At 44.2% G+C, this 131536-nt stretch overlaps 2 protein-coding genes and 2 pseudogenes across 5 annotated transcripts; 3 read left to right on the top strand and 1 right to left on the bottom strand.

Moving 5' to 3' along the window:
- Positions 1-6685: 6685 nt before the first annotated feature.
- On the bottom strand, positions 6686-34578 carry LOC311102391 (sacsin-like). The gene is made up of 8 exons (XM_084143719.1): positions 34513-34578; positions 34253-34297; positions 33936-34023; positions 33589-33700; positions 20297-20443; positions 18663-20100; positions 18304-18392; positions 6686-18185 (listed from the first exon to the last, which is right to left on the bottom strand). Exons 2-8 carry the CDS (start codon positions 34276-34278, stop codon positions 7198-7200), a joined length of 12888 nt encoding a protein of 4295 aa, XP_083999845.1. The 5' UTR covers positions 34279-34297; positions 34513-34578; the 3' UTR covers positions 6686-7197.
- Positions 34579-37017: 2439 nt separating this feature from the next.
- On the top strand, positions 37018-40644 carry LOC311102424 (uncharacterized protein). Of its 2 annotated transcripts, none has more exons than XM_084143775.1 (2): positions 37018-37382; positions 39072-40644. In XM_084143775.1, exon 2 carries the CDS (start codon positions 39224-39226, stop codon positions 40262-40264), a length of 1041 nt encoding a protein of 346 aa, XP_083999901.1. In that variant the 5' UTR covers positions 37018-37382; positions 39072-39223; the 3' UTR covers positions 40265-40644. The 2 variants fall into 2 exon arrangements, with proteins under 2 accessions (XP_083999901.1, XP_083999902.1); XM_084143776.1 differs by having other exon boundaries at positions 37018-37375.
- Positions 40645-71146: 30502 nt separating this feature from the next.
- Positions 71147-88602, top strand: LOC311102643 (synaptotagmin-16-like; annotated as a pseudogene). Its single transcript has 5 exons — positions 71147-71168; positions 74785-75000; positions 79533-79768; positions 87986-88366; positions 88420-88602. The product of its transcript is annotated as a synaptotagmin-16-like (transcript).
- An 845-nt stretch (positions 88603-89447) lies between these two features.
- Positions 89448-106037, top strand: LOC311102644 (sphingosine-1-phosphate phosphatase 1-like; annotated as a pseudogene). The gene is made up of 4 exons: positions 89448-89531; positions 97431-97575; positions 100194-100998; positions 105414-106037. The product of its transcript is annotated as a sphingosine-1-phosphate phosphatase 1-like (transcript).
- The last annotated feature ends 25499 nt before the right edge of the window (positions 106038-131536 follow it).

Below are 131536 nucleotides of genomic sequence, written 5' to 3' on the forward strand. Positions count from 1 at the left end.
AAAGACATGGGGTTCAGATCAAATCAAATTGTATTGGTCACATACACATATTTAGCAGATGTTATTGCAGGTGTAGCGAAACGCTTGTGTTCCTAGCTCCAACAGTGCAGTATCTAAAAATTCACAACAATACACACAAATCTAAAAGTAAAATAATGGAATTAAGAAATATATAAATATTAGGATGAGCAATGTCGGAATGGCATTGACTAAAATACAGTAGAATACAGTATATACATATGAAATGAGCAGTATGTAAACATTATTAAAGTGATTAGTGTTCCATTATTAAAGTGACCATTGATTTCATGTCTATGTACATAGGTCAGCAGCCTCTAATGTGCAGGGTTGAGTAACCGGGTGGTAGCCGGCTAGTGATTGCCTAATGATGATGACATATTACTCTGAACAAAAATAAAAACGCAACATGTAACAATTTCAAAGATTTTACTGAGTTACAGTTCATATAAGGAAACTTAATTAGGCCCTAATCTATGGATTTCACATGACTGGGAATACAGATATGCATCTGTTGGTCACAAATACCTTTATAAAAGGTAGGGGCGTGGATCAGAAAACCAGCCAGTATCTGGTGTGACCACCATTTGCCTCATGCAGCGCGACACATCTCCTTCGCATAGAGTTGATCAGGCTGTTGATTGTGACCTGTGGAATGTTGTCCCACTCCTCTTCAATGGCTGTGTGAAGTTGATGGATATTGGCAGGAACTGGAACACGCTGTCGTACATATCGATCCAGAACATTCAAAACATGCTCAATGGGTGACATGTCTGGTGAGTATGCAGGCCATGGAAGAACTGGGACATTTTCAGCTTCCAGGAATTGTGTACAGATCCTTGAGACATGGAGTCATGCATTATCATGCTGAAACACGAGGTGATGGCGGCGGATGAATGGCACGACAATGGGCCTCAGGATCTCGTCATGGTATCTCTGTGCATTCAAATTGCCATCGATAAAATGCAATTGTGTTCGTTGTCCATAGTTTATGCCTGCCCATACCATAACCCCACCACCACCATGGGGCACTGTGTTCACAACGTTGACATCAGCAAACCGCTCGCCCACATGACGCCATACACACTGTCTGCCATCTGCCCGGTACAGTTGAAGCCGGGATTCATCCGTGAAGAGAACACTTCTCCAGCGTGCCAGTGGCCATCGAAGATGACCATTGTCCCACTGAAGTCGATTACGACACCGAACTGCAGTCAGGTCAAGACCCTGGTGAGGACGACGAGCATGCAGATGAGCTTCCCTGAGACGGTTTCTGACAGTTTGTGCAGAAATTCTTCGGTTGTGCAAACCCAAAGTTTCATCAGTTGTCTGGGTGGCTGGTCTCAGACGATCCCGCAGGTGAAGAAGCCGGATGTGGAGGTCCTGGGCTGGCGTGGTTACACGTGGTCTGTGGTTGCGATGCCATTTGGACGTACTGCCAAATTCTCTAAAATGACGTTGGAGGCGGCTTATGGTAGAGAAATAAGCATTCAATTCTCTGGCAAAAGCTCTGATGGACATTCCTAAAGTCAGCATGCCAATTGCACGCTCCCTCTAAACTTCAGACATCTGTGGCTGTCACGGTCGTTATGAGAAGCGGACCAAGGCGCAGCGTGATAGGCGTACATACTTTTATTAAGTGTACACAACAAGAACCAAAACAACAAAACGATACGTGAAGTCCTAGGTAATACAACAAACCATACGGAACAAGATCCCACAATAAACTAGTGCCAACCGGCTGCCTAAGTATGGTTCCCAATCAGAGACAACGAGAATCAGCTGCCTCTGATTGGGAACCACCCTGGCCAACATAGAAAACACGGACTAGAACGAAACATAGAAAATACAACATAGACACTACACACCCTGGCTCAACATTAAAGAGTCCCCAGAGCCAGGGCGTGACAGTACCCCCCCCCCCAAAGGTGCGGACTGCGACCATGCCAACCAAACTCAAGAGGGTAGGGGCCGGGTGGGCATTCCGCCTCAGAGGCGGATCCGGCTCCGGGCGTGACCACCACTCTTTCGCTACCCCCCCGTAGCGCCCCTGGTCTGGTCTGGCCCCGCTGGCCGGCCTGACCAGGCACGGGCTGTGCTGGACTGACGACGCGCACCACTGGCTTGGTGCGGGGAGCAGGAACGGGCCGGACCGGGCTGATGATGCGCACCCCTGGCTTGGTGCGGGGAGCAGGAACAGGCTGGACCGGGCTGACGACGCGCACCACTGGCTTGGTGCGGGGAGCAGGAACGGGCCGGACCGGGCTGACGACGCACACCACTGGCTTGGTGCGGGGAGCAGGAACGGGCCGGACCGGGCTAACGACGCGCACCCCTGGCTTGGTGCGGGGAGCAGGAACAGGCCGGACCGGGCTGGCGACGCGCACCACTGGCTTGGTGCGGGGAGCAGGAACGGGCCGGACCGGGCTGGCGACGCGCACCACAGGCTTGGTGCGGGGAGCAGGAACAGGCCGGGCCGGGCTGGCGACGCGCACCACAGGCTTGGTGCGAGGGAAAGGAACAGGCCGGACCGGGCTGGCGACGCGCACCACAGGCTTGGTGCGGGGAGTAGGAACAGGCCGGACCGGGCTGGCAACGCGCACCACAGGCTTGGTGCGGGGAGCAGGAACAGGCCGGACCGGGCTGGCGACGCGCACCACAGGCTTGGTGCGAGGGACAGGAACAGGCCGGACCGTACTGGGAACACACACCACTGGCCTTGTGCGGGGATCAGGAACGGGCCGGACCGGACTGGTAACACACCCCAGTACCTCTCGCCGTGCCTCTACACTCTCCTTCCCCCTCATGACCAATGGCCCCCGTAACCTGGTGGCCTCCTCTCCTAGTCCACAAACTCGCCCTGTAGCTGCCTCCAGCAGCCCCGTCGTCCATGCCGTGTGCCCCCCCAAAAAATTTTTATTGGGGTTGCCTCTCGCCTGTCCGACGACGGCACGGTTGCCGTCGAACCTCCTCTCTCGCCAGGGCCTTAACTTTTGCCCATGGCCCTCTGCCCGCGAACATGTCCTCCCACGACCACCATTCGCCCACCTGGGACATCGCCAACTTCTCCAGTTCCTTACCCGGCGTTTGCTCCAGAACACGCTGCTTGGTCCTTCTTTGGTGGGATCTTCTGTCACGGTCGTTATGAGAAGCGGACCAAGGCGCAGCGTGATAGGCGTACATACTTTTAATGAGTACTTACATCCACAACAAAACAACAAAACGATACGTGAAGTCCTAGGTAATACAACAAACCATACGGAACAAGATCCCACAATAAACTAGTGCCAACCGGCTGCCTAAGTATGGTTCCCAATCAGAGACAACGAGAATCAGCTGCCTCTGATTGGGAACCACCCTGGCCAACATAGAAAACACGAACTAGAACGAAACATAGAAAATACAACATAGACACTACACACCCTGGCTCAACATTAAAGAGTCCCCAGAGCCAGGGCGTGACAGTGGCATTGTGACGTGTGACAAAACTGCACATTTTAGAGTGGCCTTTTATTACCCCAGCACAAGGTGCACCTGTGTAATGATCATGCTTTTTAATCAGCTTCTTGATATGCCACACCTGTCAGGTGGATGGATTATCTTGGAAAAAGAGAAATGATCACCAACAGGGATGTAAAAATGTTAGAGAAATAAACTTTTTGTGCGTCTAAAAAATGTCTGGGATCTTTTATTGCGTTTATATTTTTGTTCAGTGTACATGATTTCCTCAGAAGACTTGAGTGAGTGGTTGCAGTCATATCATGTGTTGCATGTATGAGACTATGTTAATTGCATTTTGTTCCCCTACCATAATCCACCGTACCTGCTATGTAATGACCACTCCTCTGTTTCGTTAGTGCCCTATTCAAACTTGAGATAAGTAGGCCTAGGGATTTATTCAATTTGTATCGCGGAAGTTCAGCGTTACAGCGTGATTGAAATTTAAAGGCAGAGTTTTTTGATTGAAGTCCATATTTATGGCTCGATTCAATCCGTATCGCTGAAGTTCAGCACTATAGCACGATTTTAATGTAAAGGTATTTACCGATTGAGCCGACATATGCAGCGATTATCGTGAATGCATTCTCCACAAACGAAGTAACATTGCCTTTAAATTTCAATCGCGCTATAGCGCTGAACTTCAGCGATACGGCTTGAATCGAGCCCTTAGTCTACTTATCTCCAGTCTGAATCCAGACCTTAGTGCACAATGTTGGCCCAGGCAGCCGCCGGCTGTAAGTATGTACAGAGTTTATGTAAGATGCTCTAGTCGTGGGCTCTTGGTGTAGGTCCCATGTAGCTCAGTTGGTAGAGCATGGCGCTTGCAACGCCAGGGTTGTGGGTTTGATTCCCACGGGGGGCCAGTATGAAAAGATGTATGCACTCACTAACTGTAAGTCGCTCTGGATAAGAGCGTCTGCTAAATAACTAAAATGTAGATGTGTGTTAAGAGACGGACGATGATTCAAACTCCTCAGACTAACCACAGATTAACATGTTTCTGTCTGAAGACAATGGAGCAAACAAATGAAAAGATGCCTTGTAACATTTTGTATTGTATGAACACTGGGGACTGGTTACTGTAGAGAGATCCAAGCACACACTTTGACAGACAGTTCTGTTCTGATGAGTGGTTACGGCTTTCATCCTGGAGATATTTTCAGAGCACATGCTGTTGACATGTGGAAAGCTGCATTTGTCTGATATGGTTAATTGTCATTATTTTAAAAACATGGTTTCTTAAATACAATGCTTTTATCGGATGATTGATAATTGTTTTAGTTGAAAATGGGAAACCTCTCAATGAATATGTATTAACTATGTCAATACTGTGTCAGCAATTCACCAATATCCCTCAAGTAAAATGAAATCCAAATGTTATTTTTTATTTCAAATGTTAAACTAATTGTAATTGGTAGTGAATGATCTCTGAAGTACTTGAAATCTAATATTGTCATGTGCAGTGGCGATTTTAGCATGTAAATCTTGGCTGGGCAAAAACAAAACAAAAAAAAGTAGATACATGCCAGCAAAGCCACAACACAACACTAAACAATACATTAATTGCACTATAACAGTGACAAACGGTGCCCGTAAACTGTTAGGGCCTACATAAAGCTGTCCCAACAGCAGAGTCCCAACAGCAGTCCTGTCACACCAGCCTTCGACTGGGAGGGGTACGGTCCCGAAGAGTGGTGCTGGGTTTTGTCGTGGGACGTCCTGGACCATTCCGCGTCTCCGGGGTCGTCCCCAAGGTCGGCGGCGCCCCGCTGTTGGAGCAGCGCCTCAGGGGGGTACTGTCACACCAGCCTTCGCTTTGGCTCCCCCTCCTGTCCAGCTCAGGCGTTCGGCGTTGCCGGCCTTCTAGCTGCTGCCGAATCTGCTACTGGCAAACACCCTTCACTCATCAACTCCAGACTTGTCTCGTCAGCATTACACACACCTGGTTCCAATCCCCACTCTATCACTGTATATATACTCCCTCTGTCATTTGTTTTTGTCTGTCATTTTATATGTTGCTTGTTTTCCTGAGAGGTATCTCTCCTACTATTTCCTGAGTACGTTATATTTTGCACTGTGGGTTTCGTCCCGCTTTAAGCTATGGTGCTTTAATAAATTCAGTAGTTCTAAACCTGAGACTGCCTCCTGCCTACTCCTCTCTACACTTGTGACAAATCCCAACACCTTACCACTGCTACACCTGGCTATCAGTGGAGCCTTGTCTGGTAGCGAAACAGTTCATTCAACCTCATTTACTGCCTTTAAAAAAAACATAGCTGATATGGCTGACTTGCTTAAACAAATGTGGTTTCTACTGACAATTGAGATGTACAAACTATGGCATAAGGGGATGACGAGCGGATAAGAGGCAATCCGTCATTTTGATTAAGACATTAATGAGCGAGCTAGGACGGACGTAGTCGATATAACTATTTGTTCAGCACTTTTGAAATGTACAGCGACAGAATTCAGAACATCAGCCGTTCTTACAGTATTCTCCCTGTACACCAAGTCAGAACCGTAGGATAAATAAATAGGGCATATAAGCAGACAATGAAAGCTCTTACAATATTTGATTACATTTCTCTAAAACAGGTTATAGGCTACATGTGCCTCACCAAGTCAGAACAGTAGGCTAAATTAAGAGGGCAAAAGGGATCAAATTATTAGGGTGAGGCACATGGTCTACTAACAGCTTACTACACAACATACACTTAGTATTACTTTCTTAGCTACAGTATACATATCTCCCTTGCATATTACATAATTTATGCAGCAGCATACAATACATTTTTGGACTCACCTTGTTGTGCTGTGCTCACTTGAACAGGAACGTGGCATGGCGGTCCTTCGTGGGCAAAATCATGATGACGTCAGTGATCTTCAGGTCGGAGCTCTAGAAAGAGGCCTGAGTTCCCGACTTACAATTCAGAGTTGGATGGCCGTTCAAAACGTATTTTCGCAGTCGGAGCTCGTTTTTTCCTGAGTTCCCAGTTGTCTTGATTTCCCAGTTCCGAGTTTCCAGTTGTTTTGAATGTGGCAGAAGTCATGCTGGATTCACTGCATGGCCACCACAGAAAGCACTGAGCTAGGCTGAAACACCTGCATTTTGGAGCTGCCTTACTCAATAAATCAAAAAAGAGACCAAGTTTGTGTGCGGCTTTATTAACTCAATTATATATATATTTTTACATTGTTTGCAAACTGATGTGTGACACGTATTAATGCCAAAATACCCCTTCTTTTTTTTTTTAAAGCTCTACCCCACCTGCCCTGAATGACGGGTCGCCACTGGTCATGTGTCAGAGGATGCAGAGAGAATGATCAATCTTTACTTTATTAAATCACGTTTATATTTGACATTTTTTAGAACAGAATACATCTTCAACATAAAAAAGTGGAAAAACATGTTACTGTATTTTTGTGAGCATTTAACAACAATAACAAAAACATAGTTATCTTTTTAATTGATTCTTCAAAGGAATTATTGAACCACTTTAATGTGTATAACATACTTGCAGTAAAGCACAAGATCACAACATGAAAGTTACACGTAGCATTTCTAAATCAAGTGAAATATCATTTAGCATTTTATGTAGCATTTCTAAATGAACTGGGTGTAATAATGTTTTTGTTTTCTATCAATTCCCAATTACAATATGTAAGCGATGTCTTTAATCAATTAATATATATTTCTATTTTGCACAGAAGCTTTGATGCCATGTCCAGCACCTCTGATTCATTCTCATACTTGAACCTCTTATTTGGTATGTGTGGTGAAGGGTGGTAGTTTGGGTATTGAGTGGTCTTGGGGTCGACTCCCAGCTGTTTCAGTTTGCTCACGATGTTGGGTAGAGTGTCTAACTGGGGGCTGTAGCCAGATACCCGTTCAGCCAGGCTGGAGATGGAGCCGTTGTTGTAATGATGTCCGTGTCTTCTGTACTCTGCTGCCACCAGAGCCTTCTCCACGGCCTGATGTACCTTGAACAGAGTCCACTCTGTGGCCATGCCTCCTGTGTCGTTGTCAGCAGCGGCTAGGTCACACTGTGCTTGTCTGAGCCAGCGCTCAGCCTCTGCTCGGTTGGGTTGTGGTACATTTCCATAATGTGTCCAGAAGTTGTATCTAGTATTGTGTCCCCTGCTGTTGTAGAACCTCTCTCTCCCACACCGGTGGTGATGAGCTTCTTGGTTCCACTGGTCGTAGAAGTTTCTGAAATGTGTGTTCCACTGCTGTGAGGATGGTTTCCCTGTCCTGTGTGAGGATGGTTTCCCCGTCCTTCCGTTTTCAAGATCCTCAATTCTGTTTTTCAGATACTTGAATGCCTCTGTGGATAGCTGTTGGCAGTCTGGGTTTTTGTCAGGGTGCCACCTCAGGTAGAGGCGTCTGATGGCCTTCAACCTGTCCTCTGCAGACAGAATCCAAATCTCTGCCAGACATTTGTCTATTTCCTTTTTGGCTTCTTCCAGAGACTGTGGTGAGGTCTTTGTGGATGAAGACCGCGGCACAGATTCTGCCCGTTGTACCAGTTCCATGCACGTTGCTCCAGTGGAAGAGGATGAGAAAGGCTTATTTTCCCGTTTAAATTGGTAGAGATCAAGGGCACTGACTTCTATGACTTCATCTTTCCCAATCTGTATTTTGTATCTGTAGGGACTCTGTCCTGATTGGCCAGTTGGCACACACAGCTGTTCCACTATAACTGCATAGCAACAATGCTCCTCCTCGGCCGTCTTCTTAAAGCCAACGTATTCCCCAGATTCATAGTTGTTGAGGTAGCTCATGTCCAGGGCATCATGCCACTCTTCAGGAACAGGACTTCCTGGTTCCGGTGGCCCTTTCAAGGAGTCCTCAGTATCAGCAATATCATGGATTTCATTCTGCTCTAGCGTTGTCTTGACTTCCTCCATGCTATCACATGAAAGAAGGTGTCCTAGAACTAGCAGGAGGTTTGAGCCGAGAATGTTATTAAGAAGGGCATTCATCTCTTTAGTCAGTCTCATGATGATCTCACTCTTCACTTTGTGGGCCTGGTCCTCATTGTGTTTCAGGTAGAAGGTACAACCTTGCTGGCCCTTTTTGACGTACAGCTGTGTGACAGCAGTGGTGTCACTCAGTAGCTCCTGGCCAAGTCGAAGCACTGTTTCAAGGCTCTTGCAGCAGGTGATCTCAATGCTGCCAAAGGTTTTCTGACACATGGTGGCAGCATCGCCTTGTGATACCTTGCCCTGACACTGCTCTCTGATGAGACACACCAGACCATGCATGAAGGGAGCTGAGGACAGGTGTGCCCCAAACCATCCGCTGAACTCGCAGCCCACCCCGTACTCACACAGTTGCATGTTGGATTCCACCACATTCTCTACTGTAATCTGAGATAGCATTTTGGGTTGTATCTCCAGGGGCAACAACTGCATCATTTTATAATGTTCATACATGTCGTTCTCTAAATGGCAGTTGCTCAGTTTCTCCAGGAGTTTCAATTTGTCTTTCAAGGCACCCTCCAATCTGCTAACCTTGAAGACTGTGTCGTTGAAATACAGTGAGGCTGAAGGGTACAGTCTGCCATCGGTTGAAGGTAGATACAAGGTCTTAGGAATTTCTGAGGTCAACTGATTTTCTTGCAATTTCCTGATCAGATGAAAAAGCTGCTCCACAGCTCGCTTGACAGTTTTCACCTGATTTGGCTGAAGGGTCTGCTTGTCGGTGGAATCTGCATGGATTTCTTGTAGAACGTTGCAGTACTGCTCTGCAGTAGGCTCGTCTTTGACGCCAATTTTCTTGAAGAATTCTGCAAACATGACATCCTTTGGAGGAATGCGGTACAAATATGGCCTGAATTCCACATAATGAAGCAGTACCAGAGCTGTTTGCTTGGTCTTTACAAGTGTAGAATCATCCTCCACCAGCACCACAGGGAGGTCAGTCAACAGCTTGGGGTCAAACTCTATTGTTTGTAGATAGGTGTAAGATGTCCGGAACACTTCAGCTCGTGTTCCAACCAAGTCAGGAGTTTGGCATGGTGACTGACAGATGTTTCTGAGGTTCTCTGTCACACGTTCAGGAGGGGGTTGGTCAACTGCGCCTGCTTCTCTCATTATTTGAATATGCTTTTCATTGCAGTTTCCTAAGTGCAGTATTGGCATGGATGTCCAAATCAGGGATTGGTGGAGATCTTTTTCAATCAGACAACCTCTGATTGAAACTACAGTCCTCTTTCCTGCAAATGACTGGTGGTAGTTGCACAACCTCTTTTGAATTTCCACAGGAAAAACAAACTTGATGTCAGCAATCGTTTTCAGAAAGTCTGATGCTAGCTTTTTGACATCCCTTTTCAAAATAGTTTCAAACAATGTAGACGACATCAGTTTCAGGTCTTTGAGGCTGGCTGTGCCTTTGGCATCCAATTCAATTTGATGAGCAAATTCAATTATTTCCTCATCTGACACAGTGCACTTCAATCCAAGTACTTTGAGCAGTTTCCTTGCTTGACTCTTGACAGATATGTTCCCTCTATCATGAAATTCATTCCAGAAGCTTTCTGGCACAAATCTTTCTTGCGGCAGCATCACCTTGTACAACTTCTGATTCTCATCAAAGAAGTAGGAGGCCATCTGCAGATTCCCATGGATGTCCCGAATGAATTTCACATTTTTCATTATAGAGATTATTTTATCATGGTACTGCTGATAGTCGTCTTTGTGTTGTAGTGACAACAACAGCTGGACAGAGTGGATCATTTGGTTTTTGTTTAGCTTGTGCAGGAAAGGCAGAATGAACTGGACATAGTACTCCAAATCACTTAAGATCTTAATGCTCAGGTTTCCTGACAAACTCTCATTTACTAAGTTGTATTTGAGGAAAATGTCGTTGTCACCTGCCATGTACAAATCTGGAAAGCTTTCCCTGAACTCTGTCTTGAGGATAAATACATTTCTGTGCCCATCAATACACTGCCGTCCACCCTGTATAGTTTCAAATAGTGGCAATGACTTGAACTTTCTCTGGTAGTCCTGTTTGTTTTTAGATGAGCATATCCCAGACTGTAGGAAAAGTTGAAGTTTCTCCAACTCCTTATCTGAACAATTCTGAAACTCTGAATGTTCCAGCTGGTAGACTTGGTCTAACACAGCACTGCTGTCACTTGTCCTCAAGAGATCAGGGAGTAGATGTTGATGCAGCTTCTTGTTCACTTCATGGAAGAATGGAAAGTCCAGTTTCATGAGACCAAGTTTCAGGAGAATTGATGAAATTTCTTCTTCTGAGAACAGAATAACACTGGACATCTTCCTCATTGTTTGTAGAACATGTTTGTTATTTAGCCTTGGGCACACAACAGGCAACATAGGGCAGTCAGAGAACAGCTCCTTGATCGCCAGCAGAGCCTGGTTACCGTCTCCATCCTTTGAAGCTGCAAGATTCCTATTAAAGAATTCCCATAGCTCTTTCAGCCATGAGCGTATTATCTGGTTTGGTACATGCAGCCTACAGTGTGGATCAGTTTCACAGTTTTGAAGGAGTTGCAGAAGTATAGGTTTCAAATACTTTGCTGCGACTGGAATTGTCAATTCTTTAAGAAAGTTCCCATCTTGTAGAACCTCAAAATGTTTGATGTTGGTTATGACATCAGCAAAATCCTCATGATGTCCATGGAACATTCTGTAAAATGTTGACAGAAGCTTGGGAGAGTCAGGGTCGAACACTCTAAGAATCTGATCTTGAGTGAGAAGCAGTGGAAGTCCGGTGACTGAACTGGAACTCTTCTTGTTAGCATCAATATAGTCGATACAGTACTCCAAGAGAATGGAGCATCTCTCTTTGTCTCTGATCAAAGTCTGGCCAATGGGTAGAGGTAAACCCATTTCAGTGTGAGTTGGATCATTCAGTGGTTTCTTCCTCAGGTAGTTACCCACTGTCAAAGGACTGACTATTCTCACTTCAACCCCAGCCGTTTTGAAGCTAGTCCATATTTTCTTCATTTTTGTAGATGAAGGAACCAACTGCATTCCAAGATCATCTAATATAGAAACCATGGATTTATTTTCCAGGCTCAAATGAGGTGCATCACTTGGTTCCGTCTTGCTCACACTAGACCACTCAATAGTGTACTCTGTTATTGACTGGTGTTGGACTTGTCGAGTTGAGCAGTGTAGCACTGGAATAAGGTCAAGTTCTCTGTCATTGATTGACCTGTACACTTCATGAATCATTTCATGCCAATCTTGGTCAGTCTTCTTGGTAACGGTGGGGAAGAAACACAAGTAAGAGCTGTCAAGGACTGAATCAAGATGTATGGAATTGACTTTCACTTTCTTTAGGTGACAACGGATGTAATTGAGAAGGCCAGCATACAATGGGGCGATGACGTTCAATTTCAGGGACTCATTCCAATCTATCTTCAAACTTTTCCCATCCTCTTTCCAGAAACCCCGTCTGGAGGAATCTACCTCAAAGTTTCCGTTGACATGGACTGGAAGTCCAGTTATACCAGGCAAGGGCAGGGTGCAGAATACTTGTCCAATGAAGTCATTCTGTTTAGGCCGAGAGCTTGTGTTGAGAATATTTCCTCTTTCTATAGGCCGTGAGCTTACACATGCTGCCAAAGCTGCCTGTGGAACTTTGCTAGTCTGTCCTTCCATATCAGTGTTTCCTTTAAAAGAGCCAAACTGCTCCGCAATGATCCACTGGCTTTGCCTTATACCGGATGATGAAATATTGACATTGTAAATGGCTTCATGTGGTGATGTTGGTCCGTGGGACAGCAGCGACTGTTGTACATGGTTTTGAAAAGAAACCCATTCTGCAATGCTCTTCTCATGAATACTTTTTTCAATCGAGAAGGTAGTCTTGAGCTTTTCTGTGTCTGGGTTGATTTCATGGAACTGGATTGTCCTGATGTTCTTCAAGAACATTATCAATCCCTCAGGGTCTTCACAGAGAGCTGAGGACAGTTCCTCCATATCTTTGTCATTGACCCCATTGTTGGATATTTCTGAGGTTTCTGCCATGGCACCAGTCCTGATAGGCAACCTAAACATGGTGCCTTCTTTAAGAGGGAATTCTTTTGGGAGAAATGTATTGTAAACATCCATGAAGGTGTTCTTACATTCCTCTGTCAATAAGATTTTGGCTCCAGGTGATTCTCGTGATCCTTCAACATACTTCAGATTGGGATCAGATATGCAGAGCCATTTGTCACCAGTTAGGATCGAAGGACAGTCAGTCAGATGGTAGATTGAGTTAAACCCAAGTCCATATTTTCCAGTTTTCCCTGGAATGTTGTGCTTTCCACCTTCTCCCAGCTGCTGAATACCTTGCAGATCAGCCTGAGAAAACACCTGGTTGTTGTACACACACAGTGCAGGGCCCTGCAGTGGATTCCATCTATTTCCAAATGTTCTCTGTGTGCTGTGCTTTCTTTTGTCCCAAACAAAGTGTATTTCTGTGGCGTCTGCATCATCAGCATTTTGGATGAGCTCCTTCAGGATATCCTTCTTTGAGGGATAAGCTGCAATTATGTTTTTAATGCGAACTGTCAGTTTCTCATGTTGTCCAAACTCTTCAGCAAATGGTGAGAAGTTATCTACTGAATGCTTTAGCAGTGTGTGGTGTCTTGTTGTGATCACCCCAAAATGAAGTGCAATGGCACGAGATATTTTTTTATGGCACAAAGTGACATCTTCTGACACTTCCATCCAGGGGCTGTCATTGAAATACAGCTGTTTAGATGGCTGCAAAACACCCCTTTCGTCAGGTATGAGACAGTCATCTTGGTTTTCATCTTTGGCCTCGTATAATCCCCTTTGGATTATTGTCAGACACATTTCTAGATCATTATTGGAAAGTGGGCTGATACCGTAGGCTTGGCTGAGTTTCTGCAGTACACCATGGAACTGTTCTGGTGTGAATTGCTTTTGGATGCATAGACATTTCCAGAGCTCCTTGAAACTGGAGAAGGCAGTTGGAAGAACATGAAGATATGGTTTAGCATCAAATTTCTCATTTTTTGCCACAGACTTTACATCTACAAACCTGTCTTCAACCAGGATAAAGGGGAATGAGTGTGCCCTCTCAAAAATGACAGTCAATTCCTTCTCATCATGCAGCCATTTATTCAAAAAGTGGTAGCAATTATGGGCTGTGTTGAAGAGCGTCTGTTTGTCACATGTTTCTGAGTGCTTGGATGCTTCTTGTAACTGCTGAAGCACTGTCTCAAGTGATGGGCTTTCACAAACTCCTAGTATGCGTAGCACTGCATTGTCACTGTGTATCTTCAGATTTAAAGAGTCTACCACAGACTGTGTCATGTCAACTAGATGGCGACATCTGTCACTGTAAATGTCAGTGGGCTTTTGAAGTCTGACCATTCCATCCTTCACTGCTCCACCCTTCCCTGCGTATGTATTAACTGGAGGACATGCTGGAATGAACACTGTGTTTCTTAGAGTCTCCCAGTGAGGCGAGGTGTCATCCTTTAAGGAGTCCCTCATCAACTCCAGGATGCACTGAAGATTCTTGTATGCTTTGTCTTTGTCTTTTTGCCAGATGTTGGCAATGGTCTCTGCTCTCTCTGTGATGTCCTCCAAAGGGAGCTGGTCACTCAGCATCCCCAGTTCTGACAGACGTTGAATCCTTTTAGGGGAATGAAAGTCATTTTTGGTCCCCCCGAGGAACCGTCCTTCCTCTTGCTCAAACAAGCATGCCACTTTTCCAGATGTATTCACAAGTTTTTTGATGTACTGGAGTTTTCCACTTTTCTTTGTAGGAATGCATGGGTAGCTCCTTAGTAGATTGTCAATGGCATCGTCCTTCAGGTCAATAGCATGCAACACAAGAGCATTCCTACTCTTCTGGTCCATAGTGTTCAGGTTGTTGAATACCACTTCTTGGTAAAATGCTTCCCAGTCAAATGTTCTCTGCTGGAGAATCTCATCTAAACCGGTCTGTATAAAGCTCTGTCTCACCCACAAAGGCAGAGGAACAACAAGATAAGATGTGTTTGAATTGCTTTGACACACCTTCATTGCAAGCTCTCCAACAGCTTTGTCCTCTTGAATAGTTGGGTGCAGAAATCTGGCTTTGTCCATTGAGCACCAGTTTTCCCCATCACTGAAGAGCTCCAGAGGTTTGCCAGAGATGTACTGACTGACAACCAAGTAAAATGCATCAACCAAGGGTTTGAAGGATTTGCTCACGTTCTCTCCATTAGGCCAAAAGGTATAGTACTGGTAACGTAGAAGGTGTTGATTTCTTGACATCTTCTTCAACACTAGCAGTGTAGTGACATATGCGGTTGTAACAGCATCCTGCAGGAGAGCTCTATTCCAGTCATATTTCACTCCAGTCTCCCACAGACCTCTCCGATTAGAGGTCACAGCAAAGGATCCGTTCAGGTTCACTGGCAGCCCTGTGGCAATAGAGAGAGGGAGGAAACAGAATGCCTGGCCAACCAGGTTGGTTTCTCCAGGGACCCATTTCCCAGTCTGTGGTTCTTTATTTAAAGGTACAGCAACACCTCCGATTGGCAAGGAGAGCACGGTCTGCTTATTGTCTCTCTGGACCATTTGTAAAGAATTCTTTGTCCCAAAGCAATTGTATAGGAGCCAGAACTGGACATCAGATCCATCACAATGTTGTTGAGTTAGTTCAGCTATGTTGGCTCTATGGCAGTCAATGACCTCTTGGCATTTCGCATCACGCTTCATCAGACATTTCAGAGCATCATTCTGCAATATTCCTAAAGGAGTGTCCTCTGGAATCGTGATTGTGTGCACAACCTTTCTGGTGGCAGTGAAGAGGTTCTCTATCTGGTCATCTTGAGGAGGAGTGGAAGCATCGCCCGGGAGGTTTTGAAGAGATACCATGTTGATGTTCTTCAGAAAGAGGAGGTGAGTTTGTGAGTTGTTTGTCAGGTCCTGTAGAAATTTCACTATGTCATCTCTGTCATACACATTTCCGCTGATTTCTGACTTGACAGCCTCCTCTCGTGTCCTGAAAGGTAGTTTAATGAGCGTGCCCGGGTAGAATTTCTGAGTGCTGTCTCTTGAAAGATTGCAATCAAAAATCCGCTCATATGGTCTGAATTGACCAGGAAACCTGTGCAGAAGCTGCTCCCGAGATAAGTTGAGCTTGATTCCAGGAATTGCTTTGTTTTGTATGTGCTTTTGCAGGTGTGTAACATTTGGATCAAGTATCAGAAGCTCGTTGCCACTGAGGATTGAGGGAATATCAGTCACATGGTACACCGCATTAAATCCAAGTCCAAATTGTCCTATTTTTTCAACCTTGTTTTCCTTTGAGGCAGATCCGAGTTTGACAATGTTTTTCCAGTCATCCTCAGTGAACAGCTGGTTATTGAAGGCCCAGAGACACGGTCCCTGACAGAGGACCATGCCTTGGTCTATGAGGCTGTCAGCAGGGTCTTTGTGGTCCCTGAAATCCACCATGAACTTACAGGTGTTTGCCCCAGCATCTTCTGCATTCTGAATGAGCTCTTTGAAGATGTCATTTTCTTCGTCATACTCCTTCAGAATGTTCTTAATCCTCAGAGTTATGGGCTCTGACTGCCCACATTGTTCTATTCCAATGAATTCTGGACGCAGGATCCGGGTGCTGAGGAAAGGGATGTTCAGCCACTCTGCCGTCGCTGGTGGAATCTCCTCGTGGATGACATGAATCTCCTCCTGGTCATTCTGTAGATCCTCCAGACCATCCCTGCTTATATCACAAAACACCGTTTTGGACAATGGTTGCAGGGTAAATCTCTGACTCCCTGCCATGACTGGCACTGGGATATCATCCCTGACGCTCTTCTTCTCTCTCCACATCCAGTTCAGAATGGCAATTGACACTTTCAGCTCTGAGGGTTTGCCAAAAGATTGGGGCCTTTTTTCAATGGTCTGTTTGATGTCATGAAGGATGTCCTCTATTTCTTTCTCTGAGAGTGATGTCTTCACTCCAAACTCTGTCAGCAACTTTTTGTATGGAAGAAATTCGTCTAGCACTTTCTCAATGTACGAGCTCAGATCCAAATCAGGTGGGTAGGCCAAGACTACATCATGAGGAAAAACAAAATGATTGTGTATCCACAGCCAAGGTATGCATCTCTTGTTCATCACTTCCCTGACCTCACAGATGTGATCTTGCATGTATTTGTAAATGCTATGCAGCTTGGTTTTAAACTGCATGTCTTTATCTGGATCTGTCATTGCCTTGGCCACAGCTGCCAGTGCTGACAGATTCTCCACAACCTTCTCAGCAGGAGGTAGGCGTAGCAGACCCAGTTTGCTGCTTACTTTCTGACTAAAGTCTCCTGTAAGAGGCATGACATGCCCTACAATGCCCTCGTACTTTGAATGTCGTATCTCCTCCGGCATGTAGAAACTTTTCCCTCTGTTCTTTTCTTTCATGATGCAAGGATTCTCACAAGGGACCCACTGCAGCTGTGATAGGTGCTGCAGCTGCTGATGCGAGAATTGGGAAAGCAGGTCATTGCCATTCAATAGTCTTCGAAGTGCTTCTGCTTTTTTGAAAGTATTTTGTGAGTGAACATGTGATTTCTCAATATGGGTGGCAACATGCAACACGTTGTCTGCTGACACGTCAGTTTCCTTTGTCTGCAATCCAAGACGTGTTAAGCTGTCAAGCTTCTCTGGAGTATTTGTGAACACTGCTGGAGGAAAGAATTCTCTTTCAAAAAGGACTTTGAAGGTTTCATTGTTTGGATCAAAAATATTGGAGGTCGTCTTCAGCTCTCCATCTACTTCGATGAAGCTCAAATCCTTACATTTTTTGTACAAGGTCCCATTCTGTGAGAAGAGGATACTGCCATGCTGCAATATCCAGGTCATGATTCCCTCTCTTTCTTGTTTCTTGAAATACTTATTCTCAACTCCATCAATCAAATGAATGGCCGCCTGAGCAGTATTCAGGAGATCAATCTTGAGCAACAATAGGAGCCTGCGATCAGCCTCAGTTGCACACCGGACAATGGAATCCGGCATGCGAAGCTCTGTGGGGAGAGCTGGGGTGGAACCCAAAACCACTGCCTGCTTGGATTGGGTGGGAACATATTCTCCGGCCATTGATTGGAAGAGAGGCATCTTTGAGAGCAGGTCTCTCTCGTGGACTGTGACAGAATCCAGAGTAGAGAGGTAGGCTTTGAGTTCCTCTTTCTCATGGTAAGGAGCAGACCTGATTCCACTGATGACCTGACTGGCAGCTAAGTTCATGAACACCTGTAGAGTGTTCTGAGGCGATGGTGGTAGTACGTACGAGTCAAGATCTTGGTGCTTTAGGCATATGTCTCTGTTAATGACTGTTCCCCCAACCTTCTTCATGACTTCCTCTATTTTGTCTGGTAAGATGGATTGCTTGCTTTTCTGAAAAATCATGGTTGGATTCTGTTGTAGTCTTGCAAGTATGACAAAATGGCTAGTATCGTGTAGCGGTTCGATGGGTATCAGTGGCATGCCTTCAAAACATCTCAGATCTACCCAGTGAGTGTTGAGACATTTCCAGAACTCTCTGAGCCACTTCAAGGGTGGGTGCTGACCACTCCCTATCTCCCAGGTGACATGACCTCCTGTCTGTTTCCAGTCCTTTGGGAGAGTCTTCTTGGCAAATGTAGCCACAATTTCAGCATCCACATTGAATACTTTGTATGTATCTAAAATGATGGAGATATGAAAATAACAGCCATGTGATAAACATGCAGGTATTTGCAATTCTACATGATATCCAAAACCTTTCATTGTTAAACATAATTGTACAATATATCCCCTTACTTGTTGCAGCTAGTTGCTTCAAATGTTGGATGCTAGAGGTGCTGAGATCATCAGGCAGAAACAGGTCTTTGCAACCTGGCAGCAATACTCTGTATGAAGAGAATACTTTCTTGTAAATTCTTAATGGAGAAAGGGCATGGATTATCCATATGAAAAATACTATACTGTATACAGGGAGGGAATTTAAGGATTTTGCGCACGGGCCAGCCGGGATAGAAGACTGCAATTTATAATAGCCCAGATGACATTCCACTAGTGAAGGGTCCAAAACTATGCCATGCGAAGACACATTTCGGGCATATTTTCTATTAGCCCTGTCTAGCTTAATTTCCATCCCTGACTAAGAATTAAGAACTTACCTTGGAAATGCGTCATTGTCAATGAGAGTGATGTCCTTCTCTTCATTTGTGAATGTCTTGAAAGTCCCGTCACTGAGAGGCAGCATCTTCAGACCCCTGAGGTCGTGGTAATTCTCATCGCTCAAGATGTACTGCAGCAGAGACAGTTTGTCATTGTTGGAGAGATTCGACACAACACCCCTGCGGAGAACACCCCTTACAAGAGCTGGAGTCACCCATTTCAGTGTGTCAGGGTCTGGGAAGGCCAGCTGGACAGCTCTGGAGACATGATCTGGGAAGGTGACAAGTTTTTCTCCACCTGCAATCAAGGCCCTGGTCACGGCAGCCATTGTTTCAGACGTCATGGTGTCGTTGGATGGGCACACAGCCACAGAGGGAGAAACAAACTGTCTTTCGTCTTCAGCTAGAGAGAAAATGGCGGTATTCTGTTTGAGTAGACGTTGTAGAAGGTCTTCAGCAATCCCATGCCACTTGTCTTTGTGTTTGGTCTGACTGAGATCTGGCCAGATGTTGTACACATATGAGACAGGGAGTGTGGAGCTCTTGGCTAGGTTGGTGGCATCCTGCAGCATCAGGAGGTATGTGTGAGGGAGGACCTCCTTCACCAGCAGCTCATTCCACATCGCAGCTTCATCATACTTCTGGTCTTCCTCCTGCCATTTGATGTGTCTTCTGTTGTCAGTGAGGCCGAAGCAGGCGTTCACATGGACCGGGAGGCCAGTCTTGTTGGAGTCATTGTTTGGGAGGGGCAGGAAGACGCTCAGTCTGCCATCAGTCAGGACACTCTCCTGGCTACACCGGAATGCCAAGTCAACTTGAGGGCGGAAACTCAGCTTCTTGGCCAGTGAATCTAGCTCCGGAACATTTCCCTCTTTCATGCAGCATGTTGTCACGAGCCACTTGGTCTTTGTCTGCTTCTTGCCTTCGGAAGTAGAGGTGATGGTTTTGAAGCAGGTTGACCCATCAATGTTTGACTCGTTCCTTGTCTTCAGTCCTGGATTAACTGTGGGACTTGAGGTCACTGTAAGCCGGACATTAACGGATCCTTCTGTGTTGATGTGCTGCAAGGAGACTGATGACACATTCCTCAGGAACAGAGTGCTTATGTCTGCATCCGCAATGAAGCTGTCGAAAAGCTTAACTACTTTGTCGGAGTCATACAGGTTGTCTGAGATCTCTGAGGCCTCACTGCGTAAAGGAAACCTAAAGAGTGTCCCTTTAAAGTGCTGCTCCTCTTGGATGATATCCTTCCACCTCTGGCTACTGACTAGCTTGACAACATCTCTGAATGGTTGGAACTGATCCTGCAGATTCAGTAGAGTTTCTTTGTCTTCCTCTTCCTCCAGAGACCACCGGAACCCTCCAGTTCGCTCCCCAAAGAGCTTCTCTTGGGGGTCCAGGAAGCCCAGGTACTTGGAACTGAATATGGATGGCACATCTAGAAATGATCCATATTACTGAGTGTGAATAAAATGCTGTAATTTAATGAAAAGCTGTCTATGAAGAGAAATGAAAACTTAATGTATGAGTACATTTACAGTATAGATCCATGTGCTGTGATATACCTTGTGATATAGCTAGCGCATGTTCATGGTTTGATTCTTTCGTTGTGATAATAATACTCTGAGGTTCACCTGTTATGTGGTAGACAGAGTTGAATCCGATCCCGAACCTGCCAACTTTATTTGGGTCTTTGCGTTTGACGCTCCGGCCGGTGGTCTGGATTCCCTGCCAGTCCTCTGCTGTGAACTCTGCGTTGTTGAAGGCATACAGCGCAGGACCTGCTCACAGACACGACAACATTCATACACATCAGTAGTCTGATTAATCAGGCTGTAATATACAATTCATTAGTATACACCGCATGAAGCTAATGCCTGCCAAATCATGTAAATGTTCCTTACAAGCCGGAATGTTAAATAAAATGACATTTAAACGTACTCTACCGGTTGTCTGTGCGGTTTGTCCTTCAGCTGCTCGAAATTTGAATCTGAATCTGAACATAGCTATATGGTTTGGTTTGGCACCGAGGTATAGTTCGTTTTATATTGGATATTCGGTTTTCTCTGGTCAATTGCTATTGAACCAAGCATGCCATGACAATGAAAAATGTATATTCTGAATCAGGAGGACGGAGAACAATAAACACCATTTTTTGTGTTCATTTGTTATTAAAAATCTTTTTTGGGAGGATCCTGCATGGAGTTCTGGGGAAAGGCTGTGTGCTGATCAAGCTCTGTGACAATTTTGGCCTAAATTGAACTTCACAAGTTAAAAGTACATATTTGACCTTCTAAATCAGACTGGCAATGAGTAAGGATAAGTATTCAAGTGAAAGACGGCATCAAAGAGAAGATACTCCACTATGTTCACCGTGTTTAAGTCGCTCACCGAGCCCAACTCCACGAGGTGGTAGAGGCTGCCATCACAGCCAAAACAGAGACGGCGGAGGTTCATCTCTCATGGCAAAACTGAAGTTATTTTGATGAGAAACAGCCACCTCACTCTGCAAAATGCAAACCTCTATCGATGGCATGAAGGCTACTCTAGAGAAAAATGATAAACGGATGACTCACATTGAAAAGAAAAATGAGGAACATGACGAAAAGCTAATACAACAAGACCAGGCTATTAACTACCTGATGGGCCAGGTAGAGGAATTGTAAAAGAAGGGAGACTTGTTGGAAAACTTTTCGCGTCGTAATATTATTCAAATCTTTGAGGTTGAAACCAATGCAGAAAGGGGGCAGAACATTTCTACATTTGTGGACAAGATGCTGAGGGAGGTCTTGGAAATCGATGCTGCTACACCTTTGGTCATGGAGAGGGCCCACAGAACGGCACCTGCAGCCCAGAGTAGGCCCGGAGCGAAGGACACACAGAGGCCCAGCGCTATCATCATGCACCTTCTCAACTTCTAAATGAAACAGGAGATAATGCAGCTGTCGAGAACCAAGGGACAACTATTCTACAAGGACAAGCGCATATCTATCTTCAATGACTATTCTGCAGAGCTGTTGCGGAAGAGAAAAGATTATGACGGGATCAAGAGAGAATTGGCAGCCAAAAACATCACATCCTTGCTGATGTTCCCTGCGAAGCTACACGTCACTCTTGAGAGCAAGACCCACATCTTTGATACTGTACCTGATGCCGAGTCCTTCCTGCGCTCCATTGGGATTACACCACCTTCCAGACCCGAGGACAAGGTCTGAAAAAATATGCTGACTATGTGGCAAATTGTTGGGCCCAGAAGGAGTGAGAGACAGAAGGACTCAAGGCCCAAGAAGTAGCCTAAATCTACCACAGAACATTGTCCAGTCACATTGACTATTGAAGCGACCCCTTCTTCTTAAGGACTTGAAACTACCTGGATTTATGCTCATAATTGGGAGCTTATTGCTGGACTAATTCATCAATCTTTGACCTACAGTTTGTCGGGATGATAAGGTAATTATTTAATCTGGAAAAAACAGAATAGCCTGCTTTCCTCATTCCCACTTTCTCTTTTAGTAGGCTATAGAGTAAAGATGTTTTATTTTTATTTTTATTTTATGTTGTTCTATGGCAATTACATATAGGCTACCCAAGTGTAGGTTACTGAAAATATTAACCTAAAATTTGCTGATCCTTTATTGATTTAGACAATGCTTTTGGATTACATTTAATTTCCAGCATTTAACCCTTACAAATATCTGCTATGTGTTGGAGGCAGTGTGGACAAATAGGTACTTCATCACATATATTTAGGCAATGTCTGAAAATCCTGTCTTTTTTTATCTGAAATTATCTGTGTTATACAGGACATCACAGGTATTATTATTCAACCAGACCCATGTCATCTCCTTCTAGGTATTGTTCCTGTGAATACACTCCAATCCTCTCCACTTAAATTGATAGCTTATCTTTTAGCAGCAGCAAGGAAATGTGTAACAAAATGCTGGAAAAATGAACATGCACCCTCAAAAGATATGTGGTTAGGTCTATGCGGGGAACTTGCTGACATGGAGAGAATTACATCAATCTTGCAACATAGACAGAATAGGTAAGAAGGTGTTTGGTCAGAGTTCCTGACATATCGTACTGGTCTTATTCTGTCATTTCTGGGGTTTTTGTTTGTTTCTGTAGTTTTTCTGTGGCTTTTTCCAAATTGTATTCTTATTCAGACTCTTGAAATATTTGCTTTATACAGCCAAGATGTACCCTTAACATGTGAATGTAATTACGCTCCTTTGTAAAGACAGCAAAGATATGTTGTTTATGTATGGTACATGTTCTTTATGTGCTCTTGAATAAATATTAATACAAAATAAACAAATATTTTGGGGATTTCAATCTTTCAAAAAAAATCAAAATTTCTAAAAATAAATACATGTGGATTGTTCTCCATCCTCCCCTGATTCAGAATATACCATTGTCATGCATTCATTGTCATGGCAAGCTTGAATATTCAATATAAAACAATCTTTACCTTGGTGCATTTTGAGCAGCTGAAGGACAAACCGCAAAGACAACCGGTAAAGTATGTTTAAATGTAATTATATTCAACATTATCTAGGTTTCCATCCAATTCGCGACAGATTTTCATGCGGATATTCTCAAATCTGCATAGCAAAAATGTGCTTGATGACATAGCACTTTTGCACTTAAGTTTTCATGTACCATTTAAAAAAGATATATGTTTGTGTTTCCATCACATTTTCAACTCTACATGGTTTTGATAAATAGCATACTTGCACAAACTGGTTTTGGCGCATGGTCTATACATTTACATTTGAGTCATTAGACAACAGTTCGCTGATAAAGTGGACAAGGTAGGTTATATGATGAGATATATGATATGATAAAAACAAGATCATTTTATTGTATTAATTGTCAGCCAAGCACCGATCATCATGTCACCAGCATCATTCATTGATAGGGCCTAGCCTACCCTCGATATTTATTGGAAATGTGCATGAAGCTCGTCACGGTGCAGTTAACTTATTTAATAACTTAACTTATGGTGGTTATGTTCATCATAACTTATTCCATATGCATATGAACTCTGTATGCTTTTCCATGTCTTGGTGGTAGTAGGCTACAACCATAGAGAATGATAGAGGCCTCTAGTGGCCAAAAGGCAGTTTTAGCATCGGCAGTGCCATATAGCCCCACAGTGGAGGTGTCATTATACCCATAAAACCTAGCGGTCAAACAGGGATATGGTTCCAATCATTTCCCCACCATTTTTCCCATAGAGGATTTTAGAAACACTTCAAATAAGGGCTGTGTTTCGTGTAGGCTTACCCTGGCGTGACGTTTTGATAACCATGTAAATGTCTCTCGGACAAGGTGACTTTTATCAATATATTTACTCTCAGATTCAAAAATAAAATAAAATGGTATTTGTCACATGCGCCGAATACAACAGGTGTGGACCTTACCGTGAAATGCTTACTTACAAGCCTTTAGCCAACAATGCAGATTTTGTTTTTAAGTAAGAAAGAAAATATTAGCTAAAAAAAATTAACATATAAACTAAAGTAAGAAAAAAGTAACACAATAAATAACAATAATGAGGCTATATACAGGAGGTACTGGTACTGAGTCAATGTGCGCGGGTACAGGTTAGTTGAGGTAATTGAGGTAATATGTAGGTAGGGGTAAAGTGACTATGCATAGATAGTAAACAGCAAGTAGCAGCAGCGTATAAAAGGGGGTCAATGCAAATAGTCCAGGTAGCCATTTGATTAACTGTTTAGCAGTCTTATGGCTTGGGGGTAGAAGCTGTTCAGGAGCCTTTTGGACCTAGACTTGGCTCTCCAGTATGCTTGCCGTGCGGTAGTAGAGAGAACAGTCTATGACTACGTTGGCTGGTGTCTTTGACAAGACCAATTTTAGGGCCTTCCGCTTACACTGCCTGGTATAGAGGTCCTGGAAGGCAAGAAGCTTGGCCCCAGTGATGTACTGGGCCGTAAGCACTACCCTATGTAGCGCCGTGTAGTCGGATACCGAGCAGTTGTCATCCCAAGCGGAGATGCAACCAGTCAGGATGCTCTCGATGGTGCAGCTGTATAACTTTTTGAGGATCTGAAGACCTATGCCAAATCTTTTCAGTCTCCTGAGGGGGAGTAGGCGTGCCCTCTTCATGATTGTCTTGGTGAGTTTGGACCATGATAGTTTGTTAGTGATGTGGACGCCAAGGAACTTGAAGCTCTCGACCTGCTCCACTACAGTTGTGTTGATTTGAATGGGGGCGTGCTCGGCCCATTCTTTTTCTGTAGTCCACGATCAGCTCTTTTGTCTTGCTCACATTGAGGGAGAAGTTGTTGTCCTTGCACCACACTGCCAGGTCTCTGACCTCCTCCCTGTATGCTGTCTCATCGTTGTCAGTGATCAGGCCTACCACCATTGTGTCGTCGGCAAACTTAATGATGGCGTTGGAGTCGTGCGTGGCCACGCGGTCGTGGGTGAACAGTTGTTGCCTACCCTTACCACCTGGGTGCGGCCCGTCAGGAATCCAGTTGTGGAGGGAGGTGTTTAGTCCCAGGGTCCTTAGCTTAGTGATGAGCTTTGTGGGCACTATGGTGTGGAACGCTGAGCTGTAGTCAACAAACAGCAATCTCACATAGGTGTTCCTTTTGTCCAGGTGGGAAAGGGCAGTGTGGAGTGCAATAGAGATTGCGTGGATCTGTTGGGGTGGTATGCGAATTGGAGTCGGTCCAGGGTGTCTGGCATAACCAGCCTTTCAAAGCATTTCATGGCTACAGATGTGAGTGCTACAGGGCGATAGTCATTTGAGACAGGTTACCTTGGCATTCTTGGGCACAGAGATTATTGTGGTCTGCTTGAAACATGTAGGTATTACATACTGGGTCAGGGAGAGGTTGAAAATGTAAGTGAAGACACTTGCCAGTTGGTCAGTGCATGCTCTGAGTAAGCGTCCTGGTAATCCGTCTGGCCATGCAGCCTTGTGAATGTTGACCTGTTTAAAGGTCTTACTCACATCGGCTATGGAGAGCGTGATCACACAGTCGTCCGGAACTGCTGTTGCTCTCATGCATGGTTCAGTGTTGCTTGCCTCGAATCAGGCATAAAAGGCATTTTGCTTGTCTGGTAGGCTTGCGTCACTGGGCAGCACGCGGCTGGGTTTCCCTTTGTAATCTGTAATAATTTGCAAGCCCTGCCACAACCGACGAGCATCAGAGCTGGTGCTGTGCTGTTTGTTGCTACTTGGCTACCTGCCAAACTATTCACGTTTTACTTTTAATAAACGTTTAATCAATCTCTGTGTTCAACAAATTTACCAACTTTTTAGTTTTGTCCTCACTCATCTTTTTTCGTTAAACTTTTTCACCCCGGACGTTTATCCCGAGACAGAAGAGTCATTTTCCTGTGCGTTTTAGCTGCCAACTTTACGTTATTTTCCTTTTTTCCATCGCAACTTTTTTCCCTTATTCAACTTTTTCACTCCGGACGCTTTATCTGGACATGGTTCATCAACATCTTCAACAGCCGAAGCTAAGTAGTAACATTAACATGATGTCTTCTAATTGCAGTCGCTGTACTCATAATATACAGGAGAACGATCGCCTTACGGCGAGAATAGCTGTGCTACAAGCCCAGCTTCAGACGCAATCGTTAGGCAAGGGTAATCTCAGTGTAGGAAAGGAAGAAACAGCGTCTGTGCCACCAGTAAGTACAGACAGTAACGTTAGTATAAATCCCCCCGCACAGTCCCCGCAGCCGGACAACTTTCTCATGGCTTCTGGAGGGAAATACTGTTGGAATGCTCAACCGGTGTCGCTCATTCAGCTGACAGAAACCTTCAACCGGTTTTCCCCATTATGTAGCGAGTCGGAGTCTGAGTCTGAGTCTTCTCTAGTCTCTACTCCTCCCGTTACGGGGTCTGAGACGCCGAAGGCTCCCACCATTGAAAACCCTAGTCATTGGCGACTCCATTACCCGCAGTATTAGACTTAAAACGAATCACCCAGCGATCATACACTGTTTACCAGGGGGCAGGGCTACCGACGTTAAGGCTAATCTAAAGATGGTGCTGGCTAAAGCTAAAACTGGCGAGTGTAGAGAGTATAGAGATATTGTTATCCACGTCGGCACCAACGATGTTAGGATGAAACAGTCAGAGGTCACCAAGTGCAACATAGCTTCAGCGTGTAAATCAGCTAGAAAGATGTGTCGGCATCGAGTAATTGTCTCTGGCCCCCTCCCAGTTAGGGGAAGTGACGAGCTCTACAGCAGAGTCTCAGCACTTAATCGCTGGTTGAAAACTGTTTTCTGCCCCTCCCAAAAGATAACATTTGTGGATAATTGGCCCTCTTTCTGGGACTCACCCACAAACAGGACCAAGCCTGACCTGCTGAGGAGTGACGGACTCCATCCTAGCTGGAGGGGTGCTCTCCTCTTATCTACCAACATAGATAGGGCTCTAACTCCTCTAGCCCCACAGTGAAATAGGGTGCAGGCCAGGCAGCAGGCTGTTAGCCAACCTGCCAGCTTAGTGGAGTCTGCCAATAGCACAGTCAGTGTAGTCAGCTCAGCCATACCCATTGAGACTGTGTCTGTGCCTCGACCTAGGTTGGGCAAAACTAAACATGGCGGTGTTCACCCTAGCAATCTTATTAGGATAAAGACCTCCTCCATTCCTGCCATTATTGAAAGAGATCGTGATACCTCACATCTCAAAATAGGGTTACTTAATGTTAGATCCCTCACTTCAAAGGCAGTCATAGTCAATGAACTAATCACTGATCATAATCTTGATGTGATTGGCCTGACTGAAACATGGCTTAAGCCTGATGAATTTGCTGTGTTAAATGAGGCCTCACCTCCTGGTTACACTAGTGACCATATTCCCCGTGCATCCCGCAAAGGCGGAGGTGTTGCTAACATTTACGATAGCAAATTTCAATTTACAAAAAAAAAAATGGCGTTTTCATCTTTTGAGCTTCTAGTCATGAAATCTATGCAGCCTACTCAATCACTTTTTATAGCTACTGTTTACAGGCCTCCTGGGCCATATACAGCGTTCCTCTCTGAGTTTCCTGAATTCCTATCAGACCTTGTAGTCATAGCAGATCATATTCTAATTTTTGGTGATTTTAATATTCACATGGAGAAGTCCACAGACCCACTCCAAAAGTCTTTCGGAGCCATTATCGACTCAGTGGGTTTTGTCCAACATGTCTCTGGACCTACTCACTGCCACAGTCATACTCTGGACCTAGTTTTGTCCCATGGAATAAATGTTGTAGATCTTAATGTTTTTCCACAAAATCCTGGACTATCGGACCACCATTTTATTACATTTGCAATCGCAACAAATAATCTGCTCAGACCCCAACCAAGGAGCATCAAAAGTCGTGCTATAAATTCTCAAACAACACAAAAATTCATTGATGCCCTTCCAGACTCCTTCTGCCTACCCAAGGACGTCAGAGGACAAAAATCAGTTAACCACTTAACTGAGGAACTCAATTTAACCTTGCGCAATACCCTAGATGCAGTTGCACCCCTAAAAACGAAAAACATTTGTCATAAGAAACTAGCTCCCTGGTATACAGAAAATACCCGAGCTTTGAAGCAAGCTTCCAGGAAATTGGAACGGAAATGGCGCCACACCAAACTGGAAGTCTTCCGACTAGCTTGGAAAGACAGTACCGTGCAGTACCGAAGAGCCCTCACTGCTGCTCGATCATCCTACTTTTCCAACTTAATCGAGGAAAATAAGAACAATCCAAAATTTCTTTTTGATACTGTTGCAAAGCTAACTAAAAAGCAGCATTCCCCAAGAGAGGATGGCTTTCACTTCAGCAGTGATAAATTCATGAACTTCTTTGAGGAAAAGATCATGACCATTAGAAAGCAAATTACGGACTCCTCTTTGAATCTGCGTATTCCTCCAGGGCTTAGCTGTCCTGGATCTGCACAGCTCTGCGAGGGCCTGGGATCGGGAGAGACACTTAAGTGTTTTAGTACTATATCTCTTGACACAATGATGAAAATAATCATGGCCTCTAAACCTTCAAGCTGCATACTGGATCCTATTCCTACTAAACTGCTGAAGGAGCTGTTTCCTGTGCTTGGCCCTCCTATGTTGAACATAATAAACAGCTCTCTATCCACCGGATGTGTACCAAACTCACTAAAAGTGGCAGTGATAAAGCCTCTCTTGAAAAAGCCAAACCTTGACCCGGAAAATATAAAAAACTATCGGCCTATATCGAATCTTCCATTCCTCTCAAAAATTTTAGAAAAAGCTGTTGCGCAGCAACTCACTGCCTTTCTGAAGACAAACAATGTATACGAAATGCTTCAGTCTGGTTTTAGACCCCATCATAGCACTGAGACTGCACTTGTGAAGGTGGTAAATGACCTTTTAATGGCGTCAGACCGAGGCTCTGCATCTGTCCTCGTGCTACTAGACCTTAGTGCTGCCTTTGACACCATCGATCACCACATTCTTTTGGAGAGACTGGAAACCCAAATTGGTCTACACGGACAAGTTCTGGCCTGGTTTAGATCCTACCTGTCGGAAAGATATCAGTTTGTCTCTGTGAATGGTCTGTCCTCCGACAAATCAACTGTACATTTCGGTGTTCCTCAAGGTTCCGTTTTAGGACCACTATTGTTTTCACTATATATTTTACCTCTTGGGGATGTTATTCGAAAACATAATGTTAACTTTCACTGCTATGCGGATGACACACAGCTGTACATTTCAATGAAACATGGTGAAGCCCCAAAATTGCCCTCGCTAGAAGCCTGTGTTTCAGACATAAGGAAGTGGATGGCTGAAAACGTTTTACTTTTAAACTCGGACAAAACAGAGATGCTTGTTCTAGGTCCCAAGAAACAAAGAGATCTTCTGTTAAATCTGACAATTCATCTTGATGGTTGTAAAGTCGTCTCAAATAAAACTGTGAAGGACCTCGGCGTTACTCTTGACCCTGATCTCTCTTTTGACGAACATATCAAGACTGTTTCAAGGACAGCTTTTTTCCATCTACGTAACATTGCAAAAATCAGAAATTTTCTGTCCAAAATTGATGCAGAAAAATTAATCCATGCATTTGTTACTTCTAGGTTAGACTACTGCAATGCTCTATTTTCCGGCTACCCGGATAAAGCACTAAATAAACTTCAGTTAGTGCTAAATACGGCTGCTAGAATCCTGACTAGAACCAAGAAATTTGATCATATTACTCCAGTGCTAGCTTCCCTACACTGGCTTCCTGTTAAGGCAAGGGCTGATTTCAAGGTTTTACTGTTAACCTATAAAGCGTTACATGGGCTTGCTCCTACCTATCTTTCCGAGTTGGTCCTGCCGTACATACCAATACGTACGCTACGGTCACAAGATGCAGGCCTCCTAATTGTCCCTAGAATTTCTAAGCAAACAGCGGGAGGCAGGGCTTTCTCCTATAGATCTCCATTTTTATGGAACAGTCTGCCTACCCATGTGAGAGACGCAGACTCGGTCTCAACCTTTAAGTCTTTACTGAAGACTTATCTCTTCAGTAGGTCATATGATTGAGTGTAGTCTGGCCCAGGAGTGTGAAGGTGAACGGAAAGGCTGGAGCAACGAACAGCCCTTGCTGTCTCTGCCAGGCCGGTTCCCCTCTCCACTGGGGTTCTCTGCCTCTAACCCTGTTGCAGGGGCTGAGTCACTGGCTTGCTGGTGCTCTTTCATGCCGTCCCTGGGAGGGGTGCGTCACTTGAGTGGGTTGAGTTACTGACGTGATCTTCCTGTCTGGGTTGGCGCCCCCCCCTTGGTTTGTGCTGTGGTGGAGACCTCTGTGGGCTATACTCGGCCTTGTCTCAGGATTGTAAGTTGGTGGTTGGGGATATCCCTCTAGTGGTGCGGGGGCTGTGCTTTGGCGGAGTGGGTGGGGTTATATCCTTCCTGTTTGGCCCTGTCCGGGGGTTTCTTCGGATGGGGCCACAGTGTCTCCGGACCGCTCCTGTCTCAGCCTCCAGTATTTATGCTGCAGTAGTTTATGTGTCGGGGGGCTGGGGTTAGTTGGTTATACCTGGAGTACTTCTCCTGTCTTATCCAGTGTCCTGTGTGAATTTAAGTATGCTCTCTCTAATTCTCTCGTTCTCTCTTTCTCTCTGAGAACCTGAGCCCTAGGACCATACGTCAGGACTACCGGGCATGATGACACCTTGCTGTCCCCAGTCCGCCTGGCCTTGCTGCTATTCCAGTTTCAACTGTTCTGCCTGCGGCTACGAAACCCCTACCTGTCCCAGACCTGCTGTTTTCAACTCTTAATGATCGGCTATGAAAAGCCAACTGAGAGACCTGAGCCCTAGGACCATACGTCGGGACTACCGGCCGTGGTGACTCCTTGCTGTCCCCAGTCCGCCTGGCCTTGCTGCTATTCCAGTTTCAACTGTTCTGCCTGCGGTTATGGAACCCCTACCTGTCCCAGACCTGCTGTTTTAAACTCTTAATGATCGGCTATGAAAAGCCAACTGAGATTTATTCCTGATTATTATTTGACCATGCTTGTCACTTATGAACATTTTTGAACATCTTGGCATGGTTCTGTTATAATCTCCACCCGGCACAGCCAGAAGAGGACTGGCCACCCCTCATAGCCTGGTTCCTCTCTAGGTTTCTTCCTAGGTTTTCGCCTTTCTAGGGAGTTTTTCCTAGCCACCGTGCTTCTACACCTGCATTACTAGCTGTTTGGGGTTTTAGGCTGGGTTTCTGTACAGCACTTCGAGATATTAGCTGATGTAAGAAGGGCTATATAAAATAAAATTGATTGATTGATTGATTGATTGATTGTAGTTTTCAATCTTAGTCCTGTATTGACGCTTTGCCTGATTGATGGTTCGTCGGAGGGCATAGTGGGATTTCTTATAAGTATCCAGATTAATGTCCCGCTCCTTGAAAGCGGCAGCTCTAGCCTTTAGCTCAGTGCGGATGTTGCCTGTAATCCATGGCTTCTGGTTGGGATATGTACGTGTACAGTCACTGTGGGGATGACGTCGTCGATGCGCTTATTGATGAAGCCGGTGACTGATGAGATATACTCCTCAATGCCATCGGATGAATCCCGGGAAAATATTCCAGTCTGTGCTAGCAAAACAGTCCTGTAGCGTAGCATCCCCGTCATCAAACCACTTCCGTATTGAGCGAGTCACTGGTACTTCCTGCTTGAGTTTTTGCTTGTACGCAGGAATCAGGAGGATAGAATTATGGTCAGATTTGCCAAATGGAGGGAGTATGTGAGCTTTGTACGTGCCTCTGTGTATGTAGTAAAGGTGGTCCAGAGTTTTTTCCCCCTATAGTTGCACATGTTACATGCTGGTAGAAATGAGGTCAAACGGATTTAAATTTTCCTGTATTAGTCCCCGGCCACTAGGAGCGCCGCTTCTGGGTGAGCATTCTCTTGTTTGCTTATAGCCTTATACAGTTCGTTGAGTGCGGTCTAAGTGCCTGCATCAGTTTGTTGTGGTAAATAGACAGCTAAGAAAAATATAGTTGAAAACTCTTGGTAAATAGTGTGGTCTACAGCTTATCATGAGGTAATCTACCTCAGGCGAGCAAAACCTCGAGACTTCCTTAATATTACAGATCGCGCACCAGCTGTTGTTAACAAATAGACATATACCACCACCCCTTGTCTTACCGAGGTTGCTGTTCTGTCTTGCCGATGCACGGAAAACCCAGCTAACTGTATATTATCCATGACCTCGTTCAGCCACAACTCTGTGAAACGTAAGATATTACAGTTTTTTATGTCCCGTTGGTAGGGTAGTCTCGAACGGAGCTCATCCAGTTTATTCTCCACTGATTGCACGTTCGCCAGTAGGACGGATGGTAAAGGCACTCGCCGACGAATTCTCACCAAGCACCCGGATCTGCGCCCCCTGTATCAACATCTCCTCTTCATGCGAATGACTGGGATTTGGGCCTGGTCCGGGAGGAGCCGTAAATGTTTGCCTCTGATTCGTTAAAGAATTTTTTTTTAAATAATCTTTGTCCAATCCGAGGTGAGTAATCGCTTCTCTGATGTCCAGAAGCTCTTTTCGGTCATTAGAGACGGTGGCAGAAACATTATGTTGAAAACAAGTTACCAATAACGCGAAAAAACACACAGAATAGCACAATTGGTTTGAAGCCCGTAAAATGGCAGCCAGCCCCTCTGGCGCCATTACACAAAGTAGACATCATGCAAAACTAGAAATCCCTGCAAGCTCCTGCACCTCATCTCTAGCTGACACATTTGCTAACAGGTATTGTTTAAATTTAAAACTTGCACAAGACAGTTCACAGAATTGTCAATTTAAAGAAATGTAGCCAATTTATTAATTACTACATTTAGCTAACATTAGATAGTTAATCCAGAGATTCTTACCTTTGCCTCGATTCGGCAGTCTATCCAGATAATCATGGCATTTGCAGTTCTTTATGATAGCCACATTAGCAGCTAATTAGCATTTCATTTTTGGGTGGTAAATACAGGTGAATATATTGTCAAACAGGACAACAGTGAAAGTTTATCCCTCTTTTCAACGCTTTTGCTTCAATATCTGTTTTGTAACCAAATCAAAAGTGGTGCGGCACTGCCACACCAGATTGAAAAGTGTTTGGGAAAATGCCAGCTCGCCACACGTTTGCTGGTGGCACTACATGAGCCAGAGAGAGCATGTTTCCTGATACTGTGACCACTTGTATTTTTGCATTCCAGCATGATGATTAAGATCCTAATCAGTTCTGCACCTGATATTAATCTGGGCATGTTGCCCTCTGTTTTATGCTGGTTTTCTGATGTTGTGGTAGAAAGCCCTTTCTACATTTGCTGCCTAATGTGGGGTTATTAAAGTGAAATCACAACACTTTCATAAACCCACTGTCAAACATCAATGTTATTTATTTTCAATCTTCACAAATATGAAACAACCATACCTTGGTACTTCCCCAGGCCTTCAGTCTTGAGGCTCTGTCTGCCGTAGCATCTCTCATCATGGAGGAACACCACCTCCGACGCCCCAGCATCATCCGCATTCTGGATCAGCTCCTATAGTCACAGCACAGATAAGGATAGGGATGTTTTCATAGGTGCCTTTAACTAACGTTTACATAGTAAATTGGTCTATGGCCAATTTATACAAAACAAGATGCTCACACTTCTCCTTTAAATGTAGTGGCTGTGATGATATTTACTTTAGGTTTACATTTTGGTGATTTAGCAGACGCCTTTTCCACAGTGATCAGATGACTACATGATTAATTGATTGATTGATCAAACTCACCTTTAATATCTGTCCTCCATCAGGGTACCTCCGCAGGATGTCCTTCAGGTAATCAATGAAAGGGGGTGCTGTTGCACCAAATGAATTTCTAAACAACAGGTGAAGTGAAGAAGTTCGATATTTTAGCTTTCACAGTATTGTTGAAAATGTAATCTCATTTTACTACATCTCTACCTTCTATCTACTCAAAGTCGGAATAAATTGTTTTAATTATATAAACTCGTAAAATATAACTGATATTTACACACACACCAAGCAACTAGTTCAAATGTTCAACTGGTTTTTAAAAATTACACTGGGAAAAGTATTCCTCTCACCGTGTTTTTCTCTTACTCAAACTCATCCTTCCACATCGTAGGATTCTACAGGAACCAATTAATTCATTATAATAATCAGGGTTATAATATGGCAGGACAGATATAACTGTACTAATCAGACAGAAAACAAAAATGTCCCTATAGTTTTGAAATGTATTAATCAATGTTCAAGTAGCCTAGTCATAATTATAACCTATTACTAAATGAAAATTATCATAAGACATTTGTTGTATTTAAGATACATAAATTGATCAATTTACCTCAATCATTTCATGAAGTGTGAAGAAGTCATCTGAAGCCACCTATGTCGTCAGACTAAATATTCTTAGTAGGCTCATGGTTTATATGCCCTGCGGTCAATCTGTATGAGCCCCTCCATAACCCATCCATACAGTTTCAGTTTATCAGTATTTCCTCCTCAGTGGTGAAATGAAACTTTACAGCCCATGTTATCTTGTTCTGTCCGGCCAGAATCTGAATAACAAAGTTGTTTCGTTTTCCTGCCTTGTCATGTCTGAAACGAAACTTTGATCAGAATGTGATTGTGATTCAAACAAGGGAGACTGTGAGCTATAGGGCGGGACTCTCTAAAAACACGCCACTTCGATACATGTGACTTTTCGTAGCAGGTTCGGAGAGCATTTTCGCTAAACCTTTTCCTGAACTTAACCTAATTCTCATAACCTGCTACGTTAATTATCCTAACCTGCTGCGAAAAGTATCGAAGTGGCGTGTTTTTAGGGTGTCCCCTATACATACACCATTATCAAATGTGTGTTCGCACAAAAAAAGACTAAACCTTGGTATTTATCAGTTTTGAATTTGACGGGAAAATGTGCTTATCTTGACACAAATCGCAGACCATGCATATGCACAACTTCTAGTGATCAATTGTATTGCAAGCAAATATTGTTATTTTGAGGGAAATTTAAGTGTTTGATGCACAGGAATTATCATAATGGTAGGCTAATAAAAACATTTGAAGGTAGGCCTAATGATAAAACAGGTGCATTTGCCATTGGTAAGGAGATCGCATAGCAGCTTGTAGCCTAATGTGTTAATTTTACATTACATTTTAGTCATTTAGCAGACGCTCTTATCCATAGCGACTTACAGTTAGTGAGTGCATACATTCTTTTTATTTTATTTTTTATTTTTCATACTGGCCCCCCGTGGGAATCGAACCCACAACCCTGGCGTTGCAAACGCCATGCTCTACCAACTGAGCTACATCCCTGCCGGCCATTCCCTCCCCTACCCTGGACGACGCTGGGATAATTTGAGTTTTATTATATGGGCCTACATATAAATAATATTTTCTGACATGACTGCTTTATTCCCGCTACACAACAAATATCAGGCTACCATTTATCTATCCACTGCTCATTCAGCTAAGCATGCTCGAAAGTAAATAGACCCGTAGCCTTGACAGTATGGGTAGGCTCCAGTATTGCTGTGAGATAGATGCGCAACATCATAGCCTATATAATCTCAGAGCCTATACCAAGACAGGAGATAGAAACAAACATCTATTGACAAACAAAATATTGAACATCAATTCATCTTTTGCATAGTGTGGGCTGTAGCATTTACTTTTAAATTGTTTGAATAGACAATCAATCATGCAGAATGCGCGGCCAGTGTTTGGCAGTCGCTATAGGCGGCATGCAATTTTTGTTTGAAAAAGTAACTTGCAAAATATTAACACATTCTGCCCACAACTCTACAGAAATGTGATAGAATTTGATTATTTTAGATATGGACATGGCCCAATTCCAACATTTCCAAATCATACAGCAAATTAGGACCTTTTTGTTACCATAAAAGGTGAATTATGGGCGTTTTCCTGGCAGGGTAGCGCTCATTCACTAGTACACATTTATAATATGGTTCTGATTTATCAATGAAAACATGCTTATGTTGTGTGCAACAATAATTTGTGGGGCACGCAAATCCTAGAATCTCCATTTGCCATAATTTAGTAAGACATTTAGGCACGTTTCATAATTGATGACGTGGATGGTTTGGGGTTAATCGCCCCCTCCCTCCTGTAATTCTCACATAAATCCCTTTGTCACTCAAAAACATTTAAACATTTTCCCTGGATGCCACTAGACTTGCTCAACTAAAAATGTCATGGCTCAGCTCAACTTTTTAAATTATTCCAAAACGATTTTGAGGTAGGCGTACATTGATCTAATAATTTGTAATTTAGAAAAAGTTATATATATATAATCTAATGAAGTTTTAATATATACCAGTATGGGAGCCTAAAGGTAAATAATCCACTTGGTTAGAGTCCCCAATTGAAACAATATTTTCACATGACCCTCTCCTTCAACCTGGTCTCAGAGCTTTTCATATTATTCACTATGTAAAACCCGAGATACCCATTAAGTATTATATGTTAAGTTTGGTATGGTATGTATTAACTTGTGAATGTCCATCACCCATTTCGTATGATATGTTACGAAATTACGAATTACAATTCGTATTATATGTAAGGAATTTGCGAATTTGCAAATGTACAATATGTTCCGAATTTGCAAATGTACAATATGTTACGACTTTGCAAAACGTACTTTTATGTTACGAATTTGCAAAACAAATGATACAAAATGCTACAAATTCTACCTAGGTGGCTAGGGGTTAAGGTTAAATTGAGGAATTAGGTTAAAGAGTTAAGGGTAAAGGTAGTGACGTCCCAAGCATTCAGGATAGCGCTAATCATGCGACCACAGACGTTCGTTTCGCCTAGCCGAGTTCTGCTTGAAGCAAACCGAATCTATGTATGCGGACTCGTATGGGACCTATGTATCCCACTCGCAGTTTTTTCTGGTTCATATATAGTCAAAGAACTAAGCAGGCCAGACCCAGCTGCTATCGCGTTGGTGTCTAAAGGAGAGCCACCGTGTTATAAGCAGACTGGAACTGACTGGATAATTTTTTTTTATCGTAAACGGCCTGAGTAAACTATCTTCATTTATCCACCATCTTTGGTAAAAACCACTGATTTTAGCCTAGCATTGGAGCAGCAGTAGACACAAACCCGCCTCTGCAGATCAGCTGTCGTCGTTTCTCTGATTGTGGTCATTACCCTAATTATGGGAGTCGCCAGTGAAGGTGCGTCGTAAGTAGCCTATGCTGATAATATAGCCCACTACAGAATATGTATTCAGCATGGTTTATTTGCAGCAAATTAAACATGATAGTCGCTGTATTTAGCAGCATCAGAAAGGCAGGGTCTATTTTCCTTCTCGCTACACGGCCATATATGATGTCCACTTCAAGCCAGGAAACAGAAGGCGCACACAGAAGACAGTGTAATATGCCGACCTCAACATTACATAGGCATATAGGTTACTACATGATTGTCGGTGAAAATGTTCCGTTTGTATAAGTATCAGCGCGGGGACTGGTAGGCTACACCAGAGAGGAAGAAGCGAAGCGAGAGGGTCCACTCCCATCAAAATCTGTTCACGCGGAAATACAGCGATAAGCAGACCGTCTACGTTCCCGCCTTTGGGACAACGACTCCCATTGTTAGGGCGGAGACAGACCATCTCGTCATTATATACACTATCTCTGGCTACACCAGCAATGATGGCCGCTTCTCATCTTCCAGGCAAACAATTTCACACCAGTGTGCAAGGGGGGCGGCTATTTTAAACTAATAATTTAAACTCAGCTGTTTTATCTACGTTATTTGGTAAACAAATAAAACATAAAACGAATATAACGAAAGATGCATGTTGTTGTACAGAGATGCTCGTTGTATCTAGGCTACATGGCGTGATTTCATGAACGTGTTCGGAAAATGTGATTCGGTGCCTGCCAGTGATTGGCATGCATCCAATATTCTTGTCTGACTGCTGTGCTATAGCCTTGAACTGTGAATAAAGTACAGAATAATTTAAATAATAGTGCAACATTATTAAAGTACTTAAGTCAAAATACTTTAAAGTTCTACTTAAGTCGTTTTTAGGGGTATCTGTACTTTACTTTACTATTTATGTTTGACTACTTTTACTTAACTACATTCCTAAAGAAAATAATGTACTTTTTACTCCATACATTTTCCCTGACACCCAAAAGTACTTGTTACATTTAGAATGCTTAGCAGGACAGGAAAATGGTCCAATTCACACACTTATCAAGAGAACATCCCTGGTCATCCCTACTACCTCTGATCTGGCAGACTCACTAAACACAAATGCTTAGTTTGTAAATTATGTCTGAGTGTTGGAGTGTGCCCCTGGCTATCCGTAAATAAATAAAAAAAAACAAGAAAATCGTGCCGTCTGGTTTGCTTAATATAAGAAATGTGAAATTATTTTTTACTTTTGATAAAGTATATTTTTGCAATTACATTTACTTTTGATACTTAAGTATATTTAAAACCAAATACTTTTAGACTTTTACTCAAGTAGTATTTTACTGGGTGACTTTCACTTTTACTTGAGTCATTTTCTATTAAGGTATCTTTACTCAAGTATGACAATTGGGTACTTTTTCCACCACTGGCAACAGCTACTTCGTATAGGCTAACAATGTCAGTGAGAGGAGCCATGGTGATGGCACTTTTGTCCTTCGCGCACTTTACGCAGTAGGCTACTGTAGTGATTGGCAACAAATTATTGGTCCAAAGAGACACTTTGATGCTGCACTGTGCAGTGTTACCATTCTTATCAACACATTTTGCTGTCAGAGCATTACTATAAGCGAATTCCCATAGAAAGTTCAATAAACGTTAACATTGTTGTTTCACTTGATAGTGAGAACTATCACTCATGCATACCTATATGTTTTCTACTTTCAGGTTTGAAGAGGAAGAGAAACACCTTGTCATGATGAAACCTTTGACTAACTGTCAGCAGGGTTAATGTGTGTTTAATCCAAACACAAACCCGGGTGTTAGTGCCACTGCCAACCCCATGCCCAGGAGTAGATACAGGTGTTAGTGTCAACCCCATGTCAAGTAGACACACCTCCTCTCCAACCATGAGGCCTGACAACAACAACAACAGTGTGCTGGATGTAGATGGAGAAGAGGGCGGGTCTGGACCAATCAGCAGGCCCCGTCGGCCCCAGCGCCGTTCTCTCTCCTCAGGCCGGGCGCGTCACAGCCACCGCCGCAGCAGCAGAACAGACAAGCAGCCTCACACCTGTCCTCTCTGTTCCAAAACGTTCATCTCCTCCTCTCACCTGGCCCTACACCTGCGCTCCCACAGCGGGGAGAGGAAGTATAAGTGTGGCGTGTGTGGGAAGCTCTTCCTGCAGTCAGCCCATCTGATGCGTCATAAGACCACCCATACAGGGGACAGGCCCTTTAAGTGTCCAGACTGTGGGAAGGGCTTCGGCCGCGCTTCTCACCTGAAGACACACCGACGCCTCCACACAGGAGAGAAGCCGTTCCAGTGCGCCGTCTGTGACAAGGCTTTCACCCAGAAGGCTGGGCTGATCATGCACCACCGCCTGCACACTGGAGAGAGGCCCTACAGGTGTGATCACTGTGGTAAAGCCTTCCGATCCTCCACACACCTGCTGGCCCATCAGGCCCTGGAGTCAGCCAAGCTGAGCTTCACCTGTGACAGGTGTGATCAGAGTTTCAGGTCAGCCTCAGCCCTCAGACAGCATGTTAAGACACACAGCAGCACCATGGAGGACCTCTGCTGTGGGGTCTGCTGCCGGTCCTTCGTCCGCTCCTCCTACCTGCAGCTGTACATGAGGCTCCACAGAGGACAGAGGCCCTACCACTGCAGGGTCTGCAACAAGACCTTTGCTAAGATGGCCACCTTCCAGAGACACTGTGACAAACACCTGAGGAGGAACGGGGACATGGACCAGGGGCAGGAGGAGGAAGAGGAGGAGGATGTCAAACCTACGTTGCCCCCACCATCCACACCTCCTTCTCCTGCCCTTCTACCTCCTTCTGTTCCTCCATCCACCCTTCCTCTCTTGTCTGAGGTCAACACACGCTCTAAAACAAGAGCCAAAAGTAGGATAGAATGACTGACTGTGTTCTGGACTTGGAGTATAACAATGGGGAAAGAACATAAGTGGCATCCTTAAACATGTACAATTACTTGCAACAGTCATATTATGTATATTTATTTACTGATAGGGTATTACAAATTATTTAAAGTTTTTAATTATACAAACTGTACTGTAATGTAGTTATAGTATTGTTACATTTTAAGCATGCTTTTGTATTTACTATTCCACACTTAAAAAACGTTCACTGTGTGACTTCAACACTCTTCAATGTGCTATGTAATACTGATGCGTTTCATAGCATGGTCCATACCATAACATACAGTCTGTATGATCAAATCACTCCATCCTTGGACAAAGTGTTAACTTTTTTATAACAATAAATGTTGATTGGACTTAACAGGGTACAGTATTTTATCTTCTCAAACATGTGATTCATCCAGGTTGTGAGTCTTTAATGTTGCTCAGTGTTCTGATGTGTATCTGATCTGAGTTCCACAGAAGAAACGGACATTAAACAGAGTATCAGTATTAGAGGTCTGCCTGCTACATCCATAACTATGATGTCATGGGGAAACTCTTTGTCTAGACCTACAGGGAAGAAAATAGCTCATATCTATATCTACAGTTGAAATCGGAAGTTTACATACACCTTAGCCAAATACATTTAAACTCAGTTTTTCACAATTCCTGACATTTAATCCTAGTATAAATCCCCTGTCTTAGGTCAGTTAGGATCACCACTTTATTTTATGAATGTGAAATGTCAGAATAATAGTAGAGAGAATTATTTATTTCAGCTATTATCTATTTCATCACATTCCCAGTGGGTCAGAAGTTTACATACACTCAATTAGTATTTGGTAGCATTGCCTTTAAATTGTTTAACATGGGTCAAACGTTTCGGGTAGCCTTCCACAAGCTTCCCACAATAAATTGGGTGAATTTTGGCCCATTCTTCTAGACAGAGCTGGTGTAACTGAGTCAGGTTTGTAGGCCTCATTGCTCGCACACGTTTTTTCAGTTCTGCCCACACATTTCCTATAGGATTGAGGTCAGGGCTTTGTGATGGCCACTCCAATACCTTGACTTTGTTGTCCTTAAGCCATTTTGCCACAACTTTAGAAGTATGCTTGGGGTCATTGTCCATTTGGAAGACCAATTTGCGACCAAGCTTTAACTTCCTGACTGATGTCTTGAGATGTTGCTTTAATATATCCACATAATTTTCCTTCCTCATGATGCCATCTATTTTGTGAAGTGCACCAGTCACTCCTGCAGCAAAGCACCCCCACAGCATGATGCTGCCACCCCCGTGCTTCACGGTTGGGATGGTGTTATTCGGCTTGCAAGCTACCCCCTTTTTCCTCCAAACATATCGATGGTCATTATGGCCAAACAGTTCTATTTTTGTTTCATCAGACCAGAGGACATTTCTCCAAAAAGTACAATCTTTGTCCCCATGTGCAGTTGCAAGCCGTAGTCTGGCTTTTTTATGGCGGTTTTGGAGCAGTGGCTTCTTCCTTGCTGAGCGGCCTTCCAGGATATGTCGATATAGGACTCGTTTTACTGTGGATATAGATACTTTTGTACCGGTTTCCTCCAGCATCTTCACAAGGTCCTTTGCTGTTGTTCTGGGATTGATTTGCACTTTTTCGCACCAAAGTACGTTCATCTCTAGGAGACAGAACGCGTCTCCTTCCTGAGTGGTATGACGGCTGCGTGGTCCCATGGTGTTTATACTTGCATACTATTGTTTGTACAGATGAACGTGGTACCTTCAGGCGTTTGGAAATTGCTCCCAAGGATGAACCAGATTTGTGGAGGTCTACACATTTATTTCTGAGGTCTTGGCTGATTTCTTTTGATTTTCCCATTATGTCAAGCAAAGAGGCACTGAGTTTGAAGGTAGGCCTTGAAATACATCCACAGGTACACCTCCAATTGACTCAAATGATGTCAATTAGCCTATCAGAAGCTTCTAAAGCCATGACATCGTTTTCTGGAATTTTCCAAGCTGTTTAAAGGCACAGTCAACTTAGTGTATGTAATTGTGATACAGTGAATTATAAGTGAAATAATCTGTCTTTAAACAATTGTTGGAAATATTACTTGTGTCATGCACAAAGTAGATGTCCTAACCGACTTGCCAAAACTATAGTTTGTTAACAAGAAATTTGTGTAGTGGTTGAAAAACAAGTTTTAATGACTAACCTAAGTGTATGTAAACTTCCGACTTCAACTGTACAAGCACTGAAAAATTGCTGTTGAAACTTTGAGGTAAAAAACTAAAGTACTTACCATTTCAATGTAAAATAAAATCATATTTAATGTGTAAGCTATTGGAACAGAAATGTTAGAAACGGGAATATAATTGTATTGTTAAAGTTTACATCTAACAAGGGAAGGGATGGAGTATAGCGATTGGACTATCACGAGATTCCTACCTGTTATAGTGATGAAGACGTGACTAGAACGAGAGAATGAAAATGGCTTTGAACTGTGAAACCTAGAAAAGTATGAGTTGTTTTTAAAGCATGTTAAACGAGAACCAGGATTACTTCATTAATTAAACACAACAGTTTCAACTAATGGCCACTCTTTTTGAAATATTTGAAGACAAATATTTGTTGTAATTGAGTCTTTCATTTCATCTTGGCTACAGTTTACATCAGAGGTAACAGTTATATCTTAATTCTTACCATGATATAATGCAACTTAAGTAAAGGTTCCTGTAACGGTTGATGTCTTCTCAATACAGGGAGTAATTTTTCTAATTTGATGAATTGGTTGTACTGTTGAACGTCATACCTAAAATGTCCAACAGATGGTGATATTATCTTTAGCCGCATGGGCCCATATCTTTCCCTTTTCTAAATGATCAGAAGCAGAGCGGTGTGGGGAAGACGGGTATTTCCTCTGTTTGAATTTCCTTAGATTTTGACCTTATTCCTGTGTGTGAGTCTGTTTGACTGTGCATTGTATGTATTTGAATATGTTGCTGCGTCTAGGTCGATGTAACCTAACGTAGCAGGCGTTAAAGAAACGCCTGAGCGGTGTTTCTTTCCTTCTGGTCTTGACAAGAAAAGAAAAAAATGTTGGGAGGTTCTCTTCTGCACTGTTGAACCAATCCAGTAAATGAGAAGGAGGAGTTAAGATGGTGTGTTGCCTTGAGTTTGTAAACCCAGAGGCGCAACAACCCGAGATTTCCGGGAACGCTTGCGAAGCAGACCAGGGCGGGGTTTGGGGTTTGGAGTTTGAGTGCTTCAAGATTATTCTGTGTTGACGTTAGTATTACATGATTATTATATGCATGATTAGACAGATAAATAAATGCCCCAGCGCATATATTATATATAGAAAAGTATGTGGACACCCCTTCAAATTAGTGGATTTGGCTATTTCAGCCACACCCGTGGCTGAGGGGTGTATAAAATCGAGCACACAGCCATGCAATCTCCATAGACAAACATTGTCAGTAGAATGGCCTTACTGAAGAGCTCAGTTACTTTCAACGTGGCACCGTCATAGGATACCACCTTTCCAACAAGTCAGTTCACCAAATTTCTGCCCTCCTAGAGCTGCCCCGGTCAACTGTAAGTGATGTTATTCTGAAGTGGAAATGTCTAGGAGCAACAACGCCTCAGCCGCGAAGTGGTAGGCCACACAAGCTCCCAGAACGGGTCCGCCGAGTGCAACCCTCACTACAGCTTCATGAAATGGGTTTCCATGGCCAAGAAGCCTAAGATCACCAGGCGCAATGCCAAGCGTTGGCTGGAGTGGTGTAAAGCTCGACACCGTTGGACTCTGGAGCAGTGGAAACGCGTTCTCTGGAGTGATGAATCCCGCTTCACCATCTGGCAGTCCGACGGACGAATCTGGGTTTGGCGGATGCCAGGAGAACGCTACCTGCCCGAATGCATAGTGCCAACTGTATAGTTTGGTGGAGGTGGAATAATGGTCTGGGGCTGTTTTTCATGGTTCCTTAGTTCCAGTGAGGGGAAATCTTAACGCTACAGCATACAATGACATTCTAGACGATTCTGTGCTTCTAACTTTGTGGCAACAGTTTGGGGAAGGCCCTTTCCTGTTTCAGCATGACAATGCCCTGTGCACAAAGCGAGGTCCATACAGAAATGTTTTGTCGAGATGTGGAAGAACTTGACTGGCCTGCAGAGAGCCCTGATCTCAACCCCATCGAACACCTTTGAGATGAATTGGAACGCCGACTGCGAGCCAGGCCTAATCGCCCAACATCAGTGCCCGACCTCATTTAATGCTCTTGTGGCTGAATGGAAGCAAGACCAACTCCATATCAATGCCCATGATTTTGGAATGAGATGTTTGACAACAGGTGTCCACATACTTTTGGTCATGTAGTGTACAATACAGTAGCTGTAGCCCACATCTTCATGATGATTGTTATCCATCACGACCCCTGACCATTGTTGTGTTTCCTGGTCCCCACTCTGGGCCCTGCCCTTTGTCTCTGATCCATACTAACACACTCACCTCATCACTGAAGTGCTCTTGTCCTCCTGACCAATCATGGCAAGACTGACAGGCAGCACCATGGTAACATGGGCCCTTTCCCTGTGTGTGGGCAAAGACACTCATCACATTATCCTTAACAGAGCCATTGGGCTGTTTCCAAGGAAACCAACCACTGCTGTCATGCTCAGGTGTTTCTGAGCTGTGAGATAGGCATTGGGTTTGAGGTAAGGAGAAAACATAATGGATAGGAAGAAAAATATAATGTGGTGTTGTGTTTGGCCTCCTTAACCACCTGCCCATAAGCTGATTCTCTCTCTCAGAGGAACAGTGAGTGTACCACAAACACCTGTTGGTGCCCTCACCTCATCATCAATGTGCCCATCTATACTGAACAAAAATATAAACGCAACATGTTAAATGTTGGTCCCATGTTTCATGAGCTGAAATAAAAGATCCCCTATCCCGGACAATGCTGAGCCTGTTTGATTATTCAGTAGGAGCATGCCTGCTGGAGTGTCTGTGGTTATGTGTGACTATTAAAACATTAGCTCGATTATTATGCTGCTGACTTTTCCACCCAGCTTTGAAGTGAAACCAGAGAGATGAGAGGAGATACCTTTTTATCTAGAACCTCCGGCTGAAACTAGCCAGCTAACTAGCTACTTGCTATTAGCCACCGTTAGTGGTCTTCACCATTGTCCGTGGCCTGCACTACCTACCAGCCAGCTCTAGCCTGGACAATTATCGGTCAGTCTGCACAGTCTGCACAGTCTGCACAGTCTGCACAGCGCGCTATCGACCCAGAGCATATTGGATTTTCTGCCGGAATCATTGAATCACTGGACCTTAACACCGGATCATCGCAACTAGCTAGCTGCAACCGAATGGCTGTTGTTGTTGTTGGCTAATCACCACTGTCCCGAAGCAAGCACCAGTTAGCTTTGAGCTAGCCTCGAGCCAGGCCCATCTCCCGGCTATCTACCTCTCTGTCAATCGGTCGAGACCTCCTAGTGTTGACACGGAGCCCCGCCGATCCATCACGACTGGTCTGCCGACGTAATCGTCTGATGTGGTTTCAACAGGCTTCCCATTGCGAAGACCACGAGGATCCATATGCTAGCCCCGGCCCGCTAGCACATGCAATAAACAGCCGTGCCTCCTGCTCGCCTGTGCCGTAGAAGCCACCGAACTGCTCCCGGACTCACCTATTACTGTTCACTGGACCTTCTGATCACTCAGCTACACAGCTGATACCTGCTGGACTGTTCCTTTATACGGTACCCCATCCTGTTTATCTGTTTAGCCTCAGCCCAAACTTTCGTCGCCATTACCAGCTGTTGTCTTAGCTCTCTCGAATAACACCTGTGATTGCTTTATGCCTCTCTCCCATGTCAATATGCCTTGCCTATTGCTGTTTCGGTTAGTTCTTATTGTACTATTTCACTGTAGAGACCCAGTCCCGCTCAACCTGCCTCAGAGAGCTCCTTTGTCCCACCCCCCATACACGCGGAGCCAGGCTCAGTCGGTGCCTCCAGTGATGCTATCTCTTTCATCGTTACCCAACGCTTAGGTTTACCTCCACTGTACTCATATCCTTCCATATCCTTGTCTGTACATAATGCCCTGAATCTATTCTACAACACCCGGAAATCTGCCCCTTTTATTCTCTGTACCCAACGCACTAGAAGACCAGTTCTTAAAGCCTTTAGCCAAATCCTTATTTTATTCCTCCTCTGTTCCTCTGGTGATGTAGAGGTTAACCCAGGCCCTGTAGCCCCCAGTATCACTCCTACTCCCCAGGCGCTATCATTTGTTGACTTCTGTAACCGTAAAAGCCTTGGTTTCTTGCATGTTAACATCAGAAGCCTCCCCCCTAAGTTTGAGTTATTCACTGCGTTAGCACACTCCGCCAACCCTGATGTTCTAGCAGTGTCTGAATCCTGGCTTAGGAAGGCCACCAAAAATTCAGAAATGTCCATCCCCAACTACAACATTTTCCATCTAAATAGAACTGCCAAAGGGGGCGGAGTTGCAATCGACTGTAGAGATAGAGCTCTGCAGGCTATCATACTATCCAGGTCTGTTCCCAAACAGTTTGAGCTTCTACTTCTAAAAATCCACCTTTCCAGAAATATGTATCTCACTGTTGCCGCTTGCTACAGACCCCACTCAGCCCCCAGCTGTGCCCTGGACACCGTATGTGAATTGATTGCCACCCATCTATCCTCAGAGTTTATATTGCTTGGTGACCTAAACTGGGATATGCTTAACACCCCGGCCGTCCTACAATCTAAACTAGATGCCCTCAATCTCACACAAATTATCAAGGACCCTACCTGGTACAACCCTAAATCCGTAAACATGGGCACCCTCATAGATATCATCCTGACTAATTTACCCTCTAAATACACCTCCGCTGTCTTCAACCAGGATCTCAGCGATCACTGCCTCATTGCCTGCGTCCGTAATGGGTCCGCGGTCAAATGACCACCCCCATCACTGTCAAACGCTCCCTAAAACATTTCAGCGAGCAGGCCTTTCTAATTGACCTGGCCCAGGTATCCTGGATGGATATTGACCTCATTCCATCAGTAGAGGATGCCTGGTTGTTCTTTAAAAGTGCTTTCCTCTCCATCTTAAATAAGCATGCCCCATTCAAAAAATTCAGAACTAAGAACAGATATAGCCCCTAGTTCACCCCAGACTTGACTGCCCTGGACCACCACAAAAACATCCTGTGGCGTACTGCATTAGCATCGAACAGCCCCTGTGATATGCAGCTTTTCAGGGAAATCAGGAACCAATATACACAATCAGTTAGGAAAGCAAAGGCTAGCTTTTTCAAACAGAAATTTGCATCCTGTAGCACTAACTCCAAAAAGTTTTGGGACACTGTAAAGTCCATGGAGAATAAGAGCACCTCCTCCCAGCCAGGGACGGCTTGTTCAATAGGGCGATATGGGCGACGCACTGCCAAACGGGAAAAGGAAGGGATTTTTTTTCTAATCAATTATATCACGGCAACAGCAGTTATCAGTGTTCACGTCTGATCTGCCAGCCACTAAATGTCAAATCAGGCTAAAGTCGTGCTTCAAATGGCCCCGCCCGTTTTTTGGGCGATTTCAGTCAGGTTGAAAATCGCCCAGAAGTCTCTCATAGCCTGTCATGTAAAATCTATTTTTTTCACATTTCAAAGCTTTCAATACATTCTCTATGGGTGTCTGTGGGCATGCACTTACGCGCTTTCGTCATACGTGACGTAACGTTGAACGTAACTAAGACAATGGCGGCTAGCAGCGTCTATGTTGCGACCTGCAGTGTGGCGTTATTTTATGTTTTTAATTTGTAGACCTAGTTTACAAACATTCTGCAAACATTCTGCTTTGGACTGATCTTCGGTTTTGGACTGATCTTGTTGATCGTGTACATACCCGCTACGAACGGACTAAATAATGAAAACGCTGCTGGCAGCGGAATCCCAATACAGCTGGGAGACTTGGCTGGATGACAGAGTCCCGGACAGAGAGGTGGAGCCGGCCGGCTTCACCCTGGTCAGAGCGGACCGCGATCCTGGTAAGAGAGCGACTCTGTACCCCGACATTGAACTGCTTTCTGTGTCATTGAACCTTACTATTGTTGATAAAACAAGTTTACTGGAGAACGGAGACCAAGTAGAGACTTTTGGACAAGGTGGATAATTGTATAATATAAGGCAGTTTATTCAGAGGTAAAGATATCTGGAATCGCGTGCACGGACCCGTTCGTCAAACTCGTAGGGAGTTTATCAGAAGAGCCCCTAAACATTGTGTGCTGACATTTTATACAATAAAATGAAGTAGGTTGAATCTAGTAGTTCTGATCTTCTGATTGGTCCTGATGAGTTGGGCGAGGTCACCTCCAGGCTAGTGTCACTGTTGCATTGGCTCTGAGTCGGGTTCTCTGTCTTCAGATGTTCAGCCTAAGAGAAGAGGATTTGTGTGTGTGTGTGTGTGTTTGTTATCAGTGTGTGTGTGTGTGTGTGTGTGTGTTTGTTATCAGTGATGATGTGTGTGTGTGTGTGTGTGTGTTTATCAGTGATGATGTGTGTGTGGGTGTGTGTGTGTGTGTCCTCAGGGCAAGAACTCGTGAGTTGGAAGAACTGAGAGACCTATGGCGTGGGTGTTATCCTTAGCCACCTGCTGACAAGGCTGACAAGATAGGACTCTTGTTCATTGTATTGAATACAAAGGCCCAACACAAAATGGGTCATGCACAAGATTTTAGTCAGACCAAGCTATAACATTATATATTTACTACGACAGTACATTCAACCAAAAGCTAATATAACAAAGGCATTAGAGATTATTTATAATCTGTCACAGAAACTGGAATCCATCTCCCCAGATCAGTCAATAAATGCTTCTGGTATTGACTTATATGCTGCCCCTGTCTTCATGTTGTTGCTGGACATATCTTTTTTAAAATGTGTGTAGGTCACCTAAATCATCAGAAAAATTGCCCCTCCTGAGAATTTTTTCAGGAGCCGCCACTGCTCCCAGCTACCCACTGCACTGAGGCTAGGAAACACTGTCACCACTGATAAATCTACGATAATTGAGAATTTCAATAAGCATTTTGCTCCTTCACCCAAATTCAGAGAGCTGATGTTCTGAAAGAGCTGCAAAATCTGGACCCCTACAAATCAGCTGGGCTAGACAATCCGGACCCTTTCTTTCTAAAATTAGATGCCGAAATTGTCGCAACCCCTATTACTAGCCTGTTCAATCTCTCTTTCGTATCGTCTGAGATCCCCAGAGATTGGAAAGCTGCCGCGGTCAATCCCCCTTTTCAAAGGGGGTGACACTCTAGATCCAAACTGTTACAGACCTATATCCATCCTGCCCTGCCCTTCAAAAGTATTTGAAAGCCAAGTTAATAAAACAGATCACCGACCATTTCGAATCCCACCGTACCTACTCCGCTATGCAATCTGGTTTCCGAGCTGGTCATGGGTGCACCTCAGCCACGCTCAAGGTCCTAAACAATATTATATCCGTGATCGATAAAAGACAGTACTGTGCAGCCGTCTTCATCGACCTGGCCAAGGCTTTTGACTCAATCACCGCATTCTTATTGGCAGACTAAATAGCCTTGGTTTCTCAAATGACTGCCTCGCCTGGTTCACCAACTACTTCTCAGATAGAGTTCAATGTGTCAATGTGGCTTACCTGGTTAAAAAAAGGTGAAAAAAATATATATACACTGCTCAAAAAAATAAAGGGAACACTTAAACAACACAATGTAACTCCAAGTCAATCACACTTCTGTGAAATCAAACTGTCCACTTAGGAAGCAACACTGATTGACAATACATTTCACATGCTGTTGTGCAAATGGAATAGACAACAGGTGGAAATTATAGGCAATTAGCAAGACACCCCCCAATAAAGGACTGGTTTTGCAGGTGGTGACCACAGACCACTTCTCAGTTCCTATGCTTCCTGGCTGATGTTTTGGTCACTTTTGAATGCTGGTGGTGCTTTCACTCTAGTGGTAGCATGAGACGGAGCCTACAACCCACACAAGTGGCTCAGGTAGTGCAGCTCATCCGGGATGGCACATCAATGCGAGCTGTGGCAAGAAGGTTTGCTGTGTCTGTCAGCGTAGTGTCCAGAGCATGGAGGCGCTACCAGGAGACAGGCCAGTACATCAGGAGACGTGGAGGAGGCCGTAGGAGGGCAACAACCCAGCAGCAGGACTGCTACCTCCGCCTTTGTGTAAGGAGGAGCAGGAGGAGCACTGCCAGAGCCCTGCAAAATGACCTCCAGCAGGCCACAAATGTGCATGTGTCTGCTCAAATGGTCAGAAACAGACTCCATGAGGGTGGTATGAGGGCCCGACGTCCACAGGTGGGGGTTGTGCTTACAGCCCAACACCGTGCAGGATGTTTCGCATTTGCTAGAGAACACCAAGATTGGCAGATTTGCCACTGGCGCCCTGTGCTCTTCACAGATGACAGCAGGTTCACACTGAGCACATGTGACAGACGTGACAGAGTCTGGAGACGCCGTGGAGAACGTTCTGCTGCCTGCAACATCCTCCAGCATGACCGGTTTGGCGGTGGGTCAGTCATGGTGTGGGGTGGCATTTATTTGGGGGGCTGCACAGCCCTCCATGTGCTCGCCAGAGGTAGCCTGACTGCCATTAGGTACCGAGATGAGATCCTCAGACCCCTTGTGAGACCATATGCTGGTGCGGTTGGCCCTGGGTTCCTCCTAATGCAAGACAATGCTAGACCTCATGTGGCTGGAGTGTGTCAGCAGTTCCTGCAAGAGGAAGGCATTGATGCTATGGACTGGCCCGCCCGTTCCCCAGACCTGAATCCAATTGAGCACATCTGGGACATCATGTCTCGCTCCATCCACCAACGCAACGTTGCACCACAGACTGTCCAGGAGTTGGCGGATGCTTTAGTTCAGGTCTGGGAGGAGATCCCTCAGGAGACCATCCGCCACCTCATCAGGAGCATGCCCAGGCATTGTAGGGAGGTCATACAGGCACGTGGAGGCAACACACACTACTGAGCCTCATTTTGACTTGTTTTAAGGACATTACATCAAAGTTGGATCAGCCTGTAGTGTGGTTTTCCACTTTAATTTTGAGGGTGACTCCAAATCCAGCCCTCCATGGGTTGATAAATTTGATTTTCATTGATAATTTTTGTGTAATTTTGTTGTCAGCACATTCAACTATGTAAAGAAAAAAGTATTTAATAAGATTATTTAATTCATTCAGATCTAGGATGTGTTATTTTAGTGTTCCCTTAATTTTTTTGAGCAGTGTAGTTATAGGATATAGTTTTGTTGATGCTGAGAATGGAATGCATATGTTTTTAAATAACATTCTTAGAATGTTCTTTGAACGTTACTAATGTTTTCTTGTGGTTTTTATGGAAAGTCATCTTAATGTTCTGAGAACATTACTTTAAATTGAACCGAGGAAACCTACAGAAAACGTTATGTTGAAGTACTGGAATTCAGGGGCGGTGTGTTCAATAGGGCGATATGGGCGACGCACTGCCAAACGGGAAAAGGAAGGGATTTTTTTTCTAATCAATTATATCACGGCAACAGTAGTTATCAGTGTTGTAATCTAGACGTCTGATCTGCCACAGTGCCACTAAATGTCCAATCAGGCTAAAGTCGTGCTTCAAATGGCCCCCCCCCCTTTTGGGGCGATTTCAGTCAGGTTGAAAATCGCCCAGAAGTCTGTCATAGACTCCCATGTAAAATCTATTTTTTTCAAATATCAGAGCTTTCAATACAATCTCTATGGGTTTCTGAGGGCTTGCACTTACGCGCTTTCGTCATACGTAACATATAACCATGAACGTAACTAAGAAAAGAGCGGGTAGCAGCGTCAATCAATTCACTACTTCTATCAAAATGGCTAGGCTTCAGTGCAACTCGATTGTGTCTTTGAAAGAAGTTCCTTTTTGTCTGCGAACAAATGAAGATAAATTGGCAACGAAACAATTAGGACCTCCCAGACCAAATTTAATAATTCAACAGGTTTCTACTAAAGGGGGGAAGTCCTACACCCGAGGATTTTCCAAAAATTGGTACGAACGAAAAACCTGGCTAGCAGTCTGCGATGTAGCTAATGCAGTCTTCTGCTACCCCCTGCTTACTCTTTCACCCTGAAGGCGGCACGGCAGACAGCACCGCTTGGACAGCGACTGGTGTGTAACGGACATGCACCATCTTTCAGGAAAGATTAAGAAACATGAGCTGTCAAAGACCCACATGGATAGCTGTTTGAGATTGTCTGCTTTGGGGAGAGTGAACATTCCCACTCAACTGGATGAGGGATACAGGCTAGCTGTCCGCCGCCACAACGATGAGGTTAGTGTTGATAATCACAAGTTTACTGGAGAACTGAAACTGACAAGGCTGACAAGATAGGACCCTTTTGTCCATTGTTATTGGATAGGAACAGAACTTATAACCAGCTCCTGACCTAAATAGATCTTAGCACAACATTTTACTCAACATATCATATTCCATATTCACTATAACAAATATATTTACTACGACATTAGCAAGAACCGCCACATCCTCAGCCGGCTAATCCAGTGTGTGAAGTTTTGCGGAGTGTTTGAGTTAGCTTTGCGAGGCAAAGATGAAACTGAGGGCTCCACCAACCCTGGTAAGCCAACACTTTTGAGATCAGTCAATAAATGCTTCTGGTATTGACTTATATGCTGCCCCTGTCTTCATGTTGTTGCTGGACATATCTTTTTTAAAATGTGTGTAGGTCACCTAAATCATCACAAAAATTGCCCCCCCTGAGAATTTTTTCAGGAGCCGCCACTGCTGGAATTCCCACAGAAGAACGTTGTTTCTTAGAGTTCTTTGAACGTTCTGAGAACATTACTTTAAATAGGGAAGGTTGTATACAAAATAACCATAGGACAACAAAGCTTTCACCAAGCTATAAGAAACATATGGTTGTCAGAACGTTATGTGCTAGCTGGGTGGTGTTTTTGTGTGTGTGTGTCTGGTAGAGGCAGATTGCCCTGCTGAGGGCTCCGTGGGAGGAGCAGGTGTAGCCCCAAGCCCCTGACCTTGGTCCATTTCCTATCCATCTGTATGGGGACACAGGGGGCTCTCAGAGAGACATAGTGGACCCTCTGTGTGCGGTTGAGAAGGGAACCCCAGAGAAGGGAACCCCAGTTATCTTGTTTCTCACCACAAATCATAGCTTGAAGTGTATTATGTATGCAGGAATACCCACAAGGACATTCTCATTCACAGTAAAAATATCAGTGGGTCTTGTAGCATATTTACAGAAACAACACACACACACACAAGGGTGTTGTATGTGGGTGTGAAACAGACCACAATGAGTCCATGGGGAGATAACAGATCCAGAGGCTTAGTGAGAAAAGAGGAGTAGAACAGATAGAATATAAGAAAACTGTATTGTCCATCCAGGATGGACATTTTTCTTTGGCATCACCTTCCATTAAAAGGATCACATACACATTCATTCTCACATCATACACATTTAAACCAGTCAGTCCATCATGTTGCATACACTAAAAACATTGAGGACATTAATACATTCACTCACAACCGACCGCTGTCCCAACTGCACTGGATAGATAAGTACATATACCGATACAATTTACTTTGCATTTAGTAGTCCAACAGCACAAGGAACAAATGAATGTTTGAACACGTTCTTTTTGACCATGGGCATTCTGAAGCGCCGGCCAGAAGGAAGCCTCTCGAACTGAGGGTGGGAGGGGTCGCCAACGACAGCCAGTGCCTTCATTTTGGTTGCCTTGTGGAACAGACTGCTCAAATGTGCCTGTGGTCGACCAATTACTTTGCTGGCTGTGTTTACTATTCTGGTCAGTTTGCTTTTGCTCCTCACGCTCAGATTACCATACCAGACTGTCATATTGAATGTGAGGATGCTCTCCACCAAGCTGCTGTACACCCTCTCCAGAACATCCTGGGTGACCCCAAACCCCTTCAATTTCCTGATTAAAAGCAGGTGCTGGCTTGCTTAAAAAAAAATACAGTCTGCATTCTCTGTAAAACTCAGCTTGTTATCAATTTGTGTCCCTAGGTATTTGAAACACTCAACAACCTCCACTGTTTGGTCGTTCAGAGAGAGTAGTTGGGACATTGGTAAGTTGTTGCCATTGATGATCAGCTCCTTTGTCTTTTCCACATTGATGTGGAGGACACTTGAACGGCACCATTCTTGAAGGTTGTTGGTCTGTTTAAAATAGCTGCCCCATTTGACGTAGCATCTTTTTAAAAAGGGTCCTACCAGAGTCATGTCATCTGTGTACTTGAAAAGGCTCACATTGTTTCCTTGGATCTTCATCTCATTAGTTTAGATCGAGAACAACAACGGTAAAAGGACACACCCCTGGGGCACCCCTGTGTTCAGGGTCAGTTCATCAGAGAGGGCCCCATTCATGAGGACCCTCTGTGGGCGGTCAGTTAAAAAGTCCTTGATCCAACCTGTGATGCCTCCGTTGACATTCAGGTCCAGTAGTCATTTAAGCAGTGCGTGTATTTGCATTGTATTGAAAGCTGAACTCAAATCAATAAATAAAATGTGTGCATATGATTTTGCATGTTGAAGGTGACTAGCCACCATGTTCACCAAGGTCAGGGTAGCATCCTCAGTCCGCCTCTGTGCCTTATAGACAAACTGTAACGAGTCCAGTTGATATGCTATGGAAAGGGTAAGGTGCTTACTAACAACCCTTTCCATGCATTTGGCCAAAAGGGGCGTGAGGGCCACAGGTCGAAAGTAATTTGGTGATTTGGCCCCTGACGTCTTAGGCACCGGTACAATGGTCGACACCTTCCAGGAGTTTGGCACTGTACAGGTGCTCAGCAGGAGTTGAAACAGTCATGTGAAGACTCCATTGAGCTAGTCGGCGCAGACCTTCAGTAGTCCGTCTGGGCCGGGTGCTTTGTGTGGCTTAATATTTGACAAGCATGAGGCCACCTCGTTCTCGGTTATCTGGACAGGAGAGGATTTGGGGATGCTCTCACATATGTTTACATTTGTCTTTAAAATCGACCATGTCAAATCTTCCATAAAACAGTTTAGGTAATTTACAAAGGATGAACAGTCTGCAATTGTATTGTTCTCTCTTTTCCGTCCTCTTCCCATCATTGCATTAAGCCCTTCCCATGCTTGTCTTGGATTGCCTGTACAGAACCACTGCTCCACTTTATCCTTGAAGTCCTTTTTTGCTTTCCACATTTTTGACCTGAATACATTTTCTTTCTCCTTTACAGCATCAGTATCTCCTTTCAGGAATACAATCTTCCTTTCATTGAGGCACATTTTCATGTCCTTAGACACCCAGGGCTTGTTGTTGGGAAATACTCTGACAGTTTTTGTGTTAATGACAGTATCCTCACAGAACTGGATGTATGATGTAATGCTGTCTGTCAACTCGTGTGGATTCCTGCATGAGTCAAAGAACACCTCCCAGTCTGTGACGTCAAAGCAATCCTTGAGCTCCTCCCTACTCTCCTCTGTCCATACCTGAGTGGATTTCTCTACAGGTTTTTCGTGTTTCACCTGCTGCCTGTATCTCGGTAGGAGATGGATAACATTATGGTCTGATTTCCCGATGGGTGCTCTGCACACTGCCTTGTATGCGTCCTCTACGTTGCCATAACACTGATCCAGGATGCGAGTTGAGCGAGTTGGACAGGTGACGTACTGTTGCAGAGTGGGGAGGTGTGCGAAGAGGGAGAGCGTATTAAAATCCCCAAGCACAAATACTGGCTGGTCAGTTGATCGTCAAAGCGCAGCATTGAAACAGTCTGTAATTCTGTCAGCAGCTTCCTTATTGTTAGGTCCAGGCACATAGACCAGAATAATTGTAATTTGTCAAAACCCGCGTGGTAGATAGAATGACCTGAATGATACAACGAGAATCTCATAGTCTCTGGTGCACACTTGTTCAATCACATTACACTGCGTGGCCCAAGTATTACCTACAAAGATACATAGCCCCCCCGCCTATTGATTTATGTGATGTTGTTTTGTCTCAATCTGCTCTAATAACAGTGTATCCATCAATGTTCACATCAATATTGTCATGCTTGTGCCACGTTTCTGTAAAGCAGATTAAATGAGTTCTCCTAAAGTCCTCTTCAAATTTAGCCTTGCCGCTAACTCATCCAGTTTATTATTTAGTGACCGCACATTTGACAGGGTGATCACCGGGAGCGGATGACGGCTTCCCCGCCTCCGTAGTCTGCCCAGTGACACGAGCCTACCAGACAAGCTAAATTACTTCTATGCTCGCTTCGAGGCAAGTAACACTGAAACATGCATGAGAGCATCAGCTGTTCCGGACGACTGTGTGATCATGCTCTCCGTAGCCGATGTGAGTAAGACCTTTAAACAGGTCAACATTCACAAGGCCGCAGGGCCAGACGGATTACAGGACGTGTACTCCGAGCATGCGCTGACCAACTGGCAAGTGTCTTCACTGACATTTTCAACCTCTCCCTGACTGAGTCTGTAATACCAACATGTTTCAAGCAGACCACCATAGTCCCTGTGCCCAAGAACACTAAGGTAACCTGCCTAAATGACTACCGACCCATAGCACTCACGTCTGTAGCCATGAAGTGCTTTGAAAGGCTGGTCATGGCTCACATCAACACCATTATCCCAGAAACCCTAGACCCACTCCAATTTGCATACCGCCCCAACAGATCCACAGATGATGCAATCTCTATTGCGCTGCACACTGCCCTTTCACACCTGGACAAAAGGAACACCTATGTGAGAATGCTATTCATTGACTACAGCTCAGCGTTCAACACCATAGTGCCTTCAAAGCTCATCACTAAGCTAAGGACCCTGGGACTAAACACCTCCCTCTGCAACTGGACTTCCTGACGGGCCGCCCCCCAGGTGGTAACGGTAGGTAACAACATATCCGCCACGCTGATCCTCAACACGGGGGCCCCTCAGGGGTGCGTGCTCAGTCCCCTCCTGTACTCCCTGTTCACTCATGACTGCATGGCCAGGCACGACTCCAACACCATCATTAAGTTTGCAGATGACACAACAGTGGTAGGCCTGATCACTGACAACGACGAGACAGCCTATAGGGAGGAGGTCAGAGACCTGGCCGTGTGGTGCCAGGACAACAACCTCTCCCTCAACGTGATCAAGACAAAGGAGATGATTGTGGACTACAGGAAAAAGAAGAGCACCGAGCACGCCCCCATTCTCATCGACGGGGCTGTAGTGGAACAGGTTGAGAGCTTCAAGTTCCTTGGTGACCACATCACCAACAAACTAACATGGTCCAAGCACACCAAGACAGTTCTGAAGAGGGCATGACAAAACCTATTCCATCTAAGGAGACTGAAAAGATTTGGCATGGGTCCTCAGATCCTCAAAAGGTTCTACTGCTGTACCATCGAGAGCATCCTGACTGGTTGCATTACTGCCTGGTATGGCAACTGCTCGGCCTCCGACCGCAAGGGCACTACAGAGGGTAATGCGTACGGCCCAGTACATCACCGGGGCCAAGCTTCCTGCCATCCAGGACCTCTATACCAGGCGGTGACAGAGGAAGGCCCTAAAAATTGTCAGACTCCAGCCACCCTAGTCATAGACTGTTCTCTCTGCTACCGCACGGCAAGTGGTACCGGAGCGCCAAGTCTAGGTCCAAGAGGCTTCTAAACAGCTTCTACCCCCAAGCCATAAGACTCCTGAACATCTAATCAAATGGCTACCCAGACCATTTGCAATGCCCCCCCCCCCCCCCCCACCCCCTCTCCCTTTACACTGCTGCTACTCTCTGTTTATTATCTAGTCACTTTAATAACTCTACCTACATGTACATATTACCTCAACTAACCGGTGCCCTCGCACATTGACTCGGTACCCCCTGTATATAGCCTCGCTATTGTTATTTTTACTGCTGCTCTTTAATTATTTGTTACTTTTATTTCTTATTATTTTTATTTTTATTTTTTTTATTTTTGGGGGGTATTCTGTCTTAAAACTGCATTGTTGGTTAAGGGCTTGTAAGTAAGCATTTCACTGTAAGGTCTACACCTGTTGTATTTGGAGCATGTGACAAATACAATTGAATTTGATTTCTGACACCACCTCTTGAGCCTCACTTCTTCTTAGTTTCCCTTTTTGACTTTGTAGAACAACCATCAGGCAAGGCAATGCTGTTTTGGAGAGTGTGAGCTTTACCTCGGAAAGAGAGCAGAAACTCACGGGAGTAGGTGATGGCGGTTGATTAACTCACTGAATCCATTCAACCTCTGGTAGTGATTATAAAGTTTTCCGCATATTACAGCAATTAGGATTAAGGTCGTCACACATGCCACGTACAATCCACTTTCAAACTTGCAACGCACTTGGATTTAGACAAAACCAAACAAAATTGAACGATGTAACTATAAACAAACAAACAATTCGTGCAGGTGAGCTCAGGGTCTGGTAGCAGTGCAGTGCCAGACCCTAATTCTAAAGACGAGAGGCATAATGGAGTAATGGAGAAATGAAAGATGAAGGAATTGTGTTACATGCTTCAGCGTCCACATATACCTACAGTAATCCTCCCAGTAGTGTTGACTTCATGCCATTTGTAACAGTTGTTTCTCCAGGGCATGGAGTCATGGCAAAGCTCTCCTCCTTTATTGATTCCATTCCACTTTGGAAGTTGTCGTGGAAACCGCAAAGAAAGATATGGCTCCCTCTTGTACTTTACTGTATTCATGGGTTGGAGGAGAGTGGGGTGGAGTACTCTCTTTCTGTCTTTCAAATCAAATGTTATTTGTCCCAGGCTTCGTAAACAACAGATGTAGAACTGCTTATTTACGGGCCCTTCCCAACAATGCAAAGATAAATAATAGAAACATAATAACAAGAGTAATAAATACACAATGAGTAACGATAGGTTGGCTATATACACAGGGTACCAGTACCGAGTCGATGTGTAGTGGTACGAGTTAATTACATTTACATTTACATTTTCGTCATTTAGCAGACGCTCTTATCCAGAGCGACTTACAAATTGGTCCATTCACCTTATGATAGCCAGTGGGACAACCACTTTACAATATATATACCGTATTGGTCCGAATATAAGACGACCCTGATTATAAGACGACCCCCCGTTTTTCAACACAAACATTTAGAAAAACAGATTTGCAGACTAGATTTGCCGAACAAAGAACTTCATTTTATTTTAAAATAACAATATTAAAAACACAGTGAATTAAACACAAAGGCAAACTATGTACAGTATGATTCAAAATTAATATCAAGCAATAATAAAGCAACATTTTTAAATAACAGAGAAAATACAGGCCACACATTTAACTAAACTTAACAAAAATTCGCCAAACTTCTCCTCCGATGTCTCTCTATCCCTCACACACGTCCTCTGCCCCGCTGTGTTCGCTCTCGCTGTCATCGCTCCCCAGCTGCTCCGCTTCCACCGGCTCCTCCCAAAGCACGTCGTCCTCGCTGCCGTCCAATGCATTTGAGATGCAACATTTTTTAAAGCCATCGATGATGCTCTGTGAGGGAATAGCATCCCATGCATGCAGGATCCATTCACACAGTAGACGGACTGACGGCTTCTGTATTTTCCCGGTCGGTGTGAGTGCGTGGTTGCCAGACAGGAGCCACTCTGTGTATTTTTTTCGCAGGTTATCCTTGAAAGGCTTGTTCACAACTACGTCCAACACCTGTAGCTGGCTTGTCATTCCCCCTGGTATGATCACAAGATCCCCGTTCATTGCTCGCACCTGACTTTTCACGGGCTCAGTCAGATGTCCGCGGAACGCATCCAGAACGAGCATGTTCCTCCTCTTCCTCAGTCCCCCGTAGCGTGCGCCCCACACAACCTTTAGCCAGTCCACTACAAGCCCCGACTCCATCCAGCCCTTCTCCTGGGCGCGCACAATAATGCCAGCTGGCATTGGGTCCTTTGGCACAGTCTTACGCTTAAGAATGACATACGGGGGGAGTTTGCTGCCACCAGCGAGACATGTCAACATGACAGTGACGCGGCTCTTCTCGTTGCCCGTTGATTTCACCAACACAGACTTTTCTCCCTTTCTATTGACAGTCACCGATGTTGGCATGTCGAAATAAACGGGTGTCTGATCAGCATTGCCGATCTGATCCAGCGGGTAGGAGTGCTTCTTCCTCAGGTTGATAACAAAGCGCTGAAACGAAAGCAGCTTCTCTCCGAAGTCTGACGGCAGGCGTTGGGCCAAACTCGTTCTCCGTCTAAGTGACAGTCCATTACGCCGCATCATCCTACGACACCAGCCGAGGCTGGCTTTAAATCCAGTGATGTTGAGCTCTCTGGCGATTTCCAGGGCCTTAACCTGGATGACAGCTCTGGTAATGGGCATTCCCTCACTTCTTTTTTCCCTGACATATTCAAAAACCCTCCGGTCAACCTCAATGAAACGACCACTTTGAGGACCACGGAAGGATTTTCGCTGACTGTTAGCATCTTTTAGACGTTGTTTTTCTGCTCGCCATCTTCTTACATTACACTCAGTGACCCCGAATGTCTTGGCAGCTTGGCAGTTGTTAGATGACTCTGCCTTATTGACAACCATTATTTTGAAATTGGCATCATAGCTCCTCCGCTGTTGTTTATTGACCTGGCCCACTTTTGAGCCACTTGTCTCTAAATGGTCAGCCTGTCTTTCCATCTTTAAACACCGGTAACGGGCTGGTTGTTAAGGACGCCTCTTCCCTCCGTCCGGAACGAATTTTTGGCGCCATCTGTGCCCGCGAATGTGTATTGACATTTAAAGGGAGCGCCGAAGAAGAGAAACTGCGCTCTGAATACTAGACCCCGAATATAAGACGACCCGACTTTTTTGGACCTATTTCGAGGGGAAAAAAGGCCGTCTTATATTCGGACCAATACGGTATATATATTTTTTTTTTCTCTTTGGGGTGGGGTAAGGGGGGGTAGAAGGATTACTTTATCCTATCCCAGGTATTCCTTAAAGAGGTGGGGTTTCAAGTGTCTCCGGAAGGTGGTGAGTGACTCCGCTGTCCTGGCGTCGTGAGGGAGCTTGTTCCACCATTGGGGTAGTAGATATGTACATATAGGTAGGGATAAACTGACTAGGCAACAGGATAGATAATAAACTGTAGCAGCAGCGTATGTGATGAGTCAAAAGAGTTAGTGCAAAAAGGTGCAATGCAGATAGTCTATGTAGCTATTGGTTAACTATTTAACTAACTATACTGAACAAAAATATAAACGCAACATGCAACAATTTCAAAGATTTTACTGAGTTACAGTTCATATAAGGAAATCAGTCAATTGAAATACATTCATTACGCCCTAATCTATGGATTTCACATGACTAGGAATACAGATAGGCATCTGTTGGTCACAGATACTTTAAAAGAAAAGGTAGGGGCGTGGATCAGAAAACCAGTCAGTACCTGGTGTGACCACCATTTGCCTCATGCAGCGTGACACATCTCCTTTGCGTAGAATTGATCAGGCTGTTGATTGTGGCCTGTGGAATGTTGTCCCACTCTTCTTAAATGGCTGTGCAAAGTTGCTGGATATGTCGTACACGTTGATCCAGCGCATCCCAAACATGCTCAATGGGTGACATGTCTGTGATTACAACTTTCTTGGTAAATAGTATGGTCTGCAGCTTATGAGGTATTCTAACTCAGGCGGGCAAAACCTCAAGACTTCCTTAACATTAGAGGTTGTGCACCAGCTGTTGTTAACAAAGCGACACTTGAAAAAGAAAAGGAGAGCAACACACTCTAGGAGCTCAGATGCAATAATTTAATAACCTGTCTTCATCAGGGTATAATGCCAAACACTGTGGGTCACTAGTTTATATAGTGTCAAAGGGCACACACAGGTGTCTGTAATCATGGCCAGGTGTGGCCTGATATCATTGGTTAATTCACAGATAAACAGAACATACAAAAAACATGAATGGATAGCATACGATCGTAGATACAATTTGGCTACATAGGCCTACAAACATTGACAATAAATAGCAAAATCACAATAATCACAAGAATGGCTTCATTTCAAAGTCTACGTTGAGACCGAAGGGAGCAAGGGTCTTTAAATTGAAGATCCAGGCAGCCTTTTGTTTTAACAATAAGTTGTCGAGGTCACCCCCTCTCCTAGGGAGGGTGACATGTTCGATGCCGATATAACGTAGGGACGAAATCGAGTGGTTTGCTTCCAAAAAGTGGGCAAAGTCCTTCATTGGACACTGTGTTAACAAACCTCCAAACGAGCTTTAATGCCATACAACACTCCTTCCGTAACCTCCAACTGCTCTTAAACGCTAGTAAAACTAAATACATGCTCTTCAATCAAACGCTGCTTGACTTAGAATATGTGGACAACTACAAATACCTAGGTGTCTGGTTAGACCGTAAACTCTCCTTCCAGACTCACATTAAGCATCTCCAATCCAAAGTTAAATCTAGAATTGGCTTCCTATTTCGCAACAAAGCCTCCTTCACTCATGCTGCCAAACATGCCCTCGTAAAACTGACTATCCTACCGATCCTTGACTTTGGCGATGTCATTCACAAAATAGCCTCCAACACTCTACTCAGCAAATTGGATGTAGTCTATCACAGTGCCATCCGTTTTGTCACCAAAGCCCCATATACTACCCACCATTGTGACCTGTACGCTCTCGTTGGCTGGCCCTTACTACATATTCGTTGCCAAACCCACTGGCTCCAGGTCGTCTATAAATCACTGCTAGGCAAATCCCTGCCTTATCTTATCTCATTGGTCACCATAGCAACACCCACCCGTAGTATGCGCTCCAGCAGGTATATCTCACTGGTCATCCCCAAAGCCAACACCTCCTTTGGCCGCCATTCCTTCCAGTTCTCTGCTGCCAATGACTGGAACGAACTGCAAAAATCTCCCTCACTAACTTTAAGCATCAGGTGTCAGAGCAGCTTACGATCACTGCACCTGTACACAGCCCAACTGTAATTAGCCCAACCAACTACCTCATTTACGGAAATAGTTAGAACGTGTGTGTGTGTGAAGGTGTGTGGGTGACACATAAACACAGACCTCTGAGGGATGGGAAAGTACAAATAACACCCAGAAAACACCCAGACTTCAAGGTTCCTTCCTTGTGAGCATACAAGCTACCCTGCATTTGTTCTGGTATTGATCACCAATGAAATGGCCTGCTTTCCCTCTTTCTCCTCACTGTATTGAGTAAGTGCTGCTCTCTATAGGGACTCTTTCATTCAGAGGAGTATTGACATCCATCTCCTGAGGAAAGACAGGGCCAGAGACACACACACACACACACAAACACACACACACTGTTGAGTGAGAATTGTATGGAGCTCTGCTCTACTGTAGGGGGCACAAAGGCACATGCCCCCTTAGAATTGTCCTCTTTTTTTAATGTTCCATATGTTAAATTAATTACTCAACTTAATTTTTAAGCCCATGTTTTATCATAATTATTTATAAAAAGATCTGTCAGCAGTATTTTGCGGAGGAGGCACACTGACTGGACAAAGAAAAGAGTACCCCTCCCCTATTCTCCCTAGTAAGTGGTTCCTTCCAAGGTGCACCACAGAGCAAAGATATGCTAGGCAGGACTCTAGATACTCTAGTGCAGGGGTGTCAAACTCATTTTAGCTCAGGGGCCACATGGAGGAAAATCTATTCCCAAGTGGGCCGGACCGGTAAAATCATGGTATATATAACTTAAAAACAACAACTTCAGATTGTTTTCTTTGTTTTAATACTATCAACATAAAACATAAAGCTCGAGCCTGAGGACAGTGTGTCCAAAATAGTACAAGCACAACATCACTATTAATCATAAAACACCTCAAGTTTATTTGAACATTCTAAAGAAAAAGAACACACAAACACACAATGCCTCAGTGATTCACAGAACTGTTTCACAGATCACAGAACTATATCAGGGTGTCATTTCTCAGGCAGAAATGTAGATACAAATAATGAAATCCTGTTCCCCAAACAAGTGCAACAACCACAGAGTCAAGAATAGGTTAAATATATAAATAAAATAAAATCAATTAAAAACAATAGCACATCAACATAAAAACATATAAACATAAAGCTGGAGCCTGAGGACAGTGTGTCCAAAAGCACAACATCACTATTAATCATAAAACACCTCAAGTTATTTGAAATTCTGAGGACAAACAACACACAAACACACAATGCCTCAGTGATTCACAGAAGTATATCACAGATCACAGAACTATATCAGGGTGTCTCATGCAGCACTTTAAGTGGGGTTGCATAGTTTATTTGACTCCTGATACCTGGCAACTTTTAGCTTTCACCAGCGCATCAATATCAGGCGTCACATCCTGAGTGGCAGCCAACTTCAGGATGTGATTCAAGTGCTTGTGCGTGAGCCTTGAGCGCAGCTTTGTTTTATTTATGCTCATTACAGAGAACTTGCTCACAAAGTTATGTGGTTCCAAACATGCACAACAGTTTTGCAGCGAGGGCTGTCAAGTTGGGGTAACCTGGCAAGAGATTCTGATAAAATGTGTCCAAGCCAGCTGCGGCAAATTTGCCCTTCAAATCCGAGGGATTCAAGGTGAATGGCGAACAAAAAACGTTGAAGTCTTTCTCCAGTTCACCAAAAATCTGAAAGCGTTGCTCAAACTCCCTTAACAGTCCCGTTATTTTATCTTTGAACCGCTTCATGTCTGCCACATGTTGGGTCGCGCACACATTTTTCAGACAGGGGAAGTGAGCTGCATCACCACCGGCGAGTTGCGTCTCCCACAATGACAGCTTCAACTTGAAAGAACGTATGCTGTCATAATACTGCGTGGCAACTTTGTTGCGCCCTTGCAGCTGTTTGTTCAAGTTATTCAGGTGCTCTGTAACATCCACCATAAATGCAAGGTCCTGCATCCATTCTGCGGAATTAAATTCTAACACTGGTTTGCCCTTTTCTTCCATGAACTGTTCAATTTCTTCTCGTAAATCAAAGAAACGCCTCAGCACAGCACCTCGGCTTAACCATCTTACCTCAGTGTGGTATGGCAGGCCATAGATGTGGTCTTTCTCTCTGAGAAGGCTGTCAAACTGACGGTGATTCAGGCTTCTGGATCGGATGAAATTAACAGTTTGGATGACCACCTTCATGACGTTATCCATCTTTAATGACTTGCAACACAAAGCCTCCTGGTGCAAAATACAGTGAAAAGTCCAAAAATCACGTCCTCCATTTGCAGATTGCACTTTCTCTCTGAACTTTGTCACAACGCCTGCTTTTTTACCGATAATTGAGGGCGCACCATCTGTAGCCAGGCTGACAGCGCGGGACCAGTCCACTCCGACCCTGTCCAGCGCGCCGACGAGTGCAGTGAAAATATCAGCTGCTGTCGTTGTATCTGTCATCGGCACCAACTCCACGAACTCCTCGGTGACGGTCAATGTGTCATCAACTCCGCGGATGAAAATGGCCAGTTGTGCAACATCTGTAATGTTCGTGCTTTCATCAATTGCAACCGAAAACGCAATAAATGACTTTACTTTTTGCTTCAACTGGCTGTACAAATCCACTGAAAGATCGGAAATCCTGTCTGCAACTGTGTTTCTTGTCAGGCTGATATTTGCAAAAGCCTGGTGCTTTTCAGGGCACACAATCTCTGCTGCCTTCATCATGCATGTTTTTACAAATTCACCCTCACTAAATGGTTTTGAAGCCACTGCGATTTCATTAGCAATGAGGTAGCTAGCTTTCACTGCAGCGTCACTGATGTCTCGGCTGTGAGTAAACACAGACTGCTGTTTCTTCAGACCCACCAACAGTTCATTCACCTTCTCTCTTCTCCGCTGTCCTTGAAAGTTGTCATATTTGTCGGCATGAAGACTCACATAGTGGCGACGAAGGTTATATTCTTTCAGCACTGCAACATGCTGTGAACACACCAAACATACAGCTTTCCCATTCAATTCCGTGAATAAATAGAAGGATGACAATTTTTCTTGGAACACTCTGCACTCTGCGTCCACTTTTCTCTTTTTTGACAGAGACATATTGGGGCAATGAGGGTGCCAAAGCACATAATGTTAAAAGTAGAAGCCGTAATAAATATCGCGGGCAAAACAAAGTAGCTCATCCGGACTGGCTGCACTTGCTTGACCTATTTACTCTGCCCCGGTATAAACAGTTTGCTTGCTTAACACAATTGCTATTGCGCCATCCAGTGGACACAATTGGAACAGCAGTTTCCTTTATTGAAAAATTGCAGCTCATTTTTATACTTTACAAAATCATCTCGCGGGCCGGATTAAACCCGTTTGCGGGCCGGACATTTGACACCCCTGCTCTAGTGTGTGCAGACAGTATTGTCAGTGGAGGAGGAGAGAGACTGTTGAGTAACACACAGCGTTTGATTTGATTTTAGCTGCCGGTGATGGGCAGGACTCGCAGGAGGTATTTTTGTAAATGAAGCTATGTACAGTAGTCTATTGATTTCTTCTTGATGAATAAATAAAACAAAAATATTTTGTGGTATCTCTGTAATACTAGCCACCTAGCAATTTTATGAAGTTGGCTTTAGCTAGCCAGCTAGATAGGTTCCCAATCTCCCAACATCATAACTAGCTACCAAGCAATTTCAGGCTATCAATCAAGATAGAGTAGCTTTTCTAACTTTCCTAGCTGGCATGCCTGCTGGAGAGGATGCTAGAAAATTCTAAAATTGCTTTAATTCTTGGGTTAGGCCTACTAAATACCAGTGTGGCAGTGTACTAAACCCTAAGGCATAAAAGTTCTTAAAGGCCCAGTGCCGTCCAAAATGTGATTTTCCTGTGTTTTTACATATATTTCCACCCTATGAGGTTAGAATAATACTGTGAAATTGTGAATATAATGATAATGCTCATTTAGTGTGAGAGCTGTTTGAAAAGACTGCCTGAAACTTCAGCCTGTTTTGGTGGAATGGAGTTAATAGACCAATAAGAAAGAATTCCAAATCTCTCTGCCAATAACAGCTAGTTTTCAGTTTTCCGCTACTCACTCAGACCACTCCCAGACAGTCCTAGCAAACTATTGCTTGAGAAATTGCTCTTTGCTAAGAAGCTTGAGAGTGGCCTGCTTTTAGACGTGGGCTCTGAGTGGCCTTCTAAATGAGCTCTCCAACGCACGCTACAGCCATCACATGGAGACAGAAAGCACTGATAAATACTTTCAAGGTCATTCACTTCAGGAGTGGCCCTCAACCATATGCATTTGCATACCTTGATGGCTGTGTTTGTGCAGCTCTCTGTGCCTGTAACCACAGGTCTTCTCAGTATTGTGGAGATGAACCTTTTCACATTGTTTTCGCCTCTTGCATCTCACATTGCAGTCAAAAGAACCTGCATTGGAAACCTGCATTGAGGGTTCTTCTGCGCAGGTTACGAGGGCTTTAGTGTAGTGATGAGGGCTCTGCAGGAATAAATATTAGGATGTGACAATGGTCCTGAGAGCAGTAATGAGTGCGCTGATAAGCCTCAGAGTGATTGAGGTAATGGTGGAGTACCGAGGTTGGAGTGGCGCTGAGCGCGGTCAGAACGTTCTAATAGTGATAACTGTGTGATACATACAGTGAGGGAAAAAAGTATTTGATCCCCTGCTGATTTTGTACGTTTGCCCACTGACAAAGAAATGATCAGTCTATAATTTTTATGGTAGGTTTATTTGAACAGTGAGAGACAGAATAACAACAAAAAAATACAGAAAAACGCATGTCAAAAAATGTTATAAATTGATTTGCATTTTAATGAGGGAAATAAGTATTTGACCCCCTCTCAATCAGAAAGGTTTCTGGCTCCCAGGTGTCTTTTATACAGGTAACGAGCTGAGATTAGGAGCACACTCTTAAAGGGAGTGCTCCTAATCTCAGTTTGTTACCTGTATAAAAGACACCTGTCCACAGAAGCAATCAATCAATCAGATTCCAAACTCCACCATGGCCAAGACCAAAGAGCTCTCCAAGGATGTCAGGGAAAAGATTGTAGACCTAAACAAGGCTGGAATGGGCTACAAGACCATCGCCAAGCAGCTTGGTGAGAAGGTGACAACAGTTGGTGCGATTATTTGCAAATGGAAGAAACACATTATAACTGTCAATCTCCCTCGGCCTGGGGCTCCATGCAAGATCTCACCTCATGGAGTTGCAATGATCATGAGAACGGTGAGGAATCAGCCCAGAACTACACGGGAGGATCTTGTCAATGATCTCAAGGCAGCTGGGACCATAGTCACCAAGAAAACAATTGGTAACACACTACGCCGTGAACGACTGAAATCCTGCAGCGCCCGCAAGGTCCCCCTGCTCAAGAAAGCACATATACATGCCCGTCTGAAGTTTGCCAATGAACATCTGAATGATTCAGTAGAGAACTGGGTGAAAGTGTTGTGGTCAGATGAGACCAAAATGGAGCTCTTTGGCATCAACTCAACTCGCCGTGTTTGGAGGAGGAGGAATGCTGCCTATGACCCCAAGAACACCATCCCCACCGTCAAACATGGAGGTGGAAACATTATGCTTTGGGGGTGTTTTTCTACTACGGGACAGGACAACTTCACCGCATCAAAGGGACGATGGACGGGGCCATGTACCGTCAAATCTTGGGTGAGAACCTCCTTCCCTCAGCCAGGGCATTGAAAATGGGTCGTGGATGGGTATTCCAGCATGACAATGACCCAAAACACACGGCCAAGACAACAAAGGAGTGGCTCAAGAAGAAGCACATTAAGGTCCTGGAGTGGCCTAGCCAGTCTCCAGACCTTAATCTCATAGAAAATCTGTGGAGGGAGCTGAAGGTTCGAGTTGCCAAACGTCAGCCTCGAAACCTTAATGACTTGGAGAAGATCTGCAAAGGAGTGGGACAAAATCTCTCCTGAGATGTGTGCAAACCTGGTGGCCAACTACAAGAAACGTCTGATCTCTGTGATTGCCAACAAGGGTTTTGCCACCAAGTACTAAGTCATGTTTTGCAGAGGGGTCAAATACTTATTTCCCTCATTAAAATGCAAATCAATTTATAACATTTTTTACATGCGTTTTTCTGGATTTTTTTGTTGTTATTCTGTCTCTCACTGTTCAAATAAACCTACCATTAAAATTATAGACTGATAATTTCTTTGTCAGTGGGCAAACGTACAAAATCAGCAGGGGATCAAATACTTTTTTCCCTCACTGTATAAGGCTAATGATTAGACGGCTCTTGCTACTGCAGCCGTGGAGACGCGTTGAACACGAGAGGTGAGCAGGGCCACAAGAAATCAATCAGTGGCCTCGCCCACTCACTAGAGCCATCCTGGGTTAACATGATGATGGATGGTTGCATTAAAGAGGGACGGGTTGTACTGGGTGACCTACACTGATGAGGGAGACGGGGCCAGAGACGTCTCCATTACAGCCTCAATCAATCTGTCAACAGACACTTACATAACCAAGTTACTGTCAGTCTGTCTGTCTGTCCATCACTGGTGGAACTAGTGGTGTTCAGATAAATGCTTTGTTTTTAGAGACAGACAGACTAAAAGGTAACAGTTTATGTGATTTGTAATGCTATGGGTATGTACAGCTGGCACTTCTCTCCTGCTTTCCTTGTCCTGGCTCCATAGCATGGTAGATTCACTGACTGACACTGAAGTCTCAGGCCTCCAACACTCACCAAAAATATAAATGCAACATGCAACGATTTCAAAGATTTTACTGAGTTACAGTTCATATAAGGAAATCAGTCAATTAAAATAAATTCATTAGGCCCTAATCTATGGATTTCACATGACTGGGAATACAGATATGCATCTGTTGGTCACAGATACACTACATGACCAAAAGTATGTGGACACCTGCTCGTCGAACATCTCATTCCAAAATCATGGGCATTAATATGGAGTTCCACTCTTCTGGGAAGGATTTCCACTAGATGTTGGAACATTGCTGCGGGCATTTGCTTCCATTCAGCCACAAGAGCATTAGTGAGGTCGGGAACTGATGTTGGACGATTAGGCCTGGCTCGCAGTCTGTGTTCCAATTCATCCCAAAGGTGTTCGATGGGGTTGAGGTCAGGGCTCTGTGCATGCCAGTCAAGTTCTTCCACACCGATCTCGACAAACAATTTCTGTATGGACCTCGCTTTGTGCACTGGGCATTGTCATGCTTGAAACAGAAAAGGGCCTTCCCCCCCAAAATCATCTAGAATGTCATTGTATGCTGTAGCGTTAAGATTTCCCTTCACCGGAACTAAGGGGCCTAGCCCGAACTATGAAAAACAGCCCCAGACCATTATTCCTCCTCCACCAAACGTTACAATTGGCACTATGCATTGAGGCAAGTAGCGTTCTCCTGGCATCCGCCAAACCCAGATTCGTCTGTTGGACTGCCAGATGCTGAAGCGAGATTCATCACTCCAGAGAACGCTTTTCCACTGCTCCAGAGTCCAATGGCGGTGAGCTTTACACCATTCCAGCCGATGCTTGGCATTGCGCATGGTGATCTTTTAGGCCATCTTTGCTAGGCCATGGAAACCCATTTCATGAAGCTCCCGAAGAACAGTTATTGTGCTGACGTTGCTTCCAGAGGCAGTTTGGAACTCGGTAGTGAGTGTTGCAACCGAGGACAGACGATTATTACACGCTACACACTTCAGCACTCGTCGGTCCTGTTCTGTGAGCTTGTGAGGCCTACACTTCGCGGCTGAGCTGTTGTTGCTCCTAGACGTTTCCACTTCACAATAACAGCACTTACAGGTGACCGGGGCAGCTCTTGCTGGGCAGAAATTTGACGAACTGACTTTTTGGAAAGGTGGCATCCTATGCCGCAATGAAAGTCACAGAGCTCTTCAGTACGGGCATTCTACTGCCAATGTTTGTCTTTGGAGAATACATGGCTGTGTCCTTGATTTTAAACACCTGTCAGCAACAGGTGTGGCTGAAATAGCCAATTCCACTAATTTGAAGGGGTGTCCACATACTTTTGTATATACAATGCATTCGGGAAATTATTCAGACCTCTTCCCTTTTTCCACATTTTGTTACGTTACAGCCTTATTTTAAAATTGATTAAATAACAATGTTCCTCATCAATCTACACACAATACACATTAATGACAAAGCGAAAACAGGTTTTTAGAAATGTTTGCAAATGTATAAAAAATAAACAGACACCTTATTTACATAATTATTCAGACCCTTTGCTATGAGACTCGAAATTGAGCTCAGGTGAATCCTGTTTCCATTGATCATCCTTGAGATGTTTCTACAACTTGATTGGAGTCCACCTGTGGTCATTTCAATTGATTGGACATGATTTGGAAAGGCACACACCTGTCTATGTAAGGTCCCACAGTTGACAGTGCATGTCAGAGCAAAAACCAAGCCATGAGGTCGAAGGAATTGTCCGTAGAGCGCCGAGACAGGATTGTGTCGAGGCACAGATCTGGGGAAGGGTACAAAACAATGTCTGCAGCATTGAAGGTCCCCAAGAACACATTGGCCTCCATTATTCTTAAATGGAACACCAAGACTTCCTGGAGCTGGCCGCCCGGGCCAAACTGAGCAATCAGGGGGAGAAGCGCCTTGGTCAGGGAGGTGACCAAAAACCTGATGGTCACTCTGACAGAGCTCCAGAGTTCCTCTGTGGAGATGGAAGAACCTTCCAGAAGGACAACCGTCTCTGCAGCACTCCACCAATCAGGCCTTTATGGTAGAGTGGCCAAATGGAAAGCACTCCTCAGTAAAAGGCACATGACAGCCCGCTTGGAGTTTACGAAAAGGTACCTAAAGGACTCTCAGACCATGAGAAACAAGATTCTCTGGTCTGATGAAACCAATATTGAACACTTTGCCCTGAATGCCTAGCATCACATCTGGAGGAAACCTGGCACCATCCCTACAGTGAAGCATGGTGGTGGCAGCATCATGCTGTGGGGATGTTTTTCAGCGGCAGGGACTGGGAGACTAGTAAGGATCGAGGGAAAGATGAACGGAGCAAAGTACAGAGAGGTCCTTGATGAAAACCTGCTCCAGAGCGCTCAGGACCTCAGACTGGGGCGAAGGTTCACCTTCCAACAAGACAACGACCCTAAGCACACAGGCAAGACACGCAGGAGTGGCTTCGGGACAAGTCTCTAAATGTCCTTGAGTAGCCCAGCAAGAGCCTGGACTTGAACTCAATCAAACATCTTTGGAGACCTGAAAATAGCTGTGCAGCTACGCTCTCCATCCAACCTGACAGAGCTTGAGAGGAATTGCAGAAAAGACTGGAAGAAACTCCCCAAATACAGGTGTGCCAAGCTTGTAGCGTCATAGCCAAGAAGACTTAAGGCTGTAATCGCTGCCAAAGGTGCTTCAACAAAGTACTAAGTAAAGGGTCTGAATACTTATGTAAATGTAATATTTCAGTTTTTGATCTGTAATACATTTGCCAAAATTTCTAAAAACCTATTTTTGCTTTGTCATTATAGGGTATTGTGTGTAGATTGATGAGGGGGGAAAACAATGTAATCAATTTTAGATTAAGACTGTATCATAACAAAATGTGGAAAAAGTCAAAGGGTCTGAATACTTTCCCAATGCACTGTATAGTGTGCCTTTTAAAAAAAGTTAGGGGAGTGGATCAGAAAACCAATCAGTATCTGGTGTGACCACCATTTACTTTCTTCATCGTGACACATCTCCTTCGCATAGAGTTGATGAGGCTGTTGATTTTGGCCTGTGGAATTTTTATTTTATTTTATTTTATTTTACCCCCTTTTTCTCCCCAATTTCGTGGTATCCAATTGGTAGTTACAGTCTTGTCCCATCGCTGCAACTCCCGTACGGACACGGGAGAGGCGAAGGTCGAGAGTGATGCGTCTTCCGAAACAACCCAACCGATTCGCACTGCTTCTTGACACAGTCCCCGCTTAACCCGGAAGCCAGCCGCACCAATGTGCCGGAGGACACATCGTACACCTGGCGACCGAGTTAGCGCGCACTGCGCCCGGCCCGCCACAGGAGTCGCTAGTGCGCGATGGGACAAGAACATCCCTGCCGGCCAAACCGTCCCCTACCCTGGACGGCGCTGGGCCAATTGTGCGCCGCCCCATGGGTCTCCTGGTCGCGGCCGACAGCGACAGATCCTGAACTCGAACCAGGATCTCTAGTGGCACAGCTAGCACTGAAATGCAGTGCCTTAGACCACTGTGCCACTCGGGAGGCCTGGCCTGTGGAATGTTGTCCCACTCCTCTTCAATGGCCGTGTGAAGTTGCTGGATATTGGCGGGAACTAGAACATGCTGTCCTACACGTCGATCCAGAGCATTCCAAACATGCTCAATGGGTGGCATGTCTGCTGAGTATGCAGGCCATGGAAGAACTGGGACATTTTCAGCTTCCAGGAATTGTGTACAGATCCTTGCGACATGGGGCCGTGCATTATCATGCTGAAACATGAGGTGATGGCGGCGGATGAATGGCACGACAATGGGCCGCAGGATTTCGTCACGCTATCTCTGTGCATTCAAATTGCCATCAATAAAATTATATTTTGTTCGTTGTCCATAGCTTATGCCTGCCCATAGCGCCACCATGGGTCACTCGCCCACACGACACCATACACGCTGTCTGCAATCTGCCCAGTACAGTTCAAACCGGGATTCATTTCTTGAAGAGCACACTTCTCCAGCGTGCCAGTGGCCATCGAAGGTGAGCGTTGGCCCACTGAAGTTGGTTTCGACGCCAAGCTGCCGTCAGGTCAAGATGCTGGTGAGGACGACGAGCACGCCGATGTGCTTCCCTGAGACAGTTTCTGACAGTTTGTGAAGAAATTATTTGGTTGTGCACACCCAAACCACAGTTTGATCAGCTGTCTGGGTGACTGCCAAATTCTCTAAAACGACATTGGAAGTACCTTATGGTAGAGAAATGAACATTCAATTCTCTGGGCAACAGCTCTGGTGAACAGTCCTGCAGTCAGCATGCCAATTGCACACTCCCTCAAAACTTGAGACATCTTGTGTTGTGTGACAAAACTGCAAATTTTAGTGACCTTTTATTGTCCCCAGCACAAGGTGCACCTGTGTAATGATAATGCTGTTTAATCAGCTTCTTGATATTTCACACCTGTCAGGGGGATGGATTATCTTGGCAAAGGATAAATGCTCACTAACAGGGATGTTAACAAATGTGTGCACAAAATTTGAGAGAAATACGCTTTTTGTGCGTATGGAAAATGTCTGGGATCTTTTATTACAGCTCATGAAACATGGGAGCAACACTTTACATGTTGCGTTTATATTTTTGTTCAGTGTAATTTGGATATGCGGGTCGTGCTTGTGATCGTTTTGTAAAGTGTTCTTTGAATTAATTCATGTATTTGTCTTGCCCTCACTCATTCGGCTCCGTAGTAGCTCTCCTGCCTGTACCTTCTCTCCTTCTCTTTGTGAACTCTCTAACCCTGTGTGTGTGATCTCTATCCAGTGAACAGCTATGGGGGTGATGATGATCAGTCCAGCTCGTCAGACGGTGAGGACGTGATTGTGAGACAATTTGAGATCTCTGTGTCTCGCTCTCAGAGTTTCCGCTCTATGGGGACCACCGAGGTTGTAGCCCAGGCTACACTGGGAAAACGCTGCAAGTTCACCCGCCTTCTTTCTGACCAGTAGGAAGTCAGCACAGAGCCCTCAGACTGTGAAGGTACACGCACACATACATACATACAGTGAGGGAAAAAAGTATTTGATCCCCTGCTGATTTTGTACGTTTGCCCACTGACAAAGAAATGATCAGTCTATAATTTTAATGGTAGGTTTATTTGAACAGTGAGAGACAGAATAACAACAACAAAAAACGAAAAAAATGCAGGTCAAAAATGTTATAAATTAATTTGCATTTTAATGAGGGAAATAAGTATTTGACCCCCTCTCAATCAGAAAGATTTCTGGCTCCCAGGTGTCTTTTATACAGGTAACGAGCTGAGATTAGGAGCACACTCTTAAATGGAGTGCTCCTAATCTCATCTTGTTACCTGTATAAAAGACACCTGTCCACAGAAGCAATCAATCAATCAGATTCCAAACTCTCCACCATGGCCAAGACCAAAGAGCTCTCCAAGGATGTCAGGGACAAGATTGTAGACCTACACAAGGCTGGAATGGGCTACAAGACCATCGCCAAGCAGCTTGGTGAGAAGGTGACAACAGTTGGTGCGATTATTCGCAAATGGAAGAAACACATTATAACTGTCAATCTCCCTCGGCCTGGGGCTCCATGCAAGATCTCACCTCGTGGAGTTGCAATGATCATGAGAACGGTGAGGAATCAGCCCAGAACTACACGGGAGGATCTTGTCAATGATCTCAAGGCAGCTGGGACCATAGTCACCAAGAAAACAATTGGTAACACACTACGCCGTGAAGGACTGAAATCCTGCAGTGCCCGCAAGGGCCCCCTGCTCAAGAAAGCACATATACAGGCCCGTCTGAAGTTTGCCAATGAACATCTGAATGATTCAGAGGAGAACTGGGTGAAAGTGTTGTGGTCAGATGAGACCAAAATCGAGCTCTTTGGCATCAACTCAACTCGCTGTGTTTGGAGGAGGAGGAATGCTGCCTATGACCCCAAGAACACTATCGAAACCGTCAAACATGGAGGTGGAAACAGAGTATTTTTCTGCTAAGGGGACAGGACAACTTCACCGCATCAAAGGGACAATGGACGAGGCCATGTACCGTCAAATCTTGGGTGAGAACCTCCTTCCCTCAGCCAGGGCATTGAAAATGGGTTGTGGATGGGTATTCCAGCATGACAATGACCCAAAACACATGGCCAAGGCAACAAAGGAGTTGCTCAAGAAGAAGCACATTAAGGTCCTGGAGTGGCCTAGCCAGTTTCCAGACCTTAATCCCATAGAAAATCTGTGGAGGGAGCTGAAGGTTCGAGTTGCCAAACGTCAGCCTCGAAACCTTAATGACTTGGAGAAGATCTGCAAAGAGGAGTGGGACAAAATCCCTCCTGAGATGTGTGCAAACCTGGTGGCCAACTACAAGAAATGTCTGACCTCTGTGATTGCCAACAAGGGTTTTGCCACCAAGTACTAAGTCCTGTTTTGCAGAGGGGTCAAATACTTATTTCCCTCATTAAAATACAAATCAATTTATAACATTTTTGACATCAAATACTTTTTTCCCTCACTGTAGATACATACATACAGTGAGGGGGAAAAAGTATTTGATCCCCTGCTGATTTTGTACGTTTGCCCACTGACAAAGACATGATCAGTCTATAATTTTAATGGTAGGTTTATTTGAACAGTGAGAGACAGAATCACAATAAAAAAATCCTGAAAAACGCATGTAAAAAATGTTATAAATTGATTTGCATTTTAATGAGGGAAATAAGTATTTGACCCCTCTGCAAAACAGGACTTAGTACTTGGTGGCAAAACCCTTGTTGGCAATCACAGAGGTCAGACGTTTCTTGTATTTGGCCACCAGGTTTGCACACATCTCAGGAGGGTTTTTGTTCCACTCCTCTTTGCAGATCTTCTCCAAGTCATTAAGGTTTTGAGGCTGACGTTTAGCAACTCGAACCTTCAGCTCCCTCCACAGATTTTCTATGGGATTAAGGTCTGGAGACTGGCTAGGCCACTCCAGGACCTTAATGTGCTTCTTCTTGAGCCACTCCTTTGTTGCCTTGGCCGTGTGTTTTGGGTCATTGTCATGCTGGAATATCCATCCACGACCCATTTTCAATGCCCTGGCTGAGGGAAGGAGGTTCTTACCCAAGATTTGACGGTACATGGCCCCGTCCATCATCCCTTTGATGCGGTGACGTTGTCCTGTCCCCTTGGCAGAAAAACACCCTAAAAGCATAATGTTTCCACCTCCATGTTTGACGGTGGGGATGGTGTTCTTGGGGTCATAGGCAGCATTCCTCCTCCTCCAAACACGGCGAGTTGAGTTGATGCAAAAGAGCTCGATTTTGGTCTCATCTGACCACAACACTTTCACCCAGTTCTCCTCTGAATCATTCAGATGTTCATTTTCAAACTTCAGACGGGACTGCATATGTGCTTTCTTGAGCAGGGGGACCTTGCGGGCGCTGCAGGATTTCAGTCCTTCACGGCGTAGTGTGTTACCAATTGCTTTCTTGGTGACTATGGTCCCAGCTGCCTTGAGATCATTGACAAGATCCTCCCGTGTAATTCTGGGCTGATTCCTCACCGTTCTCATGATCATTGCAACTCCACGAGGTGAGATCTTGCATGGAGCCCCAGGCTGAGGGAGATTGACAGTTCTTTTGTGTTTCTTCCATTTGCGAATAATCGCACCAACTGTTGTCACCTTCTCACCAAGCTGCTTGGCGATGGTCTTGTAGCCCATTCCAGCCTTGTGTAGGTCTACAATCTTGTCTCTGACATCCTTGGAGAGCTCTTTGGTCTTGGCCATGGTGGAGAGTTTGGAATCTGATTGATTGATTGCTTCTGTGGACAGGTGTCTTTTATACAGGTAACAAGCTGAGATTAGGAGCACTCCATTTAAGAGTGTGCTCCTAATCTCAGCTCGTTACCTGTGTAAAAGACACCTGGGAGCCAGAAATCTTTCTGATTGAGAGGGGGTCAAATACTTATTTCCCTCATTAAAATGTAAATCAATTTATAACATTTTTTAAATACGTTTTTCTGGATTTTTTTGTTGTTATTCTGTCTCTCACTGTTCAAATAAACCTACCATTAAAATGATAGACTGATCATTTCTTTGTTAGTGGGCAAACGTACAAAATCAGCAGGGGATCAAATACTTTTTTCCCTCAATGTACATACATTACACACACAGAGACACACATTCTAACCCTCTAATCCAGCAGCATGTAAATCAATCAACCCACTGCTCCAGAGCCCAAAAATAACATTTCATCACAGATTACTGTCTGTAAAGAGCTCAGGCTAAACTTGATTGGACCAATCTCTTGGGATCAATGTAGAGATAGTCAGATAGCGCTCTGGGTCCTTAGATTAATGAATGACTTGTTTGGACTCAAATGGTGGCTGGTGTCTTAGACACGCTATAAGAAGGATCAGTGTAAGTAGTCACAGCAGACCCAGGCATTATACAGATGTCATGGCCCTGGAAGATAAGGGGGGATTTACCCACCCAACCCCCTCTTTCACCACTAGTTATTGGTACATAAAGAATACAGATAAAGGCTAAGTGGGCATTAGAGCCCCTATTAGATGCCCCTGGCATAATGAATCCCTGACTATGCCTCATTTTGTCAGTGAATTAAATTGTTTTATTGAACAAAGAGGCCATTTGTTTGTATGACTGACATCCTGTCATGGAGGTTCACAACATAGAAATATAATGAATAGAACCGACGTCCCCATTCAAGTCAATGATGGCATAATGGGTGGACTGGCAGCCATTTTGAGTGTACCCATGCCGGGAAATAAAAGCAGGAAGTGTACCCTTCAATCTGTGCTGTGATTTGTTGAGTAAACTCAACTGACATTACCACAGTTAGCATCATTTGAATAAACATTCTACATTACCATGGCAAACCAGCATAAATTGATAGAACATTCCAAATTACCATGGAAATTATTGCATATCAATACTAGGCAGTCATTGCGAGTGTACCCATGAGTTTACCAGTCAAATTGCCAGGGTTAGAGCTTCCAATCGCGTTCTATTAATTATATTTCTATGGTTCTCAATGCCTTAGTGACCCTAATGACTTCCTGGTTTCCTTTAGCACGTTTCCTTGTTCCAGCCAGCATGTGACCTCTGGAGTTATGATATAACTAGTGATCTGATCGAACCTGGGAACACACAATACATACTGATGAGTCATACTGTGGAGTTAATTGCCGTTGATCAGCTCATGGTACCATCTGTACAAGCCACCTTCAATCAAGGAATAGGTTTCTGACATGTTATGCAATTTCTGTTCAAATAGAATGCTTGGGATTGCTTATGTTTTTAACATGCATTCAATGACTTTGTCATACACACAGTCATGGATGGCTTGTATCTTATATCCCAAGGATGTGTTTCATGATAATGTTTTATTACAGAACTTAAGTCTGTTCTGTCGGATATGTTTTATTAAGGGAAGTCTGTCCTGTTGCAGACTGCATACCATACAAAATATCCCAGTGTGAGTGTGTGCTGTGTGTTTCCATGTGATATTGTGTCTTCATGAAGCCCTGCTGTGATCCTCCCCAGACGTGGATAGAGACGTGCGCAGGCTGAGTTACCAGGACCCCCTGTCGTATGGGGATGAGAAGCGGGGCTCCCTGGGGTCCCAGGAAACGGCTGAGGGTCTGGACGGTCCACCACGGGAGGGCTCGCTGGACATGAGCCGCCAGGCCACTGAGGGGAGCCTGGAGATGGAGGCCGTGGACAACCAAGGTTACGACAACAACGACCCCATAGACAGCTCCTCCACATGGAGCGCAGAGGTACTGCAGCCAACGAGCTCCCGCTGTCACCTTGGGCCTGGTGAACCAATATTAAGGGCCCAGAGGTTTCCTGATCAGGTTATGGAAACACTCCTAGCCCTACCAATAACATACAGTATCTTTGCTATACAGAGAAGCAGAATTTCTTATCAAGGGAAATGTTGGTTGACAGTAAGAGGCAGCAATGTCCATCATGCCATGATGTCAATACTGATGGGAAATCTGACAAAGAGAAGATGTTTTGCATTTGACCCACAGTGTTTTCCTGTCAGATGAATTCAGGGCATACCAAAACAAGGCTGTCATGAGGCCCAGGAGCACATTGGGAGAAGTACATAACTCCTTCCCTATGCCTCATAAATATTTATTAAATATGTGGCATAACCTGTTGCTGTAAAGCGTTACTGAGTGTTGCTAATGGCTTTTCGTGCGTTAGTCTGTTACTTTGCTAAACACTAATGTGTCATGATTGATTATGGCCCCAGTTGGGGTGAGGTGATAGCGAGTGATGCTGGCTAGCACTGCAGGCTTCCAGCCCATGTCATTGTCTGCCCAGACCCAGGCCCAGATGGGATTTTGCGACAACTTGTCGCTGTGTGTGTGTGTATGTGTGTCTGTCATGAAAGTGCCTCTTAGCAACCAAACCATGCAGTGAAATGGAAAGCAATATGTGCATGAGTATCCTACTCACCTCTTTCACATTTTATCCCACTCACTTTCTCACATAGAACATGGTATGTGGTTCCACCAATTCAGAGCCTTTTGAGAAGTGTAACTTGGTAAAAAAAAAAACGTTGATTTCACCTAATTATAACATTCTGTCATAGAGACCTCATGTTCAACTTAATAAAAAACTAGTTTTCCCATCTCAAAAATGACTATAGTCATTGCCTATTAAGTGCCAAAGAAAGTAACAGGGTTGACCGTAACAATTGGCAATTGAATGAAAGCTTCACAAAAAAAATAGGTAATTGCTAAACATTTATTTTCTGTTTATCTATGGGTAACAGGGTTGACGTTATGCTCGACCTGCTCAGTTTTCCACCACAAAACACCAGGAAATTGCAAAAAAATTGTAGGAGCAGCTCACCTGCTTTTACACTATGATTTGACTATTAGATGTTCAATGTTTCTTTTGTAAAAAAATTAATAATAATAATAGTTTCGGCCTCCCGAGTAGCGCAGCGGTCTAAGGCACTGCATCGCAGTGCTTGAGGCGTCACTTCAGAACCGGGTTTGATCCAAGGCTGTGTCACAGCCAGCGGCCGGGAGACCCATGAGGCGGCGCACAATTGGCCCAGCGTCGTCCGGGTTAGGGGAGGGTTTGGCCGGCTGGGATGTCCTTGTCCCATCGCGACTCTTGTGGCGGGCCGGGCGCATGCAAGCTGACTTCGGTCACCAGTTGTACAGTGTTTCCTCCGACACATTGGTGCAGCTGGCTTTCGGGTTAAGCGAGCAGTATGTCAAGAAACAGTGCGGCTTGGCAGGGTCGTGTTTCAGAGGACGCATGGCTCTCGACCTTCGCCTCTCCCGAGTCCGTATGGGAGTTGCAGCGATGGGACAAGACTGTAACTACCAATTGGATAAGGGGTACAAAAAAAATATTTGTTACAAAAACATACAGTGAGGGAAAAAAGTATTTGATCCCCTGCTGATTTTGTACGTTTGCCCACTGACAAAGAAATGATCAGTTTATAATTTTAATGGTAGGTTTATTTGAACAGTGAGAGACAGAATAACAACAACAAAAATCCAGAAGAACGCATGTCAAACATTTTATAAATTGATTTGCATTTTAATGAGGGAAATAAGTATTTGACCCCCTCTCAATCAGAAAGATTTCTGGCTCCCAGTTGTCTTTTATACAGGTAACGAGCTGAGATTAGGAGCACACTCTTAAAGGGAGGTCCCGTCCGGTGGACATAGAGGTAGATAGCCAGGAGATGGGCCTGGCTCGAGGCTAGCTCAAGGCTAACTGGTACGTCGGGAAGTGGTGATTAGCCAACAACAGCCATTCGGTTGCAGCTAGCCTGGACAATTATCAGCCAGTCTGCACAGCGTACTATTGACCCAGAGCATATCGGATTTTCTGCCGGAATCACTGAATCACTGGACCTTAACACCGGACTATCGCAACTAGCTAGCTGCAACCGAATGGCTGTTGTTGGCTAATCACCACTTCCCGACGTACCAGTTAGCCATGAGCTAGCCTCGAGCCAGGCCCATCTCCCGGCTATCTACCTCTGTCAACCGGATGGGACCTCCTAGTGTCGACACGAAGCCCCGCCGATCCATCACGACTGGTCTGCCGACGTAATCGTCTGATGTGGTTTCAACAGGCTTCCCGTTGCGACGACCACGAAGATCCATCTGCTAGCCCCGGCCCGCTAGCATGCGCAATCAACAGCCGAGCCTCCTGCTCGCCTGTGCTTTAGCAGCCTACGATCTGCTCCCGGACTTACGTGGTGCTGTTCACTGGACCTTATGATCACTCAGCTGCACAGCTAATGCCTGCTGGACTGTTCCTTTACACGGTACCCCATCCTGTTTATCTGTTTAGCCTCAGCCCAAACTTTCGTCGTCATTACCAGTTGTTGTCTTAGCCCTCTCGAATAACACCTGTGATTGCGTTATGCCTCTCTCCCATGTCAATATGCCTAGCCTATTGCTGTTTGGGTTAGTTCTTATTATACAATTTCACTGTAGAGCCCCAAGTTCAGCTCAACCAGCCTCAGAGAGCTCCTTTGTCCCACCCCCCATACACGCGGAGACCGGCTCAATCGGTGCCTCCAGTGATGCTATCTCTTTCATAGTTACCCAATGCTTAGTTGTACCTCCACTGTACTCATATCCTTGTCTGTACATAATGCCCTGAATCTATTCTACAACGCCCGGAAATCTGCCCCTTTTATTCTCTGTACCCAACGCACTAGAAGACCAGTTCTTAAAGCCTTTAGCCGTATCCTTATTCTATTCCTCCTCTGTTCCTCTGGTGATGTATAGGTTAACCCAGGCCCTGTAGCCCCCAGTATCACTCCTTCTCCCCAGGCGCTATCATTTGTTGACTTCTGTAACCATAAAAGCATTGGTTTCTTGCATGTTAACATCAGAAGTCTCCTCCCCAAGTTTGAGTTATTCACTGCGTTAGCACACTCCGCCAACCCTGATGTTCTAGCAGTGTCTGAATCTTGGCTTAGGAAGGCCACCAAAAATTCAGAAATTTCCATTCCGAACGACAACATTTTCCGTCTAGATAGAACTGCCAAAGGGGGCGGAGTTGCAATCTACTATAGAGAGAGCCTGCAGAGCTCTATCATACTATCCAGGTCTGTGCCCAAACAGTTTGAGCTTCTACTTCTAAAAATCCACCATTCCAGAAATAAGTCTCTCACTGTTGCCGCTTGCTACAGACCCCCCTTAGCGCCCAGTTGTGCCCTGGACACCATATGTGAATTGCTTGCCCCCATCTATTCTCAGAGTTCGTACTGCTTGGTGACCTAAACTGGGATATGCTTAACACCCCGGCCATCCTACAATCTAAACTAGATATCCTCAATCTTACACAAATTATCAAGGAACCTACCAGGTACAACCCTAAATCCGTAAACATGGGCACCCTCATAGATATCATCCTGACTAATTTACCCTCTAAATACACCTCCGCTGTCTTCAACCAGGATCTCAGCGATCACTGCCTCATTGCCTGCGTCCGTAATGGGTCCGCGGTCAAATGACCACCCCTCATCACTGTCAAACGCTCCCCAAAACACTTCAGCGAGCAGGCCTTTCTAATTGACCTGGCCCGGGTATCCTGGATGGATATTGACCTCATTCCGTCAGTAGAGGATGCCTGGATGTTCTTCAAAAGTGCTTTCCTCTCCATCTTAAATACGCATGCCCCATTCAAAAAATTCAGAACTACGAACAGATATAGCCCTTGGTTCACCCCAGACTTGACTGCCCTTGACTAGCACAAAACCATCCTGTGGCGTACTGCATTAGCATCGAACAGCCCCCGTGATATGCAACTTTTCAGGGAAGTCAGGAACCAAGTAAAGGCTAGCTTTTTCAAACAGAAATGTGCATCCTGTAGCACTAACTCCAAAAAGTTTTGGGACACTGTAAAGTCCATGGAGAAAAAGAGCACCTCCTCCCAGCTACCCACTGCACTGAGGCTAGGAAACACTGTCACCACCGATAAATCTACAACAATCGAGAATTTCAATAAACATTTTGCTACGGCTGTTCATGCTTTCCACCTGGCTACCCCTACCCCGGCCACCAGCTCTGCACCCTCCACTGCAACTTGCCCATGCCGCCCGCTTCTCCTTCACCAAAATTCAGAGAGCTGATGTTCTGAAAGAGCTGCTAAATCTGGACCCCTACAAATCAGCTGGGCTAGACAATCTGGACCCTTTTTTTCTAAAATTAGCTGCCGAAATTGTCGCAAACCCCTATTACTAGCCTGTTCAACCTCTCTTTCGTATCGTCTGAGATCCCCAGAGATTGGAAAGCTGCCGCAGTCATCACCCTCTTCAAAGGGGGTGACACTCTAGATCCAAACTGTTACAGACCTATATCCATCCTGCCCTGCCTTTCAAAAGTATTTGAAAGCCAAGTTAACAAACAGATCACCGACCATTTCGAATCCCACCGTACCTTCTCCGCTATGCAATCTGGTTTCCGAGCTGGTCATGGGTGCACCTCAGCCACGCTCAAGGTCCTAAACGATATGATAACCGCGATCGATAAAAGACAGTACTGTGCAACCGTCTTCATCGACCTGGCCAAGGCTTTTGACTCTGTCAATCACCGCATTCGTATTGGCAGACTAAATAGCCTTGGTTTCTCAAATGACTGCCTCGCCTGGTTCACCAACTACTTCTCAGATTGAGTTAAATGTGTCAAATCGGAGGGCCTGTTGTCTGGACCTCTGGCAGTCTCTATGGGGGTGCCTCAGGGTTAAAATCTCGGGCCGACTCTATTCTCTGTGTATATCAATGATGTCACTCTTGCTGCTGGTGACTCTCAGATCCACCTCTATGCAGATGACACCATTTTGTATACATCTGGCCCTTCATTGGACACTGTGTTAACAAACCTCCAAACGAGCTTCAATGCCATACAACACTCCTTCCGTAACCTCCAACTGCTCTTAAACGCTAGTAAAACTAAATGCATGCTCTTCAATCGAACGCTGTTTGCGCCCGCCCGACTAGAATCATTACTCTCGGCGGGTCTGACTCAGAATATAACTACAAATACCTAGGTGTCTGGTTAGACCGTAAACTCTCATTCCAGACTCACATTAAGCATCTCCAATCCAAAGTTAAATCTAGAATCGGCTTCCTATTTCGCAACAAAGCCTCCTTCACTCATGCTGCTAAACATGCCCTCGTAAAACTGACTATCCTACCAATCCTTGACTTCGGCGATGTCATTTACAAAATAGCTTCCAACACTCTACTCAGCAAATTGGATGTAGTCTATCACAGTGCCATCCGTTTTGTCACCAAAGCCCCATATACTACCCACCATTGTGACCTGTATCCTCTCATTGGCTGGCCCTCACTACACATTCATCGCCAAACCCACTGGCTCCAGGTCATCTATAAATCACTTCTAGGCAAATCCCCGCCTTATCTTAGATCATTGGTCACCATAGCAACATTTTTTTAAACATTTGAGTCATTTAGCAGATGCTCTTATCCAGAGCGACTTACAGTTAGTGAGTGTATACATTATTTTAATTTATTTTATTTTTTTCATACTGGCCCCCTGTGGGAATTGAACCCACAACCCTGGCGTTGCAAGCGCCATTCTCTACCAACTGAGTTACACGGGACTACCCACCCGTAGTATGCGTTCCAGCAGGTATATCTCACTGGTCATCCCCAAAGCCAACACCTCCTTTGGCCGCCATTTGCTGCAAATGACTGGAACGAACTGCAAAAATCTCTGAAGCTGGAGACACTTATCTCCCTCACTAACTTTAAGCATCAGTTGTCAGAGCAGCTTACCGATCATTGCACCTGTACACAGCCGATCTGTAATTAGCCCACCCAATTACTTCATCCCCATATAGTTATTTACATAGTTATTTATTTTGCTCATTTGTACTCCAGGATCTCTTTTTGCACATCATCTTCTGCACATCTATCACTCCAGTGTTAATACTAAATTGTAATTATTTTGCACAATGGCCTATTTATTGCCTTACCTCCATAACTTACTACATTTGCACACACTGTATATAGATTTTCTATTGTGTTATTGACTTTACGTTTTGTTTATTCCATATGTAACTCTGTGTTGTTGTTGTTTTTATCGCACTGCTTTGCTTTATCTTGGCCAGGTCGAGGGTTGTAAATGAGAACTTGTTCTCAACTGGCTTACCTGGTTAAATAAAGGTTAAATAAATACAATTTAAAAAATAAAATAATAATAATCTTCAGAAATGACTTTGGCAAAGCAACAAAATAACTAGGGCTTTACAATTATGGTGAAACGTTGAGATTTTTAAAAATTAAATGGGTAGAAATCTTCCTAGGACTGACACAAGGTTGACAGAGGGACATGTCAAAATGCAGAATTTTGGCACTTTAGCATATTGGTGCACAATTTTGTATTTCAAATCTTAGAAGTGACACAACCATAGGACAACCATGCTCTCACCAAGCTCTAAGAAACATATGGTTCTCAGAACGGTATGTGCTAGCTGGGATATCTATTAGTTGTGTCTTTCCATGAAAAGAGTCCCTTTTGCACTCTTTTCATAGAAGACCCAGCATATAGATTTTCTTAGAGCTTGGTGAGAGCGTGGTTGTTCTATGGTTATTTTGCATACAACCTTCCCACAACTTTCTGGGAATGGTGCAGGATAGTTGCTTGGCTTTGGAATATTCTCAGCATATTTAAGGAACTTGACAAATATAAAAATGTTGGTATTTCATTACTTTCACAGAACGTTTCCTAAATGTTCAGAAATTGTACATTTAATTTTGGTAATGTTCTAGGAACATTCTCCAACAAGAAAACGTTCCATAAAAATCACAAGAAAACATTAGTAACGTTCTAAGTTATTAAAAAACATATACATTCTGTTCTCAGCGTCAACAAAACGATTCTCTATCTTGTTAAGTGTGTTCGTGTGTTGGCTGCTCCACTAATTGTGCACACCTGCCCTTAATGAGTGCTTGTTTACTTTGAAATAGGTACTGTTTGAATAGACTAAAATGAACAGCTTTGTATGAGTTAAAAATAAATGTGTTTGCATGATTAATGCCTAAGCAAATGAATGTATATGTGTCCTATCTGTGCTTGGAGTTCAAAACAGTTAAACTAAGCTAGCAGTGTTATTAAAAGTCTTACTGACTTTCAGTTAAAGTTTTAAGGAAGTTATTCAAAATCCTCAAAATAACCTTTACATTTTGTTTTCTCGGAACGTTATTTAATTATCTTCAAATAACCTAAAATGTCCATTCTCAGAACATTAATAAAACCTCCCAGGAAAACTTTCAGGGACTCATAGTAAAACGTTCTCAGAACCTCCCTGCAACCTAAAAATTAACATTCCCAGAACAGCCGATATTTTCACCATTGTTCTCAGAACGTTCAGTTTTACTGGTTGGGAAACGTACGAGTTCGTTCCCAGAACCAATGGGAAACCAAAAACGTACGTTCCCACAACTTCCAAGGAACCAAATGTGCTTACTGGGTACTTTCCACATTAAATATATTTATGTGAATGGAACAGCACATACAGATACACATGAATGGAAGGAAATTGTTAGCATAATTGTATATTGTTTGTTTTGGATCATTTGAGTCGTGGCTAACATTGTGAGTCAGGTTGTCATGTCAGTGAGTGCGGGGGAAGGAAAAAGCGCATGACGCCTGATCTGTGCAGTATATTGTAGCCGCCACTACAATGATCTTATCTGTGATCCGTGGTTGCCGTGCCAACACCAATATTCCGCCTGCTCTGTCAACATGGTGACACAATCGATGCTGTGTTTACTGACTGTTTGAAGAGCTGCTTGACTGGAGTCAATTCTGCCATTGCCTGATACACAGCAAAATACAGTATGTTAATTCAAGTGATTAGAATTATGACATTGCTGACTATTTCATATGTTAGTTTCTCGCAAGGAGCATATAGCAGTGGCTTTCTGTGTTGAGTTCTGAGTGTGTGTTTTCTGTTTCCCCTCCTCTCAGCAGGAGCATCCTCCTGTAGAGGAGGTCCTCTCTCGCCCCCCCAACTCCACCTCCCACCCCCCTATCACCAAATGTGGTGACCTCGAGGTCACCCTGGACTACAAGGCCGCCTCTCAAAAGCTGTTGATTACCGTGGTGACGGCGCGGGGTCTCCCAAACAAAGGCCGCAGTGGGATGGACTCGTGGCAGGTGCACGTGGTCCTGCTCCCGACAAAGAAGCAGTGCCATAAGACCTCCGTCCAGAAGGGGTCAGTGCCTGAATTCAACGAGACCTTCCGCTTTTCCTGCTTGGACCCCTCGGAGCTTGGCGACTCTGCCCTGCGCTTCCACCTCTACGCCCTGGTGGGCAGCATGTCCCTCGAGCACATGATGGGGGAGAAGGTGCTCCGCCTTGGGGGGCTGAGCTTGTAGGGGGGAGAGATGGAGACTGTCAGCTGTCTGACGTCACCCTCATGGTGTCCATCTACAAACGGTGCAGCATGAAGGGTAAGGAGATGGTGGGCTGGCTCGCCCTGGGCCAGAACAGCAGCGGGGAGGAGGAGCAGCTGCACTGGCTGGACATGAAGGAGTGTAAAGGCCAGCAGGTCTGTCGCTGGCACGCCCTCCTGGAGGCCTAGAACCCAGGATGGCGAGGAGAGGATGAGAAGGAATGTATCTTTGTCATTTTGTATCATTCCAAACACAGCATACATTTGATCATTTTGATTTCAAAACATTTTTGATAGATTTCTTCCTCCTTTTTAGGTTTTGGAAATGTATAGTTCAGGGTCATTTCACATTGAATGGCCATGCGTTTTGTTCTTTATCACACATGTTTGTATCTTCATCTAGCCCCTTTACTCATTCCCTCTACTCCTCTCCTACTGTAAGATATGACCTGCTATAAGACAAGCAGCTAAAGGACTCTTAACTTTGTGTGATGAGAACATCCGTCCTCTCAGTCTGACTGACTCAGTCTCTTCATTTAGTGGGAATGATGATGTCTTTGGCCCTTATAGTCTCTTCCCAGGCCAAAGCTAATTTCAACAGCCATCCATGCTGAGATGAAAAGAGGCTTTAAATATCCCAATGCAGCTGTTAATAACATCATGCCATGAATGACCCTCCCTGGCAGTGTATTATTTTTCTCTGCTCATTGGTAGTTATAGTCCTTGGACCGTACAGCGTGATGATGATGATGTTAATACTCATGGCCAAGTCTGTCTCAGCTTCATTGAATCCAATGGAAGTAGCTGCTTTTGGGTGATTACATTTGTTTATTTAGCCAGTCGACCCACAACCCCCTAGGTCAAGGGCTTCTCACACCAAGGAGGATGGAAAATATTGTTTTATTTTCACTTTAGAGCAACTGTATTCCCTCTTAGTGTAGCACATGGGGATGTGTGAAACGTACTCCTCAGCCTGAAGTGTCCCCACTTGCGCCACCGACTAGCTAGCTTTTCGCATGGCACCGACTGGTAAGATGCTTCAGGTGGGCCGTCATGTGTGCAAGCAAGGCATAGGTCCTGGGTTCAAGCCTCTTTGTGAGCCGAATCAGGAGGACGTGGTACTCACCAAGCAAGCAGCGTGATGTCCTTACATTAGCATAATTTGCAAAGCACCTCTCCTATACAGCAGTTTACTGGCCTTCTAGTCCACTGGTTTTCAACCTTACTGTACCTACAGTTCCTCTCAGTCAGTATTTGTCTAGTAGAATCCTATGGGGCCTATGTCTGATTTATTCTTAGCAGACATTGATTGTTCAATGAAGTACTGAGGTGGAATGTAAATCAGCGTTATGCTCTGCCCTCTGAGTTAATCATCCATGGCCTGTGGGATGTTATGGAGTATTGAATCTGCGATCTTCACAACCACTCTGTTTTCCTGGATTGACAACAGGCTTAATTACTGTAGGTCCCTTGGTTTGCACAGGGGAAGACACCAGGGGCTAACTCACTTAGAGAGCTGTGCTCCATTTCTTCCAATCAAACTAATCACCCCTACATCACATTATGGAATTCTTCCAATGAATGCATAGATGGAAAATTAGATTTGATATACAGTGAGGGAAAAAAGTATTTGATCCCCTGCTGATTTTGTACGTTTGCCCACTGACAAAGACATGATCAGTCTATAATTTTAATGGTAGGTTTATTTGAACAGTGAGAGACAGAATAACAACAAATAAATCCAGAAAAACGCATGCCAAAAACGTTATGAATTGATTTGCATTTTAATGAGGGAAATAAGTATTTGACCCCTCTGCAAAACATGACTCAGTACTTGTTGTTGGCAATCACAGAGGTCAGACGTTTCTTGTAGTTGGCCACCAGGTTTGCACACATCTCAGGAGGGATTTTGTCCCACTCCTCTTTGCAGATCTTCTCCAAGTCATTAAGGTTTCGAGGCTGACGTTTGGCAACTCGAACCTTCAGCTCCCTCCACAGATTTTCTATGGGATTAAGGTCTGGAGACTAGCTAGGCCACTCAGGGAACTTAATGTGCTTCTTCTTGAGCCACTCCTTTGTTGCCTTGGCCGTGTGTTTTGGGTCATTGTCATGCTGGAATACCCATCCACGACCCATTTTCAATGCCCTGGCTGAGGGAAGGAGGTTCTCACCCAAGATTTGACGGTACATGGCCCCGTCCATCGTCCCTTTGATGCGGTGAAGTTGTCCTGTCCCCTTGGCAGAAAAACACCCCCAAAGCATAATGTTTCCACCTCCATGTTTGACGGTGGGGATGGTGTTCTTGGGGTCATAGGCAGCATTCCTCCTCCTCCAATCACGGCGAGTTGAGTTGATGCCAAAGAGCTCGATTTTGGTCTATCTGACCACAACACTTTCACCCAGTTCTCCTCTGAATTATTCAGATGTTCATTGGCAAACTTCAGACGGGCCTGTATATGTGCATTCTTGAGCAGGGTGACCTTGGGGGCGCTGCAGGATTTCATTCGTTCACGGCGTAGTGTGTTACCAATTGTTTTCTTGGTGACTATGGTCCCAGCTGCCTTGAGATCATTGACAAGATCCTCCCGTGTAGTTCTGGGCTGATTCCTCACCGTTCTCATGATCATTGCAACTCCACGAGGTGAGATCTTGCATGGAGCCCCAGGCCGAGGGAGATTGACAGTTATTTTGTGTTTCTTCCATTTGCGAATAATCACACCAACTGTTGTCACCTTCTCACCAAGCTGCTTGGCGATGGTCGTGTAGCCCATTCCAGCCTTGTGTAGGTCTACAATCTTGTCTCTGACATCCTTGGAGAGCTCTTTGGTCTTGGCCATGGTGGAGAGTTTGGAATCTGATTGATTGATTGCTTCTGTGGCCAGGTGTCTTTTATACAGGTAACAAACTGAGATTAGGAGTACTCCCTTTAAGAGTGTGCTCCTAATCTCAGCTTGTTACCTGTATAAAAGACACCTGGGAGCCAGAAATCTTTCTGATTGAGAGGGGGGAAAATACTTATTTCCCTAATTAAAATGCAAATCAATTTATAACATTTTTGACATGCGTTTTTCTGGATTTTTTTGTTGTTATTCTGTCTCTCACTGTTCAAATAAACCTACCATTAAAATTATAGACTGATCATTTCTTTGTCAGTGGGCAAACGTACAAAATCAGCAGGGGATCAAATACTTTTTTTCCCTCACTGTATATAGCTAGTTACATGGCTTTCTTGGAACTGAATTGCTGTCTTGGAAATTCCCTTGTTGGTCAAACGTTTTGCATTTGTATCAAAGGTTAAAACCACTTTTTCCACTTCTAGCAAGAACATTGACTTAGTGAATAATTGATTCAGGGAAGAGTATGGCACTGCATTTGATGAGCTTTTCATCACTAGATGACAAACTGTATGAATGAATGCCACAGTTGGAGAGATTGTCCTCTGCTCTGTGCATGAACTCTAACCTAACCTTATATGACAGGTATAGGTATGTCATGTTTATAACACAGGTTTGTATGGTTAATGAGTTGACCAATAATTCAGTTCACTTGTAACCCATAATTAGCATTTAACGGATAAGATGTGTTATTTACGGTACCCGCTGCACCAATTATAATGTATTTTATCATGTCAAGAGTTGCTGTACATAATCCCTCTATATTTTAGAAATGTTTAATGTTCAATATAAGAACGTCTGCTAAATGTGAACGACCGCCTTGATTCGGTCTTATGTAGCAAAATTTGAAATTGTGTTTTTTACATTGGATAAAAGCAGAGACACAGAGCTACAAAATGGTATATCATACACTGCATTTAAGGGAAAAATTGTTAAGTAATTCTGCTTTGAAAGTTGATAAACTTGTAATCTCACTTTGAGAAATTGGCCTTTGAATGTTTTGGTACCTACTGAATAGCTCTTATTTGTCTACACCCATTCAGCATCGTTCACACCCTCTTAAGCTTTAGCCCCACCCATCTTGTTTCGCTCTCGGAGCGTTCAGAGCGCACACTTGACACTCTGGCCGATGAGTAGGGTTGATCCGAGCATTCTGACCTCAACGGCAGTCAAGCACCCAAGCTAACTGGCTAACATTGGCTAGCTTGCTAGCTACTTCCAGACACAAAATTGGGATTATGGTTAATTGTTTACCTCTGGATAACATGAAAACAGCCTAACCAGCACCCCACTGACCATTTTACTCACCCTAGCAGAGCTGGTTAGGCTGTTTTCATGTTATCCAAAGCATTGGTGACTGTAACTGTTGGTGACTGTAACAATTTTAATTACGCTTTTTTTGCCAAAGTTTACTGACACCGGCCATGTTCAACGGGTGGTGTGCGTTTGTAAATTCATCAGTTATTCTGCGCTCTGGCATACTCAGACTGAATTTACGAACGCACCTGAAATGGTTACTTGCATAGTAGTCTTTTGTTAAGACATGTAGGTAGCTAGCTAGCTAGCTAGCTAGATAAACAATGAACCTAGCTAGGTAAACAACGTGTCAAATCATACATGTAACGTTAGCTAGCGAGCCAGCCAGCTAACGTTAGCTAGCTAGCTAAACAATGAACCATAATACCAACTCATGGCGTTACTACCCTGCATGAATCTGCAGGTAGCTTACCAACCAGGTTCAATGTTAGGAAGCAAATGGCTCTGAGATATGAATAATAAGAGCATACACTTAACGTTAGCTAGCGAGCCAGAAAGCTAACGTTAGCTAGCTAGTTAAACAATGAACCATAATCCCAACTCATGACTTTCCTACTCTGCATGAATCTGCAGGTAGCTAACCAACCAGGTTCACTGTTAGCAAGCAAATGCCTCTGAGATACGAATAATAAGAGCATTCACATAACGTTAGCTAGCGAGCCAGCCAGCTAACGTTAGCTAGCTAGCTAACAGTACACTTTAACTTGAAATGAAACCACTTTCTGTCAAAATTAGAAACGTAATATCTGAAAAATGTAGCTAGCTAGACTATCTTACCCGTATACATCATGCATGATGGACTCGTCTTCCTGTCACGGATGCCATGGTTGCCCTTAGTTTGAAGATGTAATCCGGAGACAGGTGTTTTCTCCATCTCGTTAGCTATCATGCTCTAATTCCACTGATTTCAAAACTCGATCCTCCAGAAAGTGGAGAGCAACACTTATGCAGCTCATGATACATTTTTTTAAAAAGCTGCGTTAGACAGGATTACCTACTACACATACTGACCAGCTCAAATAGACAGATGCGTGCTATATGGCAGACCAATCCGAACTCCTCTCTCGGCATGTCCAGCCCACTCATTATCTCAGCCAATCATGCTAGTGGGAAAGTTGCTGTCTTTTCTGTGGCTCAACCAGCTAGGCTCATAATGTAACAATTTTATTCGTATTTACAGATGGCATAAAAGTTTGTTATTAAGGCACATGAAAGTTCACATGTTCCAGAAGGCATTTCTGCCAAAAAACGCATTTAGATTTTTAAAAAAGTTTACCATTAAATGGCTCTCCTGTGAAGTAGTGACCCGCGACATACACCTAGCTTCCTGAAACGAGTCACAAATGACTAAAATGAAATATATACATTATGTTATTGCAGCATGCTTGTTTTCAGCTTCCAAACAGTGAGATTCTAATAAAGTGCATGTAGCGTAAAAGTAAAAGTTGATGCCTGTATGTGATGAAATTGATCATAAAACCATGTTTGATGTTCCTATGAGATGAAGCTGTATGCATGGACTGTTGATTTGTTCTCATGCCTATACAGTGCCTCCACCATGCATGCAACGAATGACAATGACAGAGAACTTTTGTACATATTCGTTTTGTTCTTGTTAATAAAATAAAGATGTTGTAATAAAACCTTTTAAAAATTCGAGGGGAATGGATCAGCTTAATATTGCAGATAGATTGTATCTTCTATCAATGTAATTGTCTGCATCACTTCCAATCCCCCATGTTTTTTTTTTTATATATATATTTTTTTATATATATACTTTCAACCCCACCATCCTTTCCCTACTTGGAGTAAATTAGTGAACAACAATGCCCAGGCCTCTACTTCCAGTCTATACTTACTATCTACACCTTATGGACAGAGTTAATTTTACAATAATTCAATTATATATATTTTTTATTTTTTATTTTTATTTTTATTGCTCCTGAACTTCTTCTACTCTCAACCTCTCCGATCATTTTCATGATGTCCATCCGGTTTGCTTCTATATGCCATATCTTTCTAACTGTGCTCTTTCCCAAAAGCTCCCAACATACAACCTATATACTTATTATGGACACAGTATGCTTACATTATTAGCTATCTTTGTTATTATTTGTTGTTATTTGTTATTAGTCCCATCCTTCAACTCTATTCAATACCTCCCATCTATCTCTTAACACCATCCATATAGGATTTCTATTTGCCACATATATTTCAACCATACTGTGATGTTTTACAAAAGTTCTGAACCTTTCTATTCTCATTGCTTCTACAGATTGTGAATTAAAAATAAACATTTTTGCTAAAAGTATTATTATATTATTGATCGATTGACTATGACTTTTCAGATCACCCAGTAATGCTATCTGCAAGGTTAGTTCCAGGTAAATATTGCAATCCTTTAGCCATTCCTGGACCTGTGTCCAAAAACAAGCTACAAATGGACAGAACCAAAACAAATGATCTAATGATTCTGTCTCTTGTTGTAATAAAACTTGCTGCCATCTGGTTCTTGAGTGATCTTTCTGAGCTGCGTGTTTGTTAAGACGCCTTCATTCTGAGAATGACTGTGTTTTAATGATGGTCATCAACAGCACACAGTTGGTCCCATAGTGTGAAAGGTTTTCAGTTGTACGCCTAATACCTCCTTGCCCAGAACACTAAGGAAATCATCAAACTCACAGAGGCAGGATTAGAAAAGATTAGAATCTTGTGTTCTTTGGATGAGATAAATGAAATCCAGCAGATGCTTGATTTAGTTAATTCCAGGTTTTAGGGGGAAAAAAGAGAGATCTATGTTTTGTACATAAGCCAAGTTTAATGGGCCACGACTGTTTGTCTCATATCTGGGCTATCATAGCAGCCGTAGGCTACAATAGAAAGGTTAGGCCTACATACAATAGAAAGGTTAGGCCCAAGTTTAATGGGCCACGACTGTTTGTCTCATATCTGGGCTATCATAGCAGCCGTAGGCTACAATAGAAAGGTTAGGCTTACATTTAAATCAAACATCAAATAATTACTCATCCAGTCAATAGGTTCCCCATACACCCAGGTAGAGAGAGGGAGAGGTTTGGAAACCAAGGAGCACAATACGAGAATAATGGAGCCTGATGATGAAGCGTCATCATTGCCTAGTGAATCTCCTAGCAACAGAAACATCTGCTTCTGTGAGGACCAATGAGGTTGCAGAGGGTATGGTGTTGTTACTTGTTTCACATAACATTATATTTTAAGATCCTAAGTGTTGCGTACTCTGAAGGGAGTATTAAAACGAAGCTACAGTGACTGGGTGTGAAGCGCAAACTTCAGGCAAATCTTGTGGCGGGGATAATTGGCACAGACAGTAAATGTAGCAGCAACGGACGATCACACATAGGACACATCCAGAATAACTAATTTCCTTCATAGGCTGCCTACATCTGAAAGGACTGCTGATTTGCTGAAGTGCTTTATGAACTGTTGGAGATCGACATAAGGTAATTTTACAAATTAATGTAGGTTATATTTGATCAAATGTGTGGGTTATTCTTACAAATAGCTGAGATTCCAATAAGATAAACTGAATAAGATCATTAGCATTAAAGACATGCATCATCGGGATCATCATCAGATCAGTCAGTCAAAAACATTTTCTTTTTACTCACATCCAAGCAGGTGAGTGCATTATTTGTGTTACAGATATTTTGTTTGATACCTTGAATAGGAATATTACAGTCCCACCGTGCCTAACTGCAGAGGGAGTAAAATAACGTGTTTTATAGCCGGTGTCATTCAGCTGAAAAGTCACAAATTTGTCCAATATCAGAAACTCTCTGTTCTCTATCTCTCTCTGTCACACACACACACACACACACACATACACACACACACACACACACACACACACACACACACACACACACACACACACACACACACACACACACACACACACACACACACACACACACACACACACACTGACTACCCACGCACATACTCAACCCAATTTATTTGTAAATAGCCTTGTGTGGGGAAATGGCAATGGCCGTAAATATTTCAGCTCTGCCTACAAAGCACATGCTGCCGAAACAAGACCAAAAGCTGTTTTGATATGAAAAAAAAGTAATCTGTTTAATCTGGCCATGATAAATAGCCTATGCAGTGAGATGAAATATGAGAAAACATAGCCCACATTTTAACATTTTGCATCATATCTAGTCCATGTTTTACGGTTATGAAATACAGAAAAATAAATGTTCTGTGTGTGACTTTTTAATAAAACAGGTGTCTCTCTCCGGTCTCTATTCCTACCTCTCTCTCTAATTCTCTCCTTATCTATTATTCTCCTCCACTAGAGGCCCCTGAAGGCAATGTGTGTGGCTCAGAGAGTGGCCCAAGCAATCAGGAGGATTTGTGGCTCTGGGCTGTTACCATCAGGTAATGTATCGTGGATATGACCACTCCTGCTGGGGCTGTATATATAATTCTGTGTCACTCCACTAACCACATAATCTCTCCTTGCCAATGTGTTGAAAGGGAGAGATGTATCAAGGCTGTAATTGCAATTTTCCTTATTGTGTTTCAAGCAGTCGATTCCCTCTAAGAGAGATTAAACTATTCAACAACGTCGAAAGTTGCCTACTTCAAGAGGAAATATGCGAAAGAGGAGGATTTACATGGAGACCTACATGGATATTTTCCAAAAGTAGGAACTGCTTTGTTTGTGTTTACATGTTCAGACATCAATCTGTTGTCCTATGACGTGACACTTTAAATGTGACTTAGATTTCTGTCTCATAACCACAACCTCTGTTTCCTTAGCACCTGATACGTCAGGAGGACCGCAACTGCATCCTCAAGCTCTCCTTGGAGAAGCTGAGATTCTTGGAGGACCCTGAAGCCTACCTGCGACGCTCAGTGCTCATCAACAACCTGCTGAGGAAGATCCACCATGAGGAGGAGGAGGGTGAGGCGGAGGATGAAGAAGAAGAAGAGAGGCAGGGGAACTGTGACAGGGGCCCAGGCAGCCAGCGGCTGCTCTACCCTGACAGGAAGCGTGTGAAGGTGGTGGTGGCAGACTGCTGCTCTCAGTCCTTTGGGCTGAAGGAGATACCACACTACCACCTGGTGGCCTACCCCTCCCCCACATGCCTCTACGGCCTGGGCACATTTCCCAGCATCTCCCCTGGCCACGGGGCACAAGTTCTGCTCTATAAACTGGACGATAATGGGTGACTTAGTGAATTGCTGCCAAAGTACGGGTAGAAATTGAGATGGACCATGCACATCGAAGTAATTGGCAGGGAGTGGTTTGGTGACAGAACCCCCTATTCACTCAGAGCGGCACTCTGCATCTTGCTGTCTGACGCTATCTACATGCAAAATGGGAGGCTACGGCTTCTCCTGTGTGATTTCTGATATGATCAACAGAGCAAGAGTCCGAATCAGGGTCTTCAAAGGGCATTTTTGTTACAGCGTCACTGCCTTTACATGCTGATGTGAGAGAGAGATTCCTTGCAGAAATGTGTTTTAATGGTTATTGCTCATGTAAACCTTGAGCATATTCAGGGGTACATACTGTACAACTAATGCACCTTGCCTCTAGCAGACTGATGACTATAAACACACTGCGATTTCGGACATTTGAAAGGGTCCTGAGAACGTTGATACATGCCTTCCTCGGCACTCACCAAAAAACAGAAAAATTATCGCTGAGCACGAACTCGTGATGCTCGGAGCCGGAGCACGCTGCTTAGACCACTGTGCTATGGCAGTTCACAATGCCCTAGCAAGCTGTGAGAATACAGAGAATACTGATGATACTTGATGGTAATAGCATGTAGTTTTTTATAATTGGGTTTTAAGCCTTTCCCAAACCATAGCCCTAACCTTAACCACTCTGAATTAATACCTAAACTTAACCATTTTAGTTGTTTCTGTTTTAACCCTGTAACCATGCGGAATTAACCCTGAAACAGACGTTCATCCATAATACGTTGAATTTCAAAAGGAAACTATGAAATCTTGTTGGCCTCTACACCAGAGAAACAGCCAATGTTTGTGTTTGGAGATCTGGATGTCTCCTGGCATGCTTGTGTGACCATCAATCTACTCTGTTGTGTATATTGATATTTTCTATTTTGAGGTTTAACGTATTCAGGCCAAGAAAAATAAAACAGAACAGTAGGTCATTCCACAGCCTCATCTTGAATGTGCCAGTTTTAATGTGACTAAATCATTTTGATTCTCAAAGAGACAACCCTGTTTAGTGCTAATGTTACTGTTACTCATGCTAGAGGAATATCACTAACTTGACTCAGCAACAGCACATTGTCATATGGGTTTCTTTGATCATGTTCATGTCAAACAATTCCCTGTTTTTTCTAGCTAATTTTGATATTTTTATCTAGATTTCCCAGTTTTATGGGGCAGGCAAACAATGTTAAGGTTTTACCTAAAAAAAAGAAAGGTAAATAACCTATTCATGAATAGTTTGACTGTTCATTAACTTGTTTTTATTATTTTATTTTAAAATTTGTGCAACAACGTGAATATCAATTGCTATTGTCTTATTTTTTCTGTATTTGAGTACCAATAGTTGAGTGTGTTCAGTGTAAGGATTGTTTCTCCGTTATTGTTAAATGTCTAACAAACAACAATGACTAAAATGTTATTTATGCTATTTTACTGTATGAAATGTATATTTGGAAGAAAATTGACATATTCCTCATTAAAGATAGCTATTTTGCCAAAATACATAAGTAACACCATCAATCTGTTTCTAACAAATAAAGAGTGGAAGTTGACACTGCCATCATATGTTGGAGTGAATCAGCTACAGAGCATCCACTGGCAGACTATGATAGAAAAGGGCCTCTGACAATTTATGGATATTATGATGTTTCATTCATCCATAGGCCTATCTTTATACTCTATGGAAGCACATTTATTTAAAGGGACAAGATAAAACGATTAGATAAGCTTGTGTCAATACCCATGATTTGACCTGTTTACTCCATAGAGATAGATAGAGGACTCATCTTTATATCTGTGCCACTATAGCATCTGTGACAGCATGGGCAGCGCCATTGTTGTTTTGCAACTTGTCCAGAGAGTCAGCACTTTTGCAGTACACCTGTCCTTGAGCGGTCTAACAAAGAGGCAGTGTGTGTATGTGAGACACAAGTCTGTCTCGGCCTACCCCCTAATCCTCACATTAATCACAGCTTGTTATATTAAACAGTCTATATCAGTACAGCACAAACCTATTATGTTTAATCATTAATGCTTTCTTATTAAGCTAACAGCACATCTAAAATATAAGAGAATAATTTCCCACACTGCCTTCGACAGGAAAACCTGGAATTTTTTATTTATTTGCTCCTCTCATTGAACATGTTTATTTTATGGGAACTGGCTATATAGCTAAACCGAGCAGTTAACGTTACGGCCATGATGCAAGAGATGCTACTTGACTAGCTAGTTAATGGTGCCATGATGCATGATCTGCTGCTTGACTAGCTAGTTAACGATAATGTATTGTAAATACACAGTGCTCTATATCAGAATCAACATGACAAAATATAACGCAATTTGGACAACTCTGCAATTATCTCAAAGACCCGATTCATGTAGCACGGTTTCAGCAGATCTGTGGTGTGCGCGGAACGTTTTCTAGGAACCCAGTGGAGATCAGAGGAGTGGAGCGAGGTACTTGCACAACGTCAACGGCGTTAGCAATCTCCAGGGTGAAAGTGAGAAATGTATTGTCAATGGAGGCGGAGAAGGGGAAAACACAGATAGTCTTCAGCAGAAGAAAGCCACCTCCCCTGGTAACAGTTGGATACAGGAAGGGGTAGATGCTTCTCAGAACGGAGCGGTGGTCACTCCTGCTGCGGGGGCAACGGCCGGGCACAGCGGCAACGTTTGCCGCCTCGCTGGAGCACAGGACCTCACAGAAAACGGCTCAAGTGGCGTCAACGGGTCCGGAGTGGAATGCACCACCGAGACCCCTGAGGACCCCAGTCCTTCAAGGAGCACTGTCAAACCCTTGCACACAAACTCTCTGACAGGCGATGCGGGGCAGGAGTTTTTAATCAAGAACACGTTTTTGTATTACCTGTTAACCTTCGGAACCGAGCTGTGCAACGAGCCGTTTTACGTCACCTTTTTCCCGTTCTTCATCTGGAACGTGGACGCTTACGGTAGCCGGAGACTGATCGTGGTCTGGGTTTGGGACATGTACCTGGGCCAGAGCACCAAGGATGTCATTCGCTGGTCCAGGCCAGTCTCACCGCCCGTGGTCAAGGTGGAGATGTTCTATAATTCTGAGTACAATATGCCATCTACGCCCTTCTCACTGTTCCTGCTGACCTACGGCCGTTGGGAGGTAACGTTAAGCGCTTTTCAGACGACCAGCGGGATATCGCAGAGTACCCCGTCAAGTACACGGCTTGTCCCTCTAGTCAAAGCAGCTAGTGTCACTAGGGCGAGAGCCCACAGTCTATGCGACAGCTGCAGGTGATCATAGCAACGAAATAAACAAACATTATCAACGTGCGGAAAAAAACACGCTTTACTTATTGTTTTCCCCCTTACTAGCTCTGACTTTGCTAATAGCTACTTTATTGAGGAAAAATGTACTTACTATGACTGTGATATCGGGTTGTCCCACCTAGCTATCTTAAGATGAATGCACTGACTTTAAATCGCTTTGGATGAGAGCCTCTGCTAAATGACTAAAATTTAAAAATTTAAATTTCGCCCCCCTGCCTTCTGTGAAAATGAATGGGCCTCTTAGCCTTCTTTGAAAATGGTGAACAGTGCCTTTATTCTGTGTTATTGGCTGACAGTAAATCACATGTTGCTGTTTGCTTTTTCAATTAGGATGAGGAAGTATCAGAGTGCTTCCCTGCTTGGCAGTGTTTTTATGGAACAGGCAGCTATTGAGGACAATGGTGTCAACATGAAGTTTCAAAGTAAGTTTCTGGTAGTCACTAGGGCTGTGGCGGTCATTACATTTTGTCAGCCAGTGATTGTCAAGAAAATAACTGCAGATCTGATGGTAATTTACTGTTAATTAACATGAACACATTCAGCATCTTGTGGCTTCCACACAATGTTTTATACATTTTAAGGCAGGCTACACACTTCATCAGTCTCTCATTCACAATTTGACAAGCATTTGATAATGCCTCGAATTTCCCAGCGGCATTCCCTTTGTGTGGCTGTAATGCCTCCTAAAAAAATCCATGCCTTTTACGGCCAGTGGCCGTTGTGCCGTTAGGCTGAATATAATAATTATAATTCCCTTCTCCCGGCTGCGTGCTCCGAAGCACCTTTCACTAACATGGCTCTCTCAGATATCTCAATTCTTATTAGTCAATGCCTGTTACGTGATCGGTCCTTCTCACAGGCTATAATTGAAGACAGACACATCGGGGACGCAACTGCGCGCGTCCTTATCGAATTCCGAGGCGCATATTGAAGATGTTCGAAGAACTGTCTACGTTTACTTTTCGTCAGCCAACAAGAGGAGTAGGCCTAACGAACAGCAAAAGCACTAGCCTATGTCAATCTATTATCCCCTCAAAAACTTGACCTATTCTATTCTGTGCGAGAAATAAATATTCCAAACATAGTCTTGGACAGTTGTGCGATGCGATAGATCCCAAATTAATACAACCACTAGCATCAAAAAACCTGAGGCTGACGCAGCAGATCAGAACATTTAGCTTAAAATGTTGATAAACTATTAGGCTATTTCTTCACATTATAAGCACAGAAATGCGCACACGGCAGTAGGCTATAAGCAGGAATGTTCCAAAATGTAATACATCACGCATCTAATCAACTAGCTTGCCTGCTCTATCCACACTGATTGGTGAAGTAATTTAATGAGCTAAATGTAAAAAACTGTTGATTTCACAGGTTAAAAAAGGAACAGAAAGGAATTATATAAACCAGTACTTTTTGGGGGTTCGAAACGGTTAAGAACTTTATTTTGCTGGTCGGAACAGTCCAAACACACCAACACAGCCATGAAGAGGGCACGACAACACCTCTTCACCCTCAGGAGGTTGAAAATATTTGGCATGGGCCCTCAGATCATCAACAAATTCTACAGCTGCACCATTGAGAGCATCTGGACTGGCTGCATCACCGCTTGGAATGGCAACTGCTTGGTATCCGACCGCAAGGCACTACAGAGGGTAGTGCGTACGGCCCAGTTCATCACTGGGGCCAAGCTCCCTGCCATCCAGGATCTCTATACAAGGCGGTGTCAGAGAAAGGCCCTAAAAATTGTCAAAGACTCCAGCCACCCAAGTCATAGACTGTTCTCTCTGCTACCGCATGGCAAATGGTACCGATGCACCAAGTCTGGAACCAACAGGACCCTGAACAGTTTCTGCCCACAAAGCCCTAATAATACAAAATCGTTAGTTAAATAGTTAACCAATAGCTACCCGGACTATCTACATTGACTGTTTTTGCAATAACTCTTTTGACTCAACACATACGCTGCTGCTACTGTTTACTATCTGGCACTTTATTCCTAGTTATACAATGCATTCGGAAAGTATTCAGACCCCTTGAATTTTTCCACTTTGTTACGTTACAGCCTTATTCTAAAATGGATTAAATTCATTTTTTCCCTCAATCTACACACAATGCCCCATAATGACGAAGCAAAAACAGGTTTTTAGAAATGTTACATAAGTATTCAGACCCTTTACTATGAGACTCAAAATTGAGCTCAGGTCCATCCTGTTTCCTTTGATCATCCTTGAGATGTTTCTACAACATGATTGGAGTCCACCTGTGGTAAACTCAATTGATTGGACATGATTTGGAAAGGCACATGCCTGTCTATATAAGTTCCCACAGTTGACAGTGCATGTCAGAGCAAAAACCAAGCCATGAGGTTGAAGGAATTGTCCGTAGAGCTCCGAGACAGGATTGTGTCGAGGCACAGATCTGGGGATGGGTACCAAAAAAGTTCTGCAGCATTGAAGGTCCCCAAGAACACGGTGGCCTCCATCATTCTTAAATGGAAGAAGTTTGGAACCACCAAGACTCTTCCTAGAGTTGGCCACCCGGCCAAACTGAGCAATCGGGGGAGAAGGGCCTTGGTCAGGGAGGTGACCAAGAACCCGATGGTCATACACAAGAAGACTTGAGGCTGTAATTGCTGCCAAAGCTGCTTTAACAAAGTACTGAGTAAAGGGTCTGAATACTTACAGTGCTATGAAAAAGTATTTGCCCCCTTTCTAATTTTCTCTACTTTTGCATATTTGTGATACTGAATGTTATCAGATCTTCAACCAAAACCTAATATTAGATAAAGGGAACATAAGTGAACAAATAACACATCAATTACATATTTATTTCATAAACAAAGTTATGCAACACCCAATTCCCCTGTGTGAAAAAGTAATTGCCCCCTTACACTCAATAACTGGTTGTGCCACCTTTAGCTGCAATGACTCCAACCAAATGCTTCCTGTAGTTGTTGATCAGTCTCTCACGTCGCTGTGGAGGAATTTTGGCCCACTCTTCCATGCAGAACTGCTTTAACTCAGTGACGTGTGGGTTTTCAAGCATGAACTGCTCGTTTCAAGTCCTGCCACAACATCTCAATTGGGATTAGGTCTGGACTTTGACTAGGCCATTCCAAAACTTTCAATTTGTTGCTTTTTAGCAATTTTCATGTAGACTTGATTGTGTGTTTTGGATCATTGTCTTGCTGCATGACCCAGCTGCGCTTCAGCTTCAGCTCACAGACGGATGGTCTGACATTCTCCTGTAGAATTCTCTGATACAGAGCAGAATTCATGGTTCCTTCTATTAAGGCAAGTCGTCCAGGTCCTGAGGCAGCAAAGCATCCCCAAACCATCACACCACCACCACCATGCTTGACCTTTGGTATGATGTTCTTACTGTGGAATGCAGAGTTTGGTTTTCTGACAGCATGGAGAGAGGGGGAGGGGTGAGGGGATCTCTGGCATGTTGGAGTATAAATAGTTAACTGTCCTGGTTACTGAGCCATAGCTAGATGAGAGGTGTTTCACCATGGTGAAAGTGAAGATCAAACATCGATAATAACACTGACTCACACAAATGTCCCTTATAGCTAGAATCCTTAATTGAAACAATAACAAAGCTTACTAACCACCCCTGTTTTGCTAAAAATCTTAAGGAATGGGGCTGGAGAAATGTAAAACTCTGAAATTCACAGACAGAGCTATGGATGCAAGGACTGACCATCCATGATATCAAATGTATAGTGTTAACCATGTTTTGAGGCTATACAGTGTTTGTTTACATTTACGTTGTTTACAAGCTTACATTTTTGGGTTCTGATGGGGTACAACAGTTGAACTAAGTACATGAGGTATTTATAAGTTATATTCTTCATGAATCAATGGGTATATATAATTCATTTATAAGTCCAAAAATGGATGTAGCAACTAAGAATTATAGCTTTAACCTACATGTAGTTGGACCCTGTTCATACCGTTCTCATTCTTTCCCAGGAAAATAATCACTATAGAGAATGAGCTGGGGTTTTATTGGACATGAGTCACACAAGGCTGTTGGTGTGCATAGTCCTTGTTCTGTGGCCTCCATGGAATCTCACACCAAATGGTGAAGTGATCTGGAACGTCACCCAAATACACATGAGCGCAGGACAGTATTTGTGTCATTTTTCTGCTTGTTAAATACTATAGCTTGCTTCATGACCCTTGGCCTGATTCTGCTCAGCGGCAAGAGCTCACTGTCCTGATGGGTTGTTCTCCTCAGCCAATTATGTTTCTGCACAACATGTCACCCCACCACTTTCTGTCAACAAACGTCTTCCTCTATTGTGGAATTACGAAAAAAAAAAAAAAAGAATCTGTCAACGGGAAAAAAAAGGTGTTCCAGCCGGCACTGGACCTGATCGATAACTTCAACCTGAAGTACTGCTACGCCCCCCTCATCATCATCTCCCTGCACCTGGGAATGGGCCTCTTCTCCTTCACCCTGGACACCTGGAGCACCCCGCGGGGCAACACCACTCAGATCCTGGGCACCGGCGCTGGCGTGGCCTTGGCCTCCCACCTCAACCACTACCTGGGCCAGATGCCTGACCCCCCGCTGGACCAGCTTCCCCTGTCCACACTGGCCCTCAGGACCGCCCTGCTGGCTGTGGCAATGCTGAGGTTCTGCCTGGGCATGCTGGTGTTGCTGGCCAACAGGGCCCTCATGAAGGTCATCATCATACATCTGGCCTGCCGTATCTCAGGCATCCTAAGTGGAGACGTGAGGAAGGCCTGGCAGCACATGGAGGTGGAGCTGCCCTACAGGTACATCATGTACGGCACGGTGGGCTTCAACGCTCTCTTCGTGGTGCCCCAGCTCTTAACCTTCCTGCAGCTGGCCTGATGGATCTTCCAGTCCCCTGCCCTCGCCCTGCCCTGCTCTTCCAAAACCAGGCCCATAGGAACATGGGAAATTCACTCTCTACATGCACTGAATGTACAAAACATTAAGGACACTTGCTCTTTCCATGACAGAGACTGACAAGGTGAATCAAGATGAAAGACTACAGAAACCTCTTATCAAGGATCCCCTAAAGACTGAGTTGACAGGATGTCAGTACTGATCATTAAATCCTATTCCCTGTGTCTTACTTAGATTTTTTTATTCAGAAGTTGACCTCTTGTTTATCTTAATCTCAATTTGAAAGGAAACACACTAATGATTTTAGTGAAGTCAAGGGCCTTTGTATTCGTCTGGCATTGGGCTTCAGGTTAAGTTATGGATCAACCAGACTAGTAATTATCTTTATTTTATTAGTCACCCCTTTCCTAATAATATACATTGTCTATACTGACTACTTATTTATAAATTCAGTCTGTTTCCTGGTTGTGTTCTCTATATCTATTTTTCTAAAGGGCTCTTTTTATTTATTATTGTTGAGTTTCTTGCCTTGATTTTGAAGATGATCCAGTAAGGTTTGAATATATACACTGAACAAAAATATAAACTCAACATGCAAAAGGTTGGTCCCATGTTTCATGAGCTGAAATAAAATATCCCAGAAATGTTCCATACACACAAAAAGCTTATTCCTGTCAAATTTTGTGCACAAATTTGTTTACATCCCTGTTAGTGAGCATTTCTCCTTTATCAAGATAATCCATCCACCTGACAGATGTGGCATATCAAGAAGCTGATTAAACTGCATGATGATTACACAGGTGCTCTTTGTGCTGGGGACAATAAAAGGCCACTGTAAAATGTGCAGTTTTGTCACACAACACAATGCCACAGATGTCTCAAGTTTTGAGGGAGCGTGCAATTGACATGCTGACTGCAGGAATGTCCACCAGAGCTGTTGCCAGAAAATTAAATTTTTATTTCACTACCATAAGCCGCCTCCAATGTCGTTTTAGAGAGTTTGCCAGTACGTCCAACAGGCCTCACAACCGCAGACCACGTGTATGGCGTCGTGTGGGCGAGCGGTTTGCAATTTGAATGCACAGAGATACCGTGAAGAGATCCTGAGGCCCATTGTGAGGCCCATTTTTTTAAAGGTATCTGTGACCAACAGATGCATATCTGTATTCCCAGTCATGTGAAATCCATAGATTTGGGCCTAATTTATTTATTTCAATTGACTGATTTCCTCATATGAACTGTAACTCAGTAAAATTTTAGAAATTGTTGCATGTTGCGTTTATATTTTTGTTTAGTAAAGATTTTTACTGTGGACTGATGGGAGAAAAGCCATGACTGGGCACATACAGTGAGGGAAAAAAGTATTTGATCCCCTGCTGATTTTGTACGTTTGCCCACTGACAAAGAAATGATCAGTCTATAATTTTAATGGTAGGTTTATTTGAACAGTGAGAGACAGGTCTCTTTTATACAGGTAACAAACTGAGATTAGGAGCACACTCTTAAAGGGAGTACTCCTAATCTCAGCTTGTTAACTGTATAAAAGACACCTCTCCACAGAAGCAATCAATCAGATTCCAAACTCTCCACCATGGCCAAGACCAAAGAGCTCTCCAAGGATGTCAGGGACAAGATTGTAGACCTACACAAGGCTGGAATGGGCTACAAGACCATCGCCAAGCAGCTTGGTGAGAAGGTGACAACAGTTGGTGCGATTATTCGCAAATGGAAGAAACACAAAAGAACTGTCAATATCCCTTGGCCTGGGGCTCCATGCAAGATCTCAGCTCGTGGAGTTGCAATGATCATGAGAACGGTGAGGAATCAGCCCAGAACTACACGGGAGGATCTTGTCAATGATCTCAAGGCAGCTGGGACCATAGTCATCAATAAAACAATTGGTAACACACTATGCCGTGAAGGACTGAAATCCTGCAGCGCCCGCAACGTCCCCCTGCTCAAGAATGTACATATGCATGCCCGTCTGAAGTTTGCCAATGAACATCTGAATGATTCAGAGGAGAACTGGGTGAAAGTGTTGTGGTCACATGAGACCAAAATGGAGCTCTTTGGCATCAACTCAACTCGCCGTGTTTGGAGGAGGAGGAATGCTGCCTATGACACCAAGAACACCATCCCCACCGTCAAACATGGAGGTGGAAACATTATGCTTTGGGGGTGTTTTTCTGCTAAGCGACAGGACAACTTCACCGCATCAAAGGGACGATGGACAGGGCCATGTACCGTCAAATCTTGGGTGAGAACCTCCTTCCCTCAGCCAGGGCATTGAAAAAAATGGGTCGTGGATGGGTATTCCAGCATGACATTGACCCAAAACACACGGCCAAGGCAACAAAGGAGTGGCTCAAGAAGAAGCACATTAAGGTCCTGGAGTGGCCTAGCCAGTCTCCAGACCTTAATCCCATAGAAAATCTGTGGAGGGAGCTGAAGGTTCGAGTTGCCAAACATCAGCCTCGAAACCTTAATCTTGGAGAAGATCTGCAAAGAGGAGTGGGACAAAATCCCTCCTGAGATGTGTGCAAACCTGGTGGCCAACTACAAGAAACGTCTGGCCTCTGTGATTGCCAACAAGGGTTTTGCCACCAAGTACTAAGTCATGTTTTGCAGAGGGGTCAAATACTTATTTCCCTCATTAAAATGCAAATCAATTTATAACATTTTTTACATGCGTTTTTCTGAATTTTGTTGTTGTTATTCTGTCTCTCACTGTTCAAATAAACCTACCATTAAAATTATAGACTGATCATGTCTTTGTCAGTGGGCAAACGTACAAAATCAGCAGGGGATCAAATACTTTTTTCCCTCACTGTAGGTTGTTGTTTTTACAACCTAAACAATGTGTAAGTCCATTTTAATTGTTGGGTTAAATCTATGTTAACTATGTTAATTCTATGAGGCTCTGATCTGTCAGACTGTATGAGTGAACTAATAAAAAAAATCAAAAGAGACTGTCCACTCCTGTCCCTTTTAATTTTGAAATTACAGCAGTTTAAATAAAGATGTATTATTTTTGCTCAACTTTTTGTCTTTTTGGTTTCACTTTGAAATACCCCTAGTTTTTACGATGTTGGAGGGAATTTATTTTGTGTCATTCCTTTCTCTGCATTACCTCAGCCCTCCCCCTTAATGCTGTATATTACATAGAAGGTGGTGAGGTATGTGTTTTTTCTAAGCACTGTGCAGACATGCAGCAAAGTTTCCACTCTGTACTGCCAAGGTTGTCAGACGGTACCATAGACGTACAGGAAAAGTGAAAACATGCTTCAACCCCTGGCCCAAGATCAAAGACATGTTGATGCAGGCGAAGTATTTGACACTTGTCGGATGTGGCATGGCTTGCAAAAGCCGTGAGCTGCCAAGTAACGCGAGCCTACCAGACGAGCTAAATGCCTTCTATGCTCGCTTCGAGGAAAGCAACACTGGACCATGCGTAAGAGCACCAGCTGTTCCGGACGACTGTCTGATCACGCTCTCCGTAGCCGATTTGAGTAAGACCTTTAAACAGGTTAACTTTCACAAAGCCGCAGGGCCAGACGAATTACCAGGACGCGTACTCAGAGCATGCACTGACCAGCTGGCAAGTGCCTTCACTGACATTTTCAACCTCTCCCTGACCCAGTGTGTTATACCTACATGTCTCAAGCAGAGCACCATAGTCCCTGTGCCCAAGAATGGCAAGGTAGCCTGTCTAAATGACTATCGCCCTGTAGCACTCACATCTGTAGCCATGCAATACTTTGAAAGGCTGGTCATGGCTCATATCAACACCATCATCCCAGACACCCTGGACCCACTTCAATGTGCATACCACCCCAACAGATCCACAGATGACGCAATCTCTATTGCACTCCACACTGTCCTTTCCCACTTGGACCCAAGGAATACCTACGTGAGAATGCTGTTCATTGTCTACAGCTCAGCGTTCAACATCATAGTGCCTTCCAAGCTCATCACTGAGCTAAGGACCCTGGGACTGAACACCTCCTTCTGATACAGGATCCTGGACTTCCTGACAGGACGCCCCCAGGTGGTAGGGAAGGCAACAACACACCTGCCACGCTGTCCCTCAACACAGGGGCCCCTCAGGGGGCGTGCTTAATCCCCTCCTGTACTCCCTGTTCATCCACGACTGCGTGACCATGCACGACTCCAACACCATCATTAAGTTTGCCGACGACACAACGGTGTTAGGCCTGATAACCGATGACGATGAAACAGCCTATAGGGAGGAAGTCAGAGACCTGGTAGTGTGGTGCCAGGACATCAACCTCTCCCTCAACGTCAGCAAGACAAAGGAGCTGATTGTGGACTACAGGAAATGGAGGACCGAAGTGGAGTGTCCACATCACTAAGGATCTATCATGTTCCACACACATCAACACAGTCATGAAGAGGGAATGACAATGACCCTTCCAACCTCAGGGGGCTGAAAAGATTTGGCATGGGCCCTCAGATCCTCAAAAAGTTATACAGCTGCACCATTGAGAGCATCTTGACTAGCTGCATCAAATCAAATCAAATCAAATCAAATCAAATTTTATTGGTCACATGCGCCGAATACAACAGGTGCAGACATTACAGTGAAATGCTTACTTACAGCCCTTAACCAACAGTGCATTTATTTTAAACAAAAAAAGTAAGAATAAAACAACAAAAAAGTGTTGAGAAAAAAAGAGCAGAAGTAAAAAATAAAGTGACAGTAGGGAGGCTATATATACAATAGAATAAAGTGACAGTAGGGAGGCTATATATACAGGGGGGTACCGTTGCATAGTCAATGTGCGGGGGCACCGGCTAGTTGAGGTAATATGTACATGTGGGTAGAGTTAAAGTGACTATGCATAAATACTTAACAGAGTAGCAGCAGCGTAAAAAGGATGGGGTGGGGGGGCAGTGCAAATAGTCCGGGTAGCCATGATTAGCTGTTCAGGAGTCTTATGGCTTGGGGGTAGAAGCTGTTGAGAAGTCTTTTGGACCTAGACTTGGCACTCCGGTACCGCTTGCCGTGCGGTAGCAGAGAGAACAGTCTATGACTAGGGTGACTGGAGTCTTTGACAATTTTGAGGGCCTTCCTCTGACACCGCCTGGTATAGAGGTCCTGGATGGCAGGGAGCTTTGCCCCAGTGATGTACTGGGCCGTACGCACTACCCTCTGTAGTGCCTTGCGGTCAGAGGCCAAGCAGTTGCCATACCAGGCGGTGATGCAACCAGTCAGGATGCTCTCGATGGTGCAGCTGTAGAATTTTTTGAGGATCTGAGGACCCATGCCAAATCTTTTTAGTCTCCTGAGGGGGAATAGGCTTTGTCGTGCCCTCTTCACGACTGTCTTGGTGTGTTTGGACCATGATAGTTTGTTGGTGATGTGGACACCAAGGAACTTGAAGCTCTCAACCTGTTCCACTACAGCCCCGTCGATGAGAATGGGGGCGTGCTCAGTCCTCTTTTTTTTCCTGTAGTCCACAATCATCTCCTTTGTCTTGGTCACGTTGAGGGAGAGGTTGTTGTCCTGGCACCACACGGCCAGATCTCTGACCTCCTCCCTATAGGCTGTCTCATCGTTGTCGGTGATCAGGCCTACCACTGTTGTGTCGTCGGCAAACTTAATGATGGTGTTGGAGTCGTGCCTGGCCATGCAGTCATGGGTGAACAGAGAGTACAGGAGGGGACTGAGCACGCACCCCTGAGGGGCCCCCGTGTTGAGGATCAGTGTGGCAGATGTGTTGTTACCTACCCTTACCACCTGGGGGCGGCCCGTCAGGAAGTCCAGGATCCAGTTGCAGAGGGAGGTGTTTAGTCCCAGGATCCTTAGCTTAGTGATGAGCTTTGAGGGCACTATGGTGTTGAATGCTGAGCTGTAGTCAATGAATAGCATTCTCACGTAGGTGTTCCTCTTGTCCAGGTGGGAAAGGGCAGTGTGGAGTGCGATAGAGATTGCATCATCTGTGGATCTGTTGGGGCGGTATGCAAATTGGAGTGGGTCTAGGGTTTCTGGGATTATGCTGTTGATGTGAGCCATGACCAGTCTTTCAAAGCACTTCATGGCTACAGACGTCAGTGCCACGGGTCGGTAGTCATTTAGGCAGGTTATCTTAGAGTTCTTGGGCACGGGGACTATGGTGGTCTGCTTGAAACATGTTGGTATTACAGACTCAGTCAGGGACATGTTGAAAATGTCAGTGAAGACACTTGCCAGTTGGTCAGCACATGCTCGGAGTACACGTCCTGGTAATCCGTCTGGCCCTGCGGCCTTGTGAATGTTGACCTGCTTAAAAGTCTTACTCACATCGGCTACGGAGAGCGTGATCACATAGTCGTCCGGAACAGCTGGTGCTCTCATGCATGCTTCAGTGTTGCTTGCCTCGAAGCGAGCATAGAAGTGGTTTAGCTCGTCTGGTAGGCTTGTGTCACTGGGCAGCTCGTGGCTGTGCTTCCCTTTGTAGTCTGTAATAGTTTTCAAGCCCTGCCACATCCGACGAGCGTCAGAGCCAGTGTAGTATGATTCAATCTTAGACCTGTATTGACTCTTTGCCTGTTTGATGGTTCGTCGGAGGTCATAGCGGGATTTCTTATAAGCGTCCGGGTTAGAGTCCCGTTCCTTGAAAGCGGCAGCTCTACCCTTTAGCTCAGTGCGGATGTTTCCTGTAATCCATGGCTTCTGGTTGGGGTATGTACGTACGGTCACTGTGGGGACGACATCATCGATGCACTTATTGATGAAGCCAGTGACTGATGTGGTGTACTCCTCAATGCTGTCTGAAGAATCCCTGAACATGTTCCAGTCTGTGCTAGCAAAACAGTCCTGTAGCTTAGCATCTGCGTCATCTGACCACTTTTTTATTAGCCGAGTCACTGGTGCTTCCTGCTTCAGTTTTTGCTTATAAGCAGGAATCAGGAGGATAGAGTTATGGTCAGATTTGCCAAATGGAGGGCGAGGGAGAGCTTTGTATGCGTCTCTGTGTGTGGAGTAAAGGTGGTCTAGAGTTTTTTCCCCTCTGGTTGCATCACCGCTTGGTATGGCAACTGCTTGGCATCCGACCGCAAGGCGCTACAAAAGGTATAGAGCCCCACAGTGGAGGTGTCATAATACCCATAAAACCTAGCGGTCAGACAGGGAAATGGTTCCAATCGTTTTTCTACCATTCATTTTTTCCCATAGGGGATTTTAGAAACACTTCCAATAAGGGCTGTGTTTCGTGTAGGCTTACCCTGGCATGACATTTTGATACCATGTAAATCTCTCTTGGACAAGGTGACTTTTATCAATATATTCGGCTCTATTTACTCTCAGATTCGAAAATGCTAATTAGCATCAAAGTAAACATCATGCAAAACTACAAATCCCTGCAAGCTCATGCACGTCATCTCTAGCTAACACCTTTGCTAACAGGTATTGTGTAAATTTAAAACTTGCACAAGACAGTTCACAGAATGGTCTATTTAAAGATATTTTGCCAATTTATGAATTACTACATTTAGCTAACATTAGATAGTTAATCCAGAGATGCTTACCTTTGCCTCGATTCGGCAGTCTCGTCCAGATCATCATGGCATTTGTTGTTATTTATTATAGCCACATTAGCAGCTAATTAGCATTTAAAAAATTATATTGATAAAAGTCACCTTGTCCCAGAGAGATTTACATGTTTATCAAAACGTCACGCCAGGGTAAGCCTACACAAAGCACAGCCCTTATTTTAAGTGTTTCTAAAATCTCCTATGGGAAAAATGAATTGGAACCATTTCCTTGTTCGACCGCTAGGTTTTATGGGTAATATGACTCATGCTGTGGTACTCTATTCTGACACCTCCACTGTAGGGCTCTATAGAACGGAGGGTAGATGCAGTTTATCCAGTCTTCGATGTAGTCTCTTGTTAAATGTATACAAACTTGTACAAATATTTTAAATGTGTTATTTTTTACATCTCATCATCAGAAATAGTATGAATCGTATTTGTTGGTTGTGTTTATTGTATCAAAACTGCTTTACAGCAGAGGCAACCAGATTGCAGGTGTCTACTCCCACCTAGTGGCCAAGTCTATGAAGATCACCAGTCACTAGATGGCCACAAGTGGAATACTAACAGCTGGAATACGTGCTGTATTTGTCCTTAATTTAGGGGGGTATGGCTTTATATATAATATATATAGTCATTGGGGTATGGTTAGCAACGGGTTGAGAATAGCTCCTTGGTCATGTGACTTACTGTACTCAAACAAGGATCAGAATGTACACTCAGTGGGCCTACACATTGCACACCCTTTAGTTTGTCCATTTTCATCTCACACGTTTTTACATGAATTTTTCAAACTTTGTAATTTCAATAGCTCCTTGGTCATTTGACCTACTGGCCTCAAACAAGGTTCAGAATGTCCACTGACTACCCTTCTATATTGCACACCCTTTAGTTTGTCCATTTTAATCTCACACGATTTTACATGAATTCTTCAAAATTAGAAATTTCAATAACTCCTTGGTCATGTGACCTACTGACCTCAAACAAGGTTCAGAATGTACACTCAGTGGGCCTACACATTGCACACCCTTTAGTTTGTTTCAGAGTTAATGTTATAATTTTTTGTAAGTTTTATGGTCGGGCATAAAATGTTGTCTCCAGTTTCTTGCATTCTCAGGTCCTGCTGATTGGACGGTATTGATGCCTTTTCAGTCTAGCTTCCGTGAGGTGTCATTATGTTATAAGCACCAGGCCACCCCCCTCCCGTTTCATAACACCCTCTCAACGTCTACCATTTGTCTACAATCCAACAACCATGAGAGCCCTCTAGCTGTAGACGCCCCCAGATCCATGACAACTGAGATTCCCATATCCACAGCCTTCTTCCCAGAGACAGCCTCATGTCTATTAACCTGACAGGAAGGATGGGTAAAGACTCACAGGTGGCCGCACAATACAAATTGAATATCGGGGCCAGTTTGTCTGAGACCCCTGCAGAGATAATATGTACTGTATTGTAACACTACCTGCAGGATCGCTTTGTTCTGTATGCAAAAGTGCTGACATGCCCTGTGTTTCTTTGATGGCTGACTATAAAGATTGCCACGTTTTCTTACCAGATCAGAGATACTTCGGTAGAGGGTATATGCTCTGCTAATTTGTCTGTCCATTTAGGAATGTTGTGTGTACTTGTGCAACAAAATCCTGAACTCAACCTGAAGCTTTTCTCCAAAACACCTTTCTTTCTTCTCTATCAACCATAGGCCCTTATGTCTGGTTCAACAGGTCTCATATTCTTCACCAGTGGTATATTTATTTCAAATGTGTGCTCATGTAAGCAGGCCACTAGTACTTCAAAGACCATTAGTTATTTTAATGGAGGACAACCTGCAGATTTCTTACATCCAATTTCTTGAATAAACCTGTAAACTTTCACATCTGAGTATTTGCGGTAATCTTCTTTTGTCATAAATGATTAATTATTCTATATTACCATTTAAAAAAAATAAAAGTTAGAACTACACAACTAACAATGACATAGCAGGCCCATCTTCACCTGTAACTAAATTCAACTTTTACAAGGTAATAATAAGTAATACACTAATAAATGCTTTTCAAATGCTTACATTTGTGTGACTATCTTAGAGGGAATCCTTTTGTCTTTGAAGAATTCCTGAAGTGTTTTATGAGTAATTTAGAATGTCTATATGACTCTGCTTTTTCCCTTGGGAAAACTGTCGTGGTTAAGGACAACGTGGTCTTTGATAAGATGACAGAGACGCACATTTGCCCAGGCCAGTAAGCAAATGGTCAGCTGGAGACAGCAAGTCTGTTTGCCACCAGAGAGATAACAGTTGCTATTGCTGAATGATACAGGCACCGTCATGTAAACAATCTTGCAGTGTTTATAGTCAACGAACAAAGCAACACAGGTTCTCTGTTATGAATATTCTTTAACAATATGCTTGAACCAGATGCTTTTACCCAGTCGGACTGGAGACCGTGCTTTTCCATGTTAATGTAAACAACTATCTGTCAAATGGCCCACAGAAACTATATAGTCTGAATCTTCAATGTAGCGTGTAGGTCTAAAAGCGTTTTTGTCCTTACTATGTTGAAATATCAAAGACTAAGCTTTTTGTGTGACTCTGGTAAGTCATTTCAAGTCGAAAAGCCTAGTTTTCCCTGGTACATAAACGTATACTATTAACTAGTTCTGTTTAATTTGACTTTGCAACATAAAAGTATTGTTGGCAGCGATAAAAACACTTTCACAGCTGTATGAATGTTAATAAAGAAATACTACAGCTCAATACAATGGTAAATGTTAAGTTAGCTGTGGGATATGGACAGTAGAGGGGGATGCTGTTGTAGTGACAGTAGAGTCATCACTATTTTCTGGACTTGTTTTTTGACGAGGGTCACAGCACTGGAGAATAACCTGGTTTTGGTCCAGATGTACCGGACTCATTTGCCTGAGTGTGGCCTCTAAAAGAGTAAATAAACTGTACAGTTGGCCTATGACATCAGCCCATCTACTGTTTAATATATGACTGTGGGCCATAACTACTTGAGGCTGATAAGGGCTGCCCACATGGGGCAGGAAAGATGACATACAAGCACAAAGTGATGAAGAGTACTCCGGAGACAGAGGGACAGAAGGTGAGGCAGAGACTCTAGAGGACAGGAAAGATGACATACAAGCACAAAGTGACAAAGACTACTTCGGAGACAGAGGGACAGAACAAGTGAGTGATGCTAAAAGAATGACCAGACCAGGGGCAAAGTCATTTTCCATTTCTATTAAGATGGAGAGGTGGAAGAAAATAAAGCCCTTACCTGGTACCGCAAATCTACAACAGCCATGGACAGATGTGCTTTATTCTGAATTTAATAAGGTCAATCCATGCTGCACCTTTGGCATTCAAATACCAGCATATCAAAGCTAGTCACAGCCGGAAAAAGCCTCACCTTACATCTGTGCCTCGGCCACCTGCACCTTTCAGTCGTGTAAAGCGAAATACATGTTTAGACGACAAAAAAGGCCTAGCAAATATAGAAAATATATCAATATCATGGTATTCACATTTGGTGAGGTGACACACCAACAAAGTGAGAGAAGATGTAGGCCTGTAAGATATAATCGTAGAGGTGCAGTAGCAAAGGCATTACAAAACGTTGTCAGCATCTACCACTACAGACAGTTAAAAAACACACGTACAGAGAAGATTTTGGCAGGCAACATTACAAGAAGCCTTTCAAAATATATTCTCAAAGTGATTGGGGCTGAAATCAGAAAGAGCACAAGGCTGCACGATGACATGATGCTAGAGCTCATGCTTGCACAAATGGTTTTGAAGGAGTGTGCCACAACTTCAGCTACTACATCTGGATACATGCAGCACCTCCAAGTCGAGCCGTTAGGCGTTCACAGAAGAGGGTTTGAAGATCCTAGTTGAACATCTGAGAAAGCGCAGTCCAGTGACTCTTCATCTTGATGCCACTGGTGGGGTTGTGTCTAAGATTAGCAATCAAAGTAAAAGAGTTCTGTACTATGCTCTGGTTCTGCCCGGAATGGGCAAGGATAAAGGCACACCACAAGAAAGATGAAAGCAGGAATGAGGCAACATCACTCCAAGACAACGAGGCTGCAGGCCAGGTATGTTTGTTTTTTATGTTAAAGGAGTGTGATAGATTGTTTTCAGTTCATGTTTAAGCAGACTCTTCTAAATGTGTTTCATTTGCGTATTGCAGGTCACAGCTATGTGGCAAAGAAAGAATTACGAGGTGGTGGTTGCTGTTGTGAGTCTACAGACAAACATTCCTCTTTCCTTCTCCATCATTCAGAGTTTAAAACTCTGCAACCCCACAAATGGCTTGTGGGTGAGGTAATAAATACTAGTCATAACATGACAATAAGCTTTATTTCAATCACAATCCTAAACATATCGTGGAAAAATAAATTTCATACAGTATGAAGGATGAACATAGAAGTACATTAGATATGCACCTAACCAAGTCTAAGGACATGTAATATCATTATGTAGTTAACTGGATTTGGAGTTGAATGTTTCTGATGACATACACTTTAATATTTATGGCCCTTATTCTGTCACTTTAAAGTAAATGGTGAAGATGTGTCATCACGTAAACACAGTATTGTCAGCAATAACACACTTTTTTGACTACATAACACCTTATGTATGATACTTAATCTTCCTAACAAGGCATATATATGTGACAATGACCCGTTAAATTGCATGTAGCCAGAATATATTAGAAAAATAAAAACAAAGGCAAATGTAATTACTTTAAATATATATATATATATATATATATATATATATATATATATATATATATATATATATATATATATATATATAAACAATCCTTCTAACTAACCAATATTCTCTGAAATGTCTATATATTTTAGTTTATGCTTAATTACTTGTATAATGTTCTTCACATTCAAAGCATTTGTGTTTTTACTTTCTCTCCTTATACAGACGATCGAATGGTACTTTCAAGCAACCACAAAAAGCTGCGGTCACGGGATTTACATCCTAAATCATTACTCAGCCCAAGTCATTCTAAATGGAGAAATAAGTTTAGTGCGCAAGCAAAGTCTGCCCAAGGGACTAATCAAATCTGTTAGTGGAGTTTTAAAGGATTAACTATTGATACATTTTTTGGGGGGCTTAGTGGCAAGCATGTGAAATTATTTATTTCAGGTGAACTTCGGTAGCTACAATGCTGTCATGAGTTTCTTGAATGTGGACCAGAACCACTGGAAGTTCATTGTGAGTAAAATCCTTTTTCAAAAATTGATTTAGGTATCTTTTTTGGTAAGAGGTATTAGGGTTGTGATATGTGATTTAATAGTAAAATAATTTAAGGGATCAATACATTTCTATATTGCTTCCCCAGTATGCATGAACCATCAGCCCAAGTGCTTTTGGTTGACCCTCCTGGACAGAAAGAGAAGGAGGAATCGTAACACGCTGTCACGATCGTCGTATGGAGTAGACCAATGCGCAGCGTTAGTTGCGAACATACTTTACTTTATTAAGTGAATGCACGAACAAAACAAGAAAAACGATAACGTGACAGCCAACGGTCAAACACAAACCTAACTAGAACAAGATCCCACAAACACAAAGGGAAAACAGACAGTTTAAATATGGCTCCCAATCAGAGACAACCAGCCACAGCTGACACTTGTTGCCTCTGATTGGGAGTCACTCTGGCCAACATAGAAACAGAACAACTAGAACTCCCAACATAGAAATACAACACATAGAATGAACACACCCTGGCTCAACATATAGAGTCCCAGAGCCAGGGTGTGACAGTACCCCCCCCAAAGGCGCGGACTGCGACCGCGCCTCAACCAGAGCAAAACAGGGGAGGGCTGGGTGGGCATTCCTCCTCGGCGGCGGTTCTGGCTCCGGGCTTGCCCACCACCCTCCAATAATCCCCCCATAGCGCCCCTGGTCCGGTCTGGCCCCGCTGGCTGGAGCCGAACTGGACGTAGCAGGAGCGGTTAGCTTCAGCTCCATTGTGGAGCAGTTGACCGGTACCTGATTAGGCACCGGTGACCCAGGCACGGGTTGTGCCGGACTGACGATGCGCACCCCTGGCTTGGTGCGTGAGGCAGGAACGGACCGGACCGGGCTGACGATGCGCACCCCTGGCTTGGTGCGTGGAGCAGCAACGGGCCGGACCGGGCTGACGATACGCACCCCTGGCTTGGTGCGTGGAGCAGGAACGGGCCGGACCGGGCTGACGATACGCACCCCTGGCTTGGTGCGTGGAGCAGGAACGGACCGGACCGGGCTGACGATACGCACCCCTGTCTTGGTGCGTGGAGCAGCAACGGGCCGGACCGGGCTGACGATGCGCACCCCTGGCTTGGTGCGTGGAGCCGGAACGGGCCTCACCGGACTGACGACTCGCACCCCTGGCTTGGTGCGTGGAGCAGCAACGGGCCGGACCGGGCTGACAATGCGCACCCCTGGCTTGGTGCGTGGAGCCGGAACGGGCTTCACTGGACTGACGACTCGCACCCCTGGCTTGGTGCGTGGAGCAGCAACGGGCCGGACCGGGCTGACGATGCGCACCCCTGGCTGGATGCGTGGAGCCGGAACGGGCCTTACCGGGCTGACGACTCGCACCCCTGGCTGGGTGCGTGGAGCCGGAACGGGCTTTACCGGGCTGACGACTCGCACCCCTGGCTTGGTGCGAGTAGCAGGAACGGGCTGGACCAGGCTGACGACTCGCACCCCTGGCTTGGTGCGAGTGGCAGGAACGGGCTGGACCAGGCTGACGACTCGCACCCCTGGCTGGGTGCGTGGAGCCGGAACGGGCTTCACCGGGCTGACGACTCGCACCCCTGGCTTGGTGCGAGTAGCAGGAACGGGCTGGACCAGGCTGACGACTCGCACCCCTGGCTTGGTGCGAGTGGCAGGAATGGGCAGGACCAGGCTGACGACTCGCACCCCTGGCTTGGTGCGAGTGGCAGGAACGGGCTGGACCAGGCTGACGACTCGCACCCCTAGCTTGGTGCGAGTGGCAGGAACAGGCCGGGCCGGGCTGGCGACGCACACCGTAGGCTTGGTGCGAGTGGCAGGAACAGGCCGGGCCGGGCTGGCGACGCACACCGTAGGCTTGGTGCGAGTGGCATGAACAGGCCGGGCCGGGCTGGCGACGCACACCGTAGGCTTGGTGCGAGTGGCAGGAACAGGCCGGGCTGGCGACGCGCACCGTAGGCTTGGTGCGAGGGGCAGGAACAGGCCGGGCCGGGCTGGCGACGCGCACCGTAGGCTTGGTGCGAGGGGCAGGAACAGGCCGGGCCGGGCTGGCGACGCGCACCGTAGGCTTGGTGCGAGGGGCAGGAACAGGCCGGGCCGGGCTGGCGACGCGCACCGTAGGCTTGGTGCGAAGGGCAGGAACAGGCCGGGCCGGGCTGGCGACACGCACCGTAGGCTTGGTGCGAGGGGCAGGAACAGGCCGGGCCGGGCTGGCGACGCGCACCGTACACTTGGTGCGAGGGGCCGGAACAGGCCGGACCGGGCTGGCGACGCGCACCGTACACTTGGTGCGAGGGGCCGGAACAGGCCGGACCGTACTGGGGACACACACCACTGGCTCTACACCGGGATCTGGAACGGGCCGGACCGGACTGGTAACACACCCCAGTACCTCTCGCCGTGCCTCCACACCTTCCTTCCCTACTTTGGCCAGTGGCCCCCTTAACCTGGTGGCCTTCTGAATACGGCCCTTTTCTGCCTCCGTCAACCCCGTCGTCCATGCCCTGTGCCCCCCCTAAAAATGTTTGGGGGTTGCCTCTCGACCGTCCGACGACGACACTGATCACGCCGTTGCTCCTCTCTCCGTCGCGCCTCTACCGTCTCACTCCATGGCCGGCGATCCATCCCGGCCAGGATTTCCTCCCAGGTCCAGGACCCCTGCCCGTCTAAGATCTGCTCCCACGTCCAGGCTGCCTGCTCCTGGACACGCTGCTTGGTCCTGTGTTGGTGGGATCTTCTGTCACAATCGTCGTATGGAGTAGACCAATGCGCAGCGTTAGTTGCGAACATACTTTACTTTATTAAGTGAATGCACGAACAAAACAAGAAAAACGATAACGTGACAGCCAACGGTCAAACACAAACCTAACTAGAACAAGATCCCACAAACACAAAGGGAAAACAGACAGTTTAAATATGGCTCCCAATCAGAGACAACCAGCCACAGCTGACACTTGTTGCCTCTGATTGGGAGTCACTCTGGCCAACATAGAAACAGAACAACTAGAACTCCCAACATAGAAATACAACACATAGAATGAACACACCCTGGCTCAACATATAGAGTCCCAGAGCCAGGGTGTGACACACGCTGCATTCAAATTCAGGTGTTAGTTATTCCAATGTACTGGATCTAAGACATATTAGCATTTTACATACATTCATAAGTGTAATAATTTTATGACATACTGTGAAAAACTCTCTTGGCTGCTGGCTCTGTCACTTTCAGACATGCGCAGAGCAGACTGAAAGGGGGAGGGTTGCTCTTGACTTGAACCACAGGAGTTCTCTGTAAGGAGAGAGTAATCCAAAGGGCAGACACACCCCTTGACTTTCAATTGGCACCCTTGACCTGTCTGTATTCTCTCCTGATTGGTCTCCATGGTGCTTGGCCAATGGGAACTCCGTTGCTGGCCCCATCATAACGTTTTTACACAGTCTGGCAGACTGACTAAAGTGCCAGAGGTACAGTGAGGGAAAAAAGTATTTGATCCCCTGTTGATTTTGTACGTTTTCCCACTGACAAAGACATGATCAGTCTATAATTTGAATGGTAGGTTGATTTGAACAGTGAGAGACAGAAAAACAACAAAAAAATCCAGAAAAACGCATGTCAAAAATGTTATAAAATCATTTGCATTTTAATGAGGGAAATAAGTACACTGCTCAAAAAAATAAAGGGAACACTTAAACAACACATCCTAGATCTGAATGAATGAAATAATCTTATTAAATACTTTTTTCTTTACATAGTTGAATGTGCTGACAACAAAATCACACAAAAATTATCAATGGAAATCAAATGTATCAACCCATGGAGGTCTGGATTTGGAGTCACCCTCAAAATTAAAAGTGGAAAACCACACTACAGGCTGATCCAACTTTGATGTAATGTCCTTAAAACAAGTCAAAATGAGGCTCAGTAGTGTGTGTGGCCTCCACATGCCTGTATGACCTCCCTACAATGCCTGGGCATGTCAAAAATGTTATAAATTGATTTGCATTTTAATGAGGGAAATAAGTATTTGACCCCTCTGCAAAACATGACTTAGTACTTGGTGGCAAAACCCTTGTTGGCAATCACAGAGGTCAGATGTTTCTTGTAGTTGGCCACCAGGTTTGCACACATCTCAGGAGGGATTTTGTTCCACTCCTCTTTGCAGATCTTCTCCAAGTCATTAAGGTTTCGAGGCTGACGTTTGGCAACTCGAACCTTCAGCTCCCTCCACAGATTTTCTATGGGATTAAGGTCTGGAGACTGGCTAGGCCACTCCAGGACCTTAATGTGCTTCTTCTTGAGCCACTCCTTTGACGGTACATGGCCCCGTCCATCATCCCTTTGATGCGGTGAAGTTGTCCTGTCCCCTTAGCAGAAAAACACCTCCAAAGCATGTTTGATGGTGGGGATGGTGTTCTTGGGGTCATAGGCAGCATTCCTCCTCCTCCAAACACGGCGAGTTGAGTTGATGCCAAAGAGCTCCATTTTGGTCTCATCTGACCACAACACTTTCACCCAGTTCTCCTCTGAATCATTCAGATGTTCATTGGCAAACTTCATACGGCCCTGTATATGTGCTTTCTTGAGCAGGGGGATCTTGCGGGCGCTGCAGGATTTCAGTCCTTCACGGCGTAGTGTGTTGCCAATTGTTTTCTTGGTGACTATGGTCCCAGCTGCCTTGAGATCATTGCCAAGATCCTCCCGTGTAGTTCTGGGCTGATTCCTCACCGTTCTCATGATCATTGCAACTCCACGAGGTGAGATCTTGCATGGAGCCCCAGGCCGAGGGAGATTGACAGTTATTTTGTGTTTCTTCCATTTGCGAATAATCGCACCAACTGTTGTCACCTTCTCACCAAGCTGCTTGGCAATGGTCTTGTAGCCCATTCCAGCCTTGTGTAGGTCTACAATCTTGTCCCTGACATCTTTGGAGAGCTCTTTGGTCTTGGCCATGGTGGAGAGTTTGGAATCTGATTGATTGATTGCTTCTGTGGACAGGTGTCTTTTATACAGGTAACAAGCTGAGATTAGGAGCACTCCCTTTAAGAGTGTGCTCCTAATCTCAGCTCGTTACCTGTATAAAAGACACATGGGAGCCAGAAATCTTTCTGATTGAGAGGGGGTCAAATACTTATTTCCCTCATTAAAATTCAAATCAAGTTATAACATTTTTGACATGCGTTTTTCTGGATTTTTTTGTTGTTATTCTGTCTCTCACTGTTCAAATAAACCTACCATTAAAATTATAGACTGATCATGTCTTTGTCAGTGGGCAAACGTACAAAATCAGCAGGGGATCAAATACTTTTTTCCCTCACTGTACCTCTCACCAAGTCACCTAATGTCTTCCTAGCGCCATAAAATACCGCCATGAATTAACATGGACTGTCAATGGGGACACGTTCTTTTCTAAGGCTTCAAACTGCCGACACGTACACATCATGTAGACGTAGTGTTCACGTCTCGTAACGTGGCACTGACACGTCACGTGTCAGTTTGCTTGTAAGTTTATTATGAAAGATCTCACCATGAATGCTTTAAAAACGTCTACATGACATGTACGTGTACATCATGCTTTCACACTTACGGGTCAGGTGTTAGTTTAAGTGTCTGTTTAGTTTATTATTAAAGATCTCACCATGAACACCTTACAAACGTCTACATGTACATGATTTTGTAAAAAATTAAAAATTGCCAGAGTAATCTAATCAATTTCATTTGTCGATTTAGCTAAAATAGGCATATCACCTCAATACAAAAATGATTAGACTAGTTGATTTGCAGCCAGCCACCATTACGGTGTAGATATGTCTATTTCTCAAATCAATACGGACACAAGGGCTTCTTTGTTGGAGGTAGCCACATTCAGAAATAAGAGGTAGCCTAGGTCTCTAGTGGCACATTCAAAACAACTCGGAACTCGGCAAACTCTGACTTCCGACTTCAGTACATTCAAGACAACTGGGTACTCTGAAAAAAACAAGCTCAGACTGGGAAAAATAGTTTTGAACCGTCATCCAACTCGGAAGTCCAATTCAGAAACTCTGGCATCTTTCTCTGACCTGAAAATCACTGATGTTATGATTCAACCTTGTTTTTTTACCCAGAGTTCCCAGTTTACCACAAGTTTACCGGTTTAACAGACACGATCACTGTCACCATGCAATCCGTAGGCTATACATTTCTGTGGAGATGTCTTATGATTAAAAGCGGGGCTTGAATTGAGGGGGTATGTGAGGATATAGGCCTAACCCTTGTTATAGAGATGGGCAAAAAGCATATGCTACCCCTTGTTTGCTTAGCCTTTAGAAAAAACAACGGTCCAGATTATATAAAGCGATCTAGGCTATAACAATGATTAACTCCACGATTATTTCAAACGGTCTACTAGCCTATCGAAGGTCTTGCTCAGCCTCAACATCACAGTAAAATTTTGTTTTATTAAATGCTCCGCAATTTAGAATATTAGTGGTAGGCTATGCCTACCGCAAAATGCCAAAAAGATAGAATCGGTATGGGTCTATCCATAGACCAAACAGCTTAACAGATAAACACTTTTTTATTCAGGAGAATCGCATTGAATCAGGCTATTCATTTCAGTGCAGTTGCGTTCTTACACATAAACTTATCCTAAACGGAACCGAAAACACCCTAGCCTGTTTTGATCACAGATCCTGAACATTTCAGCTGTTTGTCATTGATTTAGCCCATATTCGCCTACAGATTTGATACACATGAAGACCTATATTTAATATGGATTTGACAAACAATAGCCTGTCTTAATATTTGTTACCAATTAGGCTAAATATAGTCCTATTAATAACCTTTTAATGTTTTCCTATTTAATGTTAATTACTATTTTCTGCTTTTTATGAATAAACAGGCATCGCGGCAAAAAATAATATCATTTTGATGCCCCCCCACACATTAATATTACTTACCTTACAGATCACAAAGTCAGCTAATTTCCACTCCATTCATATACATTACTTAAATGTAAATACCTGGGAGACCTAGAAAATGATACAAGGGATGGCTCCATAAAATACGGTTTGCAACTGCACATGGGGACAAAGATCGTACTTTTTGGAGAAGTGTCCTCTGGTCTGATGAAACAAAAATAGAACTGTTTGGCCATAATGACCATCGTTATGTTTGGAGGAAAAAGCCGAAGAACACCATCCCAACGGTGAAGCACAGGGGTGGCAGCATCATGCTGTGGGGGTGCTTTGCTGCAGGAGGGACTGGGGGTGCTTTGCTGCAGGAGGGACTGGTGCACTTCACAAAATAGATGGCATCATGAGGAAGGAAAATTATGTGGATATATTGAAGCAACATCTCAAGACATCAGTCAGGAAGTTAAAGCTTGGTCGCAAATGGGTCTTCCAAATGGACAATGACCCCAAGCATACTTCCAAAGTTGTGGCAAAATGGCTTAAGGACAACAAAGTCAAGGTATTGGAGTGGCCATCACAAAGCCCTGACCTCAATCCAATAGAAGATTTGTGGGCAGAACTGAAAAAGCATGTGCGAACAAGGAGGCCGACAAACCTGACTCAGTTACACCACCTCTGTCAGGAGGAATGGGCCAAAATTCACCCAACTTATTGTGGGAAGCTTGTGGAAGGCTACCCGAAATGTTTGACCCAAGTTAAACAATTTAAAGGCAATGCTACCAAATACTAATTGAGTGTATGTAAACTTCTGACCCACTGGGAATGTGATGAAAGAAATAGAAGCTGAAATAAATCATTCTCTCTGCTATTATTCTGACATTTCACATTCTTAAAATAAAGTGGTGATCCTAACTGACCTAAGACAGGGAATTTTTACTAGGATTAAATGTCAGGAATTGTGAAAAACTGAGTTTAAATGTATTTGGCTAAGGTGTATGTAAACTTCCTACTTCAACTGTATATACAGTGGGGAAAAAAAGTATTTAGTCAGCCACCAATTGTGCAAGTTCTCACACATAAAAAGATGAGAGAGACCTGTAATTTTCATCATAGGTACACGTCAACTATGACAGACAAAATGAGAAATTTTTTTCCAGAAAATCACATTGTAGGATTTTTAATGAATTTATTTGCAAATTATGGTGGAAAATAAGTATTTGGTCAATAACAAAACTTTCTCAATACTTTGTTGTATACCCTTTGTTGGCAATGACACAGGTCAAACGTTTTCTGTAAGTCTTCACAAGGTTTTCACACACTGTTGCTGGTATTTTGGCCCATTCCTCCATACAGATCTCCTCTAGAGCAGTGATGTTTTGGGGCTGTCGCTGGGCAACACAGACTTTCAACTCCCTCCAAAGATTTTCTACGGGGTTGAGATCTGGAGACTGGCCACTCCAGGACCTTGAAATGATTCTTACGAAGCCACTCCTTCGTTGCCCGGGCGGTGTGTTTGGGATCATTGTCATGCTGAAAGACCCAGCCACGTTTCATCTTCAATGCCCTTGCTGATGGAAGGAGGTTTTCACTCAAAATCTCACGATACATGGCCCCATTCATTCTTTCCTTTACACGGATCAGTCGTCCTGGTCCCTTTGCAGAAAAACAGCCCCAAAGCATGATGTTTCCACCCCCATGCTTCACAGTAGGTATGGTGTTCTTTGGATGCAACTCAGCATTCTTTGTCCTCCAAACACGACGAGTTGAGTTTTTACCAAAAAGTTATATTTTGGTTTCATCTGACATTCTCCCAATCGTCTTCTGGATCATCCAAATGCACTCTAGCAAACTTCAGACGGGCCTGGACATGTACTGGCTTAACCAGGGGGACACGTCTGGCACTGCAGGATTTGAGTCCCTGGCGGCGTAGTGTGTTACTGATGGTAGGCTTTGTTACTTTGGTCCCAGCTCTCTGCAGGTCATTCACTAGGTCCCCCCGTGTGGTTCTGGGATTTTTGCTCACCGTTCTTGTGATCATTTTGACCCCACGGGGTGAGATCTTGCGTGGAGCCCCAGATCGAGGGAGATTATCAGTGGTCTTGTATGTCTTCCATTTCCTAATAATTGCTCCCACAGTTGATTTCTTCAAACCAAGCTGCTTACCTATTGCAGATTCAGTCTTCCCAGCCTGGTGCAGGTCTACAATTTTGTTTCTGGTGACCTTTGACAGCTCTTTGGTCTTGGCCATAGTGGAGTTTGGAGTGTGACTGTTTGAGATTGTGGACAGGTGTCTTTTATACTGATAACAAGTTCAAACAGGTGCCATTAATACAGGTAACGAGTGGAGGACAGAGGAGCCTCTTAAAGAAGAAGTTACAGGTCTGTGAGAGCCAGAAATCTTGCTTGTTTGTAGGTGACCAAATACTTATTTTCCACCATAATTTGCAAATACATTCATAAAAAATCCTACAATGTGATTTTCTGGAATTTTTTTTCTCAATTTGTCTGTCATAGTTGACGTGTACCTATGATGAAAATTACAGGCCTCTCTCATCTTTTTAAGTGGGAGAACTTGCACAATTGGTGGCTGACTAAATACTTTTTTCCCCACTGTATCTTATAGCACCACGTGTGTATATTTTCATTTACAATTTAATTCACCCATGATATAAATAATACTAGCACACCAAATTACGTTATTATTTTACACTAGCCTACTCCCCTATCGACACAGTAAATAATATTGCCTACGTGCTTTCGACAATACGTTATCAACTCGTGTAGTTGAGGACCTGTTGGACTGTATATTCTTAGCGTTTTCTTAGCACTATGTGTTCTCTCCCAGGTACTTGTAAGGGCACAGATGACAGACAAGTAGGATTCAAATCAAACCAAATTTGAGTGGTCACATACACATATTTAGCAGATGTTATTGCGGGTGTAGCGAAATGCTTGTGTTCCTAGCTCCTACAGTGCAGTAGTATCTAACAATTCACAACAATACACACAATTCCAGTTGACGTAGTTTAATGACGCTAATTCACATAGAGCAGGAACAGCACAGCACAGTGAATGGCTTGATAATTGTGTTAACCAAGAGTGTGTGTGGTTCTTAAAACTGGGAAATGAAATACAATAGTAAATGGCAGCTATAAGCTTAATACAACCTCCAGTTACATAAGTTATAAATAATATGGCTACAATAGGTTATATGCTGCACAGGGCAATACAACATTTTACATTTACATTTTAGTTATTTAGCAGACGCTCTTATCCAGAGTGACTTACAGTTAGTGAGTGCGTACATTTTTCACTGATGAATGATTAGAGGAGTGCAACTACACAGCATTTCTGTGCAGCACCATCATCCTCACACAACTGCATTAACTTGAATGTATATAGCTACTTCCACAAGGCTCATTGCTAACAAAATACCCACATAATCTATACAGTATACATCCATACAACCACAGCGCATATAAGACTAGACACTGGTGGACATTATACTATACACTGAAATGCTAAATGTCTGAAATGAGATAACAGAAACAACAGGGTTAGCAAGCTTACGGTAAAAACACTAATTAGCATAACAAAGTGGAGTGCGTCCACAATACATGAATAGTAAGAAATATGAACTCACATTTCTGAAGGACGCACACTGGCCTTGGCTAAAACAAAGAATGCTAACTAAAGGTAATCACAGGAGATGGCTGGAACTTATCACTTGGCTTGTGTACTTTCTCTAGTTACTTCCTTCTCCTCAGTTAGAGATCGCTCAGCATGCTCTGCTCCACATCACCGGTGGGCGGAGCTACAGCTCTCCTATGATGAACTAATATTTACTCTCAATAGTCTTTTGTACAACTCGTTATCAACAAAAAGTAATTATTTTCAAATAAACCAAATTTGCCTTATCAACACAGTAGGCCTAAATATTTCCTAATGATATCACAACTTAAATATTGCCTACTTACTCCTCAATCGGATCAAGTACATCTTGGTAATTCTTTTCATTGTCTCTAAGGAAACTATCTGGGACAGACACTCTCGAAAATTGCGTCTGCCGCTTGTAAAAAACAAAACAAATTAATGTCTGTGTCGCTGCTGAGCTCTCAAATACTGTGCCCGTCACTCACTCTATGAACGGTCACTGCTATCCAGATTTCTTGGGACGTCCCTACCTTGAACCCTAAACTATGACCCTTAACTAACACTAAACTTAACCATTTTACATTTATACTTGATTGAGGTAGGGACATCCCAAGGATCCCGAATAGCACCCTCTGGGAAAGCCTATGAACTCCTCTATTCGACTGAAAGCCACAGACACAACTCTTATTGGTTGTCTGATACTGGGAACTGGTAACAACACAGTCTGTGATTGGCTAACAGCATTTAGATCTGTATACAGCGAGATAAGATAACATACCATCCCATGAGGTGTTGAGGGAAAGACAGATTATCTATAGATTGGACATAATCTTTTCATGGCCATTAGCGATAACAGGAAATACACAAGCCGCAGGTATAGGTATTTTTCCATTACATATATTATCCAGACATGGGCATAGACAGGAAAGAGGCTAGACAAAGAAACCATAGTGGCTCAAGGTCAAGGGAGGGGGGCTATTTGGATAAAGAGGGGGTTCCTATATGATATGAAAAGATGAAGCTGTATAAAAAGAGAGCTCCAAGTCTGGGACTGGGAGTTGCTCTGCGGACCAGCTCGGCTTGTTACTTTGTAATAAAGTATATTCTGAACTCACAAGCTCCAGTGTCTGAGAGATATCTTTGAGAAGTATTTCCACAACATATCTTAGCGTCACCGAACAGGATTGGCAAAAAGGGACAGAGAACGGGGAAAAATCTGCAGCTGTGGACGGCTTGGACGAACTACACAAACAAGTGGCCACTAAGTAGGTCTCTCCAAATTTAAGAACTTGATAAATATGAATTGGGAGGTTTTGGGTTCAAACAATGCATGCAAAACAATGAAGGAATAAAAGCCTTGAGGGTTGCAACAGTAAAAATCCCTAGGTAGGGTCATGTGAAAGAAGGTCCTGCGGATACCGCTCTGGTGTGTTGAGGAAGTGTATCATCAGAGGGCTGCATAGGCATGCAAAAAGTCCTGTGGATAACACTTTATTGTGTTGAGGAAGTGTATCAATGAAGGGCTGCATAGACATGTAAACCCCCAGTATAATACAGTTTTTTTGTGTCGAGGAAGTGTATCAGGAAAGGGCTGAATTTGCAGGTCACTTAGGAAAGTGTCTGGAAGTGTGAGAGTGCAAGTGAGTGTGAAAGGAACTCCTGTTCTGGGTGGGAAGGGGACGCGCACCTCTCCTGGACCGTCACTTGAGTGTGACCCGGTAGGGAGGACGCACCCAGTCTCACACTAGGCAAAGGGAGTGTGAAGTATGAAAATAACTGTTCTGGGTGGGAAGGGGATGCGCACCTCTCCTGGACTGTCACTTGAGTGTGACCCGGGAGGGAGGATGCACCCAGTCTCACACTAGGCAAAGGGAGTGTGAATGATGCACGAATGACCATTGAAATATTATTATTATTATTAAATACTGAGAGTAGAAAGCTATAAGCTACTGAATGGTCTAGAAATAAGGAAAATACAAGTGAAAAGGTGGTTTTTGTGATTAGCTACAAAAAGGTGGTGGCAATCAGGAGAGATAAGTGTGTTACGAGAAAGACGAACACACACATTTACAATAACTGAATTTTGGTTGGTAGAATCAAGAGTGTGGACAGACTACCAGTAGGGAAGTGAATGGCAGAGCAAGA

This window comes from Coregonus lavaretus, assembly GCF_964263955.1.
Source record: "Coregonus lavaretus genome assembly, chromosome: 27".
NCBI lineage: Eukaryota > Metazoa > Chordata > Actinopteri > Salmoniformes > Salmonidae > Coregonus > Coregonus lavaretus.

Bases quoted from the DNA above. Each gene is read 5' to 3' on its own strand.
- LOC311102391 (XM_084143719.1), bottom strand. From the start codon at position 34,278: ATGAGTTTGAGTAAGAGAAAAACACG. The intron at 20,101-20,296 runs GTGAACCTCAGA...GATCATTTCTAG, and splicing joins CTCTGTCTACCACATAACAG to ATGTGCCATCCATATTCAGT. The intron at 18,186-18,303 runs GTAAGGGGATAT...CCATCATTTTAG, and splicing joins GAAGCAACTAGCTGCAACAA to ATACATACAAAGTATTCAAT.
- LOC311102424 (XM_084143775.1), top strand. From the start codon at position 39,224: ATGTCAAGTAGACACACCTCCTCTCCAACCATGAGGCCTGACAACAAC.